Here is a 144179-nt window from a genome sequence, read left to right as displayed (position 1 = left end):
GACGTGCCTTCACTTCTGTTAGGCTCCTAATGTTCCTTACCTTAATGCAGAGGTCGTAGAGGGCTTTACCTCCCACCCCCTCAAACTCCCCCAGGCTCGGAGAGTTCAAATCTAACAAGTCCTCCAGACACCCTTGCCAGTCCCCAGTCTCTGCTGTCACCTGCAGTGGCGGAAACATTGGTGGCCCCTCCCCATTTGGCCGCTCAAACGCCGCCCTATCCGTCTCAGACAGTGCCTCCTGGACCTCCTCCAGGAATCTCTCCAGCAGCCTAAGAGATGTTAGTCCTGTTTGTTGTGACAGGACTTCCAGGGTTTTCCACCCCTCCTCTCCCAGCAGTCGCAGGTCTCCCAGCCTTAATAAACCAGCTGCCATCAGTCGCCTCTGCAGGGTGGCCGACTTAACCGATCTCAAAAGGATGGCTGGGTTGTGGAAGATATTCTTCTCCCACACCCAAAACCCAGGCTCCCCCTTCTCATGTGGGCCTTAGCAGCTGCCAGGCCTTCAGCACCGCTGAGTAAAAAGAGAGACCTGCTATACTCAGCCCCTCCAGCCTCATGAGGAACAGCTGCCGGTTCAACCCCAATCCGCCAGCTCTCCTCAGCAGCGGGCGTGCTGGTTCCTTCCAGCTGACGTCAGTATGGTACAGCAGTCTCTGTGCCGCCTTTAATCGGAATGCAGCCACCCTGCTCTCCAGTTCTGCCAGGCCCTGTCCTCCATTTACGGACATATACAACACTGCCGCCCTCAGCCAGTGATGGCCCGACCAGAAGAAATCCACCAGCTTGCGAGCAGCCCGGCGAGGGGGTTGAGGACAGCCAGGTTATGCCACAGGGAAGATGCCACCAGGTTGTTGATTATCAGCACCCTCCCTCTATATGACACTTGGGACAGGAGCCACCTCCACCTGGCCAGTCTTGACACCACTGCCTGTGACAGCCCCTCCCAGTCCTTCCTGAACCACCTCTCCGAGCCCAGGTACACCCCCACCATTTTAAGCTCTTCACAACCCCATTGCAAACCCCTTGGAAGCAGGGCGGGGCTATCCCTCCATGCCCCACATAACAGAGCTTTGCTCTTGCCCCAGTTCACCTTAGCTGACTAAGCTCCCTCGTACACCTTCAGACTATTCTCTAGTGCTTGCATATCCTGACCATCACAGAAACGTCATCTGCATACGCCGACACTGCTATGCCTGTCAACACACCCATGCCTGTCCAGCACACTCCCTGCAGTCTCCTGCGTAGCAGGCTCAAAAAAGGCTCAATGACAATTGTATATAACTGCTGGTTTACTGAGCCCATCTCCCACATTGTCCATACATGATGCCTCAGCATACAACATCTTCACACAGGCCAAAAACCTTTCCCCAAACCAAACATCACATTAAACAGATACTCATGGTCCACTCTATCAAAAGCCTTTTCTTGATCTAAAGAGACCAGTCCAAAGAACCTCCAACATGTCCCTGATTTAAGAACAAGTTGTCCTTGATTGAGATTCCCGGTACACAATATGTCTTGTCCTCAGGATACTGAAAAGATTTGGTATGGGTCCTCAGATCCTAAAAAGGTTCTACAGCTGCAACATCGAGAGCATCCAGACAGGTTGCATCACTGCCTGGTATTTGCAACTGCTCGGCCTCCGACCGCAAGGCACTACAGAGGGTAGTGTGAACGGCCCGGTATTTCACTGGGGCCAAGCTTCCTACCATCCATAACCTCTATACCAGGTGGTGTCAGAGGAAGGCCCTAAAAATAGTCAAACTCCAGCCACCCCAGTCATAGACTGTTCTCTCTGCTACCGCACGGCAAGCGGTACCGGGGCGCCAAGTCTAGGTTCAAAAGGCTTTTAAATAGCTTCTACCACCAAGCCATAAGACTCCTGAACACCTAATCAAATGGCTACCCAGACTATTTGCATCCCCCCCCTCTTTTATACCAATGCTACTCTCTGTTGTTGTCATCTATGCATAGTCACTTTAATAACTCTACCTACATGTACATATTACCTCAACTAACCGGTACCCACGCACATTGACTCTGTGCCGGTACCCTGTATATAGTCTCGCTATTGTTGTTTTACTGCTGCTCTTTAATTACTTGTTACTTTTATTTCTTATTCTTATCTATATTTTTTTAAACTGCATTGTTGATTAGGGGCTCGTAAGTAAGCATTTCACTGTTGTATTCGGCGCATGTGACTAATGCATTTTGATTTGATTTGTGTACTATAAAGTTCAGATGGGACTTCAGTCTGTTAGTGAGGACCTTGGCAAATATCTTATAGTCCGCACAGAGCAATGCCACAGGCCTCCAGTTCTTAAGTTCACACAAGTCCCCTTTTTTGCCCTGCCCGACGGCAGCTCATCGGCAACTCTCCTACCCCGACACACTCACGCAACACGCAAAAGAAGTCCAGTCCAATTATTCCGCTGAATCTTTTATAAAACTCCACTGGGAGTCCATCAACCCACGGTGCATGGCCGGGGGACATCTGGGTTATGGCCTCTGCCAGGTCATGGGACAACAGGGGAATGTCCATTTCATCCCTCTGTGCCAGAGAGAGCTTAAGGAGTTCTGCAAACAAAACCTGAGCACACATAGGATCACACAGTTCTGCCCTATACAACTCAGTATAAAGCTCCACAGTCCGCTCTCGCTGTAGGGACCGAAGCTGGAGACAAGAAGCAAGTACAGGGAGTGAACATTTAATGGACAACGGACATCAAACAAAACACAGACCGTGTCTGGACACGGGGAACAAAACTGAGAAACAGACATATATAGAGGGGGCAATCAACAACGTGAAGGAGTCCCGGTGAGTCCAATAAGCGCAGAGGCAGAGGGGAAGCGGGAGCAGGCGTGACAGTGCCCCCCCCCCCCCCCCCCCCCCCTGATCTGATGGGCCGGCCGAGGCATGGGTGCTGGACTAGCCTGCTGAGGAGTGGGAGCCTGACGATCCGGCTGAGGAATGGGAGCCTGACGAGCCGGCTAAGGCGTGGGAGCCTGATGGGCTGGCTGAGGCATGATGTGGGAGGGGATCCGGCTGAGGCATAGGAGCCCAACGACCTGGCTGAGGCATGATGTGGGATGGGAGCCTGCCGAGCCAAACGAGGCAAGGAAACCTCTCGAGCCAGCTAAGGCGTGGAAGCCCGACAGGCCAGCTGAGGCACCCCTGGTTCCATTGGCAGCGGCAACCAGACCAGACCCGACCCGGCACCCACACCCAGACCCGACCCAGACCCACCAAAAACAAAAAACAAGAACTCCCTGATGCTTCAAATAGTGGTATCAGCATTCTGTAAGGACATACACTGGAGATGAGAAGCAAGTACAGGGAGTGAACATTTAATGGAAAACGGACATCAAACAAAACACGGACAGCGTCTGGACAGGGGGAACAAACCAACATGATGGCAATAATGCTGACATGAGGAACAAAACTGAGGAACAGACAGACATAGAGGGGGTAATCAACAGGTTCTGAGTAATGAAGGGCAGCCTGGCGCCCTTGAGCGCCAGAGATGGGAAGCGGGAGCAGGCGTGACACGCACATCTCCCCCACTACAGAGGTCACCCGCCCATTAGACATCCGTAGACAATGCATACCCTTGGCTTCACCGCTCTGTCTTTCCAAACCGAAGAAGGAGCTGGGAGCATCCATCTCCTTGAGCACAGAGAACCTAGCTCTTACAAGTGCTCCCTTTGCTTTAACGAAAAAACTGCTCAGGTCCCAACGTAATTCAGCTAAGTTAGCCTGGAGGCCTACTTTGCTTTGCCCCACCATCTCTACAACCATCTTACTAATACTATGCTCAAGTTCCCCAATACTCTCCTAGCCTCTGAGGATAAGAGAGCTGTATACTGTTGACAGAAAAGCCAAATTTGAACTTTCCCCACATCCCACCATTGACTTAGAGACTCATACTCCACTCTTCGCTGCCCCCACCTTTCACAAAAAGTCTGGAAACCTGAGCAAAAAGTGGCATCTTGTAAGAGCTTTACATTGAACTTCCAATAGGATGCCTTCCGAGGCCCTGGTGAAATAGATAGCAGAGCCATGGTTATGTGATGATACGAAAAAGCCACTGGGAGAACGTTAGCGCCCAACAGCCTACTGTATTACTCTGATTCCTGGACATGTAGTCGGGCTGCACTCACCCTAGCCCCGAAGACCTTCACCCATGTATACTGTCTTGTGTTGGGATGTCTAGTTCTCCAAACATCTACTAGGTCGAACTGATTAATGATGTCCCTTAACACCACCACTGATCGTGAATGAGGCTCCTCCCCATTTCTGGCTTTCGTAAAATCCATTGTATAGTTCCAGTCCCCGCCAACCATCAGCATCTCCTGAGGCTCTACCTGTCAGAGTTCCTGTCTAAGACACCCAAACAGAAGGCCCCTCTCTCTCCCTATGTTAGGCACATACACATTTATAAAGACAAAACCCATGTTGTTATTTTCTGCTTTTACTACAAGCCGTCTACACCTACTACCACCAGAGCCCCCAATCGACTTCATTCATCACTATGCGTCTCCTGCAGAAACAACACCTGTACTTTTTTGTTTTACATATTCACCCAATTCACCCTCCTCTTTCCCGCATATCTGGCACCATTTATGTTAAGCGAGCCTACCCAAAGAGTCTCCATAAGAAGTGGGAGAAAAGCCAGCAAAGAAAACGCCCCAGTGCCAGAAAAGAACTGTTCATCTAAACAGCATCTGAAGGTAGACCTTCAGGCACGGTTGTGACCCACTTCCTCAACCTTAACTGTTTCCTGGGTGAGAAGACACCATGGCCATCATTTTTCATAGCGCGTTGTACTGTTCTTACAAATTGTCCTGGATCGCAAAAAAAAAGCCTCATGGTTAACTTTTTTCCCTTTAGTCTCATTCAGGAACCTTGACAGTTCCCTCATTGTATATGTTGACCCCTCCGCTTGACTGGCTGTCAGCTCTGGACCCATTGAGGAGGAGTCTGAAAAAAAGGCCTCTTCGTCATCCTCATCCTCCTCATTTCCCATCCTGACCACCTGCCCTTTTCTCTGGTCGGGGCCTCCCGCCCAGCACCAGGCAAATGTTCCTTGGTGCCTTTTACCACACCAGCCTCTTCCCTCCCACCTCCTTTCTTCTCCCCCTTTTCCTCTTCCGCCTGACTCCCTCCTCCACACCACCTAGTCTCTTACCCTTCCCCACTATACTCTCCTCATCCACTAGCACAACATGACTAGGTCCAGCCTCAGCTACACCACCATCCATAGCATGACTAGACCCAGCATCAGCAAAATTCAAGAAAACGGCCTCTCAACTACACATGGACTCTCAACTACCAAACACTCCCGGCATGCATTAAGAGAGAGAGAGATGAGGGGTTAGTGTTAGCTCCTCTCTGTAGATACAGTTGAAGTGCTTGAACAATTTACTGTAGAAAATAATCATTTACAAAAATCGAGGTGTGCAGAGCTCTTAGAGACTTACCCCAAGAAGACTCACAGCTGTAATACTTATCTAATCAAGGTTAAAAAAAAATATATATATATACAGTTGAAGTCGGAAGTTTACATACACCTTAGCCAAATACATTTAAACTCAGTTTTTCACAATTCCTGACATTTAATCCAAGTAAAAATTCTGTGTCTTAGGTCAGTTAGGATCACCATTTTATTTTAAGAATGTGAAATGTCAGAATAATAGTAGAGAGAAAGATTTATTTCAGCTTTTATTTCTTTCATCACATTCCCAGTGGGTCAGAAGTTTACATACACTCAGTTAGTATTTGGTAGCATTGCCTTTAAATTGTTTAATTTGGGTCTAACATTTTGGGTAGCCTTCCACAAGCTTCCTACAATAAGTTGGGTGAATTTTGGCCCATTCCTCCTGACAGAGCTGGTGTAACTGAGTCAGGTTTGTAGGCCTCCTTGCTCGCACACGCTTTTTCAGTTCTGCCCACAAATGTTCTATAGGATTGAGGTCAGGGCTTTGTGATAGCCCCTCCAGTACCTTGACTTTGTTGTCCTTAAGCCATTTTTCTACAACTTTGGAAGTATGCTTGGGGTCATTGTCCATATGAGAAGTCCCATTTGCAACCAAGCTTTAACTTCCTGACTGATGTCTTGAGATGTTGCTTCAATATATCCACATAATTGTCTTTCTAATGCCATCTATTTTGTGAAGTGCACCAGTCCCTCCTGCAGCAAAGCACCCCCACAACATGATGCCGCCACCCCCGTGCTTCAAGGTTGGGATGGTGGTCTTTGGCTTGCAAGCATCCCCCTTTTTCCTCCAAACATAATGATGGTCATTATGGCCAAACAGTTCTATTTTTGTTTCATCAGACCAGAGGACATTTCTCCAAAAAGTACGATCTTTGTCCCCATGTGCAGTTGCAAACTGTAGTCTGGCTTTTTTATGGCGGGTTTGGAGCAGTGACTTCTTCCTTGCTGAGCAGCCTTTCAGGTTATGTCGATATAGGACTCGTTTTACTGTGGATATAGATACTTTTGTACCTGTTTCCTCCAGCATCTTCACAAGGTCCTTTACTGTTGTTCTGGGATTGATTTGCACTTTTCACACCAAAGTACGTTCATCCTTAGTAGACAGAACACGTCTCCTTCCTGAGCGGTATGACGGCTGCGTGGTCCCATGGTGTTTATAGTTGCGTACTATTGTTTGTACAGATGAACGTGGTACCTTCAGGCGTTTGGGAATTGCTCCCAAGGATGAACCAGGCTTTTGGAGGTCTACAATTTTTTCTGAGGACTTGGCTGATTTCTTTTGATTTTCCCATGATGTCAAGCATAGAGGCACTGAGTTTGAAGGTAGGCCTTGAAATACATCCACAGGTACACCTCCAATTGACTCAAATGATGTCAATTAGCCTATCGGAAGCTTCTAAAGGCATGACATAATTTTCTGGAATTTTCCAAGCTGTTTATAGACACAGTCAACTTAGTGTATGTAAACTTCTGACCCACTGGAATTGTGATACAGTGATTTCTAAGTGAAATAATCTGTCTGTAAACAATTGTTGGAAAAATGTCTTGTGTCATGCACAAAGTAGATGTCCTAACCGACTTGCCAAAACAATAGTTTGTTAACAAGAAATTTGTGGAGTGGTTGAAAAACGAGTTTTAATGACTCCAACCTAAGTGTATGTAAACTTCCGACTTCAACTGTAGATAGCCCGTTAGTGGATGTTGGGTTTTGTAAAACTATGACTAATCTTTTATTCCCCTCCACACCTGTGATTCACCAGATTTGCTGATTCTCACTGCATATCCTTTTCAAATGAGTGACACGGCTATGACTGTTTAGTCTCTACGTCTCTGCTTTCTCCACGTCTCCACCGCTTTCCACCTGACAGGTGAGGTCTTTAGGTGCAGACTGTGAAGTCAAGAGAGAGACATTTGACTAGTGGTGTCTGTTGAGATAGAAAGCAGAAACTGTTAAGGAAGAAACTGTTCCAGTGTTAGTTAGCATTACCCTCTAGTGGTGTGTCAATGCAAGTGCATAGGGAGTATCAGCATAACGACTAGCATGACCAAACCCGCAGGCAAGATAAACAACAATGCTACTGATTGGATTCCCTTGTGGAATTTAATTTACTGACAACTTAAATCAAGTTAAACTTATTTTGGTCAGTTTACTTTTGACCTCTGTGTGGTGTGACTAACTAACATGTGTCTTAGTAGTACAGGCCTATTCTACATACGTAGTGTACACTGCCATGTTGTTTCAATTTAAATAAATACACAAACTACTGTATTTTTACTCCGCCTACACCATCTTCTACAGGAATAATGAGTGTTTAGACATTGTTAATGTGATCCCCTAGTTTTATTCCTGAAAATGATTCTGGTCCTTCTGGGTTTGAAAGTGCTCCAACTTGCCATTAGAAAGGTGTAGCAAGGTCATTGGTGGCTACAAGAAGCGTATGTCTGCAGTTATCTTGGCCAAAGGCTGTGCAACCAAGTACTAGCTCCGTTGTGTAAATCATTTTGTCCATGCCTTTTCTCTTTATTATCTAAACTAAGATTGTAATCTTAAATTTACAAAACATAAAATAGGTTCTGCAATGTTGAAAATCCACTAACAAGGTGTGGTGACCCAAAGTTCATTTTTATTTATGTTTTTTACTTCTTTTAGAAGAAATAGGGAATTATTAAAGAAAATTGCAATGGTGCCAATATAGTTGACCGAAACTGTTATACATCTTTATTATGTTCCCGCCTCAAACATATTTCCAAAAATGCATGTGTATACAAAGTGTGTATTTGCATTCTGTAGGGTAGAAGGGAAGGATGGCTGTGTTGTGGAAGTGAATTGCCCCTATCCCGGCCCCTCAACTGTTTGTAAACTTCTGCTCTGGTAGGAAGCGGTGGGCCAAAGGGGTCAGAGTTCACTAGTGTCTCACTGCAGTTGAGAAAAGCGTCCGTTAAATGATCGTGGGAATAAGGGCACCGGTGGTGGGGGGCTCTGGCTCTGCACACTGGACAGGACAGGGAAGCTCTACAAAGGACTGTGGTGGGAGCTCTGCTCTCTCTCCCTGCCCTCCCCCCTCTCTCTCTCTCACACATCTGATTTATGAATGTGTTTAGCAGGCCTGTATCTGTCTACTCTGTGCTTGCGTTTCCCCAAGTGTCGTCAGAGGACTTTCAGACTGGACCTATTGAACCCACAGATAGAGAGTCCAGTTTTAAGAATAACACCCTTCCCTTAACCCTAGCCCTTACCTGTTGGCCCTGACCATCCCCTCTGTGGCCTTCGGTCATCCCTCTAGTCTAGAAAGATGACAGATGACAGAACTGCTGTTCAGAACGCACAGTAGGGGGCTACAGGTGACGGATATTTTCACTATTGCCACTTATACATCTGCAGGTGATAGTACCTAGTGAAACGACTCGCTGGTCCAGGTTTGCTGTTTATCATAAGGGTGTGGTTCCTCAGGTTGAATTGTTTCATTGTTTCATTGTCACAGCAGCTAGGGAAACCAGCCTCTCCTTGTCTCTGCAGTGCTGGGCTGCTGTCTCCTGTTGTCCTCTCTGTTCATGGGGGGGGGGGGGGGGGGGGTGCATGGAGGTGGCCTGGGGTGTGGTGAGGCTCACTCAGCAGTCCCAGTGTTCTCTTTTCAGGAGCACACACACACACACACACACACACACACACACACACACACACACACACACACACACACACACACACACACACACACACACACACACACACACACACACACACACACAGAGAGACTCGTACACTAATGGGCAATAATGGAAACTCAAATTCACTTCAGTGCACATGTCTAAACACACAGACACATCGCGAGCAATATTCAGTCCTCATCCGACAGACCTATCATTAAGCTCTTAAAGGCTGAGTAGTGCTAGGAGGGATCCAAGAGGCAGAGAGAGGGAGAGAAATATAGAGACAGAGATGTGGACACGCATGCTGATGATGGCCTCCACATTCTTGCCAGTTGTCATGACGACACTGCACTGCCTCCTTGGCCTAGCTGCATGCCGTAGGATGTGTGTGTGTGTGTGTCAGGGTGAGAGGAAGTGCTTGGCCGCATGAGAGACACTGTGTTTGTTCTACGAGGGTCTGCTGGTTGGAATGTTAAACTGAGCACTGAGCAGCAGTGTTTCTGGTCTTTCATGGTGCAGACGAGTGTTGGTGTTCTTATGAAAGTAGTCACATCCTTCACCATCCTTTCTGAGCTGATACAGAGACAGACAGAGAGTGTGAAGGGAAGGAAGTGAATGAAAGGGAGATGAGAGGAGAAGGAGGGGATGAGAGAGGCAGATGTAGCTGGGGTTGAAAGGAAATCCTGGCTTCAGCATAAAGCTGGTTGGCCTCCACCTCTCTTCCTGTCGGTTAGTAGAGGCTATATGTCGTTTGTCACGTTCACCTCTAGGAGGTGTGTGTGTGTGCATGCCTTCCCAGCAAAATGTGAGAAATATTAACTATCCAATAAAGAGAAACGTTACCACGAAATGCAGGGGACTTATTAAAACATCATGGCCATGTTAGCACAGGAAACTCAAAATATCTGTGAATCATTATTACACATGCATTGAACTTTCCCCATGGATCTCCTGAGAGACATGTTCTGTCTCTTTGTCCACATGGAGCTGGTCTGACAACAGTCTCTATTTCTCTCTCTCTCTCGCTCTAATTCAGATTGCTTTATTGGCATGAAATACAATTTGTAATATTGCCAAAGCAGTATACACTCATAGAAAAAAAGGTGCTATCTAGAACCTAAAAGGGTTCTTCGGTTGTCCCCATAGGATAACCCTTTTTGGTTCCAGGTAGAACCCTTTTGAGTTTCATGTAGAAACTTCTACATGGAACCCAAACAAGTTCTACCTGGAGCCAAAAAGGGTTCCACCTGGAGCCAAAAAGGGTTCTCATATGGGGACAGCCGAAGAACACTTTTGCAACCGTTTTTTCTAAGAGTGTAGTGGTACAGCATTTCAGTATATATAGTACAATGCAATGAAGTTAATGAAATACAGTTAATTTCAGTAGTAGTAGTAATAATAATAATAATAGTACATATAATCATGTACACAGGTACAACACTACTGCTGTTGTATTGTGTAATCTTCAGTCGATACATTTAATTAAAGAAAAAGATTATATAAAGAAAAAATTGCTTGCAAATCAACCAAAAAAATTTACATCTATTACTTGTAAGTTATATACAATGTTAACACTTTAAGGAAGTAATGGACATGGGATGTCCCTCAGGCTATGGCAATCATATGCATATCTGGCAGTAATATTTGCAGTTTCTCCCTCAACCAGAATAATTCCCAGCTTTACGTCATTAGTAAATGCACAGAAATTGGGATTTGACTGAGATATTTTCTTGAAAAAATATGATCTTATTTGGGAGTATTTCTCACAGTAGAGGAAAAAGTGCATCTCTGTCTCTACCTCCCCTGTCGTACAGTGACCACATAAACACTCCTCTTTGGTTAGCAATGTCTTTTTGTGTCTTCCTTTTTCTACAGCCAATTGGTGGTCACTGAGCTATTTGGTTAGGATCTGTCTCTGTTTTAGATCTCTGACTGAGTAAAGATATCATGCCAATTTCTATTCTCTTTTGAGGGCAAAATAGACATTTTGTTTATTCTGTGTTTTTGTTTTATTTTCCCAATTTGTCAAACAGGAGGTTTTCATTTTTGTCACAATTTGATTGATTTCCTTTTGTGTTTGGATAATATGGTTGTTTCGTGTTTTTAACAGCTGACATAGCTTTTTAGGGTTCACCGCTTGGGTTTCCAGTGCTTTGAATTATAAGGATGCATTATACTGTCTTTTAGATATTTAGGATCATTCTGCCAAATTTTGTATGTAGATTTTCAGTTGGTTTTTTCTTCCATTGCTTATAATCGCAATTACAGGTTGGATCCCAAACCTTGCTTCCATATAGAGTACTATTGAATATTTTGCACCAGATTTGGATAGGAATATTTATTTTTGAGAATTTTCTTCTTATGGAGTAAAATGCATTGCAGGCCTTTTCTTTACTATATTCACTGCCAGACCAAATTCACCAGAGGCGCATCTTTTTTTTTAGTCCCAGATAGTTTGGGCATGTTCAACCATGGTATTTCCTCATTTGAAGAAGTTTCTGCTGATCTGATTCCTGGCCTTTTTCTGGGAGATCACGACTTTGGTTTTCTGAAAGTTGATGTTGATTTTCCAGTTGATGCTGTATTCCCAAAGAATGTTACGTTGTTCCTGTAGACCTTGCTCTGTTGGTGCTCTCTCTTGCTCTCTCTCTCTCTTGCTCTCTCTCTCTTGCTCTCTTGCTCTCTCTCTTGCTCTCTCTCTCTCTCTCTCTCTCTCTCTTGCTCTCTCACTCTCTCTTTCTCTCTTTCTCCAGAATCATATTTGTCCCCTGACTACAATCTGAGGGACATCCCCAGAAGAGGCTGTTCTTTGACAGTGCACTGCTCTTCTCTGCAGGAAGTTGTTTTCAGCCTGTCACTGTCTGAATTGGCCTGTATCTCCATGAGATTTATCTCTCAGGTTTCATTTGGGGATGATCATCCCTTTTGCAGACAGTTTTTAACACAGTTTTTACATTGTCTGTGGTGCAAAGTGCAGTAAACAGGTCTCACTCCTGCTAAATATTTGGACTGAGGTCAGCGTGACTTTGAGCAGAAATAGGAGACTGGGGTATGGCTAAACAGGAAAACCGCATGTCTCGAAATGTGAACACTTGATTAAGGACATATTTTCCCTCTCCCTAGTGGAGGCACAGCCAGAAGAAGACTGGCCACCCCTCATAGCCTGGTTCCTCTCTAGGTTTCATAGCCTGGTTCCTCTCTAGGTTTCTTCCTAGGTTTTGGCCTTTCTAGGGAGTTTTTCCTAGCCACCCCGTGCTTCTACACCTGCATTGCTTGCTGTTTGGGGTTTTAGGCTGGTACAGCGCTTTGAGATATCAGCTGATGTAAGAAGGGCTATATAAATACATTTGATTTGGTTTGATTTGATTTGGAGGCTTTGGATCTGATAGAGAGTTTGGTTGGTTTATTGAAGTCCTTATTCTTAAGTGGCTTTTTTGACTCATTGGTTCTAGTATTTTTTTTTCTCCATTTCCACAGTGAACCTATCCAAATACAGACTTTAACCTTTCTTTCCCTGAGCATACCCTATTTTATCCTAACTCCTGGTTCTTTCCATAGAACCAAATACTAATGTGATGAACGAGATTGTGAAGAGACCGGGAAGGGCAGGATGCATTCTTAAACTCCTCCACCCCCTGACAGTCAGCAGACCACACCTCTCTCAGTAAAATAAAGCTTGCGGCTGCTGCCAAGGTTAGGCTTCAAGGTTCTACTGTGCAATCAGAGACTTCAACTCCTAATGAGTCCTTTAATTAGACGTTTTTGCCATTAGAAACTAAACTTCTCCAGGGGTCCTTTCATGTCCTCTAGACTTGCATAGAGAGTTGCCCTAGCAGTCAGGTTAGTTAAGTCCCAGGCCAAAGCCTCCTCAGTCCTTGTCTGTGTAACTTCTTTTCCATGTTTTCTGCTTAGGGTTAGGAACCTTCAGTCACTCCCTAGCGTGGAGGGTGCGTTTCTGGATTGTATGTATGGAGTGACATCATACTGGATGCTGTCTTACTAACAGTCAGGTTGACTTGAGTTTGACCCTGAGTGGATCCAGGAGGAGTTAGTTGATGCTGTCATATAACCTGCTCCTCATCTGCATAACACCAGGACACTGGAGAAGCCAAAGGTCCATCACTGAGCCTTCCCTAGTATGTGGGCTCTATAAGCAAATCAATCAAGATGATGGATAAAATACTTCAAGATGAAATAGGGCTCACCTATGCCTTTTCAGTGGAAAATGTCATATAAATTTGTACCAGATTTACATAGTACTAAAGAAGGAATACATATTAGGCATGTTTTATTTGGTGGTGACATGAGAAGAAAATGTTAATTCAATTCTGAAGGTTTTCACTAAGCTCCATATCCAGGTACATAATGTCCCCATCTCTTTCTGTACAGCTTTGTGTTTGTCCTGTGTCGTGCTGCTCCAGACTCTAAGCTTCTGATGGCAGTGAGGTGGAGGACGTTATTGTCACTCAGGGACACGGGGACTCTTGACTGGCAGATGGTGCCTCTCTGGATCTGGGCTACTGCATTAGCTCTGGCACATGCTACTCAGCACTGTGGGTTTGTATGTTTCTCTTTTAATCCAGGCATTCAGTTGGATAATAATGGATATAAGTGACAGGGACATACTGTAGTCATTCCCTGTTAGTGATTTATACCAGGGTTCCCCAACTGGCAGGCCACGGGTGATTTTTCTAAGTAAAAAAACAACAACATTTTGGGGACATAAAAGACTGTAAAAACACCAGGAAATAATCTCCAAGTGATTTTAATCTGGGAAATCTGGTCCCAAGTATTCCCACGCATAATAGAGAGACGCGTGATCATATACAGATGTAAGCAAGGTTTGAAATGATTATATTTTAGTCAAATATTGAATATTGAATGAAAAAGAGGACCCACTTCTGATCTTTCTTGGTTTTGAGTCAGACCTGGGATAATCTGGCTCTACTCTGAAATAGATGGGTTCCACTAACTAAACTGTTTTTCCCTGTCTATTCCATTCAGTGACAGGGTCTTTCACTCTAGTCTCCTCTCTGGGATACACTGACAGAAGCCTCCTCTTCCAGCCCTCAGGAACTTAAATAGAGTTTCCTCTCCTGAGTGGACACTTAAAGATGCTCCAGGTTTTCTCACACTAAGAGAGAGAGGGAGACTGAAGAGGATAGCCCAAGGTTGGAGGTTTGCTGCGTTAAGATGCATATCATTTCTTAGTTGACTGAACAAGGAGGAAGGTCACAGGCCGTCAAGCTGGCCTCATTAACATGGCTGTGATGGACTGAGAGATGGAGGTGGGAAACACAAGTGAAACACTCTCCTTTTCCTCTGAACGCTTTGTTCCATACTTGAGAGCTCCTATTAAGTTGTGCTCAGGGACTGTAAAGTGTCCTCTTTACTCTTTTGTCTGTTGTTCTCTATATCTCCCCGTTGCTCTCCCATTTCTCTCTCCCCCTTTCTCACTCTTAAGATGTTCCCTGCCTCTTTCAATTTCTGTCTACTTTTAATTTCTTTCTCCCTCTATTTCTTTGCATGCTCTCTCTCCTTTCCTCTCGGAACACTTTGATCAGATCCCATGCTCCCATTTGATATCAGGAAGCAGAGATGTATCTAGGCCACGCTGCAGACATCTGAACAAGGTGTTTTTGCTTTTAATTCTACAGCCTTCTTGGAACTTTACACGTTTCTGCATCACAACCCACACACTATCCCAAAATGGTGCTGGGGACGGTAAAAAAAAAAAAAGGCTGTTATACAACGTTAGCTTTCTTAACTCTTCTATGTACAATACAATTGGTTGAAATGAATATGTCAGAAGAGGCAGTATTGTTCAAATGCCTACAATGCAGTGGGCATTTGTCCGTCAGTTACCCTCTCATCCTCTCTCATCACCATCTTATTCTCTCTGTCCTTGACCGCTACTCCTGTAACCAGTCCACTTCTATCCACCCTATTCCTCCTGTCTCAGAGATGGATTAGATGACAATGTCACAAAAACAATGCACACAGAAGTCTGCGTGTCGTGATACTAGATGGCCAGATAGCTAGCAACGTGTGATGAATCGTCAGTGGCTTGTTTCAGCTTGATCTTGATACCCTGTCTTGTTTTGAGGTATTTTGACTGATTTCATGTCAACGCTATATGACTAAAATTTGCTATCTAGCTAACCAACAACTGTAACAACGTATTTGAGAGACAACAAGTGGTTATTGTGCAAATGTATCTATGTTTTCAATAAACGTTGGAGACAACATATAGTTGACATATTGTCAACAATCTAAGCCAACCAGGTCTGTTTTGCCCCGTAGTTGCTCACGTGTCGGTTTTGTTACTAAACAACCAACCCGTCTGTATGCTCCTCTTCTTTGTGTGTGTGTGTATGCATGTGTAAGATGAGTTGTGAGGTTGGTACAGTAGGGGGTCTCCACTAATATAACTCACTGTAAGGACTGAAGTCAGAGCGTGACGTCAGGACAAGCCCCCAACGGCGATTTGAATAGGCCACAGGTCATAACATCTTAACATGTTCCCTCCATCGACAGGCCTACAGTATGTTGAGTCAACATACAGTACAGGAGACATGTGGAAAATCTATCAACGATACTGCAGAACTGACAGAATTTTCCTGGTATTAGTGAATGGGTTTTTTGGGCATGTGAACGACACATTTAGTATGTACGTCTAATAATGTGAAACTGGAGTAGAAAGTCATTAGACGTAATCGTTCTGGGAGCTTCACGTTAACAGGATATGACTTCATGTGTGGGTTTTACACATGTGCAGCTCTGCTGTGTATGAACCATCAAATATATTATTTAACAGAGAGAATAACCATCTCAAAATATAACTATGTGTCAGAATTTGGGGGGAGGATGAGGTGGGGGGGATGTAGCGGCTTTGACACCTCTTACCCTTTTAATCTGAGATGGCGGCGCAGGGAGAGCGGGTTGGGGGGTTGGGGGGGGGGTTGGCAGGCAGGGTATCCCGTCTGAGAGGGATGAATCCCAGGAGAGATACCTCAGGAGTGGCCCATCCAGATTAGGGCTGGATGGGGCTGTTTTATCAAAGAAAGGAGCCCAGATTGCACTGCAACATAAAACAACTGACTGGGGGTTGTTAAATAATTCAGAGTGAATGAAAGTAAAAGATTAATGAGTGCAGTTTCTCTGCAATGCTCCTCCTCCTCTTCTCCCCCCTATCTGTGTTGTCTCTGCATCCACTGATCCCCCCCCCCCCCCCAAAGCTGCTGTCTGTCTCTCTGACTCAAGCGCACTCACTCCCTATGAGGTGGCTGTATAGAGCGAATGTTAGTAAATTCTGTGTTGTTCCTGGCTCGGATATGGAGGCTCAACAGCAGTTCTTTCTCTTCAACAACAGTCAGTGATGTGTATTGCAGTGAGCAAAGCCTCGGAGATAGTGACGCATTCTGTAGCATTCAAAGAAATGTGTGGGTGATTTGCTTAAATAATGGTGCTGAATCACAGATGCCCGGAATATTCTGTGCTTTTGGGGAAAAGAGTGTATATTCTCCAGTATGTTCTTGTTGCCTAAAGCCTAGGCAGATGGTTATATTATACTTTAGAATGATTGATCTACTACTCTGAAATGTATGCCCTGCGTCAATGCGCCTGAGAATAATTCTGTCATGTTTGGAGAGGCGTGTCCACATGGGCTGACCCTTTACCCAGTCCAATCATCGGTGACCTGGAAGAGAAAGAAACGTCCATTTGCTGACCGAGGGGGACACATTAAGGCATCATCCAGTCCAGGTACCGAAACAGGGACCATGTATTTCTGACCAGCCAGTTAGTCTGGGGAAGGAGTCATGGTTCCTTCCCCAGACTAACTGGCTGGTCAGAAATACATGGTCCCTGTTTTGGTACCTGGACTGGACCAACCCAGACAGTCACACAAAGGGCCAAACCAGGACAGTGACCTACAGATAATAGAGGGATACATCCTAAACAGAACCATATTATGTGGTATACCTGAGTTTCAAAGCACCTGCTTGAGGTGTATTTCTATGTGAAAACTCCTGGTTTGCCTGTCTCTTTCTATCACAGTTCAACAGCTATCTGTGTTTCCAGTACAGCTGCTCAGTAAAGGAACTGCCTGCACTGATGTATGTTTGATCATAGGCTCTATTTATGGCAAAATATGTACAGTGGGGAGAAGAAGTATTTGATACACTGCCGATTTTGCAGGTTTTCCTACTTACAAAGCATGTAGAGGTCTGTAATTTTTATCATAGGTACACTTCAACTATGAGAGACGGAATCTAAAACAAAAATCCAGAAAATCACATTGTATGATTTTTAAGTAATTAATTTGCATTTTATTGCATGACATAAGTATTTGATACATCAGAAAAGCAGAACTTAATATTTGGTACAGAAACCTTTGTTTGCAATTACAGAGATCATACGTTTCCTGTAGTTCTTGACTAGGTTTGCACACACTGCAGCAGGGATTTTGGCCCACTCCTCCCTACAGATCTTCTCCAGATCCTTCAGGTTTCGGGGCTGTCGCTGGGCAATACGGACTTTCAGCTCCCTCCAAAGATTTTCTATTGGGTTCAGGTCTGGAGACTGGCTAGGCCACTCCAGGACCTTGAGATGCTTCTTACGGAGCCACTCCTTAGTTGCCATGGCTGTTTGCTTCGTGTCGTTGTCATGCTGGAAGACCCAGCCACGACCCATCTTCAATGCTCTTACTGAGGGAAGGAGGTTGTTGGCCAAGATCTCGCGATACATGGCCCCATCCATCCTCCCCTCAATACGGTGCAGTCGTCCTGTCCCCTTTGCAGAAAAGCATCCCCAAAGAATGATGTTTCCACCTCCATGCTTCACGGTTGGGATGGTGTTCTTGGGGTTGTACTCATACTTCTTCTTCCTCCAAACACGGCGAGTGGAGTTAGACCAAAAAGCTCTATTTTTGTCTCATCAGACCACATGACCTTCTCCCATTCCTCCTCTGGATCATCCAGATGGTCATTGGCAAACTTCAGACAGGCCTGGACATGCACTGGCTTAAGCAGGGGGACCTTGCGTGCGCTGCAGGATTTTAATCCATGACGGCGTAGTGTGTTACTAATGGTTTTCTTTGAGACTGTGGTCCCAGCTCTCTTCAGGTCATTGACCAGGTCCTGCCGTGTAGTTCTGGGCTGATCCCTCACCTTCCTCATGATCATTGATGCCCCACGAGGTGAAATCTTGCATGGAGCCCCGGACCGAGGGTGATTGACCGTCATCTTGAACTTCTTCCATTTTCTAATAATTGCGCCAACAGTTGTTTCCTTCTCACCAAGCTGCTTGCCTATTGTCCTGTAGCCCATCCCAGCCTTGTGCAGGTCTACAATTTTATCCCTGATGTCCTTACACAGCTCTCTGGTCTTGGCCATTGTGGAGAGGTTGGAATCTGTTTGATTGTGTGTGGACAGGTGTCTTTTATACAGGTAACGAGTTCAAACAGGTGCAGTTAATACAGGTAATGAGTGGAGAACAGGAGGGCTTCTTAAAGAAAAACTAACAGGTCTGTGAGAGCCGGAATTCTTACTGGTTGGTAGGTGATCAAATACTTATGTCATGCAATAAAATGCAAATTAATTATTTAAAAATCATACAATGTGATTTTCTGGATTTTTGTTTTAGATTCCGTCTCTCACAGTTGAAGTGTACCTATGATAAAAATTACAGACCTCTACATGATTTGTAAGTAGGAAAACCTGCAAAATCGGCAGTGTATCAAATACTTGTTCTCCCCACTGTATATATCGTCCACATGAACACGCGCTATTGACCCCGACACATTTGTTTTGTCTGACCGAACATCGTCTGTTCCTTGTGTGTGAGTGATTGTGTTGGGTCTCTGTTTGTGTCTATGAGACTTTATGTGCTGCTAGCTGTGTGATATATGAATGAGTTTAGATGTGTGCACAGGATGTTAAATGATTATATATTTGTGTCTGCTGCTTGTCTGTGTGTGTTTGGTCTCTGTGATACATCAGTAACTGGGGCAGAACTGATTGCTGCTTATGGCTGTAGGCGAGCACAGACCTACATTCTGCAGAGGGATGGCGGGAGGGAGTGGAGACGGAGAGAGGGGGCAGAGAGAGTGTTTCCTACCTCTTTTCCACTCCTCCACACACTGTCTGGCTGACTGTCCAAGGGGTTGAGGGACTTACTCAGCAGGCAGCGAGAGAGAGAGAAAGATGCACTCTTATGTCAATCACAGGGGACACAGACAAACCTATCTTTGCATCTCATATCAGACAGATTGGCAGTACTCCTCCATTTCCAGGGGCGCAACTTTTGTTCTAGAAGTGGGGCGGACATAAGAAATAAAATGTAAAAAAATTATACAGACGGATAAACACTCCAAACAGCCTACCCGACGCTTGGAGGCGTACGCATGGCCCTAAATCATACCGTTGCCTCGTTTTGTATCACATTCCAATGATAACACTGGGGGGGACAAAAATGCAATTTAAGAATGTGGGGGGGGGGCATGTACCCTCCGTCCCCAGTGAAACTTGCGCCCCTGTCCATTTCTATTCTCAGAATTGATAAACAGGACTATGACTCACAGATGTAGCCTACGCATTAAAGATTAGGACAAACAGGAAAGCAGAAAACAGGAAAGGATGTAGGTATTTCAGACTCAGAGAACAACAGCTAGACGGTGTAGTTGATGCAAAGGAAAAGGTGTAATAAGAAATTAGCAAAGAAGGAGAGAGTTTATCTGTCCCGCTGTCCCAGGGGACTAGCAGTACGAAGGTGACTCTGCCTCCTGTCCTGTATGTAGCAGGTGTTGTGTCTGTCACCCCCTGGGCTGAGCAAGTCTGTTCATTCTTCCTTGTACTCCTCTCCTTGTGAGTCCCTTCCAACCCAGCCCACGACAGGATGGAACCCATAGCGCCACCTCTCCTACGGTGATGTCACTTCCTGTCAGAGGTTATCACATGTTATATTAGAGGTCAGATGGACAGATGGTCAGCCATAGTATCTTACTTCAGCCCCTCTTGGTGTGTTTAAAGTACCACTCCCATCACTTTTAGATGCGTCAAATCATGTGATATCTTCCCCTCAGAGGAATTGTTAAGTCATGGGTTTTGTGGTCAGCTGGCCTCTGACCTTTCACCCCCAGTATCCTCACTTGCTGTTTGTCTCGCCCTATAATGTGACTCTGATGTGAGTTACAGGTGTCAACACTGGGTCAGAGGTCAGAGAGTTAGTATAGAGATCAAAGTGCCAAAGGTGGTGAATTACTCTAACTGGCCAAGTAGGAGCCCTTCAAGGTCAATGAGGGGTTTTGTTGCTTGTCTGATTTTGGATATTTCAGGTCCAAATAATGAATGACAATCACTTTCAAAATCTTCTGGTACAGACAGATCGTTTGAAGAGCTTCTGAACCTGACCGTGATCTCAAATCCATCATGTTTATTACATGGACATTTCAGAAGAATGCATTTGTGACTCACTGTAGCAAAATTTGTAATGGTGTTTTTTACGTTGGATAAAAGAACAGACTCAGAGCTACAAAATGGTATATCATACACTGCTTTTTTGAGAAACAATGGGAAAGTAATTCTGCTTTGAAAGTTGATAAACTTGTAAACTCACTTTTGAGAAAATGGCCTTTGAATGTTTTGGTATCTAGTAAAGAGCTCTACTTTGTCTACACCCATTCAGCATTGTTCACGCCCTCTTAAGCTTTAGCCCCACCCATCTAGTTTCGCTCTCGGAGAGTTCAGAGCGCACACTTGACACTCTGGCCGATTATTTGTTTACCTCTGGATAACATTACGGAGCTGTGAGGGGAACGGCACCTCCGTACCTTCAGGCTCTGATCAGGCCCTACACCCAAACAAGGGCACTGCGTTCATCCACCTCTGGCCTGCTCGCCTCCCTACCTCTGAGGAAGTACAGTTCCCGCTCAGCCCAGTCAAAACTGTTCGCTGCTCTGGCACCCCAATGGTGGAACAAACTCCCTCACGACGCCAGGTCAGCGGAGTCAATCACCACCTTCCGGAGACACCTGAAACCCCACCTCTTTAAGGAATACCTAGGATAGGATAAAGTAATCCTTCTAACCCCCCCCCCCCCTTAAAAAAGTTAGATGCACTATTGTAAAGTGGTTGTTCCACTGGATATCATAAGGTGAATGCACCAATTTGTAAGTCGCTCTGGATAAGAGCGTCTGCTAAATGACTTAAATGTAATGTAATGTAACATGAAAACAGCCTAACAGCTCTGCTGGCAACAATTTCATTATGCTTTTTTGTAGATGTTTACTGACACCGGCCATATTCGACAGGTGTTGTACACTTTAGCTTAAGACATGTAGCTATCTAGGTAAACAATGAATCTAGCTAGGTAAACAACATGTAAGATCACACACATCACATAAGCTAAAGAGCCAGCTAGCTAACGTTAGCTAGTTAAACAACAATGAACACAGTGCAAAACCAAGTCATTACTACACTGCATGAATATGCTGGGCTCTAACCAACCAGGTTCAATGTTAGCGAGCTAACATTAGGCTCTAACTAGAAAAGCAAATGGCTCTGGGATACGAATAATAAGGTCGGCTAGGGAGCCAGCCAGCTAACGTTAGCTAGCTAACTAACAGTACACTTTAGCTTGAAATGAAACCACTTTCTGTCAAAATTAGAAACGTGTAATATCAGAAAATGTAGCTAGCTAACACTAGACTATCTCACCTGTATACATCCTTATGCATGATGGACGCGTCTCCCTGTCACGAATGCCATGCCACGGTTGCCCTTAGTTTGAAGATGTTATCCGGAGACAGGTGTTTTCTCCATCTCTTTAGCTATTATACTCTAATTCCACTGATTTTAAAACTTGATCCTCCAGGAAGTGGAGAGCAACACTTATGCAGCTCGACTACACAATACATTTTTCAAAAAAGCCGCGTTGACAGGATTACCAACACAGACTGACCAGCTCAAATAGACAGAAGCATTCTATATGGCAGACCAATCCAAACTCCTCTCTCTGCATGTTCAGCCCACTCATTACCTCAGCCAATCATGGCTAGTGGGAAAGTATTTTTCTCTGGCTTAACCAACAAGGCTCGTAATTTAACAATTGTATTCGTATTTGCAGGTGGTATACAAGTTTGTTATTAAGGCATATGTAAGTTCACATGTTCGAGAAGGCATTTCTGCCCAAAAAACACATTTTGATGATTTTTGTTTTTTAATGTTCAAATGGCTCTCCTGTGAAGTTGTGACTTGCGACATACACCTAGTTTACTGAATCGGGTCACATTTTGTTGACAACAGCATGATAACAAAGTAAAGAGCCTGTGTCTTCATAAAGGAAATCTAAAGTGCTTACTTATCCAAAATAAAAAATAAACTAAATAATTCAGGGTTCCTGGCTGGCAGAGGGGAAGTGGGGGGCTATATTTTCACAAAACATGTTTTGCTCCCGTTTCGAAGAAAGACTTAATCCTTTTAGTGTCTTTTATCGTTCACTCTGTGGGACTAGCGGTGGTACTTGTTGAAACAAATATAGTGCATCTCACAAGGTGTTATAACACACAAAATAAATGTAAATATACACTCAAACAATTACATAAGGAACCTTTGACGTACTGTTTCATTTCACTCACAGTATTGACATAGGCCTGCACCTTTCTGATGCGTACTGTGCAGCTGAGACATGCTGGTTGAGTGACTGACTGAGTTGTTAGAATAAGTAGTTGTCTTTATTTCATGGATGTTTTTCCATAGCTGCCTAGTGTTGAGGAATAGGAAGCAACTGGTTGTGGGTCATGGGCTTTGGTCTAGTGAGATATAAACATTTGGTGTACAGACTGTTAATCTGCATTTCTGGTGATGGCTTTCTGTATTGCTCCTGTTTTAACCCCCACCATCACTACCACCACCATCAAACAGGGTTCTGAGGCCCTACAGGTCTGAGTTTGGAATGGCTAATGTACTGCAATTGTTGGAATTTGGGTGTTAGGAGTAAAGTAATATGGATGCAGTAGTGAAATAGTAATAACACTATTGTAATGACTTATTTGGAACCATATAATTTACACGAGGTTGAGCATCCCCAGCTGATTTATATGTATAGTTAAGACACTATACTTTATTAATTTTTCTGATAGATTCCATTAGACAGTAGACATAGCGACTGTCACAATAGAGTGGTCCCTCTGTTGTGGGTTGTACTTGCCACTCTGAGTCTGGGGGCTGTGGATTGGTGTGTGTTGTCTGGCTGGCTCTCTAGTGCTGCCTCCTCCAGGGATCCACCAAGCCTTAGAGAGAGGAAAGGAGATGGGAGGGGAGAGGAGAGGGCTGATTGGGTGACTCATCCTGACCCACTTAACACAGTGAGGTGGGTAAGCTGGGATAATGGTGAAATATGGTAAAACAGCCTGTTTCCTACTCATGCAGAAAGAAGGAAAAGGAGTTTCCATCCTTTAAAAGTACACATTTTGAGGTGCAACTGACTCACAACCATATTCTTGTAAATGGGTGAATGGTTAGAATTTGAAGCCTTTCCTTCTTACCATTGGTTTTGCATATGATACTGTATGTCAGTGTATATCTGAAGCATTCTTAAAGTTCCTCGAGGCCCCTTGCTGAATCAGCCTGTATCTTCGCCTCCCAACAATAGGAATTCAAATGTAAACAGAGGAGAGACATGGAAGCAAGAGCAGAGCAAAGACCCTGTCAAAGTGCCATCTTACTGCTCTTTTGACTCGTCCAGAACCACTAATAGGTTTGTGGTAAAACCAGGGAGCAAAAACCATTACATTATAACACATAAACTGCCTTATGAGGACAATAATAATATAATACAGTGCATTCTGAAAGTATACAGACCCTTTGACTTTTCCACATTTTGTTATGTTACAGCCTTATTCTAAAATGGATCAAATATATATTTTTTAATCCTCATCAATCTACACCCAATACCCCACAATGACAAAGCAAAAACACGTTTTTAGAAATGTTTGCAAATGTATAAAATTAAAAAACAGTAATACCTTATTTACATAAATATTCAGACCCTTTGCTATGTGAAATCGAAATTGAGCTGGTTCATCCTGTTTCCATTGATCAACCTTGAGATGTTTCTACAATTTGATTGGAGTCCACCTGTGGTAAATTCAATTGATTCGACATGATTTTGAAAGGCACACATCTGCCTATGTAAGGTCCAACAGTTGACAGCGTATGTCAAAACAAAAACCAAGACATGAGGTCGAAGGAATTGTCCGTAATGCTCCGAGACAGAATTGTGTCGAAGCACAGACCTTTGGCAGTGTATCAAAACATTTCTGCAGCATTGAAGGTCCCCAAGAACAAAGTGGCCTCCATCATTCTTAAATGGAAGAGAAGAAATTTGGAACCACCCATAATCTTCCTAGAGCTGACTGCCCAGCCAAACTGAGCAATCGGGGAGAAGGGCCTTGGTCAGAGAGGTGACCAAGAACCCGATGGTCACTCTGACAGAGCTCCAGAGTTCCTCTGTGGAGATGGGAGAACCTTCTAGAAGGACAACCATCTCTGCAGCACCATCAATCAGGCTTTTATGGTAAAGTGGCCAGACAGATGCTACTCCTCAGTAAAAGGCACATGACCGCCCACTTGGAGATTGCCAAAAGGCACCTACAGGACTCAGACCATGAGAAACAAGATTATCTGGTCTGATGAAACCAAGGCCTGAATACCAAGCATCACTTCTGGAGGAAATCTGGCACCATCCTTACGGTGAAACATGGGGGTGGCAGCATCATGCTGTGGGGATGTTTTTCAGCGGCAGGGACTGGGAAACTAGTCAGGATTAAAGGAAAGATGAACAAAGCAAAGTACAGTGAGATCCTTGATGAAAACCTGTTCCGGAGCGCTCAGGACCTCAGACTGGGGCGAAGGTTCACCTTCCAACAGGACAACGACCCTAAGCACACAGCCAAGAGGACGCAGGAGTGGCTTCGGGACAAGTCTCTAAATGTCCTTGAGTGCCCCAGTCAGAGCCCGGACTTGAACCCGATCAAACATCTTTGGAGAGACCTGAAAATTGTTGTGCATTGACGCTCCCCATCCAACCTAACAGAGCTTGAGAGGATCTGCAGAGACAAATGGGATTAACTCTCAAAATACAGGTGGGCCAAGCTTGTAGCTTGTAGGCTGTAATCGCTGCCAAAGGTGCTTCAACAAAGTATTGAGTAAAGGGTCTGAATACTTATGTAAATGTGATCTTTTTTTTTGCAAAAAAATCTGAAAAACTGTTTTTGCTTTGTCATTATGGGGTATTGTGTGTAGATTGATGAGGGAATTTTTTTTTCAATCAATTTAAGAATAAGGCTGTAACGTAACAAACTGTGGAAAAAGTCAAAGGGTCTGAATACTTTCCAAATGCACTGTAAGTGTTGCTGGGAAATAAGATGGGAGAGATTAATCATAGCTTGTGTGATATCATATTCCATAAACAGTCTGATTGCTAGAGACCTGTCTGTGTAGTGTCACACAGACTGTGGTAACGACCATCAAAATGAGACTGAGGTTTGCTTTGGCTCACACACATTGAACCATTTCCCAGAAATTCTTCACATATTAAATAGTTTTTTTATTACTTTTCCCCATCCATTTAATGCAGTCTTTTAACGGGTTGGGGACATAGGAGTTCTGGAGATGTTTTATTTTGCAGTCAGAATTGATCTGACTCAACTATGCAAAAACGTGTTTGTGTGTAAGTGAATATGTGTGATCGATGTGTATGAAAAAGAGATGAGTTCATGGGATTTAACTAGATAAGTAGATTTCATGAAGTGATTGATTAGTTGATAGCATCTTCCCAAGCATCTTCAAGCAGTCTGTAGATCAATGTTTCTTAATGCTGGTCCCAGGGATTCAAAGGGGTGCACATTTGTTGTTTTTTACCTAGCACTAGACAGCTGATTTAAATATACTCATCATCAAGCAAAGATGGTGGATAAATGAAGACGTCCCCCTCATGCCGTTTAACTGTATCAAGGCACAAGTCGAGACCCAAATGCAGACACAAGAGGCAGAAGATTGGAGTCTTACAATGTTTATTAATCCCAAGGGGTAGGCAAGAGAATGGTCATGGACAGGCAAAAAGGTCAAAACCAGATCAGATTCCAGGAGGTACAGAGTGGCAGACAGACTTGAGGTCAAGGCAGGCAGAATGGTCTGGCAGGTGGGTACAAAGTCCAGAAACAGGCAAGGGTCAAAACTGGGAGGACTAGAAAAAGGAGAATTTAAATAGCAGGAGAACGGGAAAACCGCTGGTTGACTTGGAAACATACAAGACGAACTGTCACAGAGAGACAGGAAACACAGGGATAAATACACTGGGTAAAACAAGCAACACCTGGAGACAATAACGAGGACAGGTGAAACTGATCAGGGTGTGACAAAGTTAAGTTGTGGCTCACCCATAGGCACCAATGCAATAGAAGCTGGGTCTGGTCTGCTTAGTTATTTTTCCACCTGAAAAAAAGAGCGAGTGAGATGTCTGGCTTCAACTTCTGTCTCTGCATCAAGCTTTGATTATTTGAATCAGGTGTGCAGTGCTAAGGCAACATAAAAAATGTGCACCCCTTTGGGTCCCCAGGACCAGGATTTAAAAACACTGCTCTGGAAAATTGTCACACACACACACACACGCATATGTACACACACGCACACACACACACACACACACACACAGCTTTTAATGAGATAGTGTGGTCAAACATATACACAAAGTTTAAGTCTGAAACCTAAGACTGACTTCTGACCTTTGATATTCTAGACATATTTAACTTAAGGAATCTCTATTTAAGACTCCAGAAATGTTTGGCTAAAACATGTTCAAAAAGCATTTTAAATCGACTGTCTTCATGCTGACAATATTAGTAAAATGATGATCCTTTGATGGAGGAAAAACATGATACAGTACAATTTTGCTTTGTTCTAATGTATTTTCCCTTCTTAAACCTAATTAGCAAGTGATTCATATTCACAATATTTCACTATTGATATAAAGGTTAGGTGTCAGTTCCTGCCTGTTCCAGCACATTCCAACATATTTCTACCACTTGATTAAACATCCATTTAACATCTAGTCCAAATTCATTAGTCAAGTGCTCTCATATTCACTCAGAGCTGAGAGGAACTGGCTTTCCAGGAACTCAGCCTTTTAAAATGTCCCCTCGAAGAAGCCAATTCACCGTAACAGAATTCAGAGAGACCTGTGAATATTGATTTATCAAGGTGGGATATTGGGTGTGGTACCTGAAGTTTAACCGTCAAAGTGCTGGTGTTACATTCAGAAGAAAATAATCCAGATGATTAATCCTATCATCTCCAAGTCATGTTCAGACCAGCTGGCTGGAGTGTTTACGGACATATTCAATCTTTCCCTATCCCAGTATCTTGTGTGATGTCCCCACTTGCTTTAAGATTTTTATTTATTTATTTTATTTATTTCACCTTTATTTAACCAGGTAGGCTAGTTGAGAACAAGTTCTCATTTACAACTGCGACCCGGCCAAGATAAAGCAAAGCAGTTCGACACATACAACAACACAGAGTTACACATGGAGTAAACAAACATACAGTCAATAATACAGTAGAACAGTCTATATACAGTTTTTGCAAATGAGGTAACTTAAGGGAGGTAAGGCAATAAATAGGCCATGGTGGCGAAGTAATTACAATATACCAATTAAACACTGGAGTGATAGATGTGCAGAAGATGAATGTGCAAGTAGAGATACTGAGGTGCAAAGGAGCAATATAAATAAATAAATACAGTATGGGGATGAGGTAGTTGGATGGTGTAACGGGTGTCGTCTTCCTCTTCCTCGGACGAGGAGAGGAGAGAAGGATCGGTAGACCAATGCGCAGCGAGGTGTGATGACATAATGATTTATTGAAAAGACAGACGAACACTGACACGAACTATACTTTAGAAATACAAAATAACAAACGGACAACGTAGACGAAACCTGAACATGGAACTTACATAAAAGACACGAAGAACTCACGAGCAGGAAACAGACTACATAAACGAAATAACACGCCGAAACAATCCCGTGTGGTGCGCAGACACAAACACAGGAGACAACCACCCACAACGAACACTGTGAAACAACCTACCTAAATATGACTCTCAATTAGAGGAACGCCAAACACCTGCCTCTAATTGAGAGCCATACCAGGCAACCCTTAAACCAACATAGAAACAGACAACATAGAATGCCCACCCAAACTCACGTCCTGACCAACTAACACATACAACAAACTAACAGAAATAGGTCAGGAACGTGACATAACCCCCCCCTTAAGGTGCGAACTCCGGGCGCACCAGCACAAAGTTTAGGGGAGGGTCTGGGTGGGCATCTGACCACGGTGGTGGCTCAGGCTCAGGGCGAGGTCCCCACCCCACCATAGTCAATCCCAGCTTTCGTCTCCCCCTACGAATGACCACCCTCATATTACACCCCCTAAATTGAAAAAGTAACCTTAAGATAAGGGGCAGCACCGGGACAAGGGGCAGCACCGGGACAAGGTAGCTCAGGACAGAGATATAGCTAAGGACAGAGAGGTAGGTCAGGATAGAGAGGTAGCTCAGGATAGAGGGGCAACTCCGGACTGAAGAGCAGCTCCGGACAGAGAGACAGCTCTGGACTGAGGGGCAGTTCTGGATTAATGGCCGCTCTGGGCTGAGGGGCAGCTCATGACTGGCTGACGGCTCTGGACGCTCATGGCTGGCTGACGGCTCTGGACGCTCATGGCTCGCTGACGGCTCTGGACGGTCATGGCTCGCTGACGGCTCTGGAAGGTCATGGCTCGCTGACGGCTCTGGACGGTCATGGCTCGCTGACGGCTCTGGACGGTCATGGCTCGCTGACGGCTCCGGCTGCTCATGGCTCGCTGACGGCTCCGGCTGCTCATGGCTCGCTGACGGCTCTGGACGGTCATGGCTCGCTGACGGCTCTGGACGGTCATGGCTCGCTGACGGCTCTGGACGGTCATGGCTCGCTGACGGCTCTGGACGGTCATGGCTCGCTGACGGCTCTGGACGGTCATGGCTCGCTGACGGCTCTGGACGGTCATGGCTGGACGGCTCTGGCTGGTCCTGGCTGGACGGCTCTGGCAGATCCTGTCTGGTTGGCGGCTCTGGCAGATCCTGTCTGGTTGGCGGCTCTGGCAGATCCTGTCTGGTTGGCGGCTCTGGCAGATCCTGTCTGGTTGGCGGCTCTGGCAGATCCTGTCTGGTTGGCGGCTCTGGCAGATCCTGTCTGACGAATGGCTCTAGCGGCTCCTGACTGACTATCGGCTCTGACGGCTCGGGACAGACGGGCGGCTCTAATGGCTCGGGACAGACGGATGGCTCAGACGGCGCTGGGGAGACGGATGGCTCAGATGGCGCTGGGGAGACGGATGGCTCAGATGGCGCTGGGGAGACGGATGGCTCAGACGGCGCTGCGGAGACGGATGGCTCAGACGGCGCTGAGGAGACGGATGGCTCTGGCTGATCCAGTCTGGCGGAAGGCTTTGGCTGCTCCTGTCTGGCGGAAGGCTCTAGCGGCTCCTGTCTGGCGGAAGGCTCTGTAGGCTCATGGCAGACGGGCGGCTTTGCAGGCTCATGGCAGACGGGCGGCTTTGAAGGCTCAATACCGACGGGCAGTTCATGCGGCGCTTGGCAGACGGACAGTTCAGGCGCCGTTGGGCAGACGGCAGACTCTGGCCGGCTGAGACGCACTGTAGGCCTGGTACGTGGTGCCGGAACTGGAGGCACCGGACTGGAGACACGCACCTTCAGGCTAGTGCGGGGAGCAGGGACAGGGCACACTGACCTCTCAAAGCGCACTATAGGCCTGGTGCGTGGTACCGGGACTGGTGGTACCGGGCTAAGGGCACGCACCTCAGGGCGAGTGCGGGGAGAAGGAAAAGTGTGTACAGGACTCTGGAGACGCACAGGTGGCTTAGTGCGTGGTGCCGGAACTGGAGGCACCGAACTGGATACACGCACCATAGGAAGAGTGCGTGGAGGAGGAACAGGGCTCTGGAAACGCACTGGAAGCCTGGTGCGTGGTGTAGGCACTGGTGGTACTGGGCTGGGGCGGGGAGGTAGCGCCGGAAATACCGGACCGTGCAGGCGTACTGGCTCCCTTGAGCACCGAGCCTGCCCAACCTTACCTGGTTGAATACTCCCCGTCGCCCGACCAGTGCGGGGAGGTGGAATAACCCGCACCGGGCTATGTAGGCGAACCGGGGACACCATGCGTAAGGCTGGTGCCATGAATGCCGGCCCGAGAAGACGCACTGGAGACCAGACGCGTTGAGCCGGCCTCATGACACCTGGCTCAATGCCCAATCTAGCCCTACCAGTGCGGGGAGGTGGAATAACCCGCACCGGGCTATGCACACGTACAGGAGACACCATGCGCTCTACTGCGTAACACGGTGTCTGCCCGTACTCCCGCTCTCCACGGTTAGCCTGGGAAGTGGGCGCAGGTCTCCTACCTGCCCTTGACCCACTACCTCTTAGCCCCCCCCCCCCCAATACATTTTTGGGTGTTACTCACGGGCTTTTCGGGCTTCCGTGCAAGACGCGTCCCCTCATAACGCCGGTTCCTCTCTCTCTTTTCCTCCGCTCTCCGAACTGCCTCCAGCTGTTCCCATGGACGGTGATTCACTTTAGCCCATGGTCCTTCTCCGTTAAATATTTGCTCCCAACTCCACATGTCCTGTATACTTTCCCGTTGCTCGAAATTACGCTGCTTGGTTCTGGATTGGTGGGTGGTTCTGTAACGGGTGTCGTCTTCCTCTTCCTCGGACGAGGAGAGGAGAGAAGGATCGGTAGACCAATGCGCAGCGAGGTGTGATGACATAATGATTTATTGAAAAGACAGACGAACACTGACACGAACTATACTTTAGAAATACAAAATAACAAACGGACAACGTAGACGAAACCTGAACATGGAACTTACATAAAAGACACGAAGAACTCACGAGCAGGAAACAGACTACATAAACGAAATAACACGCCGAAACAATCCCGTGTGGTGCGCAGACACAAACACAGGAGACAACCACCCACAACGAACACTGTGAAACAACCTACCTAAATATGACTCTCAATTAGAGGAACGCCAAACACCTGCCTCTAATTGAGAGCCATACCAGGCAACCCTTAAACCAACATAGAAACAGACAACATAGAATGCCCACCCAAACTCACGTCCTGACCAACTAACACATACAACAAACTAACAGAAATAGGTCAGGAACGTGACAGATGGGCTATTTACAGGTGGGCTATGTACAGCTGCAGTGATCTGTGAGCTGCTCTGACAGCTGGTGTTTTGAGCAAATGAGGGAAATATGAGTCTCCAGCTTCAGTGATTTTTGCAGTTCGTTCCAGTCATTGGCAGCAGAGAACTGGAAGGAAAGGCGGCCAAAGGAGGAATTGGTTTTGGGGGCGACCAGTGAGATATACCTGCTGGAGCGCGTGCTACGGGTGGGTGCTGCTATGGTGACCAGTGAGCTGAGATTGCTTTACCTAGCAGAGACTTGTAGATGACCTGGAGCCAGTGGGTTAGGCGACGAGTATGAAGCGAGGGCCAGCCAATGAGAGCATACAGGTCGCAGTGGTGGGTAGTATATGGGGCTTATGTGACAAAACGGATGGCACTGTGATAGACTGCATCCAATTAGTTGAGTAGAGTGTTTGAGGCTATTTTGTAGATGACATCGCCGAAGTCGAGGATCGGTAGGATGGTCAGTTTTATGAGGGAATGCTTGGCAGCATGAGTGAAGGATGCTTTGTTGCAAAATAGGAAGCCGATTCTAGATTTAATTTTGGATTGGAGATGCTTAATGTGAGTCTGGAAGGAGAGTTTACAGTCTAGCCAGACACCTATGTATTTGTAGTTGTCCACATATTTGTAGTTGTCCACAAGTCAGAACCGTCGAGAGTAGTGATGCTGGACGGGCGGGCAGGTGCGGGCAGCGATCAGTTGAAGAGCATGCATTTATTTTTACTAGCATTTAAGAGCAGTTGGAGGCCACGGAAGGAGAGTTGTATGGCATTGAAGCTCGTCTGGAGGTTAGTTAACACAGTGTCCAAAGATGTCAACCATTGTTCCTGTACCCAAGAAAGGAATGTAACCGAACTAAATGACTATTGCCCCATAGCACACACTTCTGTCATCATGAAGGGATTTAAGAGGGTAGTTAAGGATCATATCACCGACACCTTACCCGACACCCTAGACTCAATACAATTTGCATACCGCCCTAACAGATCCACGGATGACGCAATCCCCATTACACTGCACACTGCCCTGGTGGAGTGGTGCCAAGAAAATAAACTCTACCTCAACATCAACAAAACCAAGGAGCTGATCGTGGGCTACAGGAGATAGCAGAGACTACAGGAGACAGCTGAAAGTGCACGCCCCCATCCACATTGACAGGGCCACAGTGGAGAGGGTGAAAAGCTTCAAGTTCTGTGACGTGCACATCATTGAAGACCTGAAATGGTCCCTCCACACTGACAATGTGGTGAAAAACCATAAGACCTTCAAAGACTTCTATAGATGCACCATCGAGAGCATTCTGTCATGCTGTATCACCGCCTGGTACGACATTCAGCCCAACGAATCTCTGGGGGCACACTGCCTGCCTTCCAGGACATATAAAGCTCCAAATGTCACAGGAAGACCAAAAAGGTAGGACCTCAGACATCCGAGCCACAGCCTGGTCACCCCACTACCATCTAGAAGGCAGACACAGTACAGGTGCATCAATGGTCAGAAAATTGATCAAAACGTTATGAATTGTAGGTTCACAAATGTATTTTGCTCAAATTACTTTCTTTCTACTTTCCGAAAATACCTCATGTAAGCATGTAATTATATTAATTTTGCATGCCTAATAACCCCAGGCAATATCAGTAGCCTAGTCATACTGCATGCTGTGTGCAGCTATTCCTATTCTTGATCTGGCACATCTGCGTGTTACCTTCAGAATTCAAATGTTTGTAAAATGGCTCGCGCAATATTAAGCTTTATTAGTTGAGTGGCAACCAATTTGATTTGCTAGGTTATTTTTATCAAAAATCTTTTGAAAATTGTGTTTTACCGGAATGAAAGTAGCCTAAGCTAGCGCTGGAGACACAACTATTATCTGGCTATATAGTGTAGGTAGGCTACATGCTACCGACATTGCATGGTTGAAGCGAAAGGAGAAGTGAAGTTCACTCCGATTCCATCAACTTCCAAATGGTATAAACCAGGTTTCCCAAATTGGGGTGCACGTTTTTCTTCGCATTTTCAAACAGTCCATTTATATTTTCCAACGGGGCTATACATTTGGGTGAGGTTTTTTTCTCACCTGAGTAGCCTCGTTTTCCTTGCAATTTTTTTTTATTAAAACATCTAGTGTTCAGCGAAATAACAACACAATGTCAAATACATGTAGCCTAGTCAAATAATTAACATCCGATCACATTAACCATAACTCTCTCGCGAGAATTCCACTAACAGTCCATATGTGGCCAAATGTAGCTGCTGCGCATGTTGCTATCTGTACTGATGGCGCAAAAGCCATGACAGGGAGACATAGTGGAATGGTAACGCGCGTGCAAGCAGTTGCTCCCGACGCCACTTGGGTACACTGCAGCATCCACTGAGAGGCTCTAGCCAAGGGAATGCCTGATAGCTTGAAAGATGTTATGGACACTACAGTGAAAATGGTTACCTTTGTTAAATCAAGGCCCCTGAACTCTTGTGTATTCTGCACTATGCAATGATATGGGCAGCGACCATGTAACGCTTTTACAACATAAAGAAGTGCGCTGGTTATCAAGGGGCAAAGTATTGACCATTTTTTTTGACTTGAGAGACAAGCTTAAAGTTTTCTTTACTGACCATAATTTTCCCTTGTCTGACCGCTTGCATGATGACGAGTTTCTCACACGACTGGCCTATCTGGGTGATGTATTTTCTCGCCTAAATGATCTGAATCTAGGATTACAGGGACTCTCTGCAACTATATTCAATGTGCCTGACAAAATTGAGGCTAAGATTAAGAAGTTGCAGCTCTTCTCCATCTGCAATAACAAGGACAACACACAGGTCTTTCCATCATTGTATGCTTTTTTGTGTGCAGATGAACTCAAGCTTACGGACAATGTAAAAGGTGATATAGCGAAGCACCTGAGTGAGTTAGGTGCGCAATTACGCAGGTACTTCCCCGAAACGGATGACACAAAAAACTGAATTCGCTATCCCTTTCATGCCCTGCCTCCAGTCCATCTACCCATATCTGAACAAGAGAGCCTCATCAAAATTGCAACAAGCGGTTCTGTGAAAATGTAATTTAATCAGAAGCCACTGCCAGATTTCTGGATTGAGCTGCGCTCAGAGCATCCTGCCTTGGCAAATCGCACTGTTAAGACACTGATGCCTTTTGCAACCACGTACCTATGTGAGAGTAGATTCTCTGCCCTCACTAGTATGAAAACGAAATACAGGCATAGACTGTGTGTGGAAAATAGTTTAAGACTGAGACTCTCTCCAACACAACCCAACATTGCAGAGTTATGTGCATCCTTTTAAAACATATCCTTCTCATTAACCTCTCATTATTCAGCATTTTCGATGAACAAATAAGGTTTTATATTTAAGATGGCTAAATCAAGACCAAAATGATTGATTATTATTATGTTATTATTTGTGCCCTGGTCCTGTAAGAGCTCTTTGTCACTAACCACGAGCCGGGTTGTGACAAAAACTCACACTCATTCTTATGTTTAATAAATGTATCGTATAGTGTGTGTGTGGCAGGCTTACAATGATGGCAAAAAACAACATTTGAGAGTGCACTGACCCTGGTGCTAGCTGGAGGTTGAATGTTTGAAGTGGTACGGGACTATGAAAAGTTTGGGAACCACTGGTCTGAACCATTCAACACACATACACACACATAGAAGTCAGCTCAGACAGATCCAGCTCATGAGCTCCATCAGCAGCAGATTTGAATTTACAATGGAAAAGGAATATGTTTACTCATCAAATTTTAGTGCATCGAATTGTATCGCATTGTACCAAATCGCATTGATTTGTTCCTCTTATCAAACCAAATCGCACCGAATCGTTTCAAACTAAAATGTATCGTTCCTGTATCGTCTTGGAGCGCATATATCTAGATACGTATTGAATATTCTTGAAAGGGAAAGATGCACATACTGTCTATACACACCATGTACATCAAATCAAATCAATTTATAAAGTCCTTCTTACATCAGCTGATATCTCAAAGTGCTGTACAGAAACCCAGCCTAAAACCCCAAACAGCAAGCAATGCAGGTGTAGAAGCACGGTGGCTAGGAAAAAAACCCTAGAAAGGCCAAAACCTATGAAGGCTATGAGGGGTGGCCAGTCCTCTTCTGGCTGTGCCGGGTGGAGATTATAACAGAACATGGCCAAGATTTTCAAATGTTCATAAATGATCAGGATGGTCAAATAATAATAATCACAGTAGTTGTCGAGGGTGCAGCAAGTCAGCACCTCAGGAGTAAATTTTCATAGCCGATCATTAAGAGTATCTCTACCGCTGCTGCGGTCTCTAGAGAGTTGAAAACAGCAGGTCTGGGACAGGTAGCCGCATACTCCAGACTCTGACATTGCTTGCTCTGATATTGCTTGTTCTGTTATTTCTTAATTTCTTGTTTTTTTCAGGATTTTGGATTACGTGTGTATTGTTATTGTATTGCTAGATATTACTGTACCGTTGGTTAGAAATGTAAGCTTTTCACTGCACCTGCGATAACATCTGCAAATCTGTGTAAGCGATCAATACATTTTGATTAGATTTTCAGACAGGCGTAAGTTACAACTATTCTCCCTCTGAATCCCCCGAAGTCTCTATTTGGAGGATGTGACAGTTTTGTCGAAGTGTGCTCGTGTTAGTCCCGGTCCTGTAATGCTCCTGTGCTCGTGTCATCATCTGCTCAAAGGAACAGACATGAGGAAGGACGCTTCCTCTAACTCAAGGTTTACTGTGACACTGCATGATATCACAGGAACACTCTCCTTTCCGGTGCAACACACCAGCTGCTCTGTTGGAATCCCCTATCTCTCTTTAGTTCAATATTATTTTGTACTCTTTGCTCTACAATCATTGATTCAGTTTAAACATGTTTACCTGCAGGTTATCACCATTGTACATGCCACAAATGAATGTGTATATACTGTAATTACACTATGAACCTGTTACTGTCATAGATTCATCTGATTTACCTATCATCCTACCTCTCCTTAAAGACATGCTCCGGTACTTTGGCGACTACTAAGCATTTTTTAAACCTCTCACTTTGGGCTGGATGTGTCAATGTGTAGTTCATTCATGCATAATCTATGAGCAGAATTGCTGTTTTACCTCAATTAGCCAAAAATCCCTAGCTTTTCTGAAAGCTGTGCTGCGCCATTTTCCCTACATTTCCTCCCACGAGGCCAGACTCCAAGCAATTTGAGTTCTAGACAATGAGCTTCAGCCACTCGCCATTTGAGTGACAGCTAGCAAGATGCACACACAGCAGAATGAGAGAGCAATGGCGTGGTGTACATATCTGCACATATGTTATAGTAGCAATTTTCAGGGACCACTTTTGGCTTGTGAGTGCTACGTTCAGAACTACTGGCTAAAAGTATACATAAGTATTGGAGAATTTCTTTTATCTTAGGAGACAGCCTCCTCATACTTACAACAGACTGTGCACAGGCGGCCTGTGACAAGTCTTTACTCATAATTGTCACTTCCTCTCTCTCGCTCTCTGTCTGTCTTTTTGACTGTCATGGGTCCCTGGTGTGTTATCTGTTAGAAACTTCAATAGAATGTGCAGAATATGTTATCACTTTACCCTCCTCCCTGGCCCTCTTTTTTCCCTCTGTCCATCTGCTCCCCATAACCATACAGGGTGGACCCGAAAGGAGGAGAGGAGCAGCACAATGGAAGACTGTAGAGAAAAATAGACTTGGAGAGATGAGAATAAAGCGAAGGGTCAAACTCATAAGAGATTAAATAAAAACAATAAGAAATGAAGTAAGTACATGAAACAGGCCGAGCCATGCTTGAGCTGCTGTATGGAGATGTGGACGTTGGATGCTGAAGCCTGTGTTTTTAGGGCATGCTGAGTAATGTGGCAGAGAGAGGAGAGAGAGCAGGAGGCAGAGGGAGAGAGACCTGCCAGCTCAGGGGAGAAGGGAGGTCTGTTGGCTCTCAGTGGACACCAGGATGGCCCCACCATCCCTGACTCCTGTCTGTCATTCAGAGTGAGGGCACTCAGTAGTCATGACCCTGTCCTTTAACACTGTATCAGGGGCCCCAGCTTCTGCATACCATGGCTTTAGAGCTTGACCGGTCATGGCCAGAGCTCATAATGGCGTATCTCATTACAATTTTGGCACTGAAATGAAATACAGTTGAAGTTGGAAGTTTATATAAACCTCAGCCAAATACATTTAAACTCAGTTTTTCACAATTCCTGACATTTAATCCTAGTAAAAATTCCCTGTTTTAGGTCAGTTAGGATCACCACTTTATTTTAAGAATGTGAAATGTCAGAATAATAGTAGAGAGAATGATTTATTTCAGCTTTTATTTCTTTCATCACATTCCCAGTGGGTCAGAAGTTTACATACACTTAATTCGTATTTTGTAGCATTGCCTTTAAATTGTTTACCTTGGGTCAAACATTTCGGGTAGCCTTCCACAAGCTTCCCACAATAAGTTGGGTGAATTTTGGCCCATTCCTCCTGACAGAGCTGGTGTCAGGTTTGTAGGACTCCTTGCTCACACACGCTTTTTCAGGTCTGCCCACAAATTTGCTATAGGGTTGAGGTCAGGGCTTTGTGATGGCCACTCCAATACCTTGACTTTGTTGTCCTTAAGCCATTTTGCCACAAGTATGCTTGCAGTCATTGTCCACTTGGAAGACCCATTTGCGACCAAGCTTTAACTTCCTGACTTAAGTCTTGAGATGTTGCTTCAATATATCCACATCATTTTCCTGCCTCATGATGCCATCTATTTTGTGAAGTGCACCAGTCCCTCCTGCAGTAAAGCACCCCCACAACATGATACTGCCACCCCTGTGCTTCAAGGTTGGGATGGTGTTCTTCGACATACAAGCATCTCCCTTTTTCCTCCAAACATAACAATGGTCATTATGGCCAAACAGTTCTATTTTTGTTTCATCAGACCAGAGGACATTTCTCCAGAAAGTACGATCTTTGTCCCCATGTGCAGTTGCAAACAGTAGTCTGGCTTTTTTATGGCGGTTTTGGAGCAGTGGCTTTTTCCTTGCTGAGCGGCCTTTCAGGTTATGTCGGTATAGGACTCGTTTTACTGTGGATATAGATACTTTTGTACCTGTTTCCTCCAGCATCTTCACAAGGTCCTTTGCTGTTGTTCTGGGATTGATTTGCACTTTTCACACCAAAGTACGTTCATCTCTAGGAGACAGAACGCGTCTCCTTCCTGAGCGGTATGACGGCTACGTGGTCCCATGGTGTTTATACTTGTGTACTATTGTTTGTACAGATGAACGTGGTACATTCAGCCGTTTGGAAATTGCTCCCAAGGATGAACGAGACTTGTGGAGGTCTACAATTTTTTTCTGAGGTCTTGGCTGATTTCTTTAGATTTTCCCATGATGTCAAGCAAAGAGGCACTGAGTTTGAAGGTAGGCCTTGAAATACATCCACAGATACATCTCCAATTGACTCAAATTATGTCAATTAGCCTATCGGAAGCTTCTAAAGGCATGACATAATTTTCTGGAATTTTCCAAGCTGTGTAAAGGCACAGTCAACTTAGTGTATGTAAACTTCTGACCCACTGGAATTGTGATACAGTGAAATAATCTGTCTGTAAACAATTGTTGGAAAAATTACTTGTGTATTGCACAAAGTAGATGTCCTAACCGACTTGCCAAAACTGTCAAATCAAATCAAATGTATTTATAAAGTCCTTCTTACATCAGCTGATATCTCAAAGTGCTGAACAGAAACCCAGCCTAAAACCCCAAACAGCAAGCAATGCAGGTGTAGAAGCACGGTGGCTAGGAAAAAAACCCTAGAAAGGCCAAAACCTATGAAGAAACCTAGAGAGGAACCAGGCTATGAGGGGTAGCCAGTCCTCTTCTGGCTGTACCGGGTGGAGATCATAACAGAACATGGCCAAGATGTTCAAATGTTCATAAATGACCAGCATGGTCAAATAATAATAATCACAGTAGTTGTCGAGGGTGCAGCAAGTCAGCACCTCAGGAGTAAATGTCAGTTGGCTTTTCATAGCCGATCATTAAGAGTATCTCTACCGCTGCTGCTGTCTTTAGAGAGTTGAAAACAGCAGGTCTGGGACAGGTAGCACGTCCGGTGAACAGGTCAGGGTTCCATAGCCGCAGGCAGAACAGTTGAAACTGGAGCAGCAGCACGGCCAGGTGGACTGGGGACAGCAAGGAGTCATCATGCCAGGTAGTCCTGAGGCATGGTCCTAGGGCTCAGGTCCTCCGAGAGAGAGAAAGAACGAGAGAAAGAGAGAATTAGAGAGAGCATACTTAAATTCACACAGGACACCAGATAAGACAGGAGAAGTACTCCAGATATAACAAACTGACCCTAGCCCCCCGACACATAAACTACTGCAGCATAAAGAGTGGAGGCTGAGACAGGAGGGGTCAGGAGTTTGTTAACAAGAAATTTGTGGAGTGGTTGAAAAACAAGTTTTAATGACTCCAACCTAAGTGTATGTAAACTTCCGACTTCAACTGTATATTTTTGTCATAGACATAGGAGTAACTCTGATTTCACGGAACTGTTATAGCTTTGTGTTGTGTTGTTTAAAAGGCTATCCCCTTTGACAACCTACTATACTACTATACCTCTAAACGAATATTTACTGTTCAATTCAATAGCAAAATGAGTGCTTAACTACCATGTAGTTAAATACATTTTAATATAATGGTGCCGGAGGGGATGGCATCCATTTTAATGGCTCCTAACCAACTGTGCTATTCCATATATTTTTTCCCATTGTTTGTAACTTTTTTGTACTTAATGTTTCTGCTACAGTCTGTTATGACCGAAAAGAGTTTCTGGACATCAGAACAGCAATTACATAGTGCGTAGAGCCTGCGCAGGATATACTGGGCTGTGGAGGCGGGCTGGAGGTCTGGAGCGTAGAGCTGGCACAACGTGTCCTGGCTGGATGCTCACCCTAGTCCGGCAACTGCGAGGCGCTGGCACAGGACGCACTGGGCTGTGAAGGCGCACCGGAGACACAGTGCGCAGAGCCGGAGCAGGATATCCTGGGCCGAAGAGACGCACCGGAGACCAGGAGCGCTGAGCCGGCACAATCAGTCCTGGCTGAATGCCCACTCTAGCACGGCAAATGCGGGGAGCTGGCATAGAGCGCACCGGGCTGTGGATGCGTACCGGCGATACAGTACGTGTAACCTCAAAGCATGGTGCCTGAAGGGTCACACGCTCCTTAAAGCGAGTGCGGGGAGTTGGCTCTGGTCTGCAACCTGGCTCCGCCAACCACCCCGTGTGCCCCCCCAATTTTTGGTAACAATTAAACATAGTTAGGTAATTAGATAAATAATAGTCAAATTAATGTTAAAATCAAGTCATGACATGGCGAATGCGCAATCACTGGAGAATAAACTGGATGAGCTCCGTTCGAGACTATCCTACTAATGGGACATTAAAAACTGTAATATCTTATGTTTCACTGAGTCGTGGCTGAATGAGGACATGGATAATATACAGTTGGCTGGGTTTTCCATGCATTGGCAAGACAGAACAGCAAACTCAGGTAAGACGAGTGGTGGTGGTCTGTGTCTATTTGAGTGCGACCTCTAATATTAAGGAAGTCTCAAGGTTTTGCTCGCCTGAGGTAAAATACCTCATGATAAGTTGTAGCCCATACTATTTACCAAGATAGTTTTCATCTATATTTTTTGTAGCTGTCTATTTACCAACACTAACCGATGCACGCACTAAGACCGCACTCAATGAGCTGTATAAGGACATAAGCAAACAAGATAATGTTTTAGTGGCGGGGACTTTAATGCAGGAAAACGTATATATCCATTTGTCCTAATTTCTACCAGCATGTCACATGTGCAACCAGAGGACAAGTACAAAGCTTGCCCTCCATTGACAAATCTGACCATAATTCTATTGTCCTGATTACTGCCTAGAAGGCCAGCATCCCGGAGTCGCCTCTTCACTGTTGATGTTGAAACTGGTGTTTTGCGGGTACTATTTAATGAAGCTGCCAGTTGAGGACTTGTGATAAATGGACTTGTGATAAATGATAAACTTGGATTAGCTAACACAACGTGCCATTGGAACACAGGAGTGATGGTTGCTGATAATGGGCCTCTGTATGCCTATGTAGATATTCCATCAAAAATCATCTGTTTACAGCTACAATAGTCATTTACAACATAAACAATGTCTACACTGTATTTCTGATCAATGTGATGTTATTTTAATGGACAAAAATTGTGCTTTTCTTTCAAAAACAAGGACATTTCTAACTGACCCCAAACTTTTGAATGGTAGCCTACATGTTACAAGCAGACCACCATAGTCCCCGTGCCCAAGAACGCCAAGGTAACCTGCCGAAATGACTACCGCCCGGTAGCACTCACGTCTGTAGCCATGAAGTGCTTTGAAAGGCTGGTCATGGCTCACATCAACACCATCATCCCAGAAACCCAAGACCCACTACAATTTGCATACCGCCCCAACAGATCCACAGACGACGCAATCTCTATTGCATTCCACACTGCCTTTCTCACCTAGACAAAAGGAACATCTATGTGAGAATGCTGTTTGTTGACTACAGCTCAGCGTTCAACACCATAGTGTCCTCAAAGCTTATCACTAAGCTAAGGACCCTGGGACTAAAAATCTCCACTTGGAAAAGAGATCCTGGACTTCCTGACGGGCCGCCCCCAGGTGGTAAGCGTAGGCAACAACACATCTGCCATGCTGGTCCTAGACACGGGGGCCCCTCAAGGTTGCGTGTTTAGTCCCCTCCTGTACTCCCTGTTCACCCATGACTGCGTGGCCACACACGACTCCAACGCCATCATTAAGTTGCAGACAACACAACGATGGTAAGCCTGATCACCGACAACAATGAGACAGCCTATAGGGAGGAGGTCAGAGTACTGGCAGTGTGGTGCCAGGACAACAACCTCTCCCTTAACGTCAGCAAGTCAAAGGAGCTAATCATGGACTACAGGAAATGGAGGGCCAAGCACGCCCCCATTCACATCGACAGGGCTGTAGTGGAGCGGGTGTCCTTGGTGTCCACATCACTAACAAACTATCATGGTCCAAACACACAAAGACAGTCATGAAGAGTGCCCGACAACGCCTATTCCCCCTCAGGAGACTGATAAGATTTGGCATGGATCCTCAAAAAGTTCTACAGCTGCACCATCAAGACCATCCTGACTGGTTGCATCACTGCTTGGTATGGCAACTGCTCGGCATCCAACCGCAAGGTGCTACAGAAGGTAGTGCGTATGGCCCAGTACATCATTGGGGCCAATCTTCCTGCTATCCAGGACCTCTATACCAGGTGTCAGAGGAAGGCCCTAAAACTTGTCAAAAACTCCTAGTCATAGACTGTTCTCTCTGCTACCGCACGGCAAGCGGCAACGGAGGTCCAGCTTCTACCCCCAAGCCATAAAACTGCTAAACAGTTAATCAAATGGCTATTTGCATTGACCCCCTTTTTTACACTGCTGCTACTCACTGTTTATTATCTATGCAAAGTCACTTTACCCCTACAGTACCTACATGTACATATTACCTAAATTACCCCCACATATTAACTTGGTACAGATAGCCCCTGTATATAGCCTCGTTGTTATTTTAAAGTGTACCTTTTTTTTTTTACTTTAGTTTATCATTACAATTTTTACTGCCAAAATTGTCTTACTTAAAAAAATAAAACTGCATTGTCGTGTTTGATTTTAAATATCATAAAGGAAGGCTAGAGACCAAAGCCTTTACCACAATGTCAATGAATGAGACACAGGGAAATGAGCAAACGTTATTTCTAATACAGAGGAGGATTGACTGTGTGACCGGATAATGTTCTCTATCCAAGAACGGATGAGATGATTATAATATAGTTATGCAGTGGTATGAATATTAATTCAGATATTACACTGTAGTCTAATTAATCACGGTCTAATGACCAAGTTGTTTAAAAAAAAAAATTTTTTTTTTTTTTTTCTCCATCAAACACAATAGAAAGCATATTTGTTGATCGTGTAGTGTTGTGTAATAGCCATATTGTGTGAAACGCTCTCATGAATTGAACCACAACAGCTGAGCCATCACAAAGCCTTTGTGCGCTGGGCAAAGGCTTTGTGATGGCTCAGTTGTTGTGGATCAATTAAAAAAACAAACAATGGGGCCTTGAATAGCTTTTTGGATTATTAAAACTAAACAACCAAAAACATGCTATCTGTGACAAACGTGGTCATTAGACCGTGATTAATTAGACTACAGTGTAATATCTGAATTAATATTCATACCACTGCATAACTATATTATAATCATCTCATCCGTTCTTGGATAGAGAACATTATCCGGTCACACAGTATGCACACAGTCAACTCTCCTCTGTATTAGAAATAATGTTTTCTCATTCCCTGTGTCTCATTCATTGACATTGTGGTAGGAATGCGTCCCCATGCCATTGTTTGCTGGTAGATACATCTATTTGACGTTTCTCCCCTCTCGCACTGAAATATTTGATGGGCAAGTGTGTCTCTGTCTGTGTGTGTGTGTGTGTGTGTGTGTGCGCGCGCGTGCACCCGCACGCATAACCCCTCCCTACCAAACACCACCTCCATGTGACAAGAGAGTTGTCCGGCCCCTTTCAATTCCCATAGATCGAATTACTGGCTCTGCTCACTCTGCAGCGCAGCCCCACTGCCTCTGCTCCAATCACGGGCAGCCTCGCGCTCCCCTGGTAGGCCTACTCACCAACCTACTGTCTCACATTTTGATAGATCACTCCGGAGCTATAAACGCGCATCAACACAACTCGATTTTTCCTTGCTATCCGAAGATGAGAGTGTCCATCGCGGTGCCCTCTGCATGCTTTACCTCCTAACTCGGGCTCTAGACCCGCAGCTGGGACGGGAGAGAGATTAACCTCTCTTTTCTCTCATCACTCGCTTGGTGTTCCAAGGACAAGGGGAGCGAGCCGACAGTCGACGACAATAATTGTACAGTATTTGTGTATCCTTTCTCATTTAAACAAACTTCCTCATCCTGTCTTTCACGCTGGGCACATATAGGGAAGGAGAGAAGAACAAGGCTCCGCATCGCTATTTCTACCGTGGAAATACATTTGGACGGGTTTTGTGCCCTGTCCGTATTTGGTGAACCCTGGATTTAGTGAACATGGAGACGGTGGAGAAGGAGTGCGGGGCGTTAGGTGGACTATTCCAGGCGATTGTCAATGATATGAAGGTAGGTCGGGCATCATTATTGCTCGCAACATGTATTTTCTATTATTTTCAGAAGGGGATGATTTGCCAGCATTTGTGATTTGCTTGTTTTCACCCTCGAGGACATGGAACCGTTATTCTGTCACAGTGCGGCGATAGGCAAACCTACCCAGCCAGCACCTACTTGATAGTGACATTCCCCAGCAAGGCTTGCGCATTTGTCGCGTCATTGCTTTGGAAATGTTGTTTTGACATCTACTATAATTTAATCCAATTGCTCGATCACCATTGCATGTGCTTGGTGTGTGTCAGAGCGTTGGTTTACTCTGCAAAGATCAGGTTAAACCTAGTCATCATGTAGGCTATGAATCCATGTGTGTGTTAGGGTAAGCATGTGCATTCGAAACACGATATGGATTATTACCATATGGATAATTTATGACTGAAAAAATGTGGATCTATTCAGCTTTTATTAACACAAAATAAATGTATGTTAAACTGTCAGATTTAACCATGCGATTTTCACATGCCCCATGATTTTTTTGTTGCGCGCTGTAGATGAGAAACAGCTGTTATAGGCTGTGTGAGAAAGATAGCCGATGTTCTCCCTCTTGTAGAAAGCAGCACCATTGATTTTCTGCCAAGTTGATTTTTAAAGAGACCGTGTGAGCCAAGCATGAGAACCTCGACAGCCATCATGCGTCCAGCAGTGCACACCACTGTGTCTGTCTGAACGGCCCATGGTGTAGGCCTAGCCTGCTGTATGGCCTTCTTCTCTGGGTAGTCTACTGGCGTCACATCAAGATGCTCTTAGAGCAGCGATGGTCCAGATGAGAAGACAGCGAGCCAGACTCCTAGCTACACCGACTGTGACTAACCAACAGATTATTTGGCATACTTAGTATGTGGACAGTCTTACTCTTTGAACAGGAAATAATAGCGCTGACTTGGAACCAGTAACACGACTACCAGTAACACGAAGCTGCATCAGTGGATTTCTACGTCATCCGAGTCCCAGTCTCATGTGAATAAGGTTGAAGTAAAGCTGGTGTTCTGTATGGTTATTATTCCTGCACGGACCATCTATCTGTGTGAACATCACAGGGTTTTGAAGGAGCTATGGACACGTCAAACTGCAACCTCGGATTAACAACATCCTAAACTAAGAACCCGTGACACCCCCTCTCTCATGGTTACATCTCTCTCTCTTTCTTTCTCTCTCTCTCTCTCTTTCTCTCTTTCTATCTCTCACGCTCTCTTTCTCTCTCTCTTTCACCCCTCCTGGACACACTCATCTCATTAATTATTTAAGACACATTTCTCATGGTCTTCATCTGATCTCTTACTCCATGGTGGAGGATAATAAAATATGGGTCAAACCGTAACTTCAGCATCATCCATGGTCACTTGGAGTCTCAGGTTGGCCATTGCAGTAGTCTTTAAAAAAAATATAAAAACAATTAACCTTTTATTTAACCAGACAAGTCAGTTAAGAACAAATTCTTAGTTACAATGACAGCCTACCGGGTAACAGTGTGTTAACTGCCTTGTTCAGGGGCAGAATGAAAGATTTTTACCCTGTCAACTCGGGGATTCGATCCAGCAACCTTTCGGTTACTGGCCCAATGGTCTAACCACTAGGCTACCTGCCGCCCCAATAGTCTTCAGTGGGTGTCCCCACAGCAGAGTGAGATGCCACATGGTAGGATCTAAGCCATTGGCTGACTGCTGTGTTCTCATGTAACCCCAGACAACCTCATGTTGTCATTAATGACCCACCTCTCCAAGGACTGATGTTGTTGGCAGAAGAGAGGAGAACACACACAGACACGGATGGAGACCCTGGGATGCCCTGTTGTTGGACAGAGATTGACATGCGAGGAGGGCCTCAGCTATTTGTGTCTTTATGGCTGGCTATGCTTAAGATGTTATTTACACTAGACATAGCAGTGTTTAGTGATGCTGTCACAGTAGTTAACAGTAAATTCAGTGCTGTCATGCGATCTCTGAACATTGATTATCCTCTCCAGCTGATATGTGCCCCCATGACGGCTGAAGACAAAAAATATTTTCGCTGAGCAGTGAAATGCAAATATGTTGAATGATGCGCTATAGACTTAACTCATTGAGGAATGCAATTCCTTGTCATGTGTGACAGGTCACGTTTACATACGCATGCAATTGATCCATGTCCTAGTAAAGTGTTTCAACTGGAGGATGTTTCCCCCTCCCTCTCTCCCTCACTATCCCTTTGTTGCAGGGGGATTGACGCCCCCATAGGGCATGCACAGTCACTTCTCATGTGTGTCTCCTCTCCTAGAATCACTGGCTCGGTCGACCAGGCTTTCTCTTTGTTCACACTGCAGTAGACATGCTCAGTACAAAAGCTGGCAACACAACTGCACTAAAGAGACAGTCGACTATATGTAGTCAGTCCACCTCTGAATTGTATGGTACAGTGCAATACAGCACAGTGCCATGATGAGCGAGGCTGGAGGCCTCTCTGAAATTGGCATACAGTACATGAGTCGGATGTTTCACTGAAAGGAATGTACATTACAACCACAATGACATGAAAGAGAACCCCGTCTCCCCCACTGTTCTCCAGAGAGAGCTCCCCCCCCAACGTATGGTATAATGTGTAAGAGAGAATGTATAGGGGGGGGGGGGTGTAATCCCCTTTTAAGGAGACACAGACGGGACTATATGTGTGTGTGTGACTTACATACACAAGAAGGGGGGTGGGCTGTCTGGCAGTGTAGGCTACATCCCTCAGGGCTATGTCTTGTTATTATGTGACAGAGCAAGGATGGAGGTGATTTGATTTGTAAGCACAGGAGGTCACATTCTTGGTCAGCTTGTCTCCCTATAGGCTGGCCCTGCACTGTCCAATTTACAGTAACTATTACAGTGAAAGAATACCATGCTATTGTTTGAGGAGAGTGCACAATTATGAACTTAAACATTTATTAATAAACCAATTAGGCAAATTTGGGCAGTCTTGATCCAACATTTTGAACAGATATACAATGGTTCATTGGATCAGTCTAAAACTTTGCACATACAGTACACTGCTGCCATCTAGTGTCTGAAATATAAATTGCACGTGGGCTGGAATAATACATTATGGCCTTTCTCTTGCATTTCAAAGATGATGGTACAAAAAATAAATAAAACACATGTTTCTTTCTTTGTATTGTCTTTTACCAAATCTAATGTGTCATTTTCTCCTACATTAATTTCACATTTCTACAAACTTCAAAGTGTTTATTTTCAAATGGTATCAAGAATATGCATGTCCTTGCTTCAGGTCCTGAGCTACAGGCAGTTAGATTTGGGTATGTCATTTTAGGCGAAAATTTGAAAAAAAGGGTTGGATCCTTAAACAAACAGATGAATGTGGGATGAACCACAAAGCTTGTGCTTTCCAAAAGACATGCATAGTCTTGACAGTTTCTTCCTTTGACTTCGAGCATTGAAACAACCCCATACAGGCACTATGTGTGTGTGTGTTGTCTGGCTAACCTGGGGAGATCCCACAGCATTGCTCAGAGGGCGTGTTAACAGCTGCACTTGTGACCCATTTCCAGACACTGCCTTTGGGCCGAGAGGCAGATGACCAGAGAGGGCATCCTTCCTCGTGACTCATGTGTCCGTGCTCGCCCAAATGATCATCCCTTTGTAGGGGCCATTGATGCCATGACGACGTGCAGGGCCCTGGGTCTCTAAATGAGCATGTGTTCTCTTGTCTCTCATTAGGCTCGTTAGAAATGAATCGACTGGTTTCAGATTGAGAAATCACATTGGGACAGTGCCAGTGGTTCTCAGTGCAGGCTTTGTCGGGCCTGTCAAACTCATCTCATCGCAGTCATTTCTTGACTGTAAAGCCACTCAGCGCATTGATAATCATGAACGGGGGAAAGAAACTGTGCCAAATCAATATTTTTGCGCCGTAAAAAAAAATCTGGCTACTGGATGAACAAAATCCACTGTTCTCTCATGCAGAGGTATTTAGTATGGTTTCCATTCACTAGACCCCTAGATTTTACTATGGGGCTTACTGAAAATGTTTGGTTTGGGTCCAGGCAAAAAGGAGGCTGATGCTTACCCATGTCCTTAAGGACACCCTGACCTCCAACAAGACACATCTGCATTCCCCCCTGTCTCTGCATGATGGACAGCCGTCGGCGACCATCCCCACCAATGAGAGTGCTACAAAATGCTACCTGCTTTTCAATCACAGACCTGCCATGTATTTTAATGCCACTATATACAGTATCTCAGAGTGGTGGCAGTCAGTCACACAGAGAACCTCCAGTGAAGACTCCCATTTCAATTAGGCTGAGTGGTGCAACCACAGCCACCACACAACTGTGGAGACCTGGGACAACTAGACCAGGGATGGAGAGCTAAGATGGATGACTAGAACAAATAAGGGAGATGATAGTAAGAAAGATTGAGAGAGCATATGAGAGAGAATGAAAGGCACAAAGTGAGAGACAGACAGATATATTGCGAGAGAGACAGTAATGGAGAGAGAGAGACAGACGTGGAGGAAGAAGCTGTGCCTCATGTTAAGTGATTTCTGTTATTCATTTCTGCAAGGCTTCAGGCTGCTGTGGTAAATGGTGAAGAGGGAGATTATTTCCCCTCTCCATCATTCATTCACACCAGTGAGTGAGATGTACTGCTTGGGTGGGGATATGAGATTGAACCAAACTTGCTACTTTTATCAAGCGCTTGGAAGGACTTGACACTACCTAGACACATTGAGCAGCCCAGGCCCCAGCCAGTCAGACCTCCACCGGCCATCCCTCCATCTCTCTGGGTACCTTAACTCCCCTCTATCCTCATCCCCCTGTTTTTTTAATGGCTGAAGAAACAAAAAGGAACTAGAAATGAGTGGGAGCATTGGGTCTTACCTTATCTGTTTGATGTCTGGGAAGTGTAAGGTCAAGTTCAGGAAAATTGAGCAAATGTTTTCACATATTTTAAAATTCTAAAGGCATCAAATGAGTCTCTATGATCAACCTTGTCCCATGGCAGAAAGGCAGGGCAGGATAGTTTCATTTTTATTACTATGTTTAGCTTAGTAAGATCCTCTTCCTCATAAATTATGCAACACACAGTCTTTCTGTTTCATCTGACAACAACTTGCTGCCTGTATCCTAATGTCATTTTAGAGCAATGATTTGCCAACATGATGTAAAAGTAACATAAGGTGTATATTTGTGTATCTATCCTCGGATAATGTGTATCTGTAGAGAACCCGGAAGTCTGCTTAGTTGGTGTGGAGCAGCAATGGTGGAGACAGAGTTGGTAGTATTCACGTACAGTGCAGGGGATGGAGAAGACTGGATCCAGAGATTATTTGTGACCGACCGGCTCGATTTGGTCTTATGTATCAAAATTTTAAATTGTGTTTTTTACGTTGGATAAAGGTAGAGACTCAGAGCTAGAAAATGGTATATCATACACTACAGTTGAGGAACAATGGGAAAGGAATTCTGCTTTGAATGCTGACAAACTTGTAACCTCACTTTTGAGAAAATGGCCTTTGAATGTTTTGGTACACCTACTGGAGAGCTCTTCTTTGTCTGCACTCATTCCAGCATCGTTCTTAAGCTATAGCCCCGCCCTTAAACTTGTAAGATTGTCAGTTTTGTAAATTCTGAGCATTTTGCTCTCGGAGCGTTCAGAGCGCACACTGGACGCTCTGGCCGAGGAGTAGGGTTGATCTGAGCGTTCTGTCCTAACAACAGCAGTCAAGCACCCAAGCTAACTGGCTAACGTTTGCTAGCTTGCTAGCTACTTCCAGACACAAATGAGAGAACAGCTCACTGACCATTTTACTTGCCCTAGCAGAGCTGGTTATCCAGAGCGTTGGTGACTGCAACTGTGCTGCTGGCAACAATTTAATTACGCTTTTTTGCCAACATTTTACTGACATCGGCCATATTCAACGGGTGTTGAGCGTTTGTAAATTTATCAGTTATTCTGCACTCTGGCACATTCAGACGAGAGCGAATGTACCAGCTACGTCTATCAAGAGTTGTCGCAGTGACATCAACATTCTATTGAAATGGTTACTTGCATAGTGGAGTCTTTTGTTAAGATATGTAGCTAGCTATGTTCAAACGGCTCTCCTGCGAAGTAATGACGCGCGACATACGCCTATTTTCCTGAAACAAGTCACATATTTTGGCAATTCCACAGTAACGGAATTATGCTTTAACTCAGATTTTTCACTTTAAAATGTATGCCAAACAAGAACCACCGATTTCAAAGTTTACAGACCACACCACTCTATGCACAAGGACTACTTTGAACAATTTGCACAGAACATTTCACAAAAACACATTTAGTGGAAGAACTGTGCAGAAGCAAAGTTCACCCTTAGTTTTTTATGCGACCACGTTTTCCATAAACTCTGTTTAAAAACCCAGTGCAATCAAAAATGTTACTTTACCTGTGTTTTATGTATATAATTCCACACTGAGGTTTCAATAATATTGTGAAAATTATGATAATGCCCTTTTAATGTAAGAGCTGTTTGAAAAGACCGCCTGTAATGTTCTGTTTTGGTGGGATGGAGTTTTGGCCTACCTGGTGACACATTTGTTAATTGACCAATAAGAATTATTGTTCTAAACCTCTGCCAATAACTTAATAACTTAATAAAAATAATTTTACCCTCCCAACTCCCAGACAGTCCTAGCTAAATTCTTGCTTGAGAAATTGGTCTTTGCTAAGAAGCAATTTTTGTTTCTTTTTGACAATTTTTATTGAAAACAATCACAGTAAGGTACTTAATTGTTATCCAGAAGTTATTTGATATTGAGATAAATAAAAAAAGTTTGCATTGGACCTTTACATTTTCAGAGATTAAGATTCAAAGATGGCTGCAGAAAGAATGAGGTGTCAGCTACGACATGACAGTTATTGAACTACAGTCAGCTACGACATGACAGTTATTGAACTACAGTCAGCTACGACATGACAGTTATTGAACTACAGTCAGCTACGACATGACAGTTATTGAACTACAGTCAGCTACGACATGACAGTTATTGAACTACAGTCAGCTACGACATGACAGTTATTGAACTACAGTCAGCTACGACATGACAGTTATTGAACTACAGTCAGCTACGACATGACAGTTATTGAACTACAGTCAGCTACGACATGACAGTTATTGAACTACAGTCAGCTACGACATGACAGTTATTGAACTACAGTCTGCTACGACATGACAGTTATTGAACTACAGTCAGCTACGACATGACAGTTATTGAACTACAGTCAGCTACGACATGACAGTTATTGAACTACAGTCAGCTACGACATGACAGTTATTGAACTACAGTCAGCTACGACATGACAGTTATTGAACTACAGTCAGCTACGACATGACAGTTATTGAACTACAGTCAGCTACGACATGACAGTTATTGAACTACAGTAGGTGAAGTGGATTTACATCCAGTAACATAATTACTGTAACGCAATTACATCACGGTTCCCTGATGTGTACTAAACACAAATGCTTAATTATGGATTTGAATAGCATTGTCTTCATGGTGATGTATCCTGAATAGGTATGGAAAGGTAGAAATATGCAATATCCTTCTTTCGCATATTTGGATATTATTCTACACACTAGCTATTAGTGTAATGAGCTCCGCCCCCAAACAAGACCACATTTGGTTGGTCCGGACCAGACCAAATCTGAACCAATCATAGACGTCTATGTTTCACAATTTTGGACAGCACAGTAGAGTTCTGTACAGTAAAGTATATGTGTTCAGTACAATACAGTAGAGTACAATAGAGTACTTTATACTGTACTCTACCTTAGTGTGCTCTACTATACTGAACTCTACTGTACTGTACTTGTATTTACTGTGCTGTTCTGTACTGTTCTCTACTGTACTGTACTCTCCAAACTTGTGAAACATAGACATTTTTGACTGGTTCAGATTTGGTCCGGCCAGGGCCGACTTAACTAATGTTCAACTAGGTTTCAATGTCCGGTGTCTTTCAGTGTTCAGTGATTGAGGATGCTGGTTACAGTAAATGGAAAGAGGGCAGGTTGTAGTAGGTGTCACGGTAGGTGTCAGTAAGAGCCGGGAGAGGTGACATTCGCTGAAGAGAGAGAGTGGCAGAGAAAGAGAGATAGACAGTGAAAATGAGAGGGAGGGTTAAAAAGGTCTATGAGCTGAACATAACAGTATGCCAGTGGAAGGGAGGACAGTAGCAGATGACCCAACTGTGGTTTGTGACTATGATTTCACATTGTAGCCAATTCAATTGCAGTAATTTCGTTACTGTTTTATTTACATAATAATTAATAAACAAACTTGTTATCAGTAAAAACACTAACTAATTTGTAGGTCTACCTTTACTTAAACTGTATTATCCTCCTCCTCATGAGGGAGAGAAATTAGAAAATATCTTCAAGATAAATGGGTTTTTGGTAACAAAATGACATGGCACAAGGTAATGTTTCTTAAACTTACAGAAGGTAAACAATTTCTCATGTCTAACACGAGTCACATAAGAACAGCTCACAGGCACTTTGAGATTCGTCACAGTATCTATCCTCAAGTAATGTTAAAGTTACTGAGAACTTGCTCCAATCCAGTGTTTGCTGTTCATATCAGTAGTGGAGACGTTATATTTTGTCCTGAAACTAGACATAACACTTAGTAGCCCCCATTGCACTGAGGGGAGGATGGCTCATAATAATGTCTGGAAAGGAGTGAATGGAATGGAATCCAACACATGGAACCCAAGTGTTTGATTTGTTTGAAACCGTTCCACTGATTCTGCTCCAGCCGTTACCACGAGCCCATCCTCCCCAGTCAAGGTGCCACCAACCTCCTGTGACTTAGTGAACATTTCCGTTCAATCAAACTTGTCATGCGCGTTGCCTGCGTCCAGCACTCCAGCTGAACACATTTGGTCTACTGATACAGTAAAGCCCTTAGAGGAGTCTACTTTCCTGGATCTAAGTAGCAGGAGCTCCCCTGATCTGGAGATTATGCAACACGATGTAGTAGACTTTGTGGGTACGCACGTTTGTACGTGTAGCTCTGCTTCCAATTACTTAATTAAGCTTAGGCGTATGCATCTATTAACCCTTTGCCCTTGCCTGTCTGTGCCCTGTCCTTGTTCCGACAGCCTGTAAAGGGGCTTCTTAATAAGCTAGGGGCCCACCGTTGGTTCCTTGTCTCATACAGTTGCTATAGAAGGAATGTATACAGTATCCTTTGGCGCACATCCAAAATGGGAGCTATAATTTTAGCGTAAAGAACTGTGAAATTGTGTGGATGTTTTATTTCTTTAAAATTCTGAATTGGCCCGATTTTAAAGAGCTGAAATTGGGCTAAACCACTCTTGAATCTGTGGTTCATGTCATCCTCCAGAGAACAAAGGAACAAAGTGATGAAGCTGTGAGCTTTTCATTCAATCAAGTAAACATGTTTGGTTCGCTAAACAACAGAACAGAATTCTAGTCCACTGAGCACAGATATAGGCCAATGGACTGTAAACTCACTGGAGAGTTCCAGAGTCAAGCTAGCCCATCATGTAACCGATAACCTTAAACCTTTGAGGGGTTAGCGAGAGCTGGTGGAAGGGAGAGATGATGCGCTGCATGTCTAGGGGTAGTCGGGCATGAGATGTGTTACTATGGAGTTTTCTGTGTGCTGTCACTACTGTGGGGATGTCTTTATGTGCAGAAGAGGAAGCGGTGATGCAATAGCATGTTATCAGTAGCTGAGTGGCCTGTGAGGAGAACACCGCTCCAGATTCTTATTTGACCCTGCTGGTCATCTATGGACATTTGAACATCTTGGCCATGTTCTGTTATAATCTCCACCCGGCACACCCAGAAGAGGACTGGCCACCCCTCATAGCCTGGTTCCTCTCTAGGTTTCTTCCTAGGTTCTGGCCTTTCTAGGGAGTTTTTCCTAGCCACTGTGCTTCTACACCTGCATTGCTTGCTGTTTGGGGTTTAAGGCTGGGTTTCTGTACAGCACTTTGAGATATCAGCTGATGTAAGAAGGGCTTTATAAATACATGTGATTGATTGATTGACCTGCACTGTGGCAGCCAGTTATGTCATGCTTCTGTTTGTATGCCTTGACCTCCAGGGATGCAAACAGCAATCCATTGTCAATGCAATGTCAATGTTGTAATGTCATGCAATGTGGATCCTGAGTGGCACAGCGGGCTAAGGCACTGCATCGCAGTGCTAGAGGCGTCACTACAGACCTGGGTTTGATCCCGGGCTGTGTCACAACCAGCCGTGATCACGAGTCCCGTAGGGCGTCGCACAATTGGCCCAGCGTCGTCCGGGTTAGGTGAGGGTTTGGCAGGGGTAGGCCATCATTGTAAATAAGAATTTGTTCTTAACTGACTTGCCTAGAATAATTATTTTTAAATATCCCTTCCTTTTTCTTTGTCTTTACTCTGCATTATCAGTCTGCCTCTGGGTTGTTTTATTGTTTCTGATAATGCACCTTTAATGGCTCTGTTCCACTTGGTTAAGCTAAAGGGGAAATAGCCTGCTCTCTTTACCTGGGAACAATCCAGGCGGATGGATGGATTGAGAGAGGTACTTATCTCATTGTTTGTGGGTCATGTTGCAAGTCGAGTAGGAGTGAGTGAGCGATTCATTGAGGAGGATGGGAAATAAAATATCCCCAGGCCTACAATGAACCTAATAAACAATCGTTACACAATCGGGCACCACCAGGATGCCCTCTATTGGATTAGAATTCCCTAATATGTTAATGAGGGATGGGCTGGTGTGGTTGCAATGGAGAGGAGGCGTCGCCCGCTCCTCATCTCCCATTATCTCCCAAGGCCTCTCCTGATAGACGTCAGGCTTGCAACATTGCAAGATTAGAGCACTTCAAACATAGACGGGGACCGCAGGGAAATACTGCTCTGATTTCAGACCAAATTAACTGACATCAAACACCAGGAATGAGACGTCAGATCAAAGGGCGAGACGCCCTCTGTCGCCCACTGTAGCCCCCGTGACATCCTTGCTCCTCCGCTCCGGTTGGGTTCTGTCCCTTAAACGCTACTCTTCATCCTCTCTCTTTCCTGTTTCCCTCTCTCCCATTCTCTTTCCCTTTCTACCATATCCCCCTTTCCTTTTTCTCCGGTCTCTTTTGTCTTTTCCTCCCACGATCTCCTAGGTTCTTATCCCCTCTCCCCCTCTCTCTCCCTGCATGCTGGGGGTTTGGAGACGGCGGGGGGACTCGGGGTTACTTGCTTCTGGAGATCTCTAACCCCCAGCTGTGCTGTGGAGTGAGGCTTATTTCAGCCTTGGGCACACAGCCCTCTGATCTGCTGCTCTCAAGGTCATAGCGTCTGATAACAAAGGCAGAGAGAGGCACGGAGGGCTGGACACACACTCTGCCCTGCAGGTAGAAGAGATGTTATAGTCAACTTGTAACACCATGTACTCACAGGAGGTTGGTGGCACCGTTGTGGAGGACGGGTTTGTGGTAATGGCCGGAGTGGAATGGGTGGAATGGTATCAAATACATCATACACATGGTTTCCATGTTCCAGGTGTTATTATGAGTCATCCTTCCTTCAGCAGCCTCCCCTGCATTTACTACTATTTACCTTGTGGATCATTTGCTTGGGATAATGGGTATGAACAAAGCGAAAGGACACCTATACAGGGGGAAAAAAAGAAGAGAACTTAACAGTCATTTTGGGGTACAAATATAGTGTTTGATTTGCGTTGCCGTTCATTGCTTCCTTTGATATCTGCTGGTGCCAGGGGCTGGTGGAAACAGAGGATGTGTTGCCCAATCACAGACAGTGATGACTCAGACCAGAGAACATAGCAGACATTTTTGTCTGCCTGCCTGTTCACCGTAACATTATTTTACCCAGAATATTCTGCTCCTCATGGGAGGTGCAATGCTACACGTGAAGTGCTCATTTTATATTACGCTCTTTGAAAAAAGTGTACCAAAGGGGTTCTTCGGCTGTCCTCATAGGAGAACCCTTTTTTGGTTCCAGCTAGAATTTTGGTTCGAGGTAGACCTTTTTAACCAAAAAGGGTTCTTCAAAGGGTTCTCTTATGGGGACAGCTGAAGAACCCTTTTAGGTTCTAGGTAGCACCTTATTTTCTAGGAGTGTAGTGCGCAAACACAAGTCTAGAGCATGTGATGTTGACTGGTGTTGTGATTGAAAACACAAAGGTCAGACCTGTCAGATGTACAGACAATGCACTAGTTGTATTGCATAATGTCCTAAAATATAGATTCTAACGTGTCCCTTTCTATTTATTTATTCCCAGTGTTCATACCCCGTGTGGGAGGACTTCAGTGCCAAGGCCACCAAACTGCACTCCCAGCTCCGGTAAGCCCCAGCCACTGTCCTGTGTGTACTAGAGCAGTGCCCATCAATGAGTATCCCAGCCAGTGCCATTGATAACAATGTAATCCCCCGCTGTCTGTTCAGAGGCGCCAGATATGCTGACTATGTTTGTTTATGTTGAAATGGCTGTGGTTGTGAACTGGTGCCAATCATATGTCTGCTCTGTCCCGCTCTGCTCTGCTCTCAGGACCACAGTGCTGGCGGCAGTGGCCTTCCTGGATGCCTTTCAGAAGGTGGCGGACATGGCCACCAACACCAGAGGTACGTGAGCTTCCAGATGTGTGTGTGTGAGTGAGCTCGCTCTGAGGATATGGGAGTTGATATGTGTGTGTGTGTGTGTGTAGAGTAATGTACGTTTTGCATGTGAGTGTGGGGATGAGGGTATCCCAGGTGATTTGGGTTAATCTTTTGGAGGGCAGCCTTTCCAGAGAAGGATAGAGAGACATATTTGTGATTAGGGGATCACTCCTCCTGTTGTTGTGTGGACAGATTGTTGTGCATCTAGTTAAAGATTCCACAGAATGAAGTGTGTGTGTGTGTGCCTGTGTGTTCGTGTTCCTTTATGTGAGAGAATAACATCAGGTATACTTGGATACGAGTTAAGGGAACAGATCCTCATACGTGATACTCCGTGCCGAAGGGGATGTGATTTTTATTAACAGTCACTTGATAAGATGTCATCAGCTTTAATACATTTGTTTACTGATTCAAAAAAAGTTGAGTTTGATACGGTGCCTAAAGTTACATTCTCTATGAACTTTGAAGAGGTTTCATCCCTGAATTAGCTGTGTTTAGGGAGCAGAGATGGAGATGAATGGAGCATCATCCCACCGGATAATGTGAGGCGCGGAGAACAAAGGCTTGGTTTATGGTACAAGAGAGAGAAGATGTGGCAAGCGGCTGGGCAGCAGGGTTCTTTTTGGCTGGGGGGCTCGGGGCAGTGTTAGGAGACTGCTGAGCTCCTTTCAGAAGACTTGGCATACGGAATACTGGGCCTTATTGGGTGTGGCTCTTGTACTGTATGTGTGTACAGTGTGTGTGTGTTTGTGTCCCTGTGTATGTGTGTGCATGTGTGTTTGCCCCCCTGCGTGTGCATTTGGGTGTGTTTGTGAGAGACCACACCAGGCGTTTGGCATTTTTAATGAGCTGACAGGGTTGGGTACTTCCTGTCTGGCCTGTAAAAGCAGTGAGGGGCACATCCTACATCCTCCAGAGACCACAGGGGCCCACCTAGGGCAGGACAGACACACACCGCCGGGGACAGAGGGAGGAAGTACACTATAGTGTAGGAGAGGAGCTGTAGGAAAGGAGAGAGAGAGATGGGAGGCTCTTCAAGGACACAACAAGATGGAACAAGGTATTATGTCAGAGACGGGAGAGGAAGGAGATGGAAGACAATGCCCTTTTTTCTCTTTTTGTTGTAGTAGAAGAGTGTGAGGATTCAGCAGTAATGTATAGAGTTTAGAACTCTCCAGTGCGTGTGTCTGTTATTCCTTTGTGGTCATGTCTTAATGGCTGGTCAGTTGTGGCCGTGACTGTGGCAGATGCTAGCTGTGATTATTGGAGATTTGTGGTGGGGACCATTCACTCACTCACTCACTCACTCACTCACTCACTCACTCACTCACTCACTCACTCACTCACTCACTCACTCACTCACTCACTCACTCACTCACTCACTCACTCACTCACTCACTCACTCACTCACTCACTCAGCATCAGCAGACAGGCACATCTGTACAGTATGTTTATCTGCCGCGCGGTCCAACACGCTGCATGTTCTCCCGGTGATGGAGATGTGTGGTAACCACAACATACAGTAGAGTAACCGTTCTCAATGCAGTGACTCTATACGAACGCACAATTATCCCTCTGACTGCCTCGTGTGTTCTGATAGGCCTTCCCCATGAATGAAACCAGTTCAATGGCGTCTCTCTTAAGTAATTGTCTCTTCTGGCCATTTAGAATGTGACTGTCTCTCTGTGTGAGGGAGCCATTACAGTAACAGGCTCTGTCTGTCTCAGCCCCACAGGGCGAAGACGCTCTCTCTCTCTCTCTCCCTCCCGTGCTCTGTTCTCAGACATACAGTACAGAACATAGAAATAGTAGGTTTGAGTTCCGTGCTACAGAACACCAGCCTCTTCTCTGAAGGAGTGGTGGTGTTCTGCGGTTTTAGGTTCTAGAACAAAGCGAAGAACAAGCCTCAGGTCCATGTGGAGCTGCTGAGGCCAGTTCCCTGCTCCACAGCCATGCTGGTGGCGTAGAGGCCGATGCTTTGCTAAACCTGATTTGGATCCCCACAGGTCCAGCTGTAACACATCCAGGTGTTCTGTAGAATCCTGTGTGTGTGTGGGTGGAACTGCTCAGATCCAGCTGGAACGCATACAGGTGTTCTGTAGAGTCCAATTGGCGCTGGAGCGAGCAGGGGCTAACAGGCCCTGTGTAGGCTTCTTCTCTGAGGAGACTGACTGTCACCTAACAGACTGCAGAATCAAACAGGCTAGACTGGACCGCAGGCAGGACCTCGAGGTAGGGAGATATGGAAGCGGGGAGGGGTGAAAGAGGGAATGAGACCGGGGAGTGCATGTTGAGAGTAGAGAGCGGCGATATGAGGCGAGAGAGGGAACTATGAGTGAAGGAAACCGTGTGCCAACTCCCTGACAAGGGGCAAAGTTGCGGAGAGGAGTTTGTGTGTGTTTTTCAGATGTGCCCCTCTGCCCTCACTACCTCACACTTTCCCCGGAGCAAAACATTGGGGAGGGAGGGGGGGGGGGAGGGGGGGTCAAACAAGCAAACACACACAAACACAAACCAGGCTTTCATCTAGCTGTTGGGGGGCCGCTGTGGTCCGGGGTTGGTAGTTTGGGGTAGGGTAAAGGGGGACATGCTTCCTGTCTCTAATAATCTGTCCTCTGCCTCTCATTGAGCAGCCTTTTACTCCTCATCTTCCTCTACCCAGCTGCTTTCCCGTTACACATTCACTGTTCTTTTCTCTTTCTCTCTCTCTCACACACACACAGGGGTTACTAACTATTTTGACTGCACAGTCTCTTTATTTTCCTAAACAAATATCATTTGCCAAACCCTCTCGTGGAATGATACTTATTGAGAGCTATAATAAGTACCAGGGTGAGACATGAACACTGAATGGCTGTGTTATTGATGGCCACCACTGACATTGGAAGCAGTGTGTATGGCCCTTTTCGAAGCTGATAGCCTTTTTCTGTCGGATAAAAAGCTAATTCATTTCAGAGAATACAAATGACAAAAGCTTTTTTGGCTCATATTCTGTACTCTCTCACTCACTCACTCTCACACACAATTCAAAGGGCTATATTGGCATGGGAAATGTACGTTGCCAAAGCAATTGAAATAGATAATAAAAAATTAACAGTAAACATAACACTCACAAATGTTCTAAAGGAATAGAGACATTTCAAATGTCATATTATGCCTATATACATTGTTGTAACAATATGCAAATAGTTAAAGTACAGAAGGGAAAATAAATATGGGTTGTATTTACAATGGTGTTTGTTCTTCACTGGCTGCCATTTTTTTGTGGCAACAGGTCATAAATCTTGCTGCTGTGATGGCACACTGTGGTATTTCACAGATATGGGAGTTTATCAAAATTGGATTTGTTTTCTAACTCTTTGTGGGTCTGTGTAATCTGAGGGAAATATGTGTCTCTAATATGGTCATACATTTGGCAGGAGGTTAGGAAGTGCAGCTCAGTTTCCACCTCATTCTGTGGGCAGTGTGAACTAGAGGTTGACCGGTTATGATTTTTCAATACCGATACCGATTATTGGAGGGCCAAAAAAAGCCGATAACGATTAATCGGACGATTTTTTAATTTATTTTTTAAATGTATTTATTTATTTGTAATTGTGACAATTACAACAATACTGAATGAACACTTATTTTAACTTAATATTTTACATCAATAAAATCAATTTAGCCTCAAATAAATATTGAAACATGTTCAATTTGGTTTAAATAATGTAAAAACAAAGTGTTGGAGAAGAAAGTAAAAGTGCAATATGTGCCATGTAAGAAAGCTAACGTTTAAGTTCCTTGCTCAGAACATGAGAACATATGAAAGCTGGTGGTTCCTTTTAACATAAGTCTTCAATATTCCCAGGTAAGAAGTTTTAGGTTGTAGTTATTATAGGACTATTTCTCTCTATACCATTTCTATTTCATATACCTTTGACTATTGTATGTTCTTATAGGCACTTATAGGCACAGTATTGCCAGTGTAACAGTATAGCTTCCGTCCCTCTCCTCGCCCCTACCTGGGCTCGAACCAGGAACACATCGACAACAGCCACCCTCGAAGCATCGTTACCCATCGCTCCACAAAAGCCGCGGCCCTTGCAGAGCAAGGGGAACAACTACTCCAAGTCTCAGAGCGAGTGACGTCACCAATTGAAACGCTATTAGCGCGCACCCCGCTAACTAGCTAGCTATTTCACATCAGTTACAACAGCCTAATCTCGGGAGTTGATAGGATTGAAGTCATAAACAGCTCAATGCTTGAACCATTGCGAAGAGCTGCTGACAAAACTCACGAAAGTGCTGTTTGAATGAATGCGTACGAGCCTGCTGCTGCCTACCATTGCTCAGTCAGACTGCTCTATCAAATATCAAATCATAGACTAAATTATAACATAATAACACACAGAAATACGAGCCTTAGGTCATTAATATGGTCGAATCCGAAACTATCATTTCGAAAACAAAACGTTTATTCTTTCAGTGAAATACAGAACCGTTCCGTATTTTATCTAACGGGTGGCATCCCTAAGTCTAAATATTGCTGTTACATTGTACAACCTTCAATGTTATGTCATAATTACGTAAAATTCTGGCAAATTAGTTCGCAACGAGCCAGGTGGCCCAAACTGTTGCATATACCCTGACTCTGCGTGCAATGAACGCAAGAGAAGTGACACAATTTCACCTGGTTAATATTGCCTGCTAACCTGGATTTCTTTTAGCTAAATATGCAGGTTTAAAAAAAATATACTTCTGTGTATTGATTTTAAGAAAGGCATTGATGTTTATGGTTAGGTACACATTGGAGCAACGACAGTCCTTTTTCGCGAATGCACACCGCATCGTTTATATGCAACGCAGGACACGCTAGATAAACTAGTAATATCATCAACCATGTGTAGTTAACTAGTGATTATGATAGATTAAAAAAAATAAATTATAAGATAAGTTTAATGCTAGCTAGCAACTTACCTTGGCTTCTTACTGCATTCGCGTAACAGGCAGGCTCCTCGTTGAGTGCAATGTAAGGCAGGTGGTTAGAGCGTGGGACTAGTTAACCTGCGTGTGCTCACTGCTCAATGATTGTTTATATTGTAATTGTTTTTAATAACCTGCCCAGGGACTGCGGTTGAAAATTAGCCGGCTGGCTAAAACCGGCACTTTTACTGAAACGTAGATTAATGTGCACTGTCCCTGTAAAAATAAAATCAACTCAACTCAACCGTAAGGTTGCAAGATTGAATCCCCGAGCTGACAAGGTAAAAATCTGTCGTTCTGACCCTGAACAAGGCAGTTAACCCACCGTTCCTAGGCCGTCATTGAAAATAAGAATGTGTTCTTAACTGACGTGCCTAGTTAAATAAAGGTGTGTAAAACATTTTTTTTTAAACTATGTGTCCAAAAATACCCATTTCCGATTGTTATGAAAACTTGAAATTGGCCCTAATTAATCGGCCATTCCGATTAATCGGTCGACCTCTAGTGTGAACATAGCTTGTCTTCTCTTGAGAGCCAGGTCTGCCTACTGCGGCGCCTCTCAATAGCAAGGCTATGCTCACTGAGTCTGTAGATAGTCAAAGCGTTCCTTAATTTTGGGTCACTCTGTGTCTCTGTTTGTCTGTCTCTCGCTCTCTCTGTCTGTCTGGCTCTCTTTCACCCTCCATTCTTGGCCCCCACAGTAGAAGCATTAAAACCTGGGGCTATCCCAAAAGCCTCGCTACCCACAAAGTAGCCTGGTCATAAAGAGTCCACTCAGATGTGCTCTGTGCAAGATGAGCTCGTACACGACTTCATCTGGGTGTTTTACGGCCTGCTTGCATGAGTTGAATAGGAAGGCCTATAATGAACATCATAAATCTGATTCATACGCTAGGGGGGAAAATGACTCCCTCTAGAAGGCAGAAAATACATGGCTGCCAGCTCAGCAAATCGTAGCCTGGAGCCTAATTGAGGGAATGAGGAGCAAAACTGTGTGTGTGTGTGTGTGTGTGTGTGTGTGTGTGTGTGTGTGTGTGTGTGTGTGTGTGTGTGTGTGTGTGTGTGTGTGTGTGTGTGTGTGTGTGTGTGTGTGTGTGTGTGTGTGTGTGTGTGTGTGTGTGTGACCTCTAAAGAATTGTATTTGTTTTTATTTGTCTTTTCCATATTAATCTTGTCTTCAGTGCTAAATACAGGTTGACATTGGACAGTCACTCAACTCGTGAGCATCTAGTCAAAGACCTGACATAAAATGTAAAAAATAAAACCGGAACCGGGTGTGTTTTTGACTGCTTTAGTAGTTAGACATCTCTACCCCCTTAACATTTCAATGCCCAAATCTGACACCCAGTGTAGCTAGGCACCATTATATCCTTCAATAGTGGCTTTGTCACCGCAATGCACTTAGACTGACGTGAAAATGAAGAACACATTAATTTGCAAAGAAAGGGAGGATTACAAAAGGCACAGGCTGGGTCTGTGTAATTTGATTTTGAAGGGAGAAGGCATTTGTCTGCTGCTGTTGCTGGCTCAGATCAAGACAGAGAAGGATGTTGTGAAATTGTTTCTGGAGCGAAAGCGAGAGAGAACAAGAACAGAACATTCTGTTGGCTGGAGTCAAGTTCAAGATGGGACCCTGGAGGTTGTTAGCCTGTGTGTGAGTTGACCGGGACATGGCATGGAGTGTGTGTCACATCAGGCCATGTTAGAGCCCTGGTGGCCTGTTCCTTCAACACTCCCTCATTAGCCAGTGGAGTGCTGGGCGGGTGTTTGTTCTTCATGTGGGCCACACGAGGACCAGTTAATACCGCTGGCAGGATCACAGTTGTCCTGACTCAGCTCCTCCATGGCACCCCCCTCTAGGGAACACCTGCTCCCCTGTGAGAGGGAGTCGATGCTGGGATCAGCAGTCTGAGGCATCGCCCGGGTAGCTCACCCTATTATCACAGCACAATTAAGACGGAGACTAAACACAACCTTGTCACGGAACCACCAGGGAATATTGTCACAGCGCCCGGGTAAAGAAGAAACAACATTGTACACTGTGGGTGAGACCGCTCTCTCATACAGACTAAACAAGCCTTTGTCGTAGATTGGTAGTGTATTAGTGCACTGTATAGTACGGCTGTCAATGCAAAAACACATTTCTTTCAGCTCGTTATTTGACTCTTTTTGGACACATTGTAGCTATACTTTGCACTCTAATCGGTGGAATGGTATCAAATACATGGTTTCCATATGTTTGATGCCCCTCCATTTACTCCCTTCCAGCCATTATTATGAGCCGTCCTCCCCTCAGCAGCCTCCACTGGTTAGCAACTTATCAGAAGATAGTGAGTGCCATGTTGAGGAGAGGGGTGGATGTGGTTATTCTTTAGAGGCCATGATGACCTCATGATGACCTTTGACTCCACGTGGGTCAGACCAGACATGCCCTTGATCTAACACATAATCCCATAATGCCTTGTGTCTGTCTGCCGTGGGTGGGTGTTGCCTTGCCTAGGGGGCTAGCTGCCCCTCCATACCGTCAGCACTCTTTTACCTGGAGTAGTCCTGTTTCCATGGCAACTGTATACTTCTGGTTAGCATTACATGACAGAATAAGGTTCATAGAAAATATTGTTTTAATAGATATGCTAAGATACCCCCCCCCCCCCCCCAGCCTCTGGAAATGGCAGAGGGCAGCTAAGGAATTAGCAAGAATCACAGGATTCTAAGGAAAGACCACTGTCCTGTCCCCATAGGTTGATAGACTCTGTGGTTCCTGGCTTTTGTTAGTGTGTAGCTGCCGTGACAAGTGCTGATGGGTGTTAAATGTGGGGGGAGAACAACGTGTGCGTGCGTTTTAAGACGGGTGTACACTACACGATTTCTGTCCCTGATTTAGCTGTCCTAGACAAGTTTTTCATATCGGAGACAAAATCCCCAATGTCGTTGCCTACTCGGGGAGCACGACTCTTGTTTAATGTGAGCGAGTCAGAGACGCAATCTTAGGGTCACCGATCCTGATATTTTCAAACATGTTTTGATTTCGTCGGCAACAAATCTGCGACACTCTTGTAGTGTGAGATGTGCAACGACACATTTTGAGAACGGTGGTCATCAGCAATAGCCAATGAGAGCTCGCCAGAGAAGAAGCCGGTGAGATGATGTTGTTTCACATCACCCAGAATGTGTAGACTCTTCGCAGAGGCCATGCCTACTACTAATATGCATTTGTACTTGCCAAAGTGTAAAATCGTTTCAGCTCTGAAGTTCACGAGCAATATTTCAATTCAATTCAAAATGTATTGGCTAGATATTTCAACTCCGTATGGCAACCGTGAATGTCCGCAATGAGGCTGCTTTTGAGCCACAGATCGATCTAGCTACTTTAACAATCGAATCACATTGTTGTTTTCGTGAGACAGCATGGTGAAGAGTCTTGTAGTGTGTGACCCCGTCTGTGCCAGATCGTTTAGTGTGCTCACCACTGCGTTGGGAAGACAGGAAAAAGCTACAGGAAAGACGGTCGTTTAAGGCTCAGCAAGGTTAGGATTTTGACAGTCGTGTAGTATACACCCGGCCTTACTGTGTGTGTTTTAGTAGTCTTTCACCATGGAAGAACAGTCTGCAGAGGTTGGTGGGATTTAAACCTCCAACGCTCCTCATAGAAACATAATAGAGACAGGAAGGAAGCCAAGCATGCATTGTGGTTGCAGCAGTGGGATCTCTCTCTCTCTCTCTGACCAACCCCGCCATCTCTGTCTCTTTCCCGTCTTTCTCTCTCTTCATCTACTTCACTGTCTGTTTCCCTCCCTCTCTATCTAACGATTTTGACAGCACAATATGGTCAGCATGCTTGTTATAATACATTAATCCCTGTCGGATGGGGGGAGGCGGGGCAAGGACTTGTCAATGGCAACTGAAACATGCCAATCCTTTACCAAGTGACGGATCTGGTGGATTACTGTCGCTTCTCACTCGATTCAATTCAAGGGGCTTTATTGGCATGGGAAACATATGTTAACATTGCCAAAGCAAGTGAAGTAGATAATATACAAAAGTGAAATAAACAATAAAAAATAATAGTCATATTATGTATACAGTGGGGCAAAAAAGTATTTAGTCAGCCACCAATTGTGCAAGTTCTAACACTTAAAAAGATGAGAGAGGCCTGTAATTTTCATCATAGGTACACTTCAACTATGACAGACAAAATGAGAAAAAAAAATCCAGAAAATCACATTGTAGGATTTTTTATGAATTTATTTGCAAATTATGGTGGAAAATAAGTATTTGATCACCTACAAACAAGCAAGATTTCTGGCTCTCACAGACCTGTAACTTCTTCTTTAAGAGGCTCCTCTGTCCTCCACTCGTTACCTGTATTAATGGCACCTGTTTGAACTTGTTATCAGTATAAAAGACACCTGTCCACAACCTCAAACAGTCACACTCCAAACTCCACTATGGCCAAGACCAAAGAGCTGTCAAAGGACACCAGAAACAAAATTGTAGACCTGCACCAGGCTGGGAAGACTGAATCTGCAATAGGTAAGCAGCTTGGTTTGAAGAAATCAACTGTGGGAGCAATTATTAGGAAATGGAAGACATACAAGACCACTGATAATCTCCCTCGATCTGGGGCCCCACGCAAGATCTCACCCCGTGGGGTCAAAATGATCACAAGAACGGTGAGCAAAAATCCCAGAACCACACGGGGGGACCTAGTGAATGACCTGCAGAGAGCTGGGACCAAAGTAACAAAGCCTACCATCAGTAACACACTACGCCGCCAGGGACTCAAATCCTGCAGTGCCAGACGTGTCCCCCTGCTTAAGCCAGTACATGTCCAGGCCCGTCTGAAGTTTGCTAGAGAGCATTTGGATAATCCATAAGAAGATTGGGAGAATGTCATATGGTCAGATGAAACCAAAATATAACTTTTTGGTAAAAACTCAACTCGTCGTGTTTGGAGGACAAAGAATGCTGAGTTGCATCCAAAGAACACCATACCTACTGTGAAGCATGGGGGTGGAAACATCATGCTTTGGGGCTGTTTTTCTGCAAAGGGACCAGGACGACTGATCCGTGTAAAGGAAAGAATGAATGGGGCCATGTATCGTGAGATTTTGAGTGAAAACCTCCTTCCATCAGCAAGGGCATTGAAGATGAAACGTGGCTGGGTCTTTCAGGATGACAATGATCCCAAACACACCACCTGGGCAACGAAGGAGTGGCTTCGTAAGAAGCATTTCAAGGTCCTGGAGTGGCCTAGCCAGTCTCCAGATCTCAACCCCATAGAAAATCTTTGGAGGGAGTTGAAAGTCCGTGTTGCCCAGCAACAGCCCCAAAACATCACTGCTCTAGAGGAGATCTGCATGGAGGAATGGGCCAAAATACCAGCAACAGTGTGTGAAAACCTTGTGAAGACTTACAGAAAACGTTTGACCTCTGTCATTGCCAACAAAGGGTATATAACAAAGTATTGAGATAAACTTTTGTTATTGACCAAATACTTATTTTCCACCATAATTTGCAAACAAATTCATAAAAAATCCTACAATGTGATTTTCTGGATTTTTTTTTCTCATTTTGTCTGTTATAGTTGAAGTGTACCTATGATGAAAATTACAGGCCTCTCTCATCTTTTAAAGTGGGAGAACTTGCACAATTGGTGACTGACTAAATACTTTTTTGCCCCACTGTATATTCAGTGTTGTAACGATGTGCAAATGGTTAAAGTACAAAAGGGAAAATAAATAAATACAAATATAGGTTGTAGTTACAATGGTGTTTGTTCTTCACTGGTTGCCCTTTTCTTGTGGCAACAGGTCACAAATCTTGCCGCTGTGATGGCACACTGTGGTATTTCACCTAATAGATATGGGAGTTTCTCTCTCGCTCTCTCTGCTTTCAATCAACCAACCAGAGAAGAGGTGGATCGCAGGCCCGGTTGCCAAGCAACAGAGCGAGAGAGTGATGGCAGAAAAATAGCTGTGTTGCCAAGTGAGAGGAGTAATTTGAGAGATGATATCCAGTATTTTAGAATGGATAGGTCGGCCGTGGTGAAATGTAGAATTCTAAAGCGATATGAAATAGGGATTGTGAATGGTCGGTCTGAATACAGTGTTCTTGATTACTGGGTGTTTATGGATAGTAACCTCCAAGGCTCCAATCTCGGTGTGTACAACCTGCTTATAGCACCCTCTTATAGTCATTGGCTTTGGTTTAGTGCCTTTACTGATTGTCCATTGCCTAAGGAGAGAAAGGCAGACTGGGGCTGAGCCTGGGGGCTGGTGAGGGTAGATGTAGGAGGAGGATGTGTGGCGTGTCCCAAACAGCTCTCTGTCTCCCTCTCTCTCCCTCTCTCTCTCTCTCTCCCTCTCTCTCTCCCAGCAGCAGTCTCTTCTCTCATTAAGAGGAGACTTGGCCTTGGCGTGTAGGCTCAGTGTTCTCTGCTTCCCACTTACATAGAGCTGGCCTTGTGCTGGCCGCCTGAGGGACAAAGGAGGACTGTGACACCAGGAAGCGTCCTCACAGAGTGGCCGGAGGGAGGGAGAGAGATGACCATTGTGACTGTGGCTTAATTAAAGCCAATAATGTTGTTTTTGTACCACTCTCTCCAAAACAAAAGGCAATCTCAGGAAGGTGGAGATGGCCTACTTAGAAGGGGGAGAGAGAGAAGACCGAGAGAGAAAGGAGGAGTTGTTGTGTGTGAGGTGAGTTAGAGAGGGATAGAGCGAGGTTGTTTTGCTTGCTGTTAGCCAGTAGGCTTTGTGTTCTGGTCTGTGTGTTTTCGGCTGTCTCCCCGTGTGACAGTGTGTGTTACAAAGCACAGCCCCTTGCCCCTGACAAAGTGACTCAGGTTGAGCCGCCTTTAGGCTGGGGATGATTAGTTGTGATCACCGCTGGGCCTGGTTGATGCAGGTTGTTACCCCGTCAGGTTATATATGGTTGGTGCTGTTAGCTCCTCTCAGTTCGACAGTTAATACAGTGCTGAAAGGGTCAAAGGCCACAAAGATAGTAAGGCCATGTTTATTATCAATCGCGACCTCTATAACCTCATTGACAACCACTTGTTTTTAGGTTCCAGATCCTTTAATTGTCGTTTTCTGTCAACAAATGCTGAATAATGCCAATAAACACAATCCTAAGAAAAATAAACTTGAATTGTATTTCGGATCAAGCCAATGAGGTCACGTGGTCATTGCAGAGAGAGACTGTCTATTGTGTTTGTGAGGCATGGACATTGCCTTATAGATCTGTCCTACATCCAGATCAGTTTGATCAGTAGAATAGAAAGTCTTCAGTGTTCAGTCATGCCTGAGTGTGCTGTGGGCCAGTGTCCCACCTCCAGCCCAGCCCTGCCTAGTCCAGACCAGACCAGGCCAGCCTAGTCCAGACCAGACCAGGCCAGCCAAGCGGCAGCTTCCCAGCCTATGTGGGTTATGGTGGCTGGCTGGACAGGGGGTGGAGGTAGGGGTTAGGGTGGGGGTGAGGACAGAGTATGGATAGTAGGTTATGGTGGTGGCTGGCTAGACAGGGGGTGGAGGTAGGGGTTAGGGTGGGGGTGAGGACAGTGTATGGATAGTAGGTTATGGTGGTGGCTGGCTGGACAGGGGGTGAAGGTAGGGGTTAGGGTGGGGGTGAGGACAGTGTATGGATAGTAGGTTATGGTGGTGGCTGGCTGGACAGGGGGTGGAGGTAGGGGTTAGGGTGGGGGTGAGGACAGTGTATGGATAGTAGGTTATGGTGGTGGCTGGCTGGACAGGGGGTGGAGGTAGGGGTTAGGGTGGGGGTGAGGACAGTGTATGGATAGTAGGTTATGGTGGTGGCTGGCTGGACAGGGGGTGGAGGTAGGGGTTAGGGTGGGGGTGAGGACAGTGTATGGATAGTAGGTTATGGTGGTGGCTGGCTGGACAGGGGGTGGAGGTAGGGGTTAGGGTGGGGGTGAGGACAGTGTATGGATAGTAGGTTATGGTGGTGGCTGGCTAGACAGGGGGTGGAGGTAGGGGTTAGGGTGGGGGTGAGGACAGTGTATGGATAGTAGGTTATGGTGGTGGCTGGCTAGACAGGGGGTGGAGGTAGGGGTTAGGGTGGGGGTGAGGACAGTGTATGGATAGTAGGTTATGGTGGTGGCTGGCTAGACAGGGGGTGGAGGTAGGGGTTAGGGTGGGGGTGAGGACAGTGTATGGATAGTAGGTTATGGTGGTGGCTGGCTGGACAGGGGGTGAAGGTAGGGGTTAGGGTGGGGGTGAGGACAGTGTATGGATAGTAGGTTATGGTGGTGGCTGGCTAGACAGGGGGTGGAGGTAGGGGTTAGGGTGGGGGTGAGGACAGTGTATGGATAGTAGGTTATGGTGGTGGCTGGCTGGACAGGGGGTGGAGGTAGGGGTTAGGGTGGGGGTGAGGACAGTGTATGGATAGTAGGTTATGGTGGTGGCTGGCTGGACAGGGGGTGGAGGTAGGGGTTAGGGTGGGGGTGAGGACAGTGTATGGATAGTAGGTTATGGTGGTGGCTGGCTAGACAGGGGGTGAAGTAGGGGGTAGAGAGTGTGTGTGTGTGTGTGAAGGATCAGACAGGCCGGGTCAGGACCAGGGTAATCCAGTGTATTAAGTGTTAGTAATCAGGCGTGATCTCCCTACTGCTGCTGCTACTGCTGGCTCAGCTGGTGCTATCATCACTCATTTCATTAACCCTGCTCTCTCTGGCTGCCTGCATTCTGTCTGTCTGTCCGTCTGCCTTCCCGCCACACTCACTCCGCTCCTTTCTCCCTTTGTCTTTCTTCCCCATTCCTTACTTCCTGTTCCCTCGACAATAAACCATGCCTGTAACACAGATACACAGATACACTGTTTACACCCCCTCATATTTCTCTACTCCATGTTTTACACATGGAGGCTTGGTGTTGGTTCGGAGCCGCTCCTCTCTGCCCATAAAGGGAGATTTAGACACGAAGGCCAGTTGTGCCTATCGTCCTTCAGCCCAGCCAGTCCCTGAGGCCTCTGGGGAAGGGAAGGGGGACCCGACCACAGCAGCACTGTCCATAAACGTCTGATACACTATAAACAGTCTGAGCGATGGCATCAGGTGTTTCTCTTAGGTGGCCACAGGGAGAGGAAATGGTTTCTGTAAGGGGGCTGTATTTTGGGGAGTGAAGGGATTAGGTGGTGGGTACAGTATAAAAAGTGTTTAGACATTGTGTAAAAGGCGGTACTCATTTCTCCTTCTATAGCTCTGTCTCCTTCCCTCTCTCTTCTCTGTCCCTAAGGACAATATTCATAGCTGCTTGATCTTGTAAATGCCTGTCTGTTTTTCTCTGCTCCCCCTTCTTTTTTTTATGTCAACCAACACTCCATCATCTTGGTCTCCGTTCCTGCTATTTTCACCCTATCGTTCTTCCCCTCTGTTTCCCTTTCTTATCCACCCTTCTCTCCGTTCACCTCCCTCCCTTCCTCCTTCCTCCCACCTGCTCATTTTAAAGCCCTTAGTGTGGGCTCACATCTATGTAGCTATTCCTCTGGGTGTGTTGACATAGCAACCGTGGCTTTACTTTATGATGCAGATGTAGTGGCTGGGTACACTCTGCCTCTCACGTCTTTCTGACGTCTTTCTGACGTCTTTCTGGGAACCTTTGTTTCCATTTGTGACAGCATTTGTCATAATGTGCACCGTGACTTTTTTTGTTGTTCTTACTGATGAACCAAATACAGTAGGGCCTGTCTTGTTCTCTTGTCTCTCTTGTCCTGTCTAAGCTCTGCATACCAGTCCTTAGTCATCATTGCAGAGGGCTAATTACAGTCTTCCTGCCCTTCGTGCTCTAGTCCAGTCTGTCCTCTCTGGTCTGTGTGGAAAGGGAGTGAAGCAGACTCTAAGGCTCTACTCTTACAGCGGACTGCTTTGATATGTGCTGGTTGTTTGGGAGGGAGACTTTAACTTAGCTGTGGAGGGGAGTGAGTCAGGGAGAGCGTTGGTGTTGGTAACCCCTCTCACACCCTCGGGGCTTTCAGCGAGTCGGGGCGCTCCTGAAGTGGAGATGAAGAGGAGTTGGGAGGCAATACAGAGTCCTCCTCCAGGGGGGTGAGGAGGCCTGGAAAGGCCCTCTTTTCTCACTCCTGGTGTGTTGCCATTGTCCTGCAGTGCTTTAAACGCAGAACACGAAAGGTCAGAGGGAGCTGCTGTTCTTTAGGCCTGATGAAATGATTAGACTGGTCTGGAGTGCTAAGCTGTTTCCCACAGCCTGTAGAAAGACTCTGAAGGGCAGCCAGCCAGGGGCTGCTTTAAGCAGGTCTGTTCTCAGGGACGCTGCCTGGCCCCCTGACCTATCACAGGGGAGCTGTGAGGGGGCGGAGCTAAGGGTTCTGTTCTGCTTGTTCGGCCTGTGTCTCTGACTGCTGGATGTTCTGGTGAGAACTGTTACTAAAGCTCTCTCTCTCTCCTCTCTCTCTCTTCTCTCTTCTCTCTCTGGAGTCAGCTGAGATCTGGTCCTGCTTGACTTACAGTTCCTTCGTCTACAATTTTCGAGTTAATTTTATAATTCCGTTCTCTCTCATCTATCTCTGCTCTGCCAAGAACAGCCTATCTCTGCTCCTTGTCCATGTCTGACAGGAAGAGTGATGGAGTCCCTAACCCAAACGTCCGTTCTGTCTCTCTCTCATCTTCACAAAATTCCCCAGTGCCCTGGCCACAGTTTGGTATGACGCATGCTGGATGCCTGGGGTGACACCAAGGGTCGCGAGGTCATGGCCCCACAGGGACCTACACAGAGGACACAGGATGAAGAAACTATCCAGGAAACCAGCAATTATTCGCTCTGCAGTTGATGATACAACATAGCTTTGTTTATGTGTTTTGCTTATGTGTACGATAGTCCAGTTTTTGATTTGTTTTTGATAATTCACTGTGAGCCCCTCCCTACCTACACTCTCTGCAAAACAGACCACATGGGATTAGAGGACATTGCATGTTTCTATGATAGAGACGGAAAAAGTGCAATGATGTCTCAAGCTCTGTTACCCAGCCTTATGCTGTGATGGTGAAACGAGATGCGGCTTGTGTGTGTGTGTGTGTGTGTGCGTCTACAGTGGAGGTGATGTGTCAAAGATGTGCCAGTGAGTGTGGAAATGAGTTGAAAGTTGGACCGACAATGTTAGTATTGCTCCTTGGCACAGTGCCCCGTGTAAGAGCTTCCTTAGGCTCCGGCCGAGTCTGTCCCTGGCTCACATCCTGTATTATACTACTGTGTTATCGCAGTCAGCAGAGTGTCTGGGCTCTGGGCCGGGTCAGCCAAACACCCACCCACCTACAGTACAGCCTCTCCTCCAGCCTCTCCTCTCGAATTGTGTGTGCGCACGTGTGTTTGTGTGTACCAGTCAAGAACATGTGTGTGAATCCATGAGGCATTCAGGTATTGTTTGGGTCATGGAGAGATTACACAAGGTTTATGGCAGATTATGAGAGTTAATGGTGGGATTTCCATAGTGCTAGGGTGGTAGTTGTCGTGAAGAGTTTCTGTGTGTGTGTGTGTGTGTGTGTTGTTTGTGTGTAATCCTCTTTCCGAGTTTCCACAAGGAAAAAGGTTATTTTAGGCTTAGGGTTTAGGGTTACAATTAGGGTTAGATTTAAGGTTATGGTTAAGGTTAGGTTTAATTTTAGGATTTGGGGTTAAGGTTAGGGTTAGGTTAAGGTGTAGGTTTTTTCGGTCCCAAAACAAACGTGTGTGTGTGTGTGTGTGTGTGTGTGTGTGTGTGTGTGTGTGTGTGGGGGGAGGGAGGGAGGGCGGGTCTATCGTGCCTGTAAGCTGCTCTAGTCCTCCTGCTGGGCAGATGGCATGTTACCGTAGGAACCATCTGTACAGGGCGTAGTAATGTGTGTGTGTGTGTGCGCGCGCAAGCATGTGGACGTGATGTGGATGAACACGTATGTGCTACCGTCCATGAATACAACACGCTACCTGTATTTAACATGCAGAGCGTGAGGCCATTGTGCCGTCATGAACAATCAGCTGAGGTGTGTGTGTGTGTGTGTGTGTGTGTGTGTGTGTGAGAGAGAACGAGGAAGGAGGAGAGAGAAACATACAGAATGTTGACACCAGAGAGGTAGACAGAAAGAGAGGCTAATGGAGACATTGGATCTGCTGTTGTTGTGGTGTGGTTTCTGCTTTAGGGAGACTTGCTGTACATTCATGTTCTGTTGCAGTACTAAGGCTAGGGAACAGTGCTCCACCCTTAGGGGCAACACATATAATGTCTATAATGTTTAGTTATGCAATACATATGGTAATAATATAGACTTACTCGAACGTCTCGGCGAAGTCCATTTTCCGTTCGCCGCGGACTACCTCTTGGGGCTGTTGGCATATGTGTGCGAACGTTTAATTATGTTCACCAGCACAAGCTAACGTTAGTAAACATTCGCGAGCTATTCCCCTTGTGGAACGCGCTTTAGGCTACAGCTTTCTGCCTGTGTCTGTTTTTGGTTTCCCACCCAACATTACATTTCTAAAATGTTTTGCTCTTCTTTCCCTGATCTGTTGCATAAAGCACCATGAGATCTCATGACAAATGCAGCGTGTTTGTCCCCAGCCCCTTTTCTGCTCCGACAGAGAGCCCTGGCTTCACACCACAGACTAGGTTAGCATTGATTGAGTGGCATTAGCCATGTTCTCTCCCTCGTGTCTCTCTCTGTGAAGGACCATAGAGAACCGTGTTGACACTCTACTCCGAGCTGGTTCTATTGGTCCTCAGCTGATCAACGTTCTTGAGACCCACAGCCTCCTGAGTTCTGTACTCAAACGGTTTACATGTTTCGTACTTGCCTGCAGATTGTCATCCTGGAAGCACATGTTAGCACTCAGTGGAAGGAGCTGGAGGGATACAGGCTTGTTTATGTGATGTAGCTGTTCTCTCCCTATTGGGTGGGGGGGAAGGACCACTTTTTGTTCCCTTTATGTTTTAATAAGTAACTGTGAGTTAGCCGATTTGAGGCCCTTCATAAGGCTGCATTGGCTCTGCTCTGCTCAGCCCACACAGAACCAACCCACTGGACAAAAACGGGTTAAATCTACGTTGTTTCCACATCATTTCTACCTCCCAAATCTGTGTGATGATGTTGAATCAACGTGGAAAACTGATTGGATTTGTGAAAAGTCATCAGCATGAGGGCATTTCATCTTTTTTTCCCACCCAACTTTTAACCTAAATCCAATGACATGGTGAAATGTCTTGTTGATTTCAGGTTAGTTGATAACTCAACCAAATGTAATTCAAAACTGACGTCCGTTCCCAGTGGGATTAGGACAGAGTCATTCTTATGGAGCCAGTGGGTTTTCATTTTTTTCCCACACGGTCAGCACTTCTCTTGTCGAGGTGGACAGATGTCGTCCCCCCCCCCCCCCCCCCCAGCAGTCCCCCTGAGCAGCAACCTGGAAATCGTAGTGGAAGTCAAGTTCAAGGCCTGGATATCTGGAGAGACGACAGGACAGGAAAGCAGTCCCCCTTTTCCTGTTGGAGGCTTTTCTCCCCACCCACCCAACCTCTGGGACCTTGACAGGAGAGGAGAAAATAGGAGAGGAGTAGGAGACGAGGGGAGAGGAGAAGAGGGGAGAGGAGAAGAGGGGAGAGGAGAAGAGAGGAGTAGAGAAGAGAGGAGTAGAGAGGAGAAGAGTAGGAGGAGAGGAGAAGAGGGGAGAGGAGAAGAGGGGAAAGGAGTAGAGAGGAGAAGAGGGGAAAGGAGTAGAGAGGAGAAGAGGGGAGTAGAGAAGAAAGGAGTAGAGAGGAGTACGAGGGAGGGCAGTGATGGGTGGAGATGTATCCAAGTAGAAGGACTAGAACTGCTGGTCTATACAGGAAGTGGACAGGCTAATAATCAATCCCATAAGCTTCCCCTCAGAGCAGAGCAGTTCGTGTCTCTGGACTGTCTCTTCTCTTGTGTGGCATTGCAGTGTGGATACTGAGACCAAGCCCGTCAGACCAGGTCTTACTGACATTGGCATGTTCCTTGGTGTAAAAATATACCTTCCTGGTAATATAGGTCTAATTGATCGGAAAGCATGTGCACAGGAATGTCTGTTATAGTAAACACGTGAAGTAAGATACTATATGAGTTGGATAGCAGTAACAGTGATATTTAAGGAGATGGTACGACTATATTTCCCGGTACTGACTACTGAGTAAAACTCCCCTGCCCTAGTTAGTATTGTGTACCCCACTAACTAAGTGGTGGCGGGCCCAGTGGCCTCCACAGTTGTGGAGTGACCTTTTCAGCTTGTAAATCTGGAAGGTGTGTGTTGAGTGTGTGCTTAGTCCCAGCAATGTAGTAACCTTACATAGCAGGCACACATGCACTCAAACAGACACATTCACAAACTATATACACACTCCGAGTGGAGTGTATAAACGCAGTTGCTCACATATCTGGCCCACACACAAGCTATATAATCTTACCACTATTAGACACTGGGGAATCACTTGTCACGGCAGTGAGTGTACTCGTCACGGCAGTGAGTGTCTCAGTGCTACTTAGAGAGCATGTGTTTTCTGAAGCCAGAGCAGAGCGGACGGTTAAATCGTTATACGGTGTCCTGGGGCCAACACTCACATTGAACTGTGTTCACTAACGTCAGACATCAGAGATGTTAAAAAGGGGCTAGTTACAGGGAAAACAAGGTTTTTAATTTTTTTTAAGAGTGCTTTACTGATGTGGAATGAAATATCTTCTAGTTTGGAATGATGGAAAGTGGGAATAAAAGGGGGAGAAAGAAATATGCTGTGGTAAGAGAGATTGAAATGAATCAGAATTTATCTGATCATTTCTTTGACATTAAATTCCCCCTCCTGTCACGGGAGTGGGTGCGTTCCAGGGGAAGTATTGTTTGGGAAACATTTCAGCAGCATTTGTGGAGGCGATACGATCAGAGCCTGTAAGTTTGGCGCTTTCTTTGGGATGGAGATGGTGAGATCACATCCTGTGGGCCTTGTTTACGTAGCCTACTGTACACGCAAAGAGCCTCCACCACTCTAGCCATGAAGTCAGTGGCTTTCCATAAATACCTTGGCAACCATCCGTGAGAGAGGGAAAATGAGAGGGAGCGAGCTAGTGAGGCAGAGTCCTGTTTCTCGTTCTGTAGTGGCTGTAAGGGGATAGCTGTCCTCTCGCTTTCTTTTCTTTTTCCTTTTCCTTGTAATGGTTGTAATGAGTAACCCGTCTGGTTGGGCAGTGGCAGTGGTGGGGTATTTTTAGCAGTAATACTGTCCCCTGCCAGGAACTTCCTTTTTGGAGTAAATATGGAGGGAGGACTTTAGCCCAGTCATCTCCCAACCCTCCCTCAGACCCAGGAGACGCTTTAAATGCTCTTTAATCAAGTCCAGAGAATGTCATGCTTTCTCAGGCACAGCTGATTCCACTCTTCTCCATGGCCCCGGCACTATTCAGTATCCGCCTGCCGATTGGTCCACGGGTCGAAGGAGGTTGGGAATGCACCAATGGACTTCCTCTGCTCTTGTTTTTTTGAAGTGATGGCCACCAGCCAAGCGGCCTCCACTTCCCTCCGTATGCCTAGTGTGTTCAGCTGCCCGGCAGGTATCCTCTCTTACACACTGTGCTGCTCTGGACGTGTGAACACGGCCAGCCACTCACACAGCACGTTTGGTCAGGGAGCCAATGATGTGTCTCCATTAGTCAGCCTTTCTTAAGCCACCGTGTAACCAGATCACCGTCTGACCCTTAACCCCAGACCCCACAGCTCCAATCATGCTGTGTCTTCTTCTCTGTCAGCTAGAGAAATAAAAAACACGGAGGCAATCATCTCTTCAGGGAGAGGGTACAGCTTGGTTAGGAAACACGGGTCGGATTCCGCAGTGACTATAACCTGTTTGCCATAGACGGGCTCTCTCCTAAGATAAACCATGCTTTAATCAGCATTTAGCTCCCACGGTTTGTTTTGGGTGAGATTAGCTTTTGGGGAGCATTTGTTTTGCCTCCACTGAGATGGCCTTCCAATGAACTGGCCTCCATTTAGATGGCCTTCCAATGAAATAGCCTCGCGCTGAAATGGCCTGCCAATGAAATGGCCTCCCTCTGAGCTGACCCTCTAATGAAACGATCTCATGTTGGAACATTAATACAGTGAAATACACGTCCTCCCATAAGGAGTCCTAATTAGGACCTCTGAATACACAAGTACTTTCAGACTGATAGTGGACTGTAGGCTTTATCACTTTGTTAGTGAGCAGGCTATGTATGTCAACCCATCTTGGACTTGTATGTATTTGGGTATTTGGTATTTGATTAGGATCCCCATTAGCTGTTGCAAAAGCAGCGGCTACTCTTGCTGTGGTCCACACAGAACATGAAACATGACATAATACAGAACATTAATAGACAAGACAGGCTCAAGGACAGAACTACATCAAAAACATTTAAAGGCACACGTAGCCTACATATCAATGCATACACACAAACTATCTCGGTAAAATAGGGGAGAGGCGTTGTGTCATGAGGTGTTGCTGTGTTTGTTTTAAACCGGATTTACTGTTTATTTGAGCATTATGAGATAGAACGGGGTTCCATGCAATAATGGCTCTATATAATACTGTACGCTTTCTTGAATTTGTTCTGGATTTGGGGATTGTGAAAAGACCCCTGGGGCCATGTCTGGGGAGGTAAGTGTGTGTGTCAGAGCTGTGTGTAAGTTAACTAAGCAAGCAATTTGGAATTTTCAACACATTAACGTTTCTTATCAAAAGAAGAAGTGATGGAGTATGGGTTGTTCATGTCTGGGCCTTGTTCTCTTCCCCTTCACCTATCAAAAGCACCATCAATATTTCATGTGTGAGATGGTTTTGTCTCAGAGTGCTTCAGAGAGAGTAGGGCTCTGACCCACTTACAGCCTGGTCCCTGGTATAGACTCTGCTCTCTCCAGCCAGGCCTGGCAGCTATTTCATCCCAAGGTTTGGGGCCCTTTGGGTGGGTGGTCAACAGGGGATGTAACTCTACCTCATCCCCCTTACTGAGTCCTCTGACTGGGTGGGGGGGTTAACAACACGTGTTGTAGCCCCACTGTCAATTCGTGTCCTGTTAATGATGTGTGTTTTGTGAGGAACTGATGGTCCGTGTCCTGGTAATTGGACAGTGTGGGTATAGCTGGAGCCCAGCATTTCAATTGATGGTGAACTCAGGACAGGCATCTAGGCCACTGTCCCCATCACGCAGGGTCACAGTGTGGGACTATTAGATAGGCGTGTAATGGTAAACTCTGAGTTGTATGCCATTGCCTCTTGAGTAAATCTGAGCTGATTTAAAACATTTAAGGCTATTCAGTTAAAACAACTAGAGCTTATGCGCACGTTGTAATCAAAATTGGAATCTTAACTGCCGCATTTCATACTATCCTTTTGTGAGGAGCAGCCGGGAACTAGTTCTGTTCGATGGCGAGTGGTAGGGTCGATAAACCAGAATTGGTGGATCCTCCATCATCATTTAAATCTCCAGGTTGGTTGGAGATTGTGGCTTCACAGTAGATTACAATGGCGATGGACAGAGAAAACATTAACAGTATGTCGCCACTGCTCAATGAGAATAGCCAATGCAGCTTGTTGTTGTCGGCCAATCACAAGTCATCAACGCGGTACTACAGTCACGGAGCCTCCGTGTGTGACAAAGCAAGTTAGGAGATTATCTAATCAATAGAAGATGAAATTTAAAATGATGGAATTAATAGTTCAATTAGAAAGATATGTTACAACGACCAAGAGCAAACAGGTAGGCTGCTACTTAATAATCTGAATGAGGCGTTGTTATTTGTAACTGTAGGACAGGGAGAAACCGCATGCAGCCTCAATTAGCCTAGCTAGCTAGTTAATATAGCTAGCTTAGCTAAAACAAGCTTCTCTCTGTTTGATGCAGTCAAGACAGGTACTACGTAATCATATTGGATGATAAATAAACTAGCTCCTAGGTATGACAAGCTAGAAGTTAGTCTACTAGCGCGAGTAGGCTTGGATGGTTGGTTGCTATCTGTCTGTCTCTCCCTCCTTGCTCCCCGTGTCACTCGCTCACAGTACACACACAGCATGTCTCTCCCTTTATCAGCTAAGGTTAATAAAGTAGCTTACAAATTGACTTTTCTGCTGCTTCCCTCACTCGGATTGGGCCGGGTCTGGATCCGACCAGGTCTATACAGAACTAGTCTAGATGTCCTTGGGTCTGTTTGGAACTGGTCTCTATATTTAGAAATAATTTTATGCATATTGTGTTCGGTTGGGAAAGCCCCAGGTTCATTTTGCAAGGAACTGTGAAGACCTCTACTTGAGAGGCCCAACATAACAATCCTTGTCACAACAGACAATTCCAGGAACATTGTGAATGCTGTCACAGAAGCAGGACTTGGGCCACAAATAGGGTGATTTTTAGTGTTGCGTCTTTTGCCAAATAATCAAAAATGTACTAAAGTAACTGTTGGCAGTTCATTTTCCCACTGTACCGTAACCTAACCGTGACCACACAACCACAATATGTACCGAACCCTGGGTTTGGTGAACCGTTACATCCCTAATACTAGTGCATTCGTGTGATTATGTATGTGACGTCAGCGTGTCATCTCCATATGATAAATCAAGTGGATGGGAAGAAGAAAATAACGATGTGCTGCTGCTCAGCTAAACACACTCTCACCCACTGACTACGTCCACCATTCACACACAGTATGGGATCCCAGGTAGCCAATGGCCACCCTCTGCCCCTGTCTCCATGGTAACGCAGTGACGAGTTCTGTCACCAGTGTTGACTGGTGACAGGAAGTGAAATTGCCCTAGCCTTGGCTTCTGTGTTTACATTTACATTTTAGTCATTTAGCAGACTTTGCGTGGGGTCTGTGGCGTAGTCGGCCACCACGCAGCGTAGATGGTGTTGTGAATCATGAGTCACGTCTGACTCCGAGGCTGACCTCAGCCTCACAGCCCAGCAGGAACATAGTGCACAACCAGTCAGCACTCAGATATGGTACTCTACTTCTCTATCACTGCTTCTGCTTTCAATTCACAATGTTCCTGAAACAACGACCAATTCCAAACGAATCAACACAGCCATCGTGGAGTGATGTCTTTATATAATAATGCCTTCGGGTTCAACACCATTCAGGGATGTTGTAACAACTCAAGAAAACTAGGCGTTGTTTAGAAGAAGTCTGTTTAGAGCACAAACGGACGCAAAATGTATGTCCGTGTCCAGCACCCTACGCCTTACATTCAAGGCTTAGGAACGATGAGACAAATAGAGCATGGCTCGCAGCACTGAAGTTAAAATATCCACCAAAGAGGGTTTATGTTTTTTCTCTTAATTTCATTGATTAAAAAACTACTAAGTTGCACCCCGACCCAGAATTATCCCTCGGTTATGAGGGATACCCCGTCCAAAGAAAAGGCGAAGGCTAGCCCGGGTTACTCAGATGACCTCAACTATTGACAGCGACAACGTGCAACCCAATAACAAAGACGACGAGCCTTGTAAGTTTATGCACAGGCTTTTAAATCTATACTGTATTTAATGCTGTTGTCCTTGCATCGTCTACCAAGCCACTAGTACTAAGTGTACTGTTGTCTCTAGCTAATGTTAGCTAGCTAGGGGGACAGCAGCTTTTGTTTGTATCATCTTCTACTTAGCCATAGTAGTAGTACAAAGTAACTTTAGATAAACCTACCTGTACTTGTCTAACGTTACTTTACTATAGGCCTACTTACCTGCTATAATAATCCTGGATTTACCCAGCTTGTTCCATTGTTTACATATATTACTGTGTGGAGCCTTCCTCCTCTGACACGAGCCTCCAGACTCACTTGGATCCTCCACTCATTGCAAGCAATACAGGTACCTCAGATATGTGAACGACCGGCTTGATTCGGTCTTATGTAGCAACATTTGAAATTGTGTTTTTTACATTAAATAAAAGTAAAGACACAGAGCTAGAAAATGGTATATCATACACTACAGTTGAGGAATAATGGGAAGGAATTCTGATTTGAAAGTTGATAAACTTGTAACCCCACTTTTGAGAAAATGGCCCTTGAATGTTTTAGTACACCTACTGGAGAGCTCTTCTTTGTCTACACCCATGCAGCATCGTTCACACCCACTCAAGCCTTAGCCCCACCCATCTCGTTAAGGATTCACACGTGAGGCCATGTACTAAACAGCCAAAGATTTCAAGACTAAAGGCTGGTTTATACTACATCTATAGACAGTTGTCACAGTGACATCATGAACATTCTATTGTCGTTCGACATCAAACTTGTCGTTATGAAAAGTATGAACCCAAAAACTACAGGCTGCATGACATCACCAGACTGGTGGTCCAAAATAGCATAACTGGTGTATTTTAACACCAATAAACCCACCCGTTTATAAATTAATTTAGTATATCTCAATCTAGAAAACCAGGCAACTAAAATCAACTTTATAAACAATGTATGATATAGCTGACAACGTCTTCACAATAAATTCACAACAAGATCACTATTTACAAGTTAATGGCGAGCCAATTACAGAAAATAGCTTACCGTTTTGAGTGTGACGAAATAAAAGCAGGACATTCTACCAGAGAATTTTAGAACTTGGACACTGTATCGTAGGCCTAACGTTATATCCTAATTTGACTTTGGTGCAGGTCATATTGTTCTTCACATTACCATCTCCAGTAAACACATACTATATCAAATAAAGTCAGTTTATTTGTCACATGCACAGGATACAGAAGGTGTAAACAGTACAGTGAAATGGTTACTTGCATAGTGGAGTCTTTTGTTTAGACATGTAGATAGCTAGCTCAACAATGAACCATAATCCCAACTCATAACGTTACTATGAATCTCCAGGCAACTAAATTTAATCAACCAGGTTCAATGTTAGCTAACTAGCTAATATTAGGCTATAACTAGCAATGCAAAGGGCTCTGAGATATGAATAATATTACTGCAATGGGTCCGTGTTGTTGGCAGGGAAGTCAGGCGCAGGAGAACGAACTTGGTATAAACGGAGTCGTTTAATAAGTGCTGACCAAACTCCAAAAACCAAAATATATAAAAATAACAGTGGGTACAAAACCCGTCGCACACCAGCACATACTAGAACAATCACATACAATAAAACAATCTCCGACAAGGACATGAGGGGAAACAGAGGGTTAAATACACAACATGTAATGAATGGGATTGGAACCATGTGTGAAGGAAGACAAGACAAAACCAATGGGAAATGAAAAATGGATCAGTGATGGCTAGAAGGTCGGTGACGTCGACCGCCGAACACCGCCTGAACAAGGAGAGGCAACGACTTCGGCGGAAGTCGTGACAATTACTACACGATCATACACGTAATGTTAGCTAGCGAGCCAGCCAGCTAACGTTAGCTTGCTAGGTAACAGTACATTTTAACTTGCATTGAAAACGACTTTCTGGCACATATCTGAAAATGTAGCTAGCTAGACTCTCTAACCCGTATAAATGGATGAACGCTTTTCCCTCGTTGTCATTGATGCCATGGTTGCCCTTAGTTTGAAGATGTAATACTGAGACAGGCTATTTATAGAACAGCCTTCTGTGTTTTCTTTTCGACTGCCTCTGCATATTTGTAGTCAAACGCCAGAATTATCTACATTTCCTTAGCTATCATACTCTAATTCCACTGGGCATTCCACTGATTTCAAAACTCGGTCCTCCAGAAAGTGGAGATCAATACTTTTGCAGTTCTACTATGTGATATCTTTCAAAAGAGCCACGTTAGAAAGGATTACCTACACATACTGACCAGCGCATGTTATAGACAGAAGCATGCCACATGGCAGACCAATCTGAACTCATCTCTCGGCATGTCTAGCCCATCCATTATCTCAGCAAATCATGGCTAGCAGGAAGGTTCCTGACTTTGTCCGTGGATAAACCAACTAGGCTCGTAATTTAACATTTTCATTCGTATTTACAGATGGCATACACATTTGTTATTAAGGCACATGAAAGTTCACATGTTCCAGAAGGCATTTCGGCGCAAAAATGTTTATTGAATAAAAAACAATTTGTACGTTCAAATGCTTCTCCTGTGACGTAGTGACGTGTGACATACGCCTAGTTTCCAGAAACGAGTCACATATAGTCTTGATACTGATGAAGTTCAAATTGAACCTCGCAATAGATGATCTTAGTTGATGATTCTGTGTATCAGATAGCATGGCCAGTAAGATCATCTCATACTGGATTGACAAGTTGGAGGAGGTCACAAGAGACCTTATCCCATGGCTTCCTAGGGAAACCATTCAGGCGACAGCTTTGAAAAATATTACATACACTTTAGCTAAATACATTTTAAACTCAGTTTTTCACAATTCCTGACATTTAATCCTAGTAAAAATTCCCTGTCTTAGGTCAGTTAGGATCACCACTTTATTTTAACAATGTGAAATGTTAGAATAATAGTTGAGAGAGTGATTTATTTAAGCTTTTATTTCTTTCATCACATTCCCAGTGGGTCAGAAGTTTACATACACTCAATTAGTATTTGGTAGCATTGCCTTTAAACATTTTAACTTGGGTCAAACGTTTCAGGTAGCCTTCCACAAGCTTCCCACAATAAGTTGGCTGAATTTTGGCCAATTCCTCCTGACAGAGCTGGTGTAACTGAGTCAGGTTCGTAGGCCTCCTTGCTCGCACACGCTTTTTCAGTTCTGCCCACAAATTTTCTATAGGATTGAGGTCAGGGCTTTGTGATGGCCACTCCAATACCTTGACTTTGTTGTCCTTAAGCCATTTTGTCAAAACTTTGGAAGTATGCTTGGGGTCATTGTCCATTTGAGACCAAGTTTTAACTTCCTGACTGATTTGAACATCTTGGCCATGTTCTGTTATAATCTCCACCCGGCACAGCCAGAAGAGGACTGCAACCCCTCATAGCCTGGTTCCTCTCTAGGTTTCTTCCTAGGTTTTGGCCTTTCTAGGGAGTTTTTCCTAGCCACCGTGCTTCTACACCTGCATTACTTGCTGTTGGGGGTTTTATGCTGGGTTTCTGTACAGCACTTTGATATATCAGCTGATGTAAGAAGGGCTATATAAATACATTTGATTTGATGTCTTGAGATGTTGCTTCAATATATCCACATAATTTTCCTGCCTCAGGATGCCATCTATTTTGTGAAGTGCACCAGTCCCTCCTGCAGCAAAGCACCCCCACAACATGATACTGCCACCCCCGTGCTTCACGGTTGGGATGGTGTTCTTCGGCTTGCAAGCATCCCCCTTTTTCATCCAAACGTAATGATTGTCATTATGGCCAAACATTTTTGTTTCATCAGACCAGAGGACATTTCTCCAAAAAGTACGATCTTTGTCCCCATGTGCAGTTGCAAACCATAGTCTGGCTTTTTTATGGCGGTTTTGGAGCAGTGGCTTCTTCCTTGCTGAGCGGCCTTTCAGGTTATGTCGATATAGGACTCATTTTACTGTGGATATAGATACTTTTGTACCTGTTTCCTCCAACATCTTCACAAGGTCCTTTGCTGTTGTTCTGGGAATGATTTTCACACCAAAGTATGTTCATCTCTAGGAGACAGCGGTATGAAGATCCCATGGTGTTTATACTTGCGTACTATTGTTTGTACAGATGAACGTGGTACATTCAGGCATTTGGGAATTGCTCCCAAGGATGAACCAGACTTGTGGAGGTCTACAAATTTTCTTTCTAAGGTCTTTGCTGATATATTTAGATTTTCCCATGATGTCAAGCAAAGAGGCACTGAGTTTGAAGGTAGGCCTTGAAATACATCCACAGGTGCACCTCCAATTGACAAATGATGTCAATTAGCCTATCAGAAGCTTCTAAAGCCATGACATACTTTTCTGGAATTTTCCAAGCTGTTTAAAGGCACAGTCAACTTAGTGTATGTAAACTTCTGACCCACTGGAATTGTGAGACACTGAGTTATAAGTTAAATAATCTGTAAACAGTTGTTGGAAAAATTACTTGTGTCATGCACAAAGTAGATGTCCTAACCGACTTGCCAAAACTATAGTTTGTTAACAAGAAATTTGTGGAGTGGTTGAAAAATGAGTTTTAAGACTCCAACCAAAGTGTATGTAAACTTCCGACTTCAACTGTATATCTAGGAACTCTCTAGAGTCAATGATTCGATCTGGACTGGCTGATAGCCAAGGTTCTTGGACACTTACAACTGTACCGTTGTGTGTAATGTTTATTCCCTGCTCTTTGAGTTGATTGCATAGTTGATTGCATAGTTGGTGCTCACACAAGAATTTGCCTCTATTTGTGTCTCCACGTACAGGCACCTTTTTTGCTGAGCTGACTGTAGTTCTAATCTTCCTTGAACTGTGCCACAAATCAGATGCACCTTCCTCCCTATTCTAGTTTGCCAGCTTGTTCACCATGAACCTCAATGTAATCCTGGTAGAATGCCTTGTATTTTTCATAACTCAGATCATCATCACGGTTTGGATGTGGCTGAGAGTTCCTACCATCAACTGCACTCTTTTCCCTGCTCTGTTGTTTTTCTGATGGAGAGGCATTGTAACACTTCTCCAGTAAAGTGTTTTTGAGGAGAAAGAGAGGTTTAGTTGGAGCCTTGACCACACTCTAAAGGCTTTGTGAGATGGGTGATGTGGTATTTTTGGAAGCAATGGACTGCCAACGGCCCTTGAACTGCTCTCATACTCATCCTCTGCCTTGTAGTGCCTGACGTTTATCTGACTCAGACATTGAGGCTCAAGGTTCTTGGATGTCCCTGCTCATACTAATAATGTTTAGTCTAGCACCTTATCTCAAACTCAAGGTAGCTTTACATCATAAAAAACCTGGACAAATAACATTACACAAGTTCAAGAAAACATCCCATGCAAAATGTCTCCAAAATTTGATTTTATGATTGTAATTAAAATTGCTAGCCACTCTAATACCATTCACAAGATAGCTGCTGCATGGCTACAGAACTTCCCTAACCCTGCATTACACGAGCAACCGACTGTTTCGATGATGCCATTGCCGCTCTCTGTTACCCAAGCCGTCTGTTTTGGTTTGTTGACGCTCTGACTGGGCTCAACCAACCTCTGCTCTCAGGAAAGTCTGCATGTCTCTTGCACAAAACTTTGCTGGTTTTATTACACAGGCTTCTGTGCTTTTATAATTTCTTAGTTCTTCGCCATCAACACCCTCGGAGAGAATGAAGTAGTTAGACATTGTTATGTAGCTAACGTCAGGCCATCGCTGTCATGTCATCTACCCATTCCGTTAGCTTAGACGGATGCGGCTCTGTCACAAAATGGTTGGCATTGCTTGTTAAATAATATTTTTTTGTACGAATTAACCTGAACTTTTACTTGCTAGCTACTACAGCTAGCTATCTCCTGGCTCCAATGTAAACAAAGCTTAACTGGAAAACGGAAACTGGCTTCTGCTATGAATGACAAGGAAGGTCATAGTTCATGAAAGTGGTGAATAGAATAACACCTAAGAATATGGTATCAGTGTGTACAGTTTAAACGCATGTCAGAATGTTATAGGCTGACTGGTTGACCTCTACATGGCTCAGAGATGTCCTGTCACGGTAGACTGGCTGACACCTAACTTGAAGTCCGCCAAGCTACTCTCACGGTACATCCAGAATGGAAAATGAACCCTGACATACAGGAGAAAGCCTTGGAGACGCCAGTCTATATATACTCAAATTGACATGAGTAAGCAGTCACGGCTGTGTGAACTGACCTAGGACCAGATGCTAAGACAGTTCTCTGCTCATTCCTCAGCTACTGATTGACCTAGGTTCAGTAGCAGAAGTTTAATGTTCTGGGTGTACCATGTCGCCCTGACTACGTTCTCAGCCTGCTCTCCATTCCTAGAATACAGCCCATGCCATGCCATCTCCATTTAAATAGAGTGCCCATTTCCAGCTCTCCCCTGGCTTTTAGTAATTGAATAGCCCAGATCAGTGGGTAGGACTGGCTGGCCAGCTATTCAGCGCAGACAGGTCTGGCCTTGGTAGTCCACTACTGGTGCTGTGTATTCAATCTAACTTGACGTTCTTGGTCTCGCATTCGATCATCGAAGTTAGACATTAGCTTATTTTGGGTAAACTTTTTTGAACCCAGATAAATGCTTAGGCATTAATCATGCATAAAGCGTTTCTCAGACAGTCGAAATCATGAATCAGCTGGCATTGTTTTTATGGACATATACAAAGAAATGTACATTGAAAAAAGGTCAAACTGAACAAAATGCAGCTAGTTTGCAGTCTTTCCAGCTTCAGTTTGAAGTGATTAAAGGTTAAATAACATTCTTAGATCTGAATGTTACTACATTTTTCTTGTGGTTTTTATGGACGTTAACGTTGTCGGAACAATTTGAGATCATGACTTTAAATAGAATCAGGAGGAAACCTGTAGGACACGTTATGCTGAAGCACTGAAATTCCCAGAGAAGAACGTTGTTTCTCAACGTTTAACGTTTAAACTTTTAGGAAACGTTCTGTTAAAGTAATGAAATACCAACAAATAATGTTTTTTATTGTCAGGTTCCTTAATGCGCTGAGAATGTTCCAAAGCCAAGCAACTATCCTGCATCATTCCCAAAAAGTAGTGGAAGGTTGTATGCAAAATAAAGATAGGACAAATACGCTCTCACCATGTGGAAACATATGGTTGTCAGAACGTTTTGAGCTAGCTGGGTACTGTGAAACTCTCTCATCATTGTACTGATTGCATTCGTACTCTTCAAGGCTACTACATGTATGCAGTGAGCCTGTGTTCCCTTTGCAAGTTGTGTAAGGTCTGCTGCAGTGTCAGTCATTCATTTTATTTCCACGCTGCAGTGCTACTAGTGATTTCTGCATTTTGCCCATCCTCCATTTCCCTCTGCATTGTGTGTGGTTCAGGCTATATTCAATCTACTGCCGTACAGTAACATGTTATCCATGTTTCAGTATCTTGCGCCACAGTATGCATGAATCCAGTCTGGTGTGTAATGACGGTGGTGCTGTGTTTTGGGGCCGCGGCTCACAGGCATGGACACATGCTGGGATAGGAATCCAGGCCTCCATGAATTATTCTGTTTTATGTGCTGCTGCTGCAGTCTCTCTGTCTCGTTCGCTTTTTCGGTCTTGCTCTCTCTCTCTCGTTCTCTGTCTCTCACACTTTATCTCTATTTATTTCTCTGTCTACTCCCCCCCTCCACCTCTCTCTCTCTCATCCCTCTCACGTTGTTGCGATGTCGTGGGCTGATCCATCCCTGCCGCAGACGGCTGTAACCCTGGCAACCAAAGTCACACCTGCCATGGCGATACCCTCCTCTCCTCATTATCCCACTCAAGCCCAAAAGCTCTGTCATCCCTACTCTGTCTCCTCCCTCCTCCTCCACTTCCCCTCACCCCTTTCCTATCTTCTTCATGGCCCTTTGTGCCCCGCTCTGCCTCTCTAGATGGAGTTCTGGGAGAGAGGTGTGTCTACGCACTACACACAAGGGCCGGCCACTAGCAAGACTTGCCATGCCCGTGTCTCCGTTTTCTCTATCATGGGAGTGACTAAACTAAATAACACTGTACCCATTTGAAACATGACCTGTATGCTGTACTAGAGTAGTATGGAAGTGAGGAGACCTGTCTCTCCAGGGACAGGCAGTGCATTTTCTCCAGGAGCAGGCAGTGTGTTTGTGTGTTTGTGTATATCTTAGCTCAGATTGACCAGAGATTTAAAAGGCTATACAGTACGGTGGTTGTAGGGAGGAGGAAGGTGCTTTGTCTATTGGATGTGTAAGCAGTTTTATGGAAAAGTGTATCTGTCTATATATTGCAAGACATGAGTGTGCGTCTGCACGTTTGTGTGTGTTAATGTGCGCTCACTATCCCCTTGCCGGTGAGTTGGCTCCAGTACGTGGGCCAGTCATGTCAGCGTTGTGATTGCTCATACAGGGAGTGGCCAGTTTTCTCTGCTCTGTCCTGGTGCTAATGTTTGGTGCGTAAGTCAAAGTGCGTAAGTCAAAGTGTGTAAGTGCGCGGCTGCGCACATCAATGCATGTGGGTGTAATGGTGTGTGTGTGTGTCTGTATTGGTCCTTGTGTGTGCTTCTGAATGTGTGTTTTGGTGTGTGTGTGTGTGTTGAGGCTATGCTGGCAGGGCACCCGGGATGCTCAGTCACTTGCGTTAAGGCTGACGTGAGACTTGGTGAAGCCATGTGGGCCTCAGAGGGGTATTGTGGAATATTCTGGGCCTGCCTGCCTGAGAACTAGGCCAGACTGTTAGACAGACAGAAAGAGCAGCCAGGATTCCACTGGGACATGCCAATCCAACCATAAGGGACAGAGATACACTGTCTGACTGAGATTACACACAAACTAGGTGATGAAGGTGCAGAGATAGTTGAGATTAGCTTGGATGCTGGGTCATAATTCCTGTGATTGCCTTATTCCCACTTTGAGGGTTGGGAGATTCATAATGCATGTAGTAATGTACGGTTACATCATGAGGCAGCTGTCTGTACTTCTGAAGTTCTATATCTGTCAGTGTGTATAAGCAAGAGTGCCTAATGTGTTCTGTATCTGGTGTGCGTTCTTCCGTGCATCCATGTGTGTCTGTGCATGCGTGTGTGTGTGTGTGTGCATGCGTGTGTGTAAGGTCTCTCAGTATCAGTGTAATCCTGTGTCTCCCAGCAGGATTGTAACTCATAAAACAGGACTATTAAAAGTCTCCTAATCCTCCAGAGGCAGGCTGGGGGTAATTAGTACCAGAGCAGAGCACCCCAACTCTCTCATTCATTAATGCCCTCCAAATGGTATTTACCAAACGACTTGTACATGACTCACTCACTCACTCACTCACTCACTCACTCACTTACTCACTCACACTCCCTCCTTATATACAGGAAGTAACAGGATGTACAGTGGATGAGTCTGTCAGCTGATTACTCTGGGGAGATCACAGGTGTGTGTGTATTGAGCATGTGTATGTTTTGTAATTATGTGTGTATGTGTGTGAATGATGCAATAGAGAGGGAAAGGGGCTGACGAATCCCTCTGCAGATTTCATCTCCCCCCGTTGCCATGGAGATGCTCTGTTGGGAAGGCCACAAAGCCTGAGGCGCAGAGAAAAGGAAAATGCTTGTGTGAGTCAGAGAGAGAGGAAAAGAGAGAGAAAGAAAGAAAGAGAGAGAGGAAAAGAGAGAGAGAGGGAGGAAGTGGTGATGGTGGACTATTATTACTGAGCAGAAAGTCTAAAGAGGCTCATTGATATTCTCTGGGAAAGGAAAGCAGCCCTTGCTGGGTGTGTTCGTGGTAAACAGGCCTGCTAGAGGAGCTCTGTCTGTCCCCTGTCAGTCAGTCTGTCTGTCTGCCCCTCTCGCTCTCTCACTCAAACACTTGTTTTTTCTCTCTCCTTCTCTCTGAGTGAAGGGGTTTGTTCGGGGGTGATGGGACGTCCACACCGCTTTCCACCCCCGCTGCACTAGGCCCTCATTCTGGGGAAATCAGCCATTCCTTCTCTCCCCTTTCACCCTATTTACCTGCTCACCATAACGATCAGACAACAAACCCTGTAAATATCAAAATTAACACCTAAAACCACTTCACTCCCTCCTTCACGTCTGGACAGCTCGAGTGTAAATTGATGGGACTATATGGGAGGGGAAATAGGCTGTGTATCACTCTCCCATGACCGTATGTGTGAAAGCCTTCCTACTCTGTGAAGTCTTAGCCCAGTGGAGGGAGAGATGGGCTGGGTGAAAATGCTTAGGGCCAGTGAGTTTGGCCCAGATGTGTGTGCTAAAGAGCTATTTTCTGCCCATTCGGTAATCACTAAATTATGAATGTTGAGTTTATGATACAGTATGCTGCAGTCACGACATGGGTGTGTGTGTGTGGGTATAAGCTATATGTGTGCTTGTGTGCTTAGCACTCAAGTAGAGTGTGCTGTGAGTGAGCGCTCATGCGGTCTGTGTGTGTCAGTGTGTTAGGCACGTTTATATGTTGGTGTATGTGCATGGCATGTATTTGTGTGTGACCTATTTTCTCCATCTCTCATAACAGAATGCTGATTGGGGTGTACTGTCAGCAGCAGTGTGTGTGTGTGTGTGTGTGTCTCTATAGAGCTGTGCAGACATTAATTGGGTTAGTGTGCAAATGAGGAGAGGAGGGCTGACACAAGGGAAGGGTCAGTCACAATGACAGGCTGGGCCATCCTCCCTGATCTGATCTGATCTAACACACTTCTCCTTGATGGGATAAAGATAGAGCCTGAAATAAGACTCTGCATCAGATCCAGGGATTGAAAGTGGAACTGACACAATGTTAACTACTTTGCAGATATGAAACAAACAGACAATTGTAATATTAGTCAAAAAATATTGAATTCCCAGTTTATGCTACAAAAACAACTTTATAAGAGGTTTTAAAAATAGGTTGTATTTGATTCAACATTCCATGACGTACACGGACACATTGTTAGCTGAATAGATGGATGCAGTTCGATGCATGATTAATATCATTCACCATTACATTTATTGGAAGTCCAACAAATATTGCTATCAGGTTGTAAATCACAGCTGGCCTGGTACAATGTTTGCTGCCTCCTTTCGGTAGGCACTGTTTCAGTTTCAATGACTCAATATTGTGGACAAAAATGGACTGGCTGGGAATGTCAATACAATCAAACTAGCAAGGGCAATGATCACAAGATAGATAGCTAGCTAGTGGGTGACTGACTTCTTCAGCTAGAGATGCACGTGTCATTTGGTTAGCTAGCAAGAGATGTGAATCGCCTTGTTAGCTAGCTAGCTATGCTAAACTACTGTTATACAGTTAGTACATCTCTTGTGTTTCGTAAATTCACTCTGGCTAGCTATCTACTCCGATTTTAGACCACTCTTGTCTAAGTGTGCCAGAGTGCACAATAACTGATGAATTTATGAACGCACACCTCTTGAATATGACCAGTGTCAGTATACGTAGGCTGAAAAATTTGGTTAGTCATGAACGCACTATATAACATGACAACGACCTAACCAGTTCTGCCTGGGCGTAGCTAGCAAGCTAGCCGTCTTTTGCCAGTTAGCTTGGGGGCTTGGTTGGGACAAGCAAGCAGGCAAGCCGCAGAAGAAAGAGCAGGCTATTCCCCCATCATTTACCAGTGCAATTTTGACTGCCAACTTCCTGAAAAAGGTTTGCTCTGCCTATCATTAGTTGTTGATCTTGTAGTTGTTGATGTGCATATAGGGAAAGATGGCCTACCTTTTTATGGTTGTTTGATCAATAGGACTGTAAAGTTCCCAAATGTAAGATGACTCGTGGTATTTATCTACATATGTGCAGCAATCCAATCAAGTGTATTTTGTGACTTTTGCCCGAATGTGTTCCAGTTATCTAACGTCACGCTGTTGCAACTGCCTGTAAACACACAGTCCAGTTCAAAGTGAATGATGGCAGGCCCTTGTGGCAAATGAATGTCCTTGAGTGGCCCAGCCAGAGCCCGGACTTAAACACCGATCAAACATCTCTGGAGAAACCTGAAAATAGCTGTGCAGTGATACTCCCCATCCAACCTGACAGAGCTTGAGAGAATCTGCAGAGAAGAATGGGAGAAACTCCCCAAATACAGGTGTGCCAAGCTTGTAGCATCACACCCAAGAAGACTCCAGGCTGTAATCGCTGCCAAAGGTGCTTCAACAAAGTACTGAATAAAGGGTCTGAATACTGAATACACATGTAAATGTGATATATATTTTTTTCTGTTTGTAATAAATTTGCAAACATTTCTAAAGTGTGGAAAACGTGAAGGGGTCTGAATACTTTCTGAATGCACCTTTATATGAACAGATTTTAATAAGCGTTCATGTTGTTAAAATGCTGTCAGTTCCACTGTAAGTCTCTGCTAAGGCACTAGAATGTTCAGTAAGTTTAAAAAAAAAATCTCACCACGGTCCCAATGTCCTTTTTCCCAATGGAAAGCCTGAAGTTATTTTCTGATCAAATGCTCTGAGTGTTGTGACTTGCATGTGAAGGGCTGTGGGCCTACTGCGGCACTGAAAGCAAACATTTCTAAAATGTGGAACATTTCCAGGAGCCCCATAGAGAGTCATGGGATAGCATGTGAATCCATAGCCGCCCACCTTGTGACAGAGCAGAAAATGGCTGGAGGTGGTTGTGACTGAGGAAATAGAGGAAGTGAGGAGGTGGCAGAGGAGAAAATGGCTGGAGGTGGTTGTGACTGAGGAAATAGAGGAAGGGAGGAGGTGGCAGAGGAGAAAGAGACACACCCAGTGATCAAGGAAGATCCAGCACTGATAAGCAACAGTCTAATAATCCATTGCCAAAGTGATACTATGATACGGATGTGAATGTAGGCTTATCCTCATACAGTAACTCTTTAGAGTGACTGGTATTAGATAAGTACTATTCTATTAGGTAGAGAGGAGGGGAAGTTAAAGAATGTTCTGCCAGAGTGACCTTAGCAACAGACAGCCCCTCCGACAGTCACGAGGAGTGCTAGTTCTGCATTGTCACGGCAACCAGCAGGACTGTCAGTCTGAGGGGTGCTGATAGATTTGGAAAGGGAACGAAGGCAGGGAACGAGGGGGCTGTGTCTGTGTGTTTTCTTCTGACTGTGTCTCTCCAACGAGCGGAATGGAAAAACAGTGTTCTTGTGCATTAACCACACGCTCCTGCCTGCATTGCTGTCCTCAAACTGAACCCACCTGCTAGAAAGGCTGTGCCTCCACAGAGGTCTAATGGGGTTTAAGCTAGTGAGCAGTATTGGAGTCTTGCCAGGCAACTGGCTGAGTTTCTCCACTTATTTCCTAAAGTTCATCAACAGTGCAGACGGAATGAAAATGAGGTTCTCTCTACACTTTTTCATTTGTTTTCTCACTTGTTCACTCACCGTCTCTCAAAGACTGACGAATAGGAACATTTCACACAGAGGACAGGATAGTGTTTATAACTAACACGTCAATGTGTCAGGGTGTTTTTACTAGTGGGCACACTCAGACAAAACTGGCACCACCTATAATGCAGCCTCCCTGGCAGGTCAGTGACCCTCCCGTGTCCCAGGGTGGAAGAATGGCAGAAAGGAAGCTGAGCAATGTCAGGAAAGGCAGAGCGAGGGATGAGAGAATAGAGGGATATCCCACGGGGAGTCCCCGTAGAGGAGGGTGGGGCGCCCACAGTAGGGGCTGTACTAATTACACCTTCTTTACTGTCACACACACACACACACACACACACACACACACACACACACACACACACACACACACACACACACACACACACACACACACACACACACACACACACACACACACACACACACACACACACACACACACACACAGGGAGAGAGAGGGCTGAGTGGCAGTGTGGAGAATGATTCACAAACTGAGCATGTCCATATCCCACTGCCACAAAGCATGCAGCCTACTGAGTTCCTACTGCATCTATTTCATATGCAAACACTAACATGCATCCAAAGATGAAAAGTAGTGTGTGTGTTTTGATCTACTGCTCACCAGACAGTGAATTCATCAGGGCATTAATAGAGCTCCATGAATATGCAGTGCAGACTGGCTTGTCTTCCTCCTCTCTTCCAACACGTGCTTCACCTTACCATGGGGATACGTTAGAGTGAGTATGAGACCTGAGATATGTGTGTTAGTGTTTTGGACTGGCAGTGGTGAGATGGTATGAGATGGTGTGTGTGTGGTATGTTGTTTAGGGTGGTTGCATACTGCAGTATTTTACAGGGAGCTGTGAATATTGGGTCTGTCTGTGTTTGTTGAGGCAGTGGGTTGGGCAGAGACTAGCAACAGTGTCTGGGTTGGTTGTCTGCTTCTGCGGTCGGCACACGTGCCTTTATCTCCCGGAAATACACTTGAGGAGATCTGGGGAACCCCTAGCAGCTGTCCCACAGAACAGATGAAAAGACAGGGTCAGGAATCAGGATTGTACGGTTAGCAACTGGGATTTCACGTTCACACACTTTCCTACTGCTACGGAGACCACGTGGCTGGATGTCTGATGTCTGTGTAGTATTGAATCCTGTTGAGTCCTATTGGTGTTTGTTTAGGCCCGAGTGTTGATTCCATAGGTCAGTGTCTGCAGGGGCGTGTGGATGTTAGCTCTTAGCACCACTGTGTGTATTTGAACAGCTGCCTCTCCACTCCATCTCAGTGGAGACTTGGCTTATTCTCTCTTACCTGCAAGAAAATACTCAAGGCTGTCATGACCCCGACTTTCCCTCTTTGATAAATCAGGAAAGAAGAAAAGAAGTCACATTCTCTAGTTCTACCATTCGATAGCCTCACTGAGGGAGGGGAGGAGAGAGACATGTTGTACAGTCGTGGCCAAAAGTTTTGAGAATGACACATATTCATTTCCACAAAGTTTGCCGCTTTAGTGTCTTTAGATATTTTTGTCAGATGTTACTATGGAATACTGAAGTATAATTACAAGCATTTCATAAGTGTCAAAGGCTTTTATTGACAATTACATGAATTTGATGCAAAGAGTCAATATTTGCAGTGTTGACCTTTCTTTTTCAAGACCTCTGCAATCCGCCCTGGCATGCTGTCAATTAACTTCTGGGCCACATCCTGACTGATGGCAGCCCATTCTTGCATAATCAATGCTTGGAGTTTGTCAGAATTTGTGGGTTTTTGTTTGTCCACCCACTTCTTGAGGATTGACCACAAGTTCTCAATGGGATTAAGGTCTGGGGAGTTTCCTGGGCATGGACCCAAAATATCGATGTTTTGTTTCCCGAGCCACTTAGTTATCACTTTTGCCTTATGGAAAGGTGCTCCATCATGCTGGAAAAGGCATTGTTTGTCACCAAACTGTTACTGGATGGTTGGGAGTAGTCGCTCTCGGAGGATGTGTTGGTACCATTCTTAATTCATGGCTGTGTTCTTAGGCAAAATTGTGAGTGAGCCCACACCCTTAGCTGAGAAGCAACCCCACACATGAATGGTCTCAGGATGCTTTACCGTTGGCATGACACAGGACTGATGGTAGTGCTCACCTTGTCTTCTCCGGACAAGCTTTTTTCCGGATGCCCCAAACAATCAGAAAGGGGATTCATCAGAGAAAATGACTTTACCCCAGTCCTCAGCAGTCCAATCCCTGTACCTTTTGCAGAATATCAGTCTGTCCCTGATGTTTTTCCTGGAGAGAAGTGGCTTCTTTGCTGCCCTTCTTGACACCAGGCCATCCTCCAAAAGACTTCGCCTCACTGTGCGTGCAGAGGCACTCACACCTTCCTGGTGCCATTCCTGAGCAAGCTCTGTACTGGTGGTGCCCCGATCCCGCAGCTGAATCAACTTTAGGAGACGGTCGTGGCGCTTGCTGGATTTTCTTGGGCGCCCTGAAGCCTTCTTCACAACAATTTAACCGCTCTCCTTGAAGTTCTTGATGATCCCATTAATGGTTGATTTAGGTGCAATCTTACTGACAGGAATGTCCTTGCCTGTGAAGCCCTTTTTGTGCAAAGCAATGATGACGGCACGTGTTTCCTTGTAGGTAACCATGATTGACAGAGGAAGAACAATGATTCCAAGCACCACCCTCCTTTTGAAGCTTCCAGTCTGTTATTCGAACTCAATCAGTATGACAGAATGATCTTCAGCCTTGTCCTCGTCAACACTCACACCTGTGTTAACGAGAGAATCAATGACATGTCAGCTGGTCCTTTTGTGGCAGGGCTGAAATGCAGTGGAAATGTTTTTTTTTTTTATCAGTTAATTTGCTTGGCAAAGAGGGACTTTGCAATTAATTGCAATTCATCTGATCACTCTTCATAACATTCTGGAGTATATGCAAATTGCCATCATACAAAGTGAGGCAGCAGACTTTGTGAAAATTAATATTTGTGTCATTCTCAAAACTTTTGGCCACGACTGTAGACTGTCATGCTGAATTTTATTAGCAACCTAAAGGTGTCTGTAGCCTGACAGGATGTGTGGTTGTGGAAATCAGTTAGGGGGGCAAGAGATGGAGGGAACACTAATGCCAGCGGAAGATGCCTGATCACTCTGGTCCTGCCTGTCATTCTCTGTCGCTCTTTCCTTCTGCCTCCCTCTCTCTCCCACTCCCTCTCTCTCCCACTCCCTCTCTCTCCCACTCCCGCTCACATCCACCCAGCACTCCTTGCTGTCTCCTTCTCTCCCTCCCCCTTTCTCTCTGTCATATCAGCCTGTTCCCTCACCATGGTGTTGGTGACTAAATGTCATGGGAAAAATCAATATGTGCTGGCTCCCTGTGGGTTCACTGCGGGAGGGGGGCGTTGCAGGGAGGAGGGTTACAGGCAGGGAGGCTAACAGTAAACGCTGGCTAGCTGTGCTGTGGCAGGAGCAGATGGGGATGACAGCAGACTACACAGAGGAGAGGAGCTCCTTTCAGGATTAGTTCACTAGCTGTCTCTATTAGGGGTTGACCTATAGATAAACAAGGTATAGTGACTGAGCTATTGGCTGCCCATACTGTACAAATACTGTGTGTGTGTGTGTGTGGGGGGTGGAGGATCCTCACAGACTGGCAGATTAAACATGCTCAATTTTACTCACATTCCTCACCTTTCTAAGACACAGACACACACACACACACACACACACACACACACACACACACACACACACACACACACACACACACACACATACATACATACATACATACATACATACATACATACATACATACATACATACATACATACATACATACATACATACATACATACATACATACATACATACATACATACATACCTAGCTACACACACATACATACCTAGCTACACACACATACATACCTAGCTACACACACATAGCTAGACACCTAGCTACACACACATAACTAGACACCTAGCTACACACACATAACTAGACACCTAGCTACACACACATAACTAGACACCTAGCTACACACACATAACTAGACACCTAGCTACACACACATAACTAGACACCTAGCTACATACACATAACTACACACACACAGCTACACACACATAGCTAGACACACAGCTACACACACATAGCTAGACACATAACTACACACACAGCTAGACACACAGCTACACACACATAGCTAGACACACAGCTACACACACATAACTACACACACACAGCTACACACACATAGCTAGACACCTAGCTACACACACATAACTACACACACACAGCTACACACACATAGCTAGCACACAGCTACACACACATAGCTAGACACATAACTACACACACATAACTACACACACACAGCTACACACATAACTACACACACACAGCTACACACACATAGCTAGACACATAACTACACACATAGCTAGACACATAACTACACACATAGCTAGACACATAACTACACACACAGCTAGACACACGCTGGCCTAATTTGTTTCCCAGATGTGAGCCTGTTTTTTTCTCCCTCATCTTGTTGTTGATCTCTTGCGGATGTTGTTATGAGCGAGAGAGAGGAAGTTAATAAGAATATAAAACAGGAAGAGAATATATTAAAAGAGCACAAACAAACAAACACACACACACACACACACACACACACACACACACACACACACACACACACACACACACACACACACACACACACACACACACACACACACACACACACACACATACAGGCTGTTACATTCTCTCCCCAGCAGTTAGCTCTTTAGAATGTGTGAGGAGATCCCTCTCAGCACTGCCTCTCTCTCTCGCTTTCTCTCTCTTTCTGTCTCCCTCTTTCTCTCGCTTTCTCCCCTCTCTCTTTTTGTCACTAGGTATCAACCTCTCTCCCCCAGACTTTCAATTTCAAGGTGCTTTATTGGCATGACATTAGACACTATTTCAAAGTGAGGTTAGAAAATGCCCCCACTCCTTCCGTATGTGTTGGGGTGTGTGTGGGCGGAGGGTAGAGGGTAGCTGTGGTGTAGAGGTTGCCATGGGCTGGATTAATACATGGTTGCTGGGTAATTAAGCAATAAGGCTTGAGGGGGTGTGGTATATTGACCATATACCACGAACCCCCAAGGTGCCTTATTGCTATTATAAACTGGTTACCAACGTAATTAGAGCAGTAAAAAATTATTGTTTTGTCATACCATTAGTATACAACAGCTGTAAGCCAGTGAGAATTCAGGACTTAAACCACCCAGTTTATAATTATGAATAGACCTCTGTATTTTAACAGTGTGTGTTCACGGAGACTGGCCTTTTAGTCTCTCTCTGTGTGTGTGTGTGTGTGTGTGTGTGTGTGTGTGTGTGTGTGTGTGTGTGTGTGTGTGTGTGTGTGTGTGTGTGTGTGTGTGTGTGTGTGTGTGTGTGTGTGTGTGTGTGTGTGTTTGTGTGTGTGTGTGTGTGTGTTACTGTGCAGTAATCACTGATTTGACTTTAGACATCCAAGTGAAGGAGGGGCCAGCAATACAGAAGGCTGATTGCTTTACCAGCATTGTCAATAATAAGTCCTGTCCTTACCGTGCCAGCAATGAGCATTAATAGTTTGGTTCACCTCTAGACATCATTTGGCAAAAATGACTGTCACAAATGAACAAGTACCCCCCCCCCCCCACCCCCCTTCTCATTTGTTCCTCTCTGTGTGTAATCAATGTGTATACATTTGAATACTAGGAGCCCATCTCTCTCACCATTCTTATAGGTATGACCTCACCAAGATGAGGCCAAGGTCACAGGAGCCCCAGATCTCTCATTATGAGATGTGGCAGGGGGCTGGATGCTCGGATTGACTCAGATAGGATCCTGCTGCGTCTCAGTCCGGTCCACTCTCATTGCACACACACACACACACACACACACACACACACACACACACACACACACACACACACACACACACACACACACACACACACACACACACACACACACACACACACAGTGTCAATGAGCGACTGGGAGACAGGGAGGAGTAATATGATGATATGACTTGAGGAGGAGGAGCTGACATCTCTGTACTTATCTGAGGTGGAAGGGTCTGCTTGTCCAACAGGAGTAATCAGACGGAGTTGTGGCAATCCCTCCCCCTCCCACTGGGGCACGTGTAGGGACAGGGGTGTAGTCCGAGCCAACCCCAGGTAGACGGAGAGAGAGGGGTGGGGTTTGCCCAGATAACCCCTTAGCACCAGGATTAGGGAGAAGAGGGTTAAATCCCGTCGGAGCTAAACCCCTTGTACCTTGTCCAGAAATCTGGGTTCAGCTCTCTAGAGCCATACCTCTGTCAGCACTGGTGAGATTTAACCCTGATGCTGGAGGCTATCAGACTAAGAGATTGCATGTATTAGGTACTAGAACTCCAGATGTGACTCTTCCTACTCGCATGTTAACATACCATCTATCATGTTGCCTAGTCACTTTACCCCTAATATATGTACATAGCTACCTCAATTACCGTGTACCCCTGCACACCGACTCGGTACTGGTACTCCTGTATATAGCCAAGTTATTTTTATTCGTTATTCAATTTGTATTTCTTCTTCGTGTCACTATTTCAATATTTGTTGTCTTTAATTCTGCGTTGTTTGAAAAAGACCCGTAAGTCAGCATTCCACTGTTGGTCTACACCTTGTTGTGTACGTGACACGAAACATTTGATTTGGAGTGCGTCTTGTTTCTTCACTGGAGTGTGTACTCTGAGGCTCTTTCTAAGCCAGTAACACCCGTGGTTTTAAAACTCTAGGGTTGCTTGGCTCAGCTTCTTTGGAAGCAAGTGAAGTGGCCCGCTCAGAGTCGGGGATCAGCTTTTTCCAAATGTTCTTCCTCGGCTAAAAATAGCCTGATGTTTATCAGAGGTTACTCACTCACAGCCTCACGCTCACTATACACATACTGTACACTACACACACACACACTGCGTAGGCCTCTGAAACGGCTCTCCTTAATATCTTTATTTGGACTAGGGCAGGAGTGTGTATATTACCTCCAGGTTACTGCTGTCTGTTGGAGTGAATATTAAACAGACCTCAGTGGGCAGTCTGTTTGGTGGTCTGCCTGGCTTGTCGGTCTGCAGTATACATTACGTTGACTGACCGTTTTCCCGAGTGTTTCCCCAACCTCTGTATTGTGATCTCTTTCAGGCGCCACCAGAGACATTGGATCAGCTCTTACCAGGATGTGCATGCGGCATCGCAGCATCGAGGCCAAACTGCGCCATTTCACCAAGTAAGTCCCGCCCTCTTACACAGGCATCCTCCTATAGGCCTAGCGCTGTCCCTGCTATCACTCCGTTAGTGGGGATTGGTCCCATGAACTGTCAGTCACTGCTCTGTGTAAACCGTATCTTTGACGATGGCAGCCAACAGTAATGAGTAGTAGCTGTCATCCCATCCATGTTCTTTGGCTGACCTTCTGAAAGTCTGTGGTAAGCTTTGGACAAACTGTGACCCTTGTTTTTCGTTCAGAAGCTACAACAGTATGGAAATGAGAATAGGTGGCAGGTCTAAATGTACATTTAGGTTATTTAGCAGACACTCTTATCCAGAGAGACTTACAGGAGCAATTAGGGTTGTGCCTTGCTCAAGGGCACATCGGCAGATTTTTCATCTAGTCGGCTCTGTGATTCGAATCAACGACCTTTTGGTGACTGGCGCAACACTCTTAACCGCTAGGCTACCTGCCGCCCAGACTCTCCATGGTAGGAGAGTGAATTGTGAGTGAGCTACCAGTCATGGGTTTTCCATGCAAGTCTATCCCAGTGTTTGGGTCGGGTCTGTGGTAATGTGGAAATAGCAGTGCAGAACACTTGTGCATGTGTGATTTAGACACAAGATCACCTCAGACTGGTTATTCTACACACTATCTATACTGGAACACTCTCTCCCTAAACTGTGTGATGCAGACAGGAGACGGAGGGAGGAGAAAACAGAATGTGAGGACTAAAACCCTCCATCTCCCCATCCTCCATCTTCCCTCCCCTCTCCCCAAATCCCAAGCACCTCATTATAGGACGTCTGTAGACTATTCTCTCAGACACGTAGACTAAATGAATGGAACCACCAGCAGCAGCCTACTCTGTTCTAGAAATCTCAAAGAAAGGAAATCTCAAAGAAAGGAATCCATTCTATTTAGTCTGCGGTCTCGAATGATTTTTCCAAATCAGAAGCTATTACCATGATGATGATGATGATGGTGGTGGTGTCTGTGGTGATGATGGTGAGGATGGTGGTGTCTTGTTGGGGGTGTTTACATTCCTAACAAAGCATTTCTGGGAGCAAAAGTTTCCTCACCCTGCGGTGGCACATCAAAACCGGTCTCCTAACCCGTCTACTTTGCGCCACACTATAATCAGGGCTGAAGTACACATCAGCACTGTGCTGTCAGTCTGTGATTGGTCGACCTGGGAGGCTGCAGTCTCCAGACTCCACCATGGGACTCCCAGCTCATCCTGGAGTGACGGGGGTGTGCAGATGTGTCACATACCAGAAATAGTGAAGTGGGACGAGCCACGAAGGAGAATTATATAACCGCTTTCCCTTTCTAAAGATCTTATGGTTTCATAAGAAAACATATCATTTTTAGAATTCATCAATGCAAAGACTCATTTTGTCCACGTGTTCCATATGATGTGTGCCAGATGAAGCCACATTGTTACATTTAAATGGATAAGAAAATCACGATAGCCTCCCGAGTGGCGCAGCGGTCTAAGGCAGCGACTCGACCTTCGCCTCATCCCGAGCCCGTTAGGGAGATGCAGCCATGAGACAAGATCGTAATTGGATCACAATTGGATATCACGAAATTGGGGCGAAAAAGCGGGTAAAAATACAACAACAAAAAAAGAATACAAGTAAATCGTTATTATAACCATTAATTAACACACCCACTGTACCTCGCTCTTACTCTTTCCCTCTGTCCTCCCAGTGCCCTGATGGAGAGCTTGATCACTCCTCTCCAGGACAGGATTGAGGATTGGAAGAAGACAGCCAACCAGCTGGACAAGGACCATGCCAAAGGTGAATAATAATATTATTGGATTGGATTTATATAGCGCCTTTCTACCAAAGTGCTTTAAATAGTAAGGGTGAACCTCACCTCATCCACCACCAACGTGTGGCACCCACCTGGGTGATGCACGGCAACCGTTGTTGTGCCAGAGCGCTCACTGCACATCAGCGAGCATGGTGGAGAGGTGAGGAGTGATATGGCAAGTGGGGATGACTAGGTGGCCATGATGAAAACATCATGATGGAGGTGTGGGACACAGGCAGGGTACCTCTGGCCAATCATATTCCCCTCTGTCTCCGGTGTCCAAAATGGATGACATTCTGTCCCCTCTCTCTCCTCCAGAGTACAAGAGATCTCGTCATGAGATCAAGAAGAAGTCCTCAGACACCATGAAACTGCAGAAGAAGGCCCGGAAAGGTAGGCCGCTCTTCTTCTCTCTCTCTGACTGACAGCTAGCATGGCTGAACACACACTGCCCTCTCCGGCGATCGAGCGCTCTAAAATCCCAGCAGGTTGTGCATTTTGTTTGGGCTCTATAACTATAGGTTAACCCGGACATTCTCTGTTATGTAGCGGTCTCAGCTGCGTCTTCCCTTCAGCATGATATTACAGTAGCACTAGTAGTAGTGCTGAAAATGTCAAGGTCAAATCCTCAAGGTGAGATCCTTTGCCAAGGCATTCTGACTATATCAATGTTTAGTTTTTTTAAGCGTTTGACATAGCTGACGTTTGTGTTTGTAGATTGTTGACGATTACAGTTTGGTCTTTAAAAGGGCCATCGCCTCATCACTACAGAGAGGGGGTGAAATGAGGGAAGCCGCAGTGAGGGAGAACATAGCTCCACTCCATGTTAGTGAAGACCGAGGTTGTAGAGCAACACTCTCCCCTGGTGGTCAGGATGATAATGACAGGCCTTCCCTCATTCGCGATAAAACAGTTCACTCTGATCCAGCAGCCAATAAATACTGTTGTCTATTTAAGGCTGTTTCTAGACAGTTGCCAGGCAGATGCAAGAATCTAAAATGATGAACTGAGGTGTATTTCATCTGAAAACCGGTGGACATTGATGTTTGGGTGGAATTGATTTTGATTTTACTGCAACAGTGTTTTTGCTCTAACCGTGCGCACTTTGGCCGTGAACTGAGCTGTGATGGCTTCCTTGTACTAACGCTAACGATGAGCTCAACGATCTCTGCTCTCTCTCCTTTACCCCTGTCACCCCTCTGACCCCCTATATGTCCCCCAAATCCTCCTCTCAACCACCTTTGTTGTCCCTTCCTTTCTCTCCCCTCTCTCTGTCTGTGGTTGATTTCCGTTTTGTAGAAATCCAGGGTAAGTATGTTGATCCCGTCCCACAACACTGCTATGCTATGCTACAGCTTCTTCTTTACATGTATTCTGTGTAGGGGGATTTCCCATGACCAAAACATTACTATTGGGAGACAGTAAATAGCTACGTGATTTACATCACTATAATGCATTTGGCCTGATACACTCATCTTCAGCTAGTTAGGCCTACTAGCTGTAACCATTAAACATCTTCTTTCTGAGCCCTCTGGAAAGCTGTCCTGGGACCCCTGTGACTCCTGCATGGCTTGTTGTTCTAAAGCTCTTTCTGCTTTCTGCTCACAGCACTGGTTGCTGTTGACTAAGACCCCCCCCCCCCCCCCCCCTCGCTTCTCTACCATGGCCATCTCTGACACTACTCCCCGCTGCATGACTTAACATTACAAGACATTTTGAAGACATACTTTCATTCGTTCATTTTTTTCATTATTTGGTTTAACTTCTGTAGATGTCAGTCTGTTTAGTGTCTGTATGCATTTCTGTTTATCTCATGTAGATACCGTACCAGTGTAGTATTTGTAGATCATTCTGTCCTGTGTCCATGGTGTCTGTTATTGGCTTGGGGGACCGAGAAGGGAGGGATGAGAGGAGGGGAGGGGTGACATTTGTCCCTTCAAGCCCAGACACACCACACATTTTCTAATCTTTTCTTTCTCTCCTTCTCCTCTCTCTTGTGTGTCACACTTTGGTTTTTCATTGTGACCTCTCTGTTACCCTCTTCTCCTCCCTTTGTCCTTCTACCATCCCCTGTCCTCTTCCTCGTCCCGCTCCCTGCATTCTCTCTCCATTCCCAATCCCCCCACTCCCTGTATACTATGCCCCTGCCCTCTGTTTCCCTTTCCCTGCTCCTTGTTCCTGGCCCCTGTGCTCTTCCTCCTGGCTTCCCAGGCCGAGGGGACCTTCAGCCCCAGCTGGATAGTGCCATGCATGATGTGAATGACATGTACCTGCTGATGGAGGAGACAGAGAAGCAGGCGGTGCGCCGAGCTCTGGTGGAGGAGAGGGGACGCTTCTGCACCTTCATCGGCTTCCTGCAGCCTGTTGTGGTAAGACTGGAGGAGGGGAGGCAGGGGCTGTATGGGGAGGGGAAACACCAGGGACCTGGGGTGAGACATGGGGCCAATCCCTAGTCATCCCTACGCTTTCTGCACTTGTGGAGATCTGAGAGGTTTTGATTGGTGTAAGCAATATGGTAAAACTTCCATCAAGCCTATCAGAGGGTGAGGTGGAGCTATTACCAGGTTGCTCATACCAATCAAATCCTATGAAGTGTTTAGGGGACGATTTGGGATTGGGCCAGAGTGAAGATGAAACCGGAGGAGATGAGACTTGTCAGGGGCTGAAACCTAACTTGGGGGGAGAAAAGTCAATAAGCCACCAGCTAAAATATATTGACATTGCCCTCTAGTGTTGAGTCAAAGCTGAACAGTTGCAGTCATTCACATAAGGCCAGCGCTACTGCCATATATAATAACACTAACTGAAATGAGTCTCGTTGTTTTGATCAGAATGGAGAGATTGCCATGCTGGGAGAGATCACTCACCTCCAGGCCATTATTGATGACCTCACTGTGCTGACCACGGATCCTCACAAACTGCCCCCCGCCAGCGAGCAGGTGCCGACTCTCTCTTCGAAGATATATTTGTATTATTTTTAGTCTAGTATTTTAGTATAATGCACCATCTCTCAGTCCCACTGTCTAGACAGAGGTCATTAAATGCTAGATGGAACAATGCTTGTGTGATAGAGTGAAATGTGCCATAACAATAATAGCATCATAATGTGTACCAGCAAGCAATATGCTATTCATTTATCTGAATGTGATAAACATGTCTGTTTGTACAGAGTTTGATTAGTAATGCCTAGGAATTGCTATAGGGGAACTATGCAGTTTACCAGCTCATGCATTACAACTTAAGCTAATGCTACGTGTCCGTGTGAATCGTTCTCATATTTCCACCCTTTCAGGGGTATAACACTTATATGGTGCTAACTGGTTTGTCCTCGCTCTCTCCCAGGTGATTAAAGACCTGAAGGGTTCAGACTACAGCTGGTCCTACCAGACCCCTCCCTCCTCCCCCAGCAGTTCTGGCTCCAGGAAGAGCAGCATGTGCAGGTACAAAACCAGAGGGAGACAGGACACATGGACTAGAAATACAGACATTTGTATTGACCTGGATTCATTTGATTTGATCAACAAAGGGGGGGGGGGTTCTTTGTTTTGATCCAAGGTGTGTGGATGATATGTTGTACGCTATGTGAGTGTGAACATGCAGTACATCTGACAATAAAAGGGGACAGCGAAAGTGTGTCAGTGAGAGGTGGCGTTCAGATATGTGTCGTGTCTTAGTAAAAGAGGCGCCCCTGCATGTCTGCACATGTCTGTCTCTGAGAGTCTACTGAGCGTCTGTCTGCTGGTCCATGTGTCTGTTGTGTCCTCTGTCCCACAGAGTTTAATCACAGATGGCGCCATATGGCTTGCAACACTCAGAGCACTAAAAAAAAGTATTTTTTTCTCTTAGTGGTGAAAATGACGACTTTATTTCAACTTAAAACAGACTTGTTTGATGATAACGAATAGCACGTAACATTTATGTTAGAATGTTATTTGAGTGTTTTTCAAAATAATCCCAGTTTCCATGTGTGAAGTAGGACACTTGTTAGGTCTGAAGTGGTGTCTTCTATTCTGAAGAAGTATCTCTCAGGCTTGTCACGGTAGTGCTCTGATGTGTCGCTTGTGTCACTGTCTGGGAGGCCATGTCTTTGGGCATGCCAGCAACCCTGCCCTGTACCCTGTGTGTCTAATCTACCCAACCCATGCTTGGTTCTCACACGGTCTTAACTTGTCTTTTCCATGTTTCCTCCTCCTCTCCCTTCCCAACCCTCTACTTCTGACCCCCCCCTCAACATGTCTATCCCCATCCCTGCATGTGTGTGTGTCTCCCAATCTCTCCACTCTGCATTCACACTTACCCTTGGTGTTCTGTGTGTTTGGCCTCTTCTCTATTTCCTGTGGTATGATCACTTCCTATTCCTCTGTATTTGCACGGCCTCTTTCTCTTCCTGTGTGTTTGGCTTCTCCACTCTGTGCTTCCTTCACCCGTATTCTGGTTGGGTTCCCCTATTTCACTGCTGCTGTTCTCTACATTCAACTCCAACTTGGAAATGTCCTCATCTTAACCTCTGACCATCATATAAACTACCCGTCTCTCTCATTTGAACTCTACCCATCATATAAACCACCCGTCTCTCTCATATGAACTCTACCAATCATATGAACTACCCGTCTCTCTTATTTGAACTCTACCCATCATATAAACTACCCATCAAAAAACTACCCGTCTTTCTCATATGAACTCCACACATCATATAAACCACCCGTCTCTCTCATTTGAACTCTACCCATCATATAAACGACCCGTCTTTCTCATATGAACTCCACACATCATATAAACTACCCGTCTCTCTCATTTGAACTCTACCCATCATATAAACGACCCGTCTTTCTCATATGAACTCCACACATCATATAAACTACCCGTCTCGCTCATATGAACTCTACCCATTGCTTGCTCTGCTCCTCTGGCCGATACTTCACCGTACCTCGCTACCATCAATCCCCCTCCTTTTCCCCTTTCCATCTCACTTCATCACGCTCTCCCCAAATCCATCTCTACACACCATCATTCAATTTCCTACCTTCTCCACCTCTTGCTTCATAAATGTGGTTTATATGATATCCCCCTACCTTAAACACTTCCCTTCACCCTGCCTGACCCTCTTCCCTGCCCCCTCACCACCCTCTCACCCTGGCTCCAACCCCCTGCAGCAGTGTGAACAGTGCCCACAGTAGTGCCTCCCGCTCCTCCGGAGGCTCTCAGACTCACTCACCCAGTTCGTCCTATCGCTACCGCAGCCTGGCCCAGCCGCCACCAGGGAACGCTCACCGCCTCAGCAGCGTCTCCTCCCACGACTCAGGCTTCATATCACAGGACGCCAACGTCTACTCCAAGCCTCCCTCGCCCATGCCCTCTGACATCACCAGCCAGGTATGACTGCCGTCACAGATGTCGCTGCAGTGCTGAAACGTAGCTCCGCCCTCTACTCTTCTGCCTGACGTCTCTTGGTTTTGCGTTCATTCTCCTTCTTGACTTCTCTTCCTTTCTGCAGAAGTCATCAAGTTCCGCATCCTCAGAGGCATCCGAGACCTGCCAGTCAGTCAGTGAGTGCAGCTCTCCCACAACGGTGAGTACAACAGCTCCCTCGCACTCCTGTCCTAATGGGTGGCTCTCCCGTTTCTTTCAGTCAGTCACACGATTAACTGACTTTGAAAAAGAATGTGAATACACTATAGCCGTGCTCATTCTAGTTGTCTGGGTTTTGCGTACCGTAATGTTGTGCCGTATACGGTGTATGAGAGAAGCTGGTAAAACTGACCAGCAGGATTCTCTCCGTAAGTACGTGAACTTCATCAGCCCAGGTGAACTTTTGGTCATCTGCTCTGTCACCGCTGATCTCTTGTCTTTGCCCTCTTTTCTTCTGCTACTCAGACACGTTGTGTATGTGTGTGTTTGGGAGTGCAGATGCACGTACTTGCGTGCATGCACCTGTGTGTATGCACCTGTGTGTGTGTATATGTATGTACGGTATGACCCAGAGGTCACATCACAAAGGCTCCTCTCATAAGCCTTTGTCGTTGATGGACGCTCTCACGATCACGATCTTGTCTCTCCGTTCCGCAGTCTGGCTCGTCCTTCGCTACCTTCCGCCCTGCTCTCTCTCACACTGGCTCCATCAGGCCTCTCTCTGTCATACTTCCTGCGTCCCCACCCTATAACTGCTCCCCTGGATCCAACACTACCTCTCCCACATCAAAGGTTCCTTGCTGGAAGGTTTGTTTTCATCTGCACACTTTACTTTGCAATTTTTTGTATTTTTTAAATATCTTTTGGGTTTGTGTTTTAATTTGTGCTTCTTGAGTTAACGCTTATTCACCAGGTTTTTCTTTTCATTTCACCATCTGCTTAACTCATTCATGATTTCATTACTTTGCTCCCTAACCTCTGTGCCTTTTGTGTTGTCGTTGGCCAACAGTCTCACCCCCTGGTTTCAAATCTACTGTGTGGTGATTTGCTAAACTGAGCAGACCCTGGGTGTCACCCATTTCACATTTTCAAGTCTCACAAACTCAAAAGGCTTCAAACCAATAAACCCACTCATCATCTTGGCCCAATACCAAACACTCACACACAATGAGGAACCCCCCCCCCCACACACACACACACTACCCCCACACTGTACCCAGATGAAAGGCGTCAAACTGCTGGATAGTGGACGGGTCTCTCTCATTAGAGAGTTCACTCTGTTGCTTTTCACTGCTTCTTATTAACCACCCCCACCTCTTCAGGATTGGTCCAAGGCAGGTTCTTATGAGCAGCCGTTGGCTGCCACGCTTCAGCGGCGGAAGGAGCCCCTGGATAGGCTGAGGGAGAGCGAGGCATCCCCGGGCTCCCAGGGATATGCTGGTGCTCACCCAGACGATGTCCAGAGGCCCCGAATGACCCCCGCCACCATCGCTGCCAAGGTAACAGAGATTTACCCTCGCAATGGTGTGAATACAAGACACATGCCGCTATAACACAACTGTTGGATTGTAACCCCGAATTGGACTTTGGTGGTTATAGTCTGTCCGTTGTGCTTGGTAGTGATCCCGTGCTCCTACCGTATGATAAGTGTTTTCTAAGGCGATTGATTGCGATACGGTTAGATCCTAGATTGCGATACGGTTCTGGAAACCTGGAACTTAGTTATCATCCTGATCATGTGTTAGTCCACTAGTCACGTGTAGCTCAGTTGGTAGAGCATGAAGCTTTCAGCGGAAGGGTTGTGTGTTCGATTCCCAGGGGGGACCTGTATGAAGAAAAGTACTCTGATGTACGCACTCTCTGTAAGTTGCTCTGGATAAGAGCGTCTGCTAAATGACAATGTGTTGTTGCTTCCTCCCAGCACGGCGAAGAGGTGTCTCCAGCAGCCAGTGACCTGGCCATGGTCCTGACCCGGGGTCTCAGTATGGAGCAGCAGAAGAGCAACAGGGACTCCCTGCAGTACTCTAGTGGCTACAGCACCCAGACCACCACGCCCTCCTGCTCCGAGGACACTATCCCCTCTCAGGGTACCACTCTGACAAGTACACTCCTTCGCTCGTAGAGTAAACACCAATACATACAGAAGTCAGCCTCACTTACATTAACCAACAGAGAATGCACTCACTGTCCTCTCTCAAGGTAACATACATGTACTATACCCACTCACAACTTAAGAGTATACACATCCCTCTATCTCTCTCTCTCCCCCAGGGTCGGATTATGACTGCTACTCTGTGAATGGAGATGCCGAAGGTGAGGCGTCAACTGACTTTGACAAGTCCTCCACCATCCCCCGCCACAGCAACATCGCCCAGAACTACCGCCGTATGATCCAGACCAAGAGGCCGGCCAGCACCGCTGGTCTGCCCAGTGGAGCCCAGGGCGGAGTGCTTGGAGGGGGAGGGGGCATTGGGACCCCTGGGACTGCCACCATCCGCCGAACCCCATCCACCAAGCCGGGTGTGAGGCGCACCCTGTCCAACGCGGGCCCCATCCCCATCCGCCCCCCCATAGTGCCAGTGAAGACACCCACGGTGCCTGATGCTCCTGGGGGGTACCCCGGGCCTCCGGTACGTGTGGGCAGTGAGGAGTGCGTGTTCTACGTGGCGGATGACTCCTCCCCCAACACGTTGGAGTATGTGAAGGCCTCTCCCAAACGTCTGAGCCTGCCCAACACAGCGTGGGGGTCTGGGGGAGCGATGGAGATGAGTGTGTATGTCCAGCAGGCTGCCCAGCACGGCTCTGAGGAGGACCAGATGATAGCCGCTAACCGCCACAGCCTGGTGGAGAAGATAGGAGAGCTGGTGGCCAGTGCCCATGCCCTTGGGGAGGGACAGTTCCCCTTCCCCAACCTTCCTGATGACCCCCCACCTGGCCTGGACCCCCAGCACGACCCCCAGGCCCCCGGGTCAGGCACAGACGTGCTGGTGTCCATCCGCAGGGGTGTGCGGCTCCGCAAGACCGTCTCCAACGACAGGTCAGCGCCCAGGATTTTGTGATGGTCCACAGCGGAGCGGAGGGAGCGCAGCCTGCACCCACCGAGGTGCCCCAACCACTACATGACTCTGTAGTAAAGAAATGAATATGACAACAGAAGATTACAAAAAAATACGTTTTAATTAGAAGTAAATGATAAATAACAATAATAATGCTGATAATGAAAAAGTAAATCGTGAATAATAATGACAGGCTCTAGCCACTATAACTCTATCGTGTCTGGGCGCATGTTTGTTTAATTAGCACCACCATCACCACGGGATCCTCAGACTGTATATAGAGACTCTGTCTGGACTGACTGCCGAGAGAGAGACTGTTTTATAGGGACCTGGACTTCCAGCCACCCTCTCCACCTCCTCCCACAACCCCCCACTCCTCACCCAACCTCTTACCCCCCCATTCTAGAGTAAAACAGAGGGAAGCAGGTGGCAGAGAGACAGATGAAAAGTGGGGTCAGTAGGGGGCTCCATCTCTCCCTTTAGCTCAGGCCACAAGGCTCTGACAATGCACTGTTAGCTTTAAACCATGGCTAACCGCGTAGGTGTGTGTGCGTGTAAGAGGTGGGCAGAGTTCTGCTGTAGGTCAGCTGGTTGTATTTGAGGGTGAGGCTTGTCTCCTCTGTGTCGTTTGTTACCCTCACACTGGGCACACACCGACTAAATCAACGTTGTTTCCACATCATTTGAATGAAATGACGTTGGACTGACGTGGAATTGACGTCTGTGCCCAGTGGACTGTTTTTATTGTGACATTTCATTTCCTGTTACCACTGTATGAGAAACTACAAAATGAAGCCAGGCGTATATATTTTCTAAATCCAGAGAGAACATGTTAATAAGAAATGGAGCAATAAATGTGTTTTATTTTCTGCTTGCGGAGTGGAAGAGAAACAGAAGCTGTTATCTTAGGTTTAGGTTCTCTTTTTTTTTACTTGCAGGCAATCATCAGGCATGCTCAAGTACATATGACAGTGGCTGTCTAACTTTGGCCATTGGCTTTTCTGAAGTCCTTGCCTGATGTGTTAAAAAAAAACAGAAAAATCATTGAAAACTGAAGCACTTTGAAGGTTAATTTCTAGTGTGACCACTAGGAGTCAGTGTGGTCATGCTATGTGATGAGACGAGGGTGCTGGGGGACTGAGACAGTTGGTTGTCATGCGGTGTGCTGAGTGAGTGCCACAGACCAGTGAGTGAAGCAGTTCAATTGGTGAGAGAATAGGAAGATCGAAAAAGGAAGTGATAAAGAAAGGTGGGAAATGGGAACGGAAGGATACGCCATTTGCGGCATGGTTATGTACAATGGGTCCGTGCTGAAAAGGTTGAATTCCAAAAAACTGATTTATAATTTAGATCATAACATTTATGTAAAGAGGGGGATGGTAAGCTGCTGTACTTGTCATCACCTGTTGTGAGTCTCAAACATGAGATCCATAGCTCATGTGAACCATGTGCAGCCTTACTCGGGAGCTGGCTTTGCTAAAGACATTAGAATGAAAGTGACTATAGCCAGGGAGAAACAGTGAGGATAATGTAAGGGGTTGCCAGAAGAAGAAGGGGGGAATTTATGTTTACAGAGTTAGCTGGAAGAGAGTTGCTGCAGCGGAGAGAGATGGAATGAGCATTTCACTGCCTGTTCATACTGTAAGCCCGAGTCGAGAGTCAGACGCACAGGAGGAAGTCAAGACTAGAAACTGTATGAATATATATATAGTAACCTTTCATAAAATTATGTTGCCATATTTTTGCAATAATGTTATGCTGTAGTCTTACTTTTGTCAATGAAAAAAAAAAAGAACAATTTCCAGAGAACAATGAATCACAGTGATATAGGATCTGAGCAGGCAGAGAGCATTATTCTGACCGCTGTGCTGTAGGGTAGTGATGAACTTCATGGATGTCTGCCCAATGCTCCCTAGCAGTGACTGTTGATGTCCTCATCTTGACTACAATGACCATTACAAAATGTATCTCAATGCTTATTTTGTTTAAAAAAATGTTTTATTTTATTTATTTAGCCTAAATAAGAGCACTGTTTTAGAAATGCCTGTGGCTGTTTTAAAGCGAGGATCTGCTTTGAGAAGATGAAACACCTGGTATTGTAGAATATTGCTCATCTGCTGGAGTGCCTGTAGTACTTCCGCAAGGGGCTCTGTAAGAGGGTGTGTGGGTGTGACGCGGCAGGGTGGGGCGGGGCGGCGGAGGAAGGGGAGAGACCAGCAGTCTGGAGGGAGTGGCCCAGGGTGGATGTGACCTCCCCTGGCACAGTGCATTCTCGACCAGAGGATGCTCATCCAGAGAATGTCTGCAAAGCACAGGTCAGAACGATGTATATTTATATATACATATATACATACATATACTGTTTAAGAAGTTGAACACTAATTGTACAGGTCAAATTGCTAGAATCTAAAAAAACGTTTTACTCACATTACTTCACATTACTGAAGAAAAAAAGGCAAATGTCAACTGTGTGACAGCAATATGGGAGTGTGTTTATTAGCCAATTTAACAATACAACTTCTTGTCTAACAAAAAGGTAAACATGTTTACTGTCTTTTTAACTGTGTAGACTTAACTCTGGCAATTATTCTGTTCCAATTTCTTGTCATGCTTGAATTACTCTGCTTCATTCTGATTGTGTGTGATGCTCCTTACCGTTCCCGAGACCCCAACTCTGTAAGCGTCACTTCTGTCAGAGCATTAGAGAAAGACAGGATGTGGCACAGAGACAGACAGAGCCAGTGAGACTGGGCTGTTTGCTAGTGTGTGTTAGACTGAGAGGACCCCTACAGGGGAACTACAGGGATGTCAGTCTTGGTTGTCTCTCTGCCTGGGATGAGGTGACACTCTCCAAGACCCCATGGTGGATGACTAGCAGTCACCTCACTCCCTCACACCCCCACAGCTGGGCTGTCTCTGGGTCTAGACTCTCTTTCCCTCTTTCCTCACTATCACTCGCTTCTCGCCATCCTCCCACTGGGCATAGATGTCAGTTTAACGTCTAGTTTCGATTTACATTTGGTTGAGTTGTCATCCAACAATAATTCAACATTAAATCAACAACAAAAAATGTATGTTAAAAGTTGGGTGCGAAAAAGACGGAATGCCCTTGCGTTGATTACTTTTTGCACATCCAATTAGTTTTCCAAGTTGATTCAACGTCATCGCATAGTTTTTTGGGGGTTGGAATGACGTGGAAACAACGTTGATTTAACCAGATTTTGCCCAGTGGGCTACCTCCACTTGTACTCTCAATAAATGAACTTGTTTCTTTTCAACCTCTTATCCACCCATCCACCACAACCCCAACTCATACTAGCAGCTCACTCCATAGCTTGCCTCAGCCTCAGCATCAGCTCTTAAGCCAGAGCCAAGCCCAAACTCCCAACAGGACTTTGAGTGAAACACTTTCCCGCTGGGGCTAATGCAAGGACAGGGAATAACTGTGTCATCACAATAAAATGCTGGTTTCACATGAGAAGAACAACACTTCCATGAGAACGTGATATGATGTCTCATGCTGGCTGGATTATAGCTAATGAAATCATTTAAGTTAAACCTTAACTTCCCTCTAAGTGAGTGTTAATTTGCGATAAGTGCCCATGTGACTTCTCTCTCTCAAATGGGGTGAGTTGTTTGTGTATCCTGCTGCGCTTGCCATGGGTGGTGTGTCCATAGTGTTAGCGCTGTCGCGAGGGGAATGGAGCAAATGGGTTGATGGGAGTGTTTTAGCATAATACACTTTTCTCTTCATGTTGAGTGAGGTTTGCACAGTGCTGTGTAGAGACGTATTTTTCACTTCCGTGTCTCTGCAATACAGCCACGGTCGCAAGTTACACTTATTTAAATAGCTTTTTGAATACTTATGCAGATCACTTTCACAATTTCAATAATAGAGAAAATGTGCTTTCATTGCCTTGTGAGTTTCACTGTGTGTGATTTAATACTCCCCCCGCTAAGCTATATAGAAATAACAATGGAACTCATTCATAATGTGGGATACTGGATATGTAACAGGAGTCTATAGGTCTCATTGGGTCTCCATGATGCATTGCCTAACACAGATCAACCTGTCCTCCCCCTCTTAATCCTGGATAAGAGCTTGGTTAATCAGCCTTATTACTGTAAGAACATTAGAAAGTGGATGACTGTCAGGAAATCCTCTGGACTATAGTCATTCTGGCCAACATAGACCGTAACACTGTATGCCTTTATAGTCTCGGCTGGTGTTAGTGTCCGACCAGTACACACAGCCGTACTGTGACCTTGCAAATCACTTTATGCCGTTGTAAGGTAGCCAAACAGCCCAAGCCCCTCTTCCTTTAACTAGCTTATAATTCATATGTTCAAGCATATGTCAGGGCAAAGATTGAATCAAGCTGGGTAGCTGTGGGGTGTAGGTCATGTATGGAGGTTATACTGTACGTGGTCTAGGAGTAGTTTGTTTACATTGTCTACAGGTGTTGCGTTGGTGTGTCTTCGTGCTCATGAAGTCTACCCTGACGTATGTTGAGGATCTCTGACACTGATGGAGAAACATAGACTCTGCCTCGACACAAGGTGGCTACACGCCCACTCGCCCACCCACACACAGCCTGTCCCCGTCTATTTAAAAAGACCAACAAAGTCACCCCACAACGATGTCACCATCCGTTAACTCAATGCTGTCAGCTCCTGAGATGTAGTCAGGCAGGGAGGAGGTGACTCGCGTTTCCAGGTGCCATGGTAACAGAACTGAATGTCTTATCACTTGTGGATTCTCACTCTCTCTTCCTCTTCCCAAAGCCCAATCCAATATTAAAGCTAAACCAATGCATCTATGAACTTGACCCTTGCCACAGTTTTTATGAAGTCATTATTTTCATTACGGTATTGTGAAGAGATATGTGTGCATATGTACAAAACCCCCTCCAATGGAGTCACGTAACGCTACATGCTTTCTGTCTTCTAATTTCTCTCTTTAATTTATTGTGCCCTTTTCTCCAAGGCTGTTTTGCCTCTTTTGCTGATGACAAGTTTTTCTTTTTGTAATATTAATCCTTTTAATTTTGTTAACTTTAGTCACTGCTAATGTAACAAAACGCACTGTGATGATTCCAGTATTAATAAAATATGTACTTAAACTGTGCGCGAGTTTGAGAGACGAGTCCTTCATTTGTCATTTAAAAATGTGTTTTAGCGGAATAAACAGCTCTCACTGTTAAACTAGAGGTTGAGAGTCGATAGGTAGAGCCAAGCCTTTGTTCCGTGTTTGGTCGACAGGGGGCGCCAGAGATCTGCTAGGACTAACACTGAGGATGCTTTAGAATTCAGCAAGACAGATTCTGATTCCAGGAGTGGGATGTCTGTCGGTAGCGCCAATTGATGCGTGTATCTCACCCAAAACTTCAATTAAGTTCAGCAGTGTGCCAACACGATGCTCAGTGTAGCTTGAAATAACAGAATGACCAGAGGGACAGAATACTGAAGTGTTGGTCTGTCTGGTCTATATGTCACCCCGGTGTTACTGCTAGGAGATCATGTAGAAGCTCATCCTGGACTCCACACAACGAGTTCGTGACGTCAGTACATGGAAAAACCAGTCTGTCTTCATTAAACCACTGACAGAACAAGGACGAATCCCCTTTACTTAATGTCATCTCCCTAGCCACCATTTAAACCACACAAAGGAAACTTTAATTAAAAATAAGTGGAGCACAATTAAGCTGAGAACGCCTGACTTTGAAACTCATGGGGACTTGGGGGCCTCCGCCTGAGTGAGACTGTATGGGTAAGGCAGGGGGTTTCATTTCCGCTGTTCTTTGCTTCCCATTTTGTTGAAACTAATTAAATGTTTAAAGGTACAAGTTGAGCTCCACTAATAGCAAGCTGGTGGAGGAGATATTGAATGAGGTATTTCGTTGTTGTAGTTGAAGACCATGAGAGGGGTAGTAATTGTGGGGTATAGGGTGGGATGCTTTGTCAAAAAATAAATATATTTTACAACTACATTCAAAGTTCGTGATAACAGGCTTTTTACCAGACTTCAAACTTATGTCTAGCCTACTACAAGTTCACAACTTGAGGAACTTAGAACAATTCAGAGTTGTGAAACCAATGCTGCATGCATATCAGTAATACAGCCCACACCTTGCAAGTTGATGTCTTTCATAACCAAACCTGATCAAGCGAGACACTTTGTTTACTTCTTTTTTAAATCTTCTGTGGTCTCATTCATAAAAGAAAATCTTACATTTATACTTGAACTTTGTCGTAAGATCATTTGACAGTGTGCTTACATTCGATTCTTAAAAGATACTGAGCATAAACTATCTTGCTTACGCAGTTTCTAAGAAGCCATTTGTAATTTACGCACCTGTGATCTATAAATCTCAAATTAATTTACTATTGATAGCACCTGAACGTGCCTTATAATCAGCGATTTCCCCTTATAGAATGCTAGCACAAATGAGGATTTAGTCAGGAATAGCCATGGACCAAAAGAGAAAGCTAACTTTTTGGAGACGATCACGGCGGTGGTAGAGGAGATTGGAGACTGGCAACCCGTATTATTCGGCGGACTTAATAGTGGGTTGACGAAGCCAAACGGGTATCTTGGGAGTGTGTCGCCGCTGCAGTGAACGAGGTGGGGCAGCAAGACAGAACTGTGGCTGATGTGAAAGAGAAATGGTCTGACCTTAAACTGCAAGAGGAAAAAAATAATAGCCATACATAACCTCAGCATTAAGGCAACGGGAGGGGGGCCTGGCACGCCGGAGCTCTCCCAAATGGACCAGCGCATCTGGGCATTCATTGTTTAAAGCGCATACACTGGTCCATGTCCCGACGGCGACAGTAAATGTTTAAAAAAAAAAGTTGTTTCTTCTATTTGAACTTTTCTGCTTTATTTTTCATATGGTTTAATCCCAACTTTTACATCGTTTAGCAGTAACATCGGAAACGGTGAAGTCGGCACCCGAAACCCCCACGACTGCGTCTGTAATGTCTGCTTCCAACTCTCAAACATGTAGATCCCCAGAACGCAGCTCACTTCCCAGATCCCGATCACCTGAATTCGGATCACCTGTTCACACACCTGTATGTCATTATCACACAATATTTAGTTCACTTCTTTGCACCCCACAATTGTGAGGTTTTGTTTTGTGACACACTTCTATTCGGAGCTCTGTTTTTCTAAAGCCTCCCGAGTATGACACCTTTTGCCTATTCCCTGCCTGTACTTTCGGATTTCCTGTTATCAACCTGTTGCCTGATCTCCCAGACGATGTTACTAGCCTTTTCCCTGCCTGTACTGTTGCCTTTTTTGGACCCCCTTTGTATGGCCTTCTGCCTGCCCCTGGACCCAGCTACCTGCCGCCTCCTGTGGTCCTTTACAAAAACACCCGCTGCGCCCTGCGCTTGAAACCAGCTGTCTCCCATCGTGTTCATTACAGCATCACTGGATCACGGTAAGTAATTAATAGAATGTTTAACTTTGGTTGTCAGTAACTTATATACAAGACATACACTGATTTATTTTAATTCACATAGAAACGGGGGGAGCTGCTTAGCAGCTCGTGCGCCGGTTGAGGGTGGCCCCTCCACCAAGGGAAGCTGCGTTGCCACACTCCACCCAGGGATTAAGTGCATGAGGCTCCCAAGCCTTTTAAAATGATAAACTTGGATTACCTAACACAACGTGCCATTGGACCACAGGAGTGATGGTTGCTGATAATGGGCCTCTGTACGCCTATGTAGATATTCCATTACAAATCTGCCGTTTCCAGCTACAGCAGTCATTTACAACATTAACAATGTCTACACTGTATTTCTGATCAATTTGATGTTATTTTAATGGACAAAAAAAAAGATTTTCTTTAAAAAACCAGGACATTTCTAAGTGACCCCAAACTTTTGAACGGTAGTGTACTGTACATGTTCATGTACAGACGGTGCGCGTAAGGCAATATGCGCGCAGTCAACTTCACCTATGACCCCTGGGAAATTAAATGAGTGGACAAACTCGGCTTTGACGTGCCTGTTCGTCAGCTGTAAATGGGAAACGAATGTATCTCGTGCTACGTGCACAATACGCTGTAAATGGGAAACTAATTTATCTCGTGGACAATACTTGTAGAATCGTCTCGATCACTTGTGGCAGGATGCGGCTGAATGATATACCTGATTACAACGTGTCTTCCTTTCCAGATTAGGTGCTACATCTGCGCACAAATCTAAAATAACATTTCTTTGGAGACGATAACGATTTATAAGCCCTGGATCATCACGCGCAAAAACGTAATTCCGGTCTCTGAAAACTCTCCCTTCACAAAGCACGGTTTTCCATGTCTTCCAATAACACAAGAACAGCCATGGATATTTTTTTTTCTAATTTGACACACTATTTATAGAACATCGCATTCCGTTTAATTCAATAACACTTTTCGTCTGCCAATTAATTCCTAACAAATTGTTCATAAAGCTAATGCATAGTTCATAACAGGCTTGAACACAGATGCGTCCCAAACTGCAATACCCCTACATAGCCAGCAGGAAAATAATTTATGTCAAGTCTAGACTTGATCATTTCCACGTCAAAGTAAGGTTTAATAAATAACTACTTATACGTGGTTTTCTGCGTAAGTCATACTTAAAATCAAAATCGCTCACAAGTCTGTTTTTATAAATGAGGCCCCTGGTGTTATTCCGATTAACTTAATTCATATGCTACATTGCCAACTGGGAGGTTATCTACATTGAGAATTACTGTTTTATTTTATTTTTATTTTTTTTTAAACTTCAACTGATAGTGTTCCTACTTTGGATCAATGTCTCATAAGTGCAGAGCAGTAACATCAGTTTCTTGAGATAATAGTTCAGATGTCTCATAGGCATACGCATACCTAACCTCTCCACACAGTTGCTACATATATATGTCTCTGAGCTCCAGACAGACATTAAAAAGATCATAAACCAGATATAGCATCTCTTCATAACAATACAGTATCTCTTCATAATAACACCCTGCCCTACAGGCGGCTCTGGCTATGGAATGATAAGAGGCATAATTAAACTCCCAGTTTCTCTTAAATAGCAGTTGGCTCTCAAAGCTGTCTAAGTTGTTGTCAGTTCTTTCAGTGCCTGCCTGTCTCTCTGATGTAGAAGGCAGTTTTATCTGTATGGTATGTCTCTCACATTGTCCATAAACAATTTATTTCAGCCTATTTGAGACACACACACACAGACACTTTTATCATCCTGACAAAATGAATAACTGGCCCAGCCACAAGGCCACAGAATGACATGGTGCATTGGGACTTATTATAATGGTTCAGGATAAATTCATGTTCAAATGTATACATTATTGAAGAAGAAAATATAGAGAAAGCAAGGTTGAGAGATGAAAGGGAACCTTGAGTGTGGAAATCGGAAATGATGACAGAAATGTCAGGCACTTTTCTGTTTGTCACAACACAGTTGTCATGCTAGCAGAGATTGGTGGCTGTTTGCCCTGCAAGTCTTTAAAATATTAATACAAAACAATGGAATATATTGGCTCACTGTGAAACTAGCAATACGCCTTATCTTACTGAAAGTCTAAAAGAGAAGACGGGGGGGATAGGAAGAAGAAATGGTGTGTACTGTGCACAGGTTGTGCATCACAGGGAGAGTGAATGAATTATATAGGGACGGCATGAAGGCTAGTAAATGAAAGGTAGAGCGGTTTAGATACGGATGGAAGTAGAGATGAAGAGAAAGGTTGTGTTCAGTCAGACAGTTGAGGAAGCCCCCAGTGCTAAGCTACGGCTGCCAGTCTGAAGACAGAGAGATGAGTACGCTGACATCCCATCATCACCTTCCTCTCTCTGCTCTGCTGGCTGCAGCTGCCGTGAGGCTCGGAATGGAAAAAAACAGTTTTGATTCTTTTGGAAATCTATAAGAGGAATATACCGTAACGTCTGCCCTCCTCGCTGGATATAGTTCACACTATAACCCAGCCCCTCTATCAGGGTTTGACTAGCTTGTCACTTTGTTATTTTGTGGTCCACAATAATATCCTTTTGCTCTGTGTTTGGTGGACATCTCTTTTTCAAGTTGCTCTCTGTGCGTGTGTGACTCTGACCTCTTGTCACACCGTCTTATCGAGAGTATTGCCTTGGAAGGAAGTCATTGTCAGCTGGTCAGATCTCTCAGGTGTGACTTGCCACCACCTCAGGACTGAGCAGTCAAAACATCTCTTCTCACCTCTCCCTTTTGTCCACAGGCAATACACTCATGTTCAACCTTATCCTCCCTTTCTCGCCTTGCTACACAATTCCTTCCATCCTTATCCACATCTGTCGCTCTCGCTCTCTGTCTCTGTATCTATCTCACTCTCTTTCTTTGCCGTCTCGCTTCCTTTCATTCCGTCTTGTTTCCAGTGTCTTTTTTCTCTTTACCCTCCCTTCATCAGTTCCAGTATACACGGTTTCATGTGCATCTCTCTTGTTTCCAGATAAACAGCTTGGCTGGTCTGACTGCTAGCACAGCGGCCCACAGCAGCTTGCCTCTAATTAATTGCAGCTAATGAGGAGCATCATTTGCATATCAATACTCCCTCCCTGTCCACACCACACTGTGTGTCCCTGGTCACTATGCAGCTCACCTCTCAGCTCTCAATGAGGAAGAGAAACCCCAGTGATGTGACACCCAAGCGCCTTTTAATTACATTATACACCTAATGAGATTAAATTCCTCTAACTCTTTTTCCACTTTCTCCCTGTTTATATTCCATTCCTGTGATTTTGTTTGGTTGGTTCAGCATTGGTATTGAAGACAGTAATGGAGGGATATTGGCAGTGACTACACATAAGCTTTTAATATTTCTTGAAACATTGATTTCACATAGAGTATGCTATGTGATGCCATCTCCCTCGTGGAGAGCCCACTGTCAGTAGCACCGAGCCAATGCTGAAAGGGAGCAGCTGATCAACCGGCAGTGATCTCTGTCTGTGAGTGGTGCTTTAGACCCTAGCCTTGGGGTTAGTGGTTGAGTTTAGCCACAGCCGCTGTTACAGTCCGATTTATGAAATGAGCGGATCTGAGGCCTCAGCCTCTCTAAAGCTGACGAGCAGTGGGAGACTTCTTACTGGGTGAGCAAAGTTTTCACAAGGCACCAGTGAATGCTGGGAGACTGAGGCCAATGGGCTCTCATTGCCCTCTTGAGGAATGTAGGGTTTTGCTGGAGTGACATTACTTTTCCCACTGATATCTATCCAACTGGAGAAAGGACTACAGAGGCTGACCTCTTGTCTGGCAGAAGGATAGGACCTATCATTCTTTTAGTTCTGGTTTTCTGGGAGAACATAATGAAAAACGGAATTAATTAGCCTCTAATCTTATCCGAGACTTGTTTTCTGTGAGTGTAATTAAGAAGTGTTTATTTGGACACGGTTTATTTTTCAAGTAGGTAACGTGGCTAATTGGATTTATGTTTAAGTTGTGTACACTGCAATTGTGTCGTTTTTCAGTCTCAGAAGTGTGAAAGTTGGCGACTCCAATTACAGACTTGAGATAAAATGACGAAGTATTTCGTGGTTTTGTAAATGCAATAATAACACTAAAACGACCATTGAAAGACATTTAGAATTGGGAAGACATTTAAAATTGAGCAATGAATTGGCTTATAAACGCACATTTTACTCCAGCAGCAACCAGCTGAGGAGCTGCAGGAGTAATCCCGCTCAAAATAGGCTCTGTATGCTGTGCGTGTGTGATAGTTGGAGAAATAAGATACATGATGACTAACGAAAATACACACAGGCCAATTTAATCCCATTAAATTATACAAATTAACATATAGCCCAATAAGCATGACAGTCAAATGTATTTCTATCAATGATTTAAAACGCATAATTTCTTTAAATATGTTTTTTCTCCCAGGCATTTTGGCTGGCAACAGTTTTATTTTCCGGGCTTTTCATTTTTTTTTTTATCGGCCAAAAGCCGGCAATTGCTGACTAACAAAAACCCTGATAACTAGTATAGGGTAATTGTCATAGCTACATTCTTCCCTACCACAGATTCCCACAAGGTTTCAGACTCCAGGATGGGAAAATGCTAAGAAACCGATGAAGGCAGAGACAGTTTTCGATTTCCATTGTAACTTGTAATGTTAAAAAGGGAACTATCAATCTACTGTACAATTGAAGTCGAAGTTTACATACACTTAGGTTGGAGTCATTAAAACTTGTTTTTCAACCACTCCACAAATTTATTTTTAACAAATTATAGTTTGGGCAAGTCGTTTAGGACATCTACTTTGTGCATGACACAAGTCATTTTTCCAACAATTGTTTACAGCCAGGTTATTTCACTGATAATTCACTGTATGACAATTCCAGGAGGTCAGAAGTTTACATACACTAAGTTGACTGTACCTTTAAACAGCTTGGAAAATTCCAGAAAATTATGTTATGGCTTTAGAAGCTTCTGATAGGCTACTTGACATCATGAGTCAATTGGAGGTGTACCTGTGGATGTATTTCAAGGCCTACCTTCAAACTCAGTGCCTCTTTGCTTGACATCATGGGAAAATCAAAAGAAATCAGCCAAGACCTCAGAAAAAAATTGTAGACCTCCAAAAGTCTGGTTCCTCCTTGGGAGCAATTTCCAAACACTTGAAGGTACCATGCTCATCTGTACAAACAATAGTACGCAAGTATAAACACCATGGGACCACGCAGCTGCCATACCGCTCAGGAAGGAAACGCATTCTGTCTCCTAGAGATGAACGTACTTTGGTGTGAAAAGTGCAAATCAATCCCAGAACAACAGCAAAGGACCTTGTGAATATGCTGGAGGAAACAGGTACAAAAGTATCTATATCCACAGTAAAACGAGTCCTATATCGGAATAACCTGAAAGGCCGCTCAGCAAGGAAGAAGCCACTGCTCCAAAACCACCATATAAAAGCCAGACTACAGTTTGCAACTGCACATGGGATCGTACTTTGCGAAATGTCATTTGGTCTGATGAAACGAGAATAGAACTGTTTGGCCATAATGACCATCGTTATGTTTGGGGGAGAAGGGGTAGGCTTGCAAGCTGAAGAACACCATCCCAACCGTGAAGCACGGGGGTGGCAGCATCATGTTGTGGGGGTGCTTTGCTGCAGGAAGGACTGGTGCACTTCACAAAATAGATGGCATCATGAGGATGGAAAATTATGTGGATATATTGAAACAACATCGCAAGACATCAGTCAGGAAGTTAAAGCTTGGTCGCAAATGGGTCATCCAAATGGTACAATGTACCCAAGCATACTTTCAAAGTTGTGGATAATGGACAACAAAGGACAACAAAGTCAAGGTATTGGAGTGGCCATCACAAAGCCCTGACCTCAATCCTATGGAAAATGTGTGGGCAGAAATGAAAAAGCATGTGCGCGCAAGGAGGCCTACGAACCTGACTCAGTTACACCAGCTCTGTCAGGAGGAATGGGCCAAAATTCTCACAACTTATTGTGGAAGGCTACCCGAAACGTTTAACCCAAGTTAAAGGCAATGCTACCAAATACTAATTGAGTGTATGTAAACTTCTGACCCACCGGGAATGTGATGAAAGAAATAAAAGCTGAAATTAATCATTCTCTCTACTATTATTCAGTTTTTTTACTAGGATTAAATGTCAGGATTGGGATTTGGTTAAGGTGTATGTAAAGTTGCATCTTCAACTGTAGATGACTACCCACCACCACTAGAATCATTATTTTCTGTTATTGAGCAGGCCTATATATTTGTTGAGTCCAATTAATCCAATTATTATTCTAATAATAACAATCCTTGTAATTTTGTAAAATATAAGGTATTTTTACATGTGGCAATCAAGTTGATTAAGGCCGGGTGTACACTACACGACTTTCAAAATCCTAACCTTGCTGAGCCTTAAACGACCGTCTTTCCTGTAGCTTTTTCCTGTCTTCCCAACGCAGTGGTGAGCACACTAAACGATCTGGCACAGACGGGGTCACACACTACAAGACTCGTAACTTGGTCATGAGGATTGTTGATACCACGCTGTCTCGTGAAAACAATGATGTGATGATGTCTTTAGATCGTTAACGTAGCAAGAACGAGCTGTGGTTCAAAGCAGCCTCGTAAATGTTTTCAGACAGACGTTCACGCTTGCTATAGAGTTAAAATATCTAGCCAACAATTTGGATTGGAAGACATTCAGTAACATTCAAAGCTTGTACATTTCAGAGCTGCAACGATTTGATGCTTTGGTTAAAAGCAAGTACACATACATTCTGTTGTGGAAATTCAAATCAAAAGGAAGAGAGACTGCAGATTCTTAAACAACAACTTTTTATTATTGGGTTTTCAAATCTGGAGCTTGTTAACAATCCACTCAACAACAGTGAAGAGTTAAGAGCCCAACAAACAATATGGATCTCAGCCTTTATAGGAAAATACAACCTCTGTCTGCATGGCAGTTTAGTAGGTGTGTGAGATCATGGTGGGAACATAGCGCACAAACAACCGATAACACCGGTTTTGTTATTCCTTTCTGCTGATAGAATTGTTACTGCTGCTCAAGCTAGCCTCTGTTCTCTTCATATCTTCCCACAGCTGTGCCATTGAATGATACGAAAAGAACAGGATGGACCAAAAACTGTGGTCATTCTGAGGCTCTTTTGTCTTTGGCCGCGTGACCAAGTTATTCAGAAACGAGGATAAACACTGGCTTCTTACATGAGCGAAACAGACAGTGGAAATGTACAGGTTTTAAGGCTCATACAGCGCATGTGCATAACAAAGTTTGTAAAAAAAATATATATATAATAATACTAGTAGGAGTCATGGCTCCTGCTGGAGAGTCTACATTTTCTGGGTGACGCGAAACAACAACGTCATCTCACTGGCTTTTTCTCTGGCGAGCTTTCATTGGCTATTGCTGATCACCGTTCTCAAAACTGATCGTTGCACATCTCACACTACAAGAGCAGTGCAGATTTTGTGCCGATAAAATCAAACGTTTAGAAATATCGGGACGGGAGAAGCTCCTCTTTTGTTTGAAGGTATTTTCACTTGTTAATAAGTACTTGCTACTCATATAGAAATTAATCATAGGTTACTTTATAGTTACACTTTAAATAGCTAAATCCTTTGTTAAAACTAGCGACTACCTTGTACTTATGCAGATATTACATATAAGTACTCTGTGGTGTATTAGTGTGTTTTATTTTCTCACTTGGATGGTGTTTTCTGAAGCTGACTATTAGAAGGTCAGGATGGGTAACATACTTTGTAGGTACACAATTACAAGTAACTACCCCTCAAGATACTCTTAATTTCAACTAGCTAAATCCTGTGTAACACCTAGTAATTACAATGTGCGTATGTGTAACCGATGTGAAATGGCTGGCTAGTTAGCGGTGGTGCGCGCTAATGGCGTTTTCAATCGGTGACGTCACTCGCTCTGAGACTTGAAGTAGTTGTTCCCCTTGCTCTGCAAGGGCCACGGCTTTTGTGGCACAATGGGAAACGATGCTTCGTGGGTGTCAGTTGTTGTGTGCAGAGGGTCCCTGGTTCGAGCCCAGGTAGGGGCGAGGAGAGGGACGGAAGCTATACTGTTACATTGATGCTGTTGACCCGGATCACTGGTTGCTACGGAAGAGGAGGTCGACAAAAGGGGGTGAGTGTAACGGCTAGCTAGTTAGCGGTGGTGAAATGGCTAGCTAGTTAGCGGTGGTGCGCGCTAATAGTGTATCAATTGGTGACGTCACTCATTCTGAGACTTGAAGTAGTTGTTCCCTTTGCCCTGCAAGGGCTGTGGCTTTTGTGGCGCGATGGGTAATGATGCTTCGTGGGTGTCAGTTGTTGTGTGCAGAGGGTCCCTGGTTTAAGCCCAGGTAGGGGCGAGGAGAGGGACGGAAGCTATACTGTTACATATGCAGATATTACATGTACTCTGGTGTACTAGCGTGTTTATGGTCTGACTTGGATGGTGCTTCTAGAAGCTTTACAATTAGGGCCAGGTTGTCAGGATGGGCAATGTACTACATGAGCACACTTTAATTACACCTATGTACCCCTCAAGAGACATAATTTGACCTAGCTAAATCCTGTGTAACACCTAGTAATTACATTATACTTATGCAGATTTTTACATGTAACTCTAGGGTGAACCTCCCACTTGAGGATAACCCCAGTTAGTGAGGTTGTCCTACATCTTATCTCAATCAAATGGTATATTTTTTGGGGGGAAAGTGCTAGCAACAACATTGACATGGAAATGTTGAAGTGTGCGTTCAAGGGTAGGTAATTAGAGCCTACGTAATCTTGGGACACCCAGCGCATCTGTCCACAACAGATAAGATCAAATTTTATTTGCCACATGCACATTTTTTGTTGTTGCCACATCTATTTTTCTTGTAGTCCACAATCATCTCCTGTGTCTTGATCACGTTGAGGGAGAGGTTGTTGTCCTGGTCTTTTAACTCCTCCCTATAGGCGGTCTCATTGTCAGTGATCAGGCCTACCACTTGTGTCATCAGCAAACTCAATGATGGTGTTTGAGTCGTGCCTGGCCAAGCAGTCATGAGTGAACAGGGAGTACAAGAGGGGACTGAGCACGCACTCCTGAAGGGCCCCCGTGTTGAGGATTAGCGTAGCGGATGTGTTGTTACCTACCCTTACCAACTGGGTGCGGCCCGTCAGGAAGTCCAGGATCCAGTTGCAGAGGGAGGTGTTTAGTCCCAGGGTCCTTAGCTTAGTGATGAGCTTTAAAGGCACTATGGTGTTGAACACTGAGCTGTAGTCAATGAATATTTGGATAAACTTTTTCCTGTTTGCTTATAGCCGTATACAGCTCATTGAGTACGGGCTTAGCGCCAGTATCGGTTTGTAGTGGAAAATAGACAGCTATGAAGAATATACACTGCTCAAAAAAATAAAGGGAACACTAAAATAACACATCCTAGATCTGAATGAATTAAATATTCTTATTAAATACTTTTTTCTTTACATAGTTGAATGTGCTGACAACAATCACACAAATTATCAATGGAAATCAAATTTATCAACCCATGGAGGTCTGGATTTGGAGTCACACTCAAAATTAAACTAGAAAACCACACTACAGGCTGATCCAACTTTGATGTAATGTCCTTAAAACAAGTCAAAATGAGTCTCAGTAGTGTGTGTGGCCTCCACGTGCCTGTATGACCTCCCTACAACGCCTGGACTTGCTCCTGATGAGGTGGCGGATGGTCTCCTGAGGGATCTCCTCCCAGACCTGGACTAAAGCATCCGCCAACTCCTGGACAGTGTGGTGCAACGTGGCGTTGGTGGATGGAGCAAGACATGATGTCCCAGATGTGCTCAATTGGATTCATGTCTGGGGAACGGGCGGGCCAGTCCATAGCATCAATGCCTTCCTCTTGCAGGAACTGCTGACACACTCCAGCCACATGAGGTCTAGCATTGTCTTGCATTAGGAGGAACCCAGGGCCAACCGCACCAGCATATGGTCTCACAAGGGGTCTGAGGATCTCATCTCGGTACCTAATGGCAGTCAGGCTACCTCTGGCGATCCCATGGAGGGCTGTGCGGCCCAAAGAAATGCCACCCCACACCATGACTAACCCACCGCCAAACCGGTCATGCTGGAGGATGTTGCAGGCAGCAGAACGTTCTCCACAGCGTCTCCAGACTGTCACGTCTGTCACATGTGCTCAGTGTGAACCTGCTTTCATCTGTGAAGAGCACAGGGCGCCAGTGGCGAATTTGCCAATCTTGGTGTTCTCTGGCAGATGCCAAACGTCCTGCACGGTGTTGGGCTGTAAGCCCAACCCCCACCTGTGGACGTCGGGCCCTCATACCACCCTCATGGGTGGCCTGCATTTGTGGCCTGCTGGAGGTCATTTTGCAGGGCTCTGGCAGTGCTCCTCTTTGCACAAAGGCGGAGGTAGCGGTCCTGCTGCTGGGTTGTTGCCCTCCTACGGCCTCCTCCACGTCTCCTGATGTACTGACCTGTCTCCTGGTAGCGCCTCCATGCTCTGGACACTACGCTGACAGACACAGCAAACCTTCTTGCCACAGCTCGCATTGATGTGCCATCCTGGATGAGCTGCACTACCTGAGCCACTTGTGTGGGTTGTAGACTCCGTCTCATGCTACCACTAGAGTGAAAGCACCCCCAGCATTCAAAAGTGACCAAAACATCAGCCAGGAAGCATAGGAACTGAGAAGTGGTCTGTGGTCACCACCTGCAGAACCACTCCTTTATTGGGGGTGTCTTGCTAATTGCCTATAATTTCCACCTGTTGTCTATCCCATTTGCACAACAGCATGTGAAATGTATTGTCAATCAGTGTTGCTTCTTAAGTGGACAGTTTGATTTCACAGAAGTGTGATTAACTTGGAGTTACATTGTGTTCCCTTTATTTTTTTGAGCAGTGTAGATAAACTCTCTTGATAAATAGTGTGGTCTACAACTTATCATGAGATATTCTACCTCAGGCGAGCAAAACCTTGAGGCTTCTTTAGATTTCATGCACCAGCTGTTGTTTACAAATATACATAAACCGCCACCCCTTGTCTTACCAGAGGCTGCTGTTCTGTCCTGCCAAAAAAGTGTAAAACCCGCCATTTGTATGTTATTCATGTCGTCGCTCAGCCACGACTCGGTGACACATAAGATATTACAGCTTTTAATGTCCCGTTGGTAGGAAATATGTGCTCGTAGTTCGTCTATTTCATTATCCAATGATTGTATGTTGGCTAATAGGACCCGATGGTAAAGGCAGATTACCCACTCGCAATCGAATACTTACAAGGCACCCAGACCTACGTCCCTGATATCTCAGTCTCTTTCTCCTGCAAATGACGGGGATGAGGGCCTTGTCGGGTGAATGGAGTAAATCATTTGCATCCGACACGTTAAAGAAAGAATCTTCTTCCAGTACGGGGTGAGTAATCACTGTTCTGATATCTACAAGCTCTTTTTGGTCATGGTCATAGGAGATGGTAGCAGAAACATTATGTACAAAATAAGTTACAAATAGCACAAAAAAACACACACAATAGCACAATTGGTTAGCGGACCGTAAAACCGCAGCCATCACCTCCGGTGCCATTATTACAACCTTGTGATAGTTATTACTGAATCGGATGCAACTGAGAAGAAACAAAACACTAAATTGGTGAATTTAGTGGAAACTTGCCCATTTGTAACAAACATGGTTGTTGTTACACATCTGTAATTACAGATTGCAATTACCACCAGTTATATTGTAATAACTGAATTATTAGAATTAACTACAATGCTTGTTACAGTGTAATAAGGGCTCCTTACCATTAAGCGTTACCAAAACGCCTTCAAAGTATAATTTCCTTAACTTAAAGTTAATGGAGGATATGTCTCTAGCATTTAAACTGCAGCTCAAGTCTCTGAACCCTTAACTTAGACAAAGTTTAAGGGCACCCAAACAACTCTATAATCAACCATTTTATGGAAATCTCAGTAAAATATCCCATATCTGTGATAGTTGTGATAGCAACTGTTAAGCTTTGAACAACTCGTTTTAAATATCATAGCCGGTCTTTTTCATAAATATTTTTTTCTAATTTTCACCCTTTGCCCCATCGTCTGTTATTTTTCTGTTTTGGGGAAAGCTTTGAACAGATATCATCCGATCTGTCACTCTGATAGGGAGCAGACTGCTAGGATAATTGTTACCACGGTAATGAGAAGCCATGCTCAGACAAGATAGGGAACTTTACTAACAGTTGCCATGAAAAATGTATATTTATTAGCCTCAAATGGCCACAAAAAAATTGTTGAAATGATATTGAGAAGCTTATTAGAGAATTAGGCATGTTTTCACGGACAGTTTGCTATGTTTTATTTATAGAATATTTATAGAATATCATTGTTTCTTGAGGAGTGAAAGCTTGTGATTAATTACAATTAATTGGGAGAAAGTTCAACTTCTAAGACCTCATTAAGTTTAGTTGAAGTGTGGACAATGGCGCCAGAGATGAAATCAGCATCATACCCCTTTACAGTCTTATCATTCTTCTACTCTTTCTTTCCCCTGCCTGAAACAATAATCCTGCTCCTATTTTCTTTCCTCCCCTTCATCCTTTTTTCTCCTCCTTGTTTCCTCCCTGCTCTTGCCTTATTTCGCTCCACCCACCTCATCCCTCTCGTTTCCTCTTCCTCTCCGCCTACTCCCTTTGGTGTAAAGCCCTCTATGCCACTTTACAGCAGCCTCCGCTGATCTTTTTAATCTTCTTAGCCAATTTGCATATTCTCGCTGTAATTTTATTCAACACATTTCTCCCAGGTTGCATTTAAATAATACAAATCCATTCTATATTTGTCAACTGTGAGATATTATATTTATGAATATAATTGAATAGATTCCAGCCCTTGGAAGATGGAGCCAGAAGACATTGGAACAAGAGAAACATCTGGAGTCCCACTTTTCAACTGTTTATTAATCATTCTGTTCAAAAGAGTGCAGCCCCATCTCAGACCCAAAGTTAATATTTTCAGCCTTTGTTGGCCTCTACTTCTAATGGGGTCACATTCACAATTAATGAGTCTGTACAATCATGTTCTCTCATTTGGTAATGCTAATCATACAAAGGGATGTTACCTATTTGAGAAGAGAACGTTAATAAAATGGGAAGGAATCTGACAGAAGAGAATAATATCTATGAAGTAGAAAGCGTGGCCTTTGGAAACCAATATCAGACTTGTTTCCGTTGACACAATGTTGTGCTTAATACTGGGGTAATTCATCCATTACTTTGAATCCTGGATTACTTACTCTTCACGGGTGGAACTTTTATGGCATAGTGATGCCTGGAATCCATAGATTCGTCTGATACAGGCTTTTGAAGTCGATGCTGAATTATCAGGCAATCATTACCCTCTCCACTGAGTCAGAGACCCCAATCTATAGCAGCAACACCCCCTCACCCTTCCTTCATATAGCCAAGATCACAGCAATACTGCAGTACCCTCTAGCCTGATACACCACTCTCCTATAAAGTCCATTCCCTCCCACCGCGGGCTCACTTTTTATTGAGTGAATGATCAAGGGATTGTTGTTCTGATGAGCTAGTAATTCTCCTCAGTTTCATTTATTTGTGTGATTGGTTGCTCATCCTCTTGTAAGGCAAGTAATCTTCACCAAAACAAGGTAGATGTGTCTTTGACCAGAGACGTAGGTTACAGTTTAAATGGCAGAGATACAATGGCTTTCATCTAAGGAAGCTGTGTGATTCATGTTATAAAGTAAAAATGTATGTTTATTCCATAAGACCAGAATGAACCACACCATACAGTATAGGCCTAGTGCCCCACATGAACAAGTAGTACAGTTTACTATAGAGTAGTACAGTACTTACTATAGAATACTATATCTCAGTGTAGTGTCCTTCGATCACGTGTAGTACATACTATATGTTGTAGAATACTACAGTAAATACTACTGTATTATCCGCCCCACCAAAAACTGTAGTAAATACTGCAGCTGGGTACTGTAGTAACACAATGTTCTGAGAATCTTATGCTTATTAGAGCTTGTTGAGAGCGTGGTTATCCCATGCTTGTTTTGCATAAAACCTTCCCACAACTTTCTGGAAATGGTGCAGGATAATTGCTTGGTTTTGGAACATTCTCAGCACATTTAAGGAACTTGACAAAATAAACTTTATTTTCTTGGTATTTCATTACTTTAACAGAAAGTTTCCTAAAAGTTCAAACATGGTTACGTTTAATTTTAATTTTGGCAATGTTCTAGGAAAGCTCTCCCACTGGTTTGACATTGGGAATGTTCTCATAGTTCAGAGAACATTTAAGAAACAACATTCTTGTAACGTTTGTCGTCGGGAGAAGGAGATGAGGACCAAAGTGCAGCGTGGTACGTATCCATAACTTTTAATCAAGATGAATACACGAACAAAACGACCAACGAACAGTTCTGACAGGTGCAACAAACAAAAGTGGGAAAACAGGCTACCTAAGTATCTCTCAATCAGAGACAATGATAGACAGCTGCCTCTGATTGAGAACCTTACCAGGCCAAACGCATAGAAATAGAAAACCTAGACCTACAACATAGAATACCCACCCACATCACACCCTGACCAAACTAAAAATAGAAACATACAAAGCAATCTACGGTCAGGGCGTGACAATTCTTCTGTTAGAATTTCATTACTTCAGCATAACGTGTCCGACAGGTTTGCTCATGTTCTGAAATTATTCAGAGAATGTTAAGAAAACATTCCATAAACACAAAACTTTAATGTTCAGAGAACGTTCTAAGAATCTTATTTAAAAACGTACATTCCGTTGTCAGAACTATGAAAATCATCCATAAAAATCACAAGAGAACTTTTGTAACATTCTAAGAATGTATATTTGAAACGCATACATTCCAGCATCCAAAAACTCTATCCTCTATCTTGTTAATTAAGTGTGTTCAGGTGTGTTGGCAGCGCACACTAATTGGCCAAACTTTGATCTTAATGACTGCTTGTTTCCTATGAAATAGGGTCAGTTTGAATATGCAAAAATGTGCAGCTTTGTATGTGTAAAAAAAGGTAGTGGAGTGAAGCTCATGTTTTCTTTGCGACTTGCGGTACATCTCCGGGTTTCTAAATCAATAGTTTAGTAGATCGAATAAGTTGGGAACCATACTTTTGATTGACTATGCAGTAGGTTACACTCTATGTTTTGTGGACTTCACCGGACAGATGTTGCTCTCCGGTTTTGTAATGAAACAAATGTGTGGTTGAATTTATTCTTGCACTGTGTCTTCTTATTGTCTCAGCCTTAGGCCTATATATCACGGTGGTAAGGCATATGAACTAACAGGTCATAGAGCATACAACGCAATTATCACAACACATAGTTCGTAATATAGTTTTTTTGTTTCTGGATTGGCTTCCCTGTTAATTTTACCCACACACCACTACTGATGCTTTGTCTTGTAAGTTAACTTTAGGGTCTACACTGAGTGTACAAAACATTAGGAACACCTTCCTAATATTGAGTTACACTGCCTTTTGCCCTCAGAATAGTCTCAATTCATTGGGGCATGGACTCTACAAGGTGCCCAAATCATTCCACAGGGATTCTGGCCCATGTTGACTCCTATGCTTTCCACAGTTGTGTAAAGTTGGCTGGATGTCCTGTGGGTGGTGGAACATTCTTGATATACACAGGAAACTTAAGTGTGAAAAACCCAGCAGTGTGGCAATACTTGACACAAAAAACCAGTGCGCCTGGCACCTACTACCGTTCAAAGACATTTCAATATTTTGTCTTTCCCATTCACCCTCTGAATGGTACACAATCCATGTCTCAATTGTCTCAATGCTTAAAAATCCTTTAATCTGTCTACTCCCTTTCATCTACACTGATTGAAGTGGATTTAACAAGAGACATCAATAAGGGATCATAGCTTTCACCCGGATTCACCTGGTCAGTCTATTGCCCCTTTCAAACATATGGTGCCTTGAAAGCGCTCTGACTACGGCATATTTGTTTGTCTGAAAGGGTACACTAAGTAAAAAAATAAATAAATATTAAACATTTTTTTTATTTTATTTTTTTAATGCCGCCACGTAACCTACTCTGGAGATGGTTTCGAAGCGCCACTGAACGGGCATTTAACTTGTCTGTAAGCAATGCCGCTTCTGAAGCGGGACTAGCGTCCATCACTAATCAACCAGAACTGTCAATCACATGATCTCAAGCTGCCTGCACGCAGCCTGCCTACCTGTTGTCTGTGCACAGACCACTCACTCCAAACTAAAATACTTTGAAGTTTGTTAAATACAATGACTTACCAATACATTTAGTAGAAAAACCCCCACATCTACCTACCCTACCATTAAAAAAAACACAACAGCACATCAAGCAGCAACGTTTATTGTTGTCAGGGAAGTAATACCAAATATTATATGCTGGAGCACAATTCTACTGTCTGAAAAGGGTACAGACGCTTCTGATGCGGCACTTTTTTAAATTGTCAGTGTTACACCCTGATCAGTTTCACCTGTCCTTGTGATTGTCTCCACCCCCCCCTCCAGCTGTCGCTTGTTATCGCTGGTGTATATACCCCTGTGTTTCCTGTCTCTCTGTGCCAGTTCGCCTTGTTTGCCAAGTCAACCAGAGTTTGTCCTTGCTCCTATTTTTTTCTCAGTTGCTTTTGGATCTAGTCCTCCTGGTTTCGACCCTTGCCTGTCCTGACCACTCTGCCTGCTCTGTCTTCAAGTCTGCCTATCCCCTTGTACTGTTTGGAGTCGGATCTGGTTACTGAACCCCTGCCTGGCTTGACCTCGAGACTGCCCTTCGTCTGGTACTGTTTTGGACACTGCCTGTCCCCGACCAACCTTTTGCCCCTTGGATTAATAAATATCGGAACTCAACCATCTGCTTCCTGCGTCTGCTTTTATGTCTTGCCTTTTGTCCTTATAGAAAGGTTATCAATTGTCGTCAGGACGCCACTACACTAATGGGTCAATATGTATGAAAAGGGTATACAGTGCATTCGGAAAGTGTTCAGACCACTTTACTTTGCCACATTTTGTTACATGACAGCCTTATTCTACAATGTTTTCAATTCATGTTTTCCTCATAAATATACACACAATACCCTATAATGACAAAGCAAAAAAACTAAGTATTCTAAGTACAAAACTAAGTATTCAGACCTTTTACTCAGTACTTTATTGAAGCACCTTTTGGTAGCCTCGAGTCTTCTTGGGTATGACGCTACAAGTTTGGCACACCTGTATTTGAGGAGTTTATCCTATTCTCCTCTGCAGATCCTCAAGCTCTGTCAGGTTGGATGGGGAGCATCGCTGCACAGTTATTTTCAGGTCTCTCCAGTGATGTTTGTCCGGGTTCTGGCTGGGCCACTCAAGGACATTCAGAGACTTGTCCCGAAGCCACTCCTGCGTTGTCTTGGCTGTGTGCTTAGGATCCTATTCCTGTTAGAAGGTGAACCTTCGGCCCAGTCTGAGGTCTTGTGCACTCCTGAGCAGGTTTTCATCAAGGATCTCTCTGTACTTTGCTCCGTTAATATTTTCCTCAATCCTAACTAGTCTCCCAGTCCCTGCCGCTGAAAAACATCCCCACAGCATGATGCTGCCACCATCATGCTTCACCGTATGGATGGTGCCAGCTTTCCTCCAGACCTGCCGCTTGGCATTCAGGATAAAGCGTTCAATCTTCGTTTCATCAGACCAAAGAAGGTGCGTTTTGGCAAACTCCAAACGGGCTCTCATGTGCCTTCTACTGAGGAGTGGCTTCCGTCTGGCCACTCTGCCATAAAGGCCTGATTGGTGGAGTGCTGCAGAGATGGTTGTCCTTCTGGAAGGTTCTCCCATCTCCACAGAGGAACTTTAGAGCGGTGTCAGTGACCATCGTGTTCTTGGTCACCTGCCTGACCAAGGCCCTTCTCCCCCGATTGCTCAGTTTGGCCGGGCGGCGAGTTCTTGGAAGAGTCTGGGTGGTTCCAAACTTCTTCCATTTTAAGAATGATGGAGGCCACTGTGTTCTTGGAGACCTTCAATGCTGCAGACCTTTTTTGGTACCCTTCCCCAGGACTGTGCCTGGACACAATCTGGTCTCTGAGCTCTACGGACAATTCCTTCGACCTCATGGCTTGTTTCTTTCTCTGACATGCACTGTCAACTGTGAGACCTTATATAGACAGGTGTGTGCCTTTCCAAATCATGTCCAATCAATTGAATTTACCACAGGTGGACTCCAGTCCACCAGGATGATCAATGGAAACAGTTGTAGGTCCCTGGAATCCCTGGTGACGGAATTCTCCTCTTTCCTTTCTATACGATCTGACAAAAGTGATCTCGGGCTATTTGATTTTCAATAGCAGGAAGAGCAGCTCAATTCCCAGAGCCTGCACACTAGAGGGACATGGGAATCCAAGGAGAAAGACTGGGAAGGAAGACCAAGGAGAAACTACTGATATGAAAGGTACCACAAAGCATGGGGTGGGTTGAAAGATGCAAGAAGAGACAGTACAAAATGTGTAAGGACAGGTGTATGGAATGGGGGAGGAGTAAGGATGGAGGGAGGATGGTAGAGATTGGGAGGGAGGGATATGGTGGTATGTTTTCTGTCAGGTGAGATGAAATGGAATTCAAGACCTCATTCTGTAGCCTCATTCTATCTGAGACTGTTTGATTGTTGGGTTATTATAGGCAGAGCTTTCATCACTCCTGGCGGCAGGGGATTCGACACAGATGTCGAAGAATGAAAATGTTATGCGTGTGTGTATTTATGTTTGTGAGCTTTTGTGAAGCTCAGGTTTGGCTCCTGCATGCCTCAGTGCTTGGACATTTTTTTAAACAGTCTAATCTCTCTGATTTTACATTGCGTCACACAAAGGCGCAGTCAGCTAGTCAGTGTAGCACTGAGAACAGTGGGGGTGGCTGTGTGTGTGCTCACGGGCATCTCTGTGTGTGTGCCTGTAGGCTGTGTTATGGTGTGTATACAATCCTTTACAATCCTGTTGTAGGTCCCTGGTGATTTTTATTTTCAGAAACTCGGTCACAGTCTCAACTTCCTGTTGAGAGTTAGAATTGTAGAATACACAAGGTGCAATTTCTACATGTGGTTGTGCATCAGCAGTTTTTATCTTATGTCAGTTACTGACAGCCACACAATTAGCCCATGTCAGCTAACACTTTTTTTAGATTTGTAAATTAATCTAGCCAGCTATCTAAATTTAGCCTTCATGGTCGAATTACCGACCGGGTGGCGCCTTTGATTTTGTTAGTCACTCTCACTCAGATATCAGATTTAAAAACTACTACGATTTCTCTCCACTTTATGGCAAAACGATTAGAATTGGATGACATTTGTTATATTGCTAAATCTTCTCTCCGTCCCATGGCCAAATGTGTAGAATTGCAGGAAATGAACTCTAAAATGTAAGTGTTTTCTCTCTGCTGTCAAGAGGGGGACCAATAAAATGTTTCGCTTAGGGCCCCTAGAAGGCTAGGGTCGGCTCTGACTGCATATGTGGGTACGTAGACCCGCGAGCCACTGCTGCCCCTCATGATGAGTTCAGGTACTGCGTGCGTGTACAATCTTAAAGGGAGCCATGGGGACTGTGAGCGGGACTATACTTGAGCACAGAGCTGAGGGGCTGAAGGCCATTCCAGAGCTCATTTCCAGAGTGAGTCAGTGTGTGTCTGTCTCAAAGACCATGCGAGTACACTAACTCAGCACGCTTCATCAGCTACAACACACGCCAGCTTACATCTAAACCTTGGACATACTGTGTGTGTCCAGCGCACTAATGCCCCGCTTTGTTCCTTCAAAGAGTGTTATTAAAGGTGTCGGTGGTAACTTGCATAAAGGAGCAGGCTGTGTATTATCATAATAGTAATTTATATGACAGTATGTTTATCGGCTCTATTTATGTTCCCATTTGATCCATACACACATCTTCAGAGAGACCTATGGATGGAATAAATAATTCAACAATACTTCTGATGTTTAGTTCTGCACTATTTACATATCACAAGTGCGCTTTGATGTTCAGTGCACAGATGTGATGCTCACTCATAGTCAGCAACTAGGGAATCTGTTTACAGTGAGGGGGAGAGACTAAGCGAGAGGGTGAGAGAGGGGATAGTGAGGGAGAGAGGGGTACAGAGAGATAGATGACCATGATAGACATGCAGGGTGGTTGCTCGCTGGCTTCCTGGCAGCGTTTGAGCCGGGTTCATAATGATGACCTCCGGCGGTGGATCAGAACCTCACTGGAGGCTGCAGCGGTAAAGAGGGTGGGAGGACAGAGCCTGGTGAGGGAGGGAGATCTCTGGGTGTGTTTGCTGCTCCAACAAAGGCAGGCAGGCTCCGGTAGGCTCTACAGCGGCAGCATGCTGATGGTCCATGGGTCTGTCTAATTGGGCTAATTAGAGAACAGATGCCCCCCAGAGCTGGAGACCCCAACTAAAGGTCCCAGTTGCTTCCTTGGCCATAGTATCCCCCATATTCAACCTCCATCCAGTCCAACTCTCCACCCCAATGTATCACAGATCACGATGTGTGCATCTCTCTTACTCTCTCCCCTGTATTTGGGATGGGTCTTTATCAGTGGAGGCTAATGAGGGGAGGACGGCTCATAATAAGGCTGGATTGGAGTCAATGGAATAGTATCGAACACAACCATGTGTTTGATACCTTTCCATTGACTCTATTCCAACCATTATTATGAGTCGTCCTTCCGTCAGCAGCCTCCACTGGTGTTTATGCCTGTACCTTGCTATGCAGAGCAGAGGTACTGTGGATGACCTTGTCTAGACTTTCTTATCATAGTGGCTCACCTTGTCCCCTCATCCTTGGGTTTAATTGGATATGCCAATGTTTATTTTTTTCTGACGGCACACAATGAGAACAAAACACCCACTAAATACCTCTTCTCCCTCCTAGTCTAGTCTCCTCTCGCCTCAACAGTAAACATGAAGGACTGTTACATCCATGCAAACTAAAAGAAAAACAGTGATCATGGTGAAACGGTTCAACGAATGACATTGAAATGAAGATTGCAAATCGTCTATTTACTCAGAATGTTCACTTCATCAGAAGTTTAGAATCTGTTTCTATTTGTCAGCACACTCAGCACCACATTCCACAGTTTTTGTCCCCCAATTAAACTGACTGACTTATACTAAAATCTTGGAAGTTAATCAATAGCATGTGTGAATGAGAAAAACAAATTGGTACAATTTAAGACCAAGTGGCAAAAAATAATGCAGGCGCTAGGGATGGGGGTGTAAGCATGCGGGTCTGGGCAGATGAGATGTAGGCATTGTTTGTATATGTCTGTAAGTTGTCGTTCGTGTGTACAGTACCAGTCAAAGATTTGGACAAACCTACTCATTCCAGGGTTTTGTTATTTTTCTACATTGTAGAAAATAATAATAGTGAAGTGTACGTGTGTCCAAACATTTGACTGGTACTTTTAATAAATAAATAAAAGGAAAAATATAATTAAAATTATTTAAACTGACTAACCTCAAAATGTGATCCTTTTTGAAATGTGCAAATCTCTCTGAGTAAAGAGTGTCTGAGATTTCTCTTTGGAAATCAAATGAATAAAACACTGAGCCAAAGCTTTTCTCTGGGTTAATTAAGTTCGCATACATATATTATTGTTTTGTTATCTTGCCTCTGATTGATATTGTCAGATTTGGCTTTTGGATAGGAGGTATTCCATTGAGTATGGTTTGTAAATTTTCTTGGGGTTTACATTTTTAGTTGTTTGCAGAAGGCTCCCCTAGCTGTGTCCTTGTGCGATGCACTCTCAGAGAAAGCCAAGGTTGAAGAATTAGTTTCCGACTTTGTTAGATAGAGCCACTTTGATCAAATTAATATCTAGCTTTTCTCTTTCACTATGTATTTTCTCTTAACACCAAGCTGTTGTTTCATGACAGAGACAGTTATTATAGATCTGCACATAGATAACATAGTGGACAACAACAAAAAGGACATCGTGCCCAATACAATGCATAGAGTTCTCATCACAAGTCCCTCCATCCTCACTTTATCACAGAACTGTAAAAGTTCTGTTATTGGACCTCCTGCCCCCTATATACATATAACAGAAGATTAGATTGATGTAATGCAGGAGGTACAAAACGGTGAAAGATTCAAGATCCAGCCCTTTCTACTCATGTTGGGTATTTACAGAGTTGTGCCTTCTGACTACTGAGAATTAATGAATTTACGCTGTTTATTTTTTTAATCTATGCATCACAGACGTGGGTTTGATGATTGATGTGTATATGCACCACCTCAGCATAAACTAGGAGTGAAGATTAGAGGAAAGTCGAGATTCAGCATTACGTGGATAGGGTTGGTACTCACGTAATCACAATAAGTCAAATTCTACACACACAAGCTCCTGCCCCCATCTCCACCCACCGTCACACACACAGACACAAGCTTGCTGACAGCACATTCATTTCCTATCTAAAATCTCCCTAATCTGTGTGTGTTTATTCTAAAATCAGAGACACTGCAGATGTTAGACACCCCTGGCTGAATTAACCAATTTTGCCACTAATGCTGCAAGTGCATGAAAGGTTTCCAGATACTTGGACAGCAGTACACTACCATCAATTATAATCTAAGTTGTTGAAATTGGTACGATAACGCTAATAGGACTGAACCCAGTTTTGCTCACGTTTGACGCATTTGTGTTTAGCCAAATTCTGTGGTACTGATATTCTGCGTGTTGTAGCCATTTCTCATTAGCATTGCACATTATGAGAGGTTATGCACCAGTTTCTGTTTTATTTATGAAGATATTGTGTGCTGCTTTCAGTTTCTTTATAATAAATCAAATACAATTCTGTTTGGTTTTTGACAGTCATTTTTTCACAGAACACTTAAAGGCCCAGTGCTGTAAAAACAACTAGATTTTCTTGTGTGTTATATATATATATCCACACTGAGGTTGGAATAATACTGTGAAAATTGTGAAAGAAATATGATAATGCCCTTACGGTAAGACATGTTTAGGGCGAGGCTGTATACTGTATTTTACTGTATACCGGTATTGATGCACGGACCGGTTTGGATTTTTGCTTTACCTTCTATAACGGTATTTCAATGTTTGGACTGTTAAATGAGATACTCAACTCTGGCACGTGTGATGTCCATTTTTATTGTTTACTCCGTTTGCTACTGGAGTCGTCTTTCTCCCTCACCTCCTGCTGCATGCCTCTTCCCATACCAAGCCCTGTCACTCAGAGAGCAGTTTCTCGACCACAGAGTCATGAACTTTCTTGCCCTTCACTCAAATCAAATCAAATTTTATTGGTCACAAACACATGGTTAGCAGATGTTAATGTGAGTGTATCGAATAAATCACTGACAGTGTCGCTAGCAAAGCACCACCACACCACCTCCATGCTTCACGGTGGGAACCATGAATATCAATCAGAGGCTAGCAATTTCTGAGGCTAGTACCTCTAATGAACTTATCCTCAGCAGCAGAGGTAAATCTGGGTCTTCCTTTCCTGTGGCGGTCCTCATGAGAGCCAGTTTCATCATAGCGCTTGATGGTTTTTGCGCCTGCACTTGAAGAAACTTTCAAAGTTCTTGATGTTCTGCACTGACTGACCTTCATGTCTTAAAGTAATGATGGACTGTTGTTTCTATTTGCAATTTTGAGCTGTTCTTGCCGTAATATGTACTTGGTCTTTTACCAAATAAGGCTATCTTCTGTATATCAATCCTACCTTATCACAACACAACTGATTGTCTCAAACGCATAAGTGTGCAAAGCTGTCATCAAGGT

At 44.7% G+C, this 144179-nt stretch overlaps 1 protein-coding gene across 7 annotated transcripts; it reads left to right on the top strand.

The window, feature by feature from the left end:
* Nucleotides 1-44167: 44167 nt before the first annotated feature.
* Nucleotides 44168-117971, top strand: LOC139563274 (protein MTSS 2-like). 7 transcript variants are annotated; one of them, XM_071381812.1, is made up of 15 exons: nucleotides 44168-44730; nucleotides 57046-57107; nucleotides 57313-57386; nucleotides 102488-102572; nucleotides 104271-104362; nucleotides 104697-104771; nucleotides 106590-106747; nucleotides 107210-107317; nucleotides 107721-107818; nucleotides 109619-109751; nucleotides 109873-109947; nucleotides 110445-110594; nucleotides 111110-111286; nucleotides 111709-111889; nucleotides 112059-117971. In XM_071381812.1, the coding sequence occupies exons 1-15, from the start codon at nucleotides 44662-44664 to the stop codon at nucleotides 112844-112846; spliced, it is 2325 nt and encodes a 774-aa protein (XP_071237913.1). In that variant the 5' UTR covers nucleotides 44168-44661; the 3' UTR covers nucleotides 112847-117971. The 7 variants fall into 7 exon arrangements, with proteins under 7 accessions (XP_071237913.1, XP_071237914.1, XP_071237910.1 ...); XM_071381813.1 differs by having other exon boundaries at nucleotides 44169-44730; nucleotides 111709-111874; XM_071381809.1 differs by having other exon boundaries at nucleotides 44169-44730; nucleotides 109532-109751.
* The last annotated feature ends 26208 nt before the right edge of the window (nucleotides 117972-144179 follow it).

The sequence above is a fragment of the Salvelinus alpinus genome, chromosome 33 (genome assembly GCF_045679555.1).
Source record: "Salvelinus alpinus chromosome 33, SLU_Salpinus.1, whole genome shotgun sequence".
Classification (NCBI taxonomy): domain Eukaryota; kingdom Metazoa; phylum Chordata; class Actinopteri; order Salmoniformes; family Salmonidae; genus Salvelinus; species Salvelinus alpinus.
The sequence above is the reverse complement of the archived record's forward strand: the minus strand, read 5'-3'. Positions and strand labels throughout refer to the sequence as shown.

Bases quoted from the DNA above. Each gene is read 5' to 3' on its own strand.
- LOC139563274 (XM_071381809.1), top strand. From the start codon at position 44,662: ATGGAGACGGTGGAGAAGGAGTGCGGGGCGTTAGGTGGACTATTCCAG. The intron at 107,318-107,720 runs GTGCCGACTCTC...GCTCTCTCCCAG, and splicing joins TGCCCCCCGCCAGCGAGCAG to GTGATTAAAGACCTGAAGGG. The intron at 111,287-111,708 runs GTAACAGAGATT...GCTTCCTCCCAG, and splicing joins CCGCCACCATCGCTGCCAAG to CACGGCGAAGAGGTGTCTCC.